Source organism: Telopea speciosissima, chromosome 10 (assembly GCF_018873765.1).
Source record: "Telopea speciosissima isolate NSW1024214 ecotype Mountain lineage chromosome 10, Tspe_v1, whole genome shotgun sequence".
NCBI classification, from domain to species: Eukaryota; Viridiplantae; Streptophyta; class Magnoliopsida; order Proteales; family Proteaceae; genus Telopea; species Telopea speciosissima.
The window spans coordinates 25624155-25768333 of NC_057925.1; the positions used below are offsets into that span (position 1 = coordinate 25624155).

At 40.6% G+C, this 144179-nt stretch overlaps 1 protein-coding gene, 1 long non-coding RNA gene and 1 other non-coding gene across 3 annotated transcripts; all 3 read right to left on the reverse strand.

Annotated features, from left to right (window-relative positions):
* Positions 1-35680: 35680 nt before the first annotated feature.
* On the reverse strand, positions 35681-62540 carry LOC122643103. Its single transcript, XR_006330165.1, has 3 exons — positions 61957-62540; positions 37336-37338; positions 35681-35690 (listed from the first exon to the last, which is right to left on the reverse strand). It is a non-coding gene; the product is annotated as an uncharacterized LOC122643103 (long non-coding RNA).
* Positions 62541-82952: 20412 nt separating this feature from the next.
* On the reverse strand, positions 82953-88966 carry LOC122643449 (probable calcium-binding protein CML26). The gene is made up of 3 exons (XM_043837067.1): positions 88727-88966; positions 83402-83528; positions 82953-83302 (listed from the first exon to the last, which is right to left on the reverse strand). Exons 1-3 carry the CDS (start codon positions 88964-88966, stop codon positions 82953-82955), a joined length of 717 nt encoding a protein of 238 aa, XP_043693002.1.
* Positions 88967-118750: 29784 nt separating this feature from the next.
* On the reverse strand, positions 118751-118857 carry LOC122644419. The gene has a single exon (XR_006330349.1). It is a non-coding gene; the product is annotated as a small nucleolar RNA R71 (small nucleolar RNA).
* Between the last annotated feature and the right edge of the window lie 25322 nt (positions 118858-144179).

The window sequence follows — 144179 nt, forward strand, 5'->3', positions numbered from 1 at the left end:
CAGAGTAGATTTCAGTTCACTCAGAAACGCTGAAAAAAGAGAATGGTTTTTTAGCTACTTCTCAAAAGAGAAACAACAAGAAATCAAGAACCTCTGGTACGACAAAATGAGAACCATCAAAGCAGATGTTATGTTTTTCACATATTTAGACATCTATACAAGTAATAACAATATTCCTTATCCCTTCTCAAACATCAATGCCAGTAAGAAGGTGTACCACACCTGGAAATTGGCTGATGACAAGACCATAGAAACGATACACCCTCCTGGTTCAAATGTTAAATTAAAAATTAACAACACGAAAATCTTGGCAACACCTTTTAGATCTATTGAAAGAAAATTATTGAACAAACAAATTACACAAACCAGTATTTACAAACCATAGGAAGTCAACTAATTAGAATAGAGAACTTAGTTCAAAAAGACACTCCTAGTGAACCAACGTCTCTAAATCAAGCTAGTACTTCCTCAACAACAACAACCATGTTCAAACCTTTCACAATTTCTAACAAGAGTTTAAAAAATTTAAATACTCAAGAAAATAGAGATCTAGTAAGCCAAATTTCCACAAGATTACAAAGCTTGATTGTCCCTGATACACCTCAAAAAGAAACACAAGGAAGCTCTGCTTCTAATGTGGCGAACATCCAACAAATGGCTTCCTCTGAATCATCCAGTGATGAGGAGGAGCAAGAGCAAGTAAATGCTATTACTAGCCCATACATGAACAATAACTATTATCCAAGACCAACATACCCAGATCTTCAAATTGAACAAAGAAGGGAATTTTCCTAGGCAAATTACCAAAGTGGTACCATCTATGAATGGAACATAGATGGTATGTCAGATTACAATCTGGCTAACAAACTCCAAGAAATGACCATGGTGAGCAATGCTCATCGGATCAAGAACATACCTGATCAAGTCATAGCAGAAATAATTATTTCTGGGTTTACAAGTCAACTTAAAGGTTGGTGGGATAATGTTCTCAGTCCAACTGAAAAAGAATCCATACTAAATGCCATTCAAACTAATGAACAAGGTCTACCAATTATAATAGGAGACCAACCAGTTGAAGATGCAGTAAACACTTTAATTTTTAGTATAACCAAGTATTTTTTAGGAGATCCCACAAGACTTAAGGATAGGTCTTCTGAACAATTATCAAACCTCAAATGTAAAAAATTACACGATTTTAAGTGGTATAAAGACACATTCATGACCAAGGTTCTAACTAGGGAAGATGCAAATCTCCCTTGTTGGAAAGAAAAATTCCTTACTGGGTTACCCAGTTTATTTTCTGAAAAACTCAAACAAAAATTAAGAGAAGAAAACAACGGAGAAATACCCTATCAAACCCTCACCTATGGTGACCTCATAAGTCTTGTACACAAGGAAGGGTTAGCCCTATGTACAGATATCAAGCTTAGAAAACAAATTAGAAAAGAATCAAAATCCTACAAACAAGAATTAGGGGGATTCTGTGAACAGTTTGGTTTCGATTCAAAAATCATTTCTCAAAAGAAACATAAAAGTCATAGGCATAACAGGAAGAATAGATACTCAAGTAAGTACAAAACCAGAAAAGAACCAGATAAAAATTTAGACAATAGATCTAGCCCAAAGAAACAGGGACCTTACAAGAGAACTTTCCAAAAATCAAGACCAACCCAAAACACCAAGACGGGTTGTTACAACTGTGGTAAACCAGGCCACATAGCCAAATATTGTAGACTAGCAAAAAAGATAAACTCACTCATAATGCCTGATGATACCAAAATCCAACTCTTAGCCGATTTGGGTCAAAACAGTTCAGAGAGTGGAACAGAAACCCAAGAAAATGAGTTGAACCAAATTGAGTCAAACAGTGATAGTGATGAACAGGCTTCTCCTTGTAATTGTAGCCAAGGAGTTTTCTGTAAAAATTGTGATGATTCAGAATCATCAAAATCTATAAACATGATACAATCGAATTCAGGACCTAAAACCTTTAACAAACCAGAAGAATTTCTAAACTTTGTTGATCAAATCAAAGATAAACATACCAAGACTTTATACCTTCAACATGCCCAAGAACTCTTACAACAAGTCTCATCAACAAAACCCCAAACTAAGGCAACCCCTTATAACATAAAAAATATTTATAAGAAGTTTGACAAAACTCCTACTCCTTCACAAAATCCGGATCAAGTTAAAATTGCCAGCCTAGAAGCTACTACAAATGATTTAAAGACTGAAATCAAAAATATAAGCGGATATAGCAAGTTTAAAGAAGTTTCAGCAAAGATCGAATTAGAGGTAGAAGAAGTAGGAGACGACAGTATACAAACTTTACCAAACAATAATGAAGATTTTGTTGATATTATTAACAAAGTCAAATGCCAACAGTGGTATGTCAATATTACTATTGTCATATCCTCAGCCCATAAGATCAGCACCATAGCCCTGGTTGACTCAGGAGCCCAAATGAATTGCATACAAGAAGGGTTAGTCCCAACCCAGTATTTTGAAAAGACAACTCAAAAATTAACAGGAGCAAATGGCTCAAGACTAAACGTAAATTATAAATTATCAGACGTTCACATCTGCAACCAAGGAGTTTGTCTAAAACAAGTATTCATATTAGTAAAAGACCTTAACACTGAAGTTATTCTAGGACAACCTTTCCTAGAACTCATAAAACCCTTCACTGTTTCGGATCAAGGAATTACAACAACTATCCTAGGTAAACAAGTCCATTTCCAATTTTTTGAACAAGCCAAAACAAAAGAAATAGACCTGCTCAAAACAGTAGCCATTTCAGAACAATCAACTATAAGTCAAATTCAAAGTAAACAAAAACATCTGCAATATCTAAAACAAGAAGTTAACCATAGGACAATTGAACAGAAACTCCAAGAAAGAACAGTTCAAAAACAAATTTCTAACACCAAGGCCCAAATTGAAAAAGAACTCTGTTCGGAGTTTCCTGATGCCTTCTGGCACAGACGTAGGCATATTGTCCATCTTCCCTATGAACCAAGTTTTTCGGATAAGGACATCCCTACAAAAGCCAGACCTATTCAAATGACCCAAGAACTACAAGAAATATGTAAAAGGGAAATTCAAGACCTTCTTGATAAAAATTTAATCAGTAAAAGCAAGTCACCTTGGAGCTGTGCTGCTTTCTACGTTAATAAGAACGCTGAAATAGAAAGAGGGACGCCCAGACTTGTCATAAACTACAAGCCTTTAAATGAAGCTTTGCAATGGATCAGATATCCTATACCAAATAAAAAAGAGTTACTCCAGAGGCTTTATCAAGCTACAATTTTTTCAAAGTTTGACCTCAAGTCTGGATACTGGCAAATCCAAATTCATAAAGAAGACCGCTATAAAACAGCCTTCACCACACCATTTGGTCATTATGAATGGAACGTAATGCCTTTTGGTTTAAAAAATGCCCCTAGTGAATTTCAAAATATTATGAACGACATCCTAAACCCATTTGGCCAGTTCATAATAGTCTATATTGATGATGTTCTAGTATTCTCCAAGTCTATTGAACAACATTTCAAGCATCTTAGGAGCTTCTTCCACACCATGACCACGAGTGCATTAGTTCTTTCCCAGAAAAAGATGGAGTTATTCCAGACCAAGGTTAGATTTTTAGGTCATTACATTTACCAGAACCAAGTCATCCCAATAGAAAGATCTATAGCTTTTGCTGATAAATTCCCTAACCAAATCCTAGACAAAAAACAATTACAGAGGTTCCTAGGAAGCCTAAATTATGTCAGAGATTTCATTCCTCAAATTAGCCAATTATGTAAAGATCTTTACTCTAGGCTCAAGAAAAAACCAAGTCCATGGACTTCAAACCATACCAAAGCAGTTCAAGATATTAAAAAATTAGTCAAGGAAATCCCATGTTTAAAACTTGTAGATCCTGCACTCTTCAAAATTGTTGAAACTGATGCCTCTGAACTTGGATATGGAGGCATTCTTAAACAAGTCCAAGATGATAAAGAACAATTAGTCCAGTTTGCTTCAGGAGTTTGGAACCCAGCCCAGCAAAATTACAGTACCATTAAAAAAGAAATCCTTTCAGTAGTTCTTTGCATCCAAAAATTTCAAAGTGATCTTCTAAACAAAAAATTTTTAGTAAGAGTTGATTGCAGTGCAGCAAAACAAGTTTTAAAAAATGATGTTCAAAATATTGCTTCAAAACAGATTTTTGCAAGATGGCAAGCCCTTTTATCGAGTTTTGATTTTGACATAACTTACATAAAAGGAGAAATGAATTCAATTCCTGATTTCTTGACCCGTGAATTCTTGCAGGGTCCTAAAACAATTTCTGTTATCATGGCTCCAAAGGAGCCCCCCAAACCAAGTATAAAATCAAAAGGTTCCTATGCTAAACCAACTGCTTCAAGTCAACTAGTCAAAGTGTCCCCCTCCAAAACAATAGTTGAAAGTATTCCCTTCACCCAAGTCGTGGCTAGTCAGTCCACTCAAATAGTTCCTAACACAAGGTCATCCCAACAGCTCTCTAGGCCAAGTTCCTCCACAACAGTGTCCAAACCAGTTTCTTCCCAAAACTTACCTAAGAGTCAGTATGTCCTCAAACAAGCTTATCAAGACATTTTTGCCCTTGATGACCAGTTCACCAAAGGCTGCAACACTCCTGTGGAAATAGCGCGAAGGGCTTTTTTCCAAGGTTGGGATTTCTATTCCCCAAATAGTTCAAAAGGCCAAGAGTTCTATGAGTTTATCCTCGTTGATACAGATTCCATCCGTATCAAACAAAATTTCGACAAAAATGAACCAAACTTGGTTACCCATACTTCAGTAACCATTTTACAAATTATCAGTTCCAAGGATTGGGGTACACATCCCCTGTCTACAAAAAGGTTCTCTCAAAACTACCAGCCCCAGGAATATCACTATTTTGACTACATGGATGCTTGGCACCATGCTTTCCTGTTCCAAAATAGTAAGAACCAACATTCCTGGTTCTTTTGTTTCGACTTCAAGTTCTCAAGCCCAATTCCAAATTGGTTCCCTCGTTGGTGGGCCGCCTATGGGCCAATTAATGACATCCTGCCGGATCAAGTGTTCGATGCTCTAAGCATTTTTTGCCAGCACACCGAACAAATCCCTGAACAGCCAGATCTCCTAAGATTCTTTATCCATTGCCGTCTGGCGTGGATCATATATTGGGAATATGCAATTGGACAATCTGAGGGCCCCGATTGCTCTATCCCTTTTCTAGTAAGAAACTTCAGAGTCAAGTGGTGGGACAAGTGTGATCTAAGAAGGTGCACCCCTGAGGCCCTTATCCAATCCCTCACAAAAGCTAAACCTCAAGTGGCCCTCACTGAAGGATCGGACAAGTCCAGTAACAGTAGACGCCTCAAGCTAAAAGCCAAACAAGCAGAGATCGAGGCCCAGCTGGCTGCCCTCGATACTGAAGAAGAAAAAGAAGAAACCAGCTCAAGTGTTGGGTCCATTGACCCCCACCTTCATGAAGGCCAATATGCTCAAGACCCAGATGATGGGCTGGACCTTACCAGTCAACAACTCTCTTCAACAAGGTCCACCAGAAGGTCCATGAGCCAAACTTCCAGAAAAGTGGGCCGTTAAGCCCATAGGGTTAGTCTCCAAACCCTGATTTTGGAGAATCGTCAGCCATGACGACATCATAAAAATGGCTCAGCAACTGACACGTGGCTGTATCAAAAGTCGTGTCCCAGTTACTATCTCTGGTCCTAGATAGTCAAGCCACCACTGGGCCCATTCAAATACAGTGAACCATCTAAACCAAACCAATGAGGAAAACAGTGTCTCGACACGTGGAATGCCTCGGTGCGGTTTTTGAAGTATCTTCTCAAAGATTCCAAGTTCTACCAATAAAGTGGTGAATAGTAAAAATGACTTTTTACTGTAGAACTACGGACCAAGACTACTTTCGGCGCCCCTGCCTCCAAAGTCAAGACTCTGGGCCCACGACCACATGCTTCTTCGCCCTGCCAAAGATTCCTTCAAGATAAGGTTTGCTTTCGGTGGAAAAGTGAAGCATCCAAAGCCTCCAAAGCTCTATAAAACCCTTGGTCTTCTCCAAGAAGAGGAGGAGAATCTCTGAGGAGGAAAATAGAAGCACGCAGCACTGCTGTAGCTCAGCTCTTCAAGTTCTTACACCCAGTTATTTCAGGTTTTTAATTTTATTTTCTTCAAGTGTAATTCATCAAGTGTTCTCCAAGCTGTAACTAAGTTTCATCAAGTGTTCGTCAAGTCTGTAACTACAAGTTTAAGCCTTTATCTCAGGCTTCAAGTTTCCTTCAAGTAAACCCGTAAGTGAATAGTTTTCTTCAAGCTTTCTTCAAGAGTCCTGTATATCAAGAGTGTAATTCAAATTCTCCTAGTAATATAAAATTCAAGATTTTAATTCTCTTTTATCTTCAAATATTGGTTGGCTCAGCCGCCTTGCACGCAGAAGGCTACCTGCAAAATGGTAGACCGCCGAGGTTACCCCTCCGAGTGCCGCGACCAGTCTAGTATGGACTGCAGCACCTGCTAAGCACACACAAGTTATTATTTCCGCTGACTTTTTCAAGTTTTCACTTGCATATTTTATTTGGTATCCTGAGTAAACTACTGGTATCATATATATATATATATATATATTTATATCTTTTGTTATTCTATTTTGACTAACAACAATGTTCTATTAAGTCAGAATTGATGGTTTGGTTTTGTTCTTGCTTACTTTAGTTGTAGGGATTAGTTTATGTCACTATTTGGATTTTTCTTCAAGGTTACCTATTCTAAGGCTTTGTCCTTAAACGATTCTAGTTTGAGTTGTTTTTCTCTCCCTCTTTTTAGTGTGTAGTTGGTCCCCAATAAGGGTGTCAAAACCTAAACTGAACCGGTAAAACCGGCCCACTCTAACCCACTTGAGCCCAATCCAAACCGAACCAAACCTTATTGGTTTGACTTTGGTTTATGGGTTAGAGCACAATTCAGTTTTGGTTCGGTTAGGACTAAACCGATGGTCCACTGATTGGCCCGCCCAATAGGACTGAACCCAAATCAAACTGAATCGAATACTAAAACCAACCCCCAACCCTAAAAACTCTACCTAATCTCTACCCAAAACAAGCCTATTCCCGGGTTTCAAACCGAACCTAATTGAAACCGATATCACAAATCAAATCGAACCCGAGTCCAACCTGAACTGAAATCAAAAAATCCTTATTGGTTTGGTTTTGGTTTCCCTGAAACCCACACCAAAACCAAAAAAATCAAATCAAACCCAAATCGAACCGCCCGATTGACACCCTTAGTCCCCAACCACAAGCATGTTCTCCATTGCCTTCCTCTTTAGTTTATTTTCTTTTTTATTTACATATTTTAGTATTCTTTTATAATTGATTTCCTTGTTTAATTTCTTTTAATATATAGGTTAAAAATATTTATTATTAAGTTAAAAAAAGCAAATAAGGGAAGATTGGTTTAACACTAGGTTAATTGGGTGCCTAAGCCTTTCCTAGGTCTATAAACCAATATGAACTGATCTCTCAGTCAAAGCAGGTTCGAATGGAGTCAACTATTTATTTATCAATCCTAAACTCTAATCTACATGGTGACACATTAAAAGAATCAACTTTTGAAAGCCCCATCAAAAAGTCACTATTCTTATAGAAAAATGAATAAGGGAGAACTGTCTACGAACACTTATCTGTTTTTAATGATTCTGTAATGGAGAAACGATGTATCCAAGATGATAACAGTGGCTGAGACGTTTCTGTTGATACTATCGTAAAGATAATATTTTCCCCCTTTGATGTGACTAGGTATAGATGCAAACACTGGCCCTAAGATATAACAGCCGATGGCTTCCTGCATCCAACTCACACTAGTCTGATGTGCCCCTTCGAATACTTCAGGGTTGGGTTTCAGACCAACAATATGTAATGCAATTGGTATAGAAAAACTTTTAAAAATAGGAGAAAAGAGTATGTGTGAGAGAGATAGAAAGAGAAACCACAAAATGGAATGCTTTGGGATGTCCATTTCACCTCTATTTATAGTGGTGGATGCATCCCTTCAAGGAATCTTTTATTTTGTGTTTTTGGTCGCTAGTGGTCTGCTATTTTGATGGTTTTGTCGTTGGTTGGGGATCATCTAGTTGATTCTGTTTTTGTTTTTGGTTGCTCCAGTTTGTCTATATTATTTTGTCCTCTTTCTTAATATACATGATCTTTTAGCAAAAAAAAAGGATGCATCCCTTCAAGGCACCCCATGGAAGGGATGTGTCCTTTGACTTGAGTGGATAGGATTAAAAGATTTCAATCCAAGCACTCATATGAAATTGTCTCTTGAAGGTACCTCATGGTGTAGGCCGGGTGTGTCTCTTGGTTCCAATGGATTGGATTAAAAGATTCCAATCCAAGTGCTATGAATGCACTTGTTCAAATGGATATGTTTCTTTAAAGAGACATGTCCCTAAGTCAAAAAACCAGCCCAACTTTGAACCAAAGAATGACCCAAGACTAGGTCAACTTTGAACCGGCCAATTTTCAACCAAAAAAATAAATACACCACACCACATCGCACTACCACGACTTGTCTCGGCGCATGCACACATATGCCTCTATCATTTCTCTTCCACTTGCAACACATTCCCAAAAACAAATAAGAAGAGACTCGATTTATGAAACTATATTTCATTAAATACTTTTAATACAATAGTTCTCACAGTAGCAATTCCATTAGATATCATTCAAGCATCCTCAAGAAGTAAAACTCATGCTTCGTATTTTATTTTTATAATAAATATATATATTTTCACTTTATTTGGTTTTACTACTTTCATTGCTTTCTAGTGTTAATTGTTTTTAATAAATCCACTAACCTACATCATGCATACCTACATCATACAAAACATACATTGTGAACCTCAAAAATCCACAATAATAGGTATGGGCCTTAATAAACCATGTTGTAGCCAACCAATCCCTAGGTGACATGTGGCAATTCAAAGGAATGGTCGAACTAATTGCCCCACCCAGACTGAGCCATATGAGCCCTGGGTGAGCCAGCGTAGACCAAGTTTGACCGCTCGGGTTGGTTAGCGGGCATTTACCCAAACTGATTGCACCAAACCGATCTTTGTTTGGACCAGGAGACTGAGCCAAGGAGTCGGCCCAATTCATTCGGACAGCTCACCCATATACTAGACAATGTGACTCCATGCCATACACAATCGACAAATAAGTCAGATAAACCCTAAGGCTTGAGCAACAAGCAATTAAACTCATATCGTAAGTTAACCTGACCAGAACTTAGGACCAAATAAGGTCACGCTTTCCTTGTGACTCCTGGATAGACAGGTGTCTCACCTTAGAGGTGACACCTACCACTATGTGGGACACTCCCAATCATCTCCGATCTGGAAAATCATATACCTATCTACCATCTCAACCCTACAAATAACGATGTCCATCCCATGTAAAGGGGTCTCTCACTTCCTATTCCTTGGATTTGAGTTTTTTATCTATTACAAAGATCTGACTTAGGCATCGGAGCATCTTAACCGGTTTAGGCCGACACTCCCTTGTCTTTTTATTGTTCTCTTGTGCAGGCCAGCTCAGCCTCAGAGGACATCTGCTTAGATTTCGCTGCAACAGATTGGCACCGTCTGTGGGAAATTTTACGTAAAAGCTATCATCGATGGTTACTGATTGGACAGACAATTCCCGAAGGGGAAACACCTGAGTCACAGGGAATTCCTGTTGAGGAACTAATAGAGGTGATGGGCCGACTGTTGGATGTAACGTTTATGTGTCCATCAAATCCAATTTAATTTGATTAAATTAATTAATATAGTTTTATTTAATTATGTGCTTGTCATAATTGTATATTGAATCTACCCAATTCAAACCATTTTGTTCATAACTACGGATAGATTTGAGCAATCTGTTCTATGGTTGCTATATTTTACATTCGTAAAAAAATGATTGGACCAAAATCTAAATATAGGCACATTCGTGTTGAACATCATCCACGGGGATTCCCGAATTATTCAGTGTTAAGTTGCAGTTGCAACGGGAATCTCTGGTAGTTATTTTCTGCCATTTTATTTATGTTTTATACATTTGTGGTGTGTCAATGGTTGATGTCTACCAAAAGGACTGATTATATACCGACCGCTCGGTGTGCACAATGTAAATAGTTATGGATGTGATGCTCAATGAAGTTTTCACTACATGTAAAGGGAGAACACCAAAAAGAGAGTGAACAGATTTGATTGTGCCAAATCCAAGGCCTTGGTATTTTGTAAAGTGTTTGCAAAGAATATTTTATTTTATTAATATTAAATTAAATGTATTTTGAAAAAGAGTTCTCAAAGAGTTTTATGGCCAATGAAAGTCCTCCATACTCTCGTGATAAATTATAATGGACCGGAATTGTGGCGGTGACATTTATTCCATGGTTGTAATGGCCCATTATAGGTGTTAGTAGTGTGGGGAGAAAATATAATAAAATTACCTACCGCAAGGGGTTTTTCAAGTTACGCCCTAGTAGGATCGTCCTTTACTGTGATTTTAGATAAGTTTTGTCCTTATGTGCAATTTAAGATAATATTATGGGCAACCCTTTAGGATCACACCACTTGGTTAGATCTGGACCGTAGGTTTACCACCTCCTCAATTAGGTCTCTCTATATATAAAGAGACCTAAGGCCAAAGATGATTGATGATAACAGAGAAAAAATCATTAGAACAATTTGCACAAAATTGTGAGAGAGCTTAGAGAGAGAAAAAGAGAGTCTTCTTCTTCCTCAAGCACTATTGGCCATTGGAGGTGAAGCAAACTTGGGAGATCTTCTTCAAGTGTTGCATTCCATTGGAGGAACACACCATTTGAGTGTTCTAAGTGACCTTGCTCTCCCTTTGAGGTTAGTACATTAATGTGTTTAATGAGATCCTAGCATGCTCATAAAATTTTGTGATTACATGAGAATCCCATCGCTTCCGCCGTCACTAACACTGACTGTCAAACCCTGCTCCTGATTGGCTAGAATTTTAATTCAAGGATAGGAACCCCTGATCAGGCAACCAGGATCACTGTGGAGCATCACTCCAGTGACATGGATCAATGAGGAAACCCTATGTATGTCCTCCTTTATGCCTGTGAGAAGATGGACAACGGACCCCTGCTCTTGCACAACTCACAGCCTGATGTATGGCTTGAACCCCAGGTAATCTCTCTCCTCCCTATAATGGTGGGACCCACCTCTAAAAAATCAATGGGCATGTGGGGACAATACCCTGACCAAGGGTCAAACCCCTGTGCTGTTCCCCTTTGAATTCGGTTGCTGGAATTCTCTAGGCGATGGCACTGGGCGATGCAGCAAGGCCCAGAGACATCACCCAGTGGCTGATTTTGATTACTTTTAATTATTAAAATTATGGGGACCACCCAATATGAACATGGGCACCCTCCACTGTTAGAGGGGAGTTTGAGGGACCACCTCATACCCCTGGTTCAGTGTGGACCCCACCAGTGAACCCAGAATCAGTTAGAATCAAGTTAAAAATTGATTTTTAAAAAGAGGACTTATGGCCAAACAGACCTTAGTTGATCTTGGGCCTATAAATAGGCATGGCCTGGGCTCATTTAGAGCTTTACAAGCTGTTGGAAAACCGTGGGAAAGAAAGGAGAGGAAGAAGAGAGGAAAAGAAGAAGAAGGAGAAGGAAGAAGGAAGAAGAGGAGGAGGGAGCTGCTGCCACCCATCCCTACTCCATCCGAGCTCACTCTCAGCCCCTTCAGGTATAAAAACTTCCATGCATGCCTGCTGTCCTCATTCTCCCTCCATGATTCTTGCATTTTTGCTCTCTGGGCAGCCCAAACTAGCTAGGGTTTACCCAGTAGTGGTCCAGATCTGCCATGCAGACCTTGTGCATGGAAGATCTGAGATCTTTATGCATTTTTAATTAGCATTTAGTTATGCTATTCCTTGGAGCCGAAGCTGGTTGTGCCCACCTGCACTGCCAGATGGCCCCACTGATCTGTGATTTGGAACCCTGGGTGCAAGCTAGGGCTGCAGAGACCAAACCCTAGATGGTTGCAGCCCTGAACCCTCATATTCATGCATTTCCAGCCTTGCATGTGGCTGAAACCAGGTTCCCAAGTTTGGCCAAAACCTTGAACACTATTCATCTGGGCTACTTGGGCAGCCACTGTCAGCCTAAAGATGGATCTAATGAAGAATCCAATTGGACCATGAGGTAGTCCACCTCAGGGGCTACCAGACCCCCCTGACATGCAAGGGATCCATTTAGGGCTCAGCCTTGCAGGCCTCACCTTGGAAACTCAGCCTGCATCGATTTTACAGGCACTGGGCGATGTAGGAACGCCTAGAGCCAACGCCTAGTCATTGAAAACCTGCTGTATTGATGAGCAGACTTGGAATTTCACACCTATTTGGCCCCTGGACACTTTGGGATGTGGGAAATGACAAAAATACCCTTCTCCCACATCTGTCCATAATTAAAGAATGTTTTGGAACCCTGTGGGCCCCGCGGGTGATTGTATCACTGCTGTGCTTGGTCCTACAGCACATACATGCTATGGACAGCACTGTGATTATGTTCTGACCTAAAGGCAGGTGCTGACATTATTAATGACCATTTTGCCCCTATACCATAAACACTGGCCCATGCACTGGGACATGTACCTAAGGCCCGGTGTAAGGCCCAGTGACTCTAAGAGTGAGCCAATTGAACCCCGGGTCAACCCAGTAAGATTAGGGTAACCCTAGGACTTCTAATGACAGATTGATAACTTAACATGACAACTTTTGATTTACATCTAGGACTTGATCCTGTGCTCGAGGTCAACGACCAGACAACTGCTGGAACTGAATTTGTGACTGAGTACCTAGAGCCAAGTACTGGTGAGTGAATAATACTATCATATGTGTAAATGTAATCATAATCTGATGTTGGCTAACAAGAATTGAATATAATTGTTGTGTTATTTACTTCTGTTCAATTACTCAAATCACTGCATAATGACTGTCCGTTGATCAACACTGTGAATTCTTCTATGATGAATGTGATTGTTAGACTAGATGTCGTAGTCGGCTTGGAAATGAGGCCCGTGGTAGCCGGTAGTATGGGATGTGGTTGACACCACCTGACTCATATGATGCCATATAGACATGGGGCTAGAGTTTCATCACTCGTGCCACGAACCCTTGCCAACAGGGGTTAAGGTGTTGGATGCCTGTGGGGGGCGACCATTAGAATATGAGAAAAGAGAAAAAAGAAATGAAAAGAACACTGGAATGGTGCATGAATTGAATAGAACACCGGAATGGTGCACATGGGTTATAAGCTAGAAAAGAAAAGAAAGAAAGAAATGGATTGTCCCACGGGTTAATCACAGAGGGCTGGTCGGGTTGACCTTGGTGAACGAAGGCGGGAGCTGGCTGGTCCTCTCCGACAACTCAATGGGTGTATCGCGGGAAGGGGTTAGAAGCCCGCACCAGGGATACATGTATTGGGGATTGTAGTGGCATAGACCCGACTTAGTTGTAATGATAGGTGGCTAATAATAAAATCTGGACTTGTATATCATGTAGGACCACATAAATTATGAATTGTGATTACATGTGCATGCATGATTGATGTTATTTGCTCACAAGCTCAGTGGGGCTCACACTCTGTTGTACAATGTTTCCTTAGATGATTTTGCAGGTGGATGCCACTATGGCATGGCGGGCTATCTCGAGGAGGAGAGTCTTGGTTGTTATGATGATGTTGGTGTGGACCCCGACAGAGGTCACACCACCAATCCTATGCACATTTTTCGGTGGTTGTTGATGAAGACCATTGAAGTGTGTTCATGACAGATTTTTAACTTGGGAACTCCTTTTGGGTTTTCTGGAGTTATCCCTGTTCTGACTTGGTTGTTGTAGGTTTTACTTTTGTTTTCTTTTTGGGGCTGAGTATGCTCGCCCTGTATATATTTTTGTATGTAGTATTGTACTTATCAGCTTTGTTTCTTTGTTTTCTCTGTGTGTGGGTTGTTGGGAAATGTAAAACTCTTATATGTATATATTATCACTGTTTCCCTGTATCGCTACGTTTCCTTTTGTTGTTAAACTGTAGTTATCTGTGACACTCTAATTTTACCTATGGTAAAGTGTTGGTTGTGGCTCCATGATCGTAAGCACTGCTTCTAGATCCGTGGTATTTGGTGGATTATCGTTATGCAATTCGGGTCACCTACCCAATCCTCCTAGGGGTGGTTTGGGGTGTGACACCGACTACCACACAAACAACCTGAGTCTTACTCCTCTCATCGGGTCCAACTCCAAAAGTACATCAGCCAACAAAAACACAACCTAAAGAGATCCTCCTATCTCCACCTTCGTTGGCAATCCCAAATGCATAGCAGGTGAGAAATGTACCTCAGCCTGCTATTCCTGGGGTGTCTTACTTCAATCCAAACGCCCCAATGACCAACTTCAGGTTTTGGAGAACAATGCGTTGCTCAGAGCTTACCTGATACAAGCTAGAGCAAACTGGCAATAATAGCCACAATGACCACGATCCAACCCAGAGAGAGTTGAACGATCAGTTCACAGGTCAGAGAGCTTAGCTAGCTCGTCTAATGCAAGAAGGCGGGGTACACCTCAGACTCATCAGCATGCCCAACCTATGATTCCTCACCCCCGTGTGGTGTCTCCTCGACTGCATGCGTCCTTTGGCTCGAGGAGGAGGCAGACACAAGAGCAAGAAAGACCAGTCTCGAGGGATTTGCATAGAAGTTCAGGTCGAGATAGATAGAGTCTGCCACCCACCAGAAGCCGACATAGTGATGGGCTGGAGCAACCCCAAGTAGCTGATGCCTTTCCTCCCCGACCCGAAGATAGGGTGTTAGATCAGCACCTGAAGGAACTCGATGAGAGGATCCGGAGCCTTGACTAGAGATCAACCAGAGATATGCTCTCAGTGTCGAGTTAGCATCCATTTTCAAGGGGGATCATGGAGGCATCCCTCACTACTGGATTTAAGTTTTCAAACTTTATCATGTATGAGTAAACAATCGACCTGATCGACCATGTCATCTATTTTCAATTTAGTAATGATGATCTATGGAGGGTTGGACGTCATATTATGCCATTTTTTGTGGCGTCTTTGAAGGTAGCAAATACATATTGGTTCTCACACCTGAAGCTGAGATCATTCAGCAGTTATGTAGAACTCGTTAAAGCCTTTGTTAAGAGGTTCCAAAGTAGTATACGCCAGAAGAAGATTGCAGCCAATCTCATGGCCATGAAGCAATGGAAGGACGAGCTGATATGAGAATTTGTCACACATTTTACCAAAGAGTCCTTGGATATCAAGGATTTGGGTGATACAATTGCATTTAATGCTTTCCACAACGGAATAACCAACATAGGATTGATCAAATCTTTGATATTGAATGCGACAATCGAGTTGGTAGACCGATGCCGCCAGTTTTCCAACATATTAGAGGTTTTTGCAGTTCAGAACAAAGAAAATGGAATCCAAGAGAAGAAGAGAAGTTACGATAAGGAAGAGAAGAAGAATGAACGAAGGGATGACAAGAAGCCCAGGTCGGATACCCGCGAGAGAGCGCCAAGTATTGAGTATACTCCGCTAAACAAAAAGCAGTTTGACATTCTTATGTAAAGTTAGGACAGGGCTCCTTGGCCTGGCAAGAATTTATCAAAACCCGAAGACCAAAATCCTCACAAGTACTTTCTCATTCATAAGGACACTGGGCATGACACTGAGGATTTTTGACAATTGAAGCGAGACATCAAGAATTTGATCAATGAAGGGCACCTGGCCCGATATGTTGATGGGAGGAGAGAATCCCGACCTGAGCAGAAAGATGGAGGTCGAGATAAAAGATGAGATGATAGAAGAGAAGAAAGAAGAAAAGATCAAGACAATGTGCAAACTGAGGATAGACGAACCGAAGCAGCAAAAGAAGCCCCCGGATCGAGCTGACCCATGGGGCTCCTATTTTTATGATATAAGGCGGTCCTAAACAAGAGTCAGGAAGGCAAAAGAACATGCAAGATTCATTGAAGTTGTCGAGACGACTAGAAAGGTGGTGAGGACAAAACAGTCTATCACCTTCACTAATGATGATATGGAGAATATCAGTTGGCCACTCGACGATGCAATCGTAGTGCAGATGCTTATTTGCAATCGACCCGTCCATCAAATCCTGATTGATACAGGGGCCTCGGTTGATCTACTTTCCTATCATGCCTTCCAACAATTTGGACTAGGTGATGACTGTTTGACTCCAGACGGGATGAACTTACATGGATTCTCCGGGTCGGCAACAACAATTGAAGGAAGCATAAAAATGCCCGTGGTAGTCAAGGAGTATCCAAATGAGGTAACGATCATGGTAAACTTCATGGTTGTGAAGGTTTTATCGGCATTCAATGCCATTTTTGGACGACCCACACTAAATACTTTGAGGGTTGTTGTATTTACAAAACATTTAAAGATAAAGTTCCTGACCTCGAACGGTGTGGGTAAGTGTTGAGCTGACCAAAAGATGTCTAGAGAATGCTATGCTACCTTTAGGAAAAGCAAGGGAAATTGTGGGGGAATGGCCCTCGGAGTCGAAGTTCCCAACCAAAGAAATGAGCTCATAGAGAAAAGGGGAGAACTAGTTGAAGAACTCGTCTCAGTTCAGCTTAGCGAAGCTCATCAGGACCAAATTGTGTAGATCAGGAGTCAACTGAAGTAAAAATAGAGAGAAGAAATCACAGCTTTTTTAAAGTCCAATGCAGACATATTTTCATGGCCAACATTCGATATGCCTAGAATACCACGAGACATTGTAGAGCACAGACTCAGCGTCAACCCGACCCACAAGCCAATCTAGCAAAAAAGGTGGAATTTTGCCCTAGAACGGCACACAGTGATTGGGGTCGAGGTTCTGAAGTTGAAAGACTCGAGATTCATCCAAGGTTCAGAAGTTGAACGACTCCCCTCACCTCCCCCTCCGTCTCCAACTCATGCTCTATTCCTCCTCTACCTCCATGGTTGGCCTAGTACAGAGTATGGATTTCTCCCCTTCCCCGCTGTCTCCTCACTCCCTGCAGCATCCGACCCTCTTTCCTACCTTGCCCTGTTCGAAAACCTAGCCCTGCACCCTCTCTCTCCTCTCTTAGGGTCTTGTCTTTCGATTAACTACTCACCAAATCCAACATCATGACTAGGTACAAAATGGCCTTGGTGTGTATACCCTCAACTCCCCACCCATAACCATATGCCCTCCTCCCTCGGTGGTGGCACTACTGTCCTCCCATAACACAATTGAAGAATCAGTTGATACTAGGATTAAGGAGAGGAACTATTGCACTATGAGCCCTTGACCCTTGCCTATCGCACCCTCTATTGCTGTCCTCTGTCGGCTAATTAAATACCATTGTATTTCTTGCAGTCAGAGCTATGGGGGCTTATGCCAGTCTTCCACTGCTGGTGAAGTGATGGGGAATATACTTATCTCCCTCGAAGATTCTTTTAGAGTAAATTTACATATTCTGTCCATCCACCTCTACTCACTCATCAAATTTAAAAGGGTAACTGAAAAAATAGTGAAGCGATAAATAGAAGGATATATATATATATATATATATATATATATATATATATATATATATAGTAAATATGCATGTGCAAATGCATATGTGACATGTGTAGAGGCAGAAAAGATATTTTAGGAATAGTTATATAATTTAATGGGATAAAGAACACTAATTGGTTGTGTGGTTCCTGTTGCAGACTGAGAGGACGAGTTTTACGATCAGCTGCCCGACCACACAGAAGAGCGTTCTTCGGGATTGGATATTCATCTCTCCATGAATTTGCAGGTGAGTAGATGCGAAGGTAAAGTTGTGGCTGTGGCGGCTGCTGCTATTGTTGTTGTTGCTGCTGTTGTTGCTGTTGTTACTGTGGCTGTTGTTGTTGTTGTTGTTGTTGCTGCTGTAGCTGGAACAACATATGTTGCTTCTGTTGTTGAGTCAATTGTGGGTGCATCTGGCGCTATTGACATTGCTGCTTTAGCTGTTGTGTTTGCATCAATTGTTGTTCCTGTTGTTGCTTCAGATGATGGTGTTGGAGCATATTGGAATTTGGCTGAAGGGTATTAATTTTGGGCCGTAATGTATTCACTCCACTTTGTGACAATGTGTTAATGTTTGTTGGGGCATGCTCACAGTATTTGGTTGAGGAGAATTGACAACGCCTTGCTGCAACGAACTCAATGAAGTTCCTTGTCCTGACTCCAATAGCAAGAGAGGGAAAGGTAAAAGCAGGAATTAGCAAAGAAACTTGACTTCAAATATGACAAAATTATAGAATATGGTAGAGAAAATCGAAAGCAAATATAATCCACAAAAAAAAAAAAAAAGAAGCAATGGGAAGTGGGAAAGCTATTGATGCTGAAAATTGGCAAAAGAAGACAAATAGAGATTAATCAATAAACCCTGTATTAAATATGAAAATTTCTCCTGGAAGAAAAGGAAGAAAATTTAAGTGCAAAATTAGACTACTCCATCTGTCATACCGTCAATAAAAAGTTAAGCATCGAAATGGTTCTTGCGCTGGGTTTTCGAAGGCAATCTTTTGGTTTTGGGGAAACTGGTCCTTACATTTGCATCTCACCTTTAGGCTCCATTTATTTCCAAGTAAAAGGAGAATTTTAAGGTAAAGTCCGTGGAACCATGAGATTTATCTGAAACTTTTCCTTGTACATAATGTCTGAAAACCAAATGAATCCTCAAATGTAGCCTTTAAAAATGTAAAATAGAAATAGAAATGATCCCGATGTAATATTGAAAAAAAAAATTCAAATATGCAAGGACCAGAAAAATTTAAATAGCAGAGGAAAGCTAACATGGGATAGATTTTAGTTGGAAAGGATGTTGATCAACACCAATATAAAAAAAGCAGGTTAAAAATAAATAGAGCAATTTAACAACTATACAAAACATAATTGTCTCGGCTTTTAGATGACCTAAGGGGTTGGAGGGATGCTTTTTAATTGAACCGGTTCAAATTGGTTGCGTCCAATTGGTTCAATTTAAGTGATCATGTGACTTGGTTAAGTGGTCATGTGATGTAAGTTGGGCTGGATTAGGACTCTATAAGTCCAGCCGTGTTTTGAGTCTATTTCCTTTAGTATTCTAGTTTCCTAGTAAGTTTAAGTTACCTAATAGGTTAGGGATAGGGTTAGACCATTCTTTTTTAGCGTCTAAGTCTATTTTTGAGTCTTCTATATATATAAGTTTGTAAGGGAGGCCAGCATTGAATACGAATTTGATTAATAAAAATTAGCTTTATGCTTGCTGCCATTGCTGCTGCTCTCTGTGAGTTCTTACATCCTTGTGGATCTCAAGGTGGTAAAGGGTAGGTGGACTCCTACGACTCCTTGCATCATGAAGATCGGGAGGTTCCTTTAAGATATCAAGCTGCTGCTGTTGTTCCTGCAATACAGTAAGTTTGAACCTGCAATTTATTTAAACACCTTCTTCTACCTAGCCATTATCCTTCCCTTAGACCTAATCCACATTCCCCTCCATCCATCAAACCCTAATCTCCATTAAACCTGCAACTCCTACTTCAGCTAGGACTCCCTCATAACTATAGATCTGGCCATCAATTTCGAACCCTACTTCCAGCCTATATCCCCCACACCTCTCCCTATACTCGACCTTAAACCCAGTCCATAATCCCCATTACAACCCCTCCATTCCGCCACCCCATTAAACCTAAAACCTGCAGCTCAATTCTGTTCAGAATTGCAGAATTTCAAAACCTTCCCAAATCCTATTATTTATATAGGCTTACCCTAAGTACCCTACAACTCAATTGATGTAGTCCTAGGTAGGAGTAGTCCCACTAGGAACCAGGGTAATAAGATCACCTAACAAGGCTAGTCGATTGGGACAGCTTAGGCTAATTAGGGCAGAATTAGGGTTAGGGTTGAATAATGGTAATGGGGTTTATGGGGTTTTAATGTGCAGGCCTAGGGTACTTTTGTGGCATATAAATAATAGGATTTGGGAAGGTTGAAATTCTGCAATTCTGGACAGAATTGAGAGAAATTTCAAGATAATAAGGCCAAAAGAGACTAACATTTCTATAGTTTCTCCCAACATTGGTGTGCTAGCCCCCTCTCTCCCTACCCTTAGCCGCTGTAGACAGTGTTGTGTGAGCTCCATAAAATTGAGAGCTTAGACTATACCCTGAATTCCTAACCTTACCCCTCAGCCCTCTACAAAAAAGAAATGACAAATAAAATTGCCAAACTGCACTAAAATGAATGGAGTTGCACAATGAAAGCCTTCTTAGCTGACTGGAAAGTCCATCATTTCTATAAACCAAGTAACCAAGACAACACCTAGAGGCACCTATGAAATCTCACAAGAATCATAATGATTATTACAAACCTGTAGATTATGCAGAGATGTTCCATCGTCTTAAAGAAAGAAAAGAATTTCAAGGAACTTGTAGAGAAATATCATTCAACAAAAAAAGGGGACTTGTAGAGAAATATGTACATGAGAAAGAAGTGGAATGCCAAGTTACAACTTGGTAGTCTTAAGTGCAAATATTAGATACATATTTGTCACAAACAGGTATAGGAAAGCAGATATGTAAGCAAAAGCAACTCTCTGAAAATCAAATGTATTTTGAACGGGTGTTTCTTCCCAGTTTCTGTGTGATGTTGGAAAGAGCATGTTTAAGAATGATACATGTGCATAGCAAGCGCGATTTCGACAGCAATTTCGACATCAAAGTTGTTATTATATAGCAAACAGCAGGGCTGGATTCCAAGCTCGATGCTAGAGCATTAGATGCCAAAATGGATATGTAGAGCCTTGTTGATAGGTTATGGAGTGGAAGAGTATTTACTTGAAGATCGGTAGAATTTAAGGTAATAATAGTGCCTTCTGAAAGTAACTATTTGAACATTTAAAAAGACCATAAAGGGACACCAATTTAAAATCTGTATACACGGCTGAACAGTAGCAAAGTTAAGGATAAGGGAGTTGATCTGAAAGGCCATAATATGGGAGCAAAGGTAGGGAAGATAGGAAATAAACATCATTGTCATGTAATAAAACTATCATAATGCTAGGTGCATAGATGAGATATTTAAGTTTGACAAAATAAGTTCTTTATTGTTAATATGGAGAAGACTCCCAAATGGAAATAAACATCACCTCTATTGAGAGAAAGATCTATTGAACACCTTCCTTTCTCGGATTTCCACCACATGGGATATCACATGTGATATGGATTCAATTACATTTGGTAACACAATCGTATTTCCATCACATGGGATATCACATGTGATATGGATTCAATTACATTTGGTAACACAATCGGATGGGTGCTGATGGGTGCTATTGTGTCTCCTTCCATTTCAAGCGATTTCCATTTTATTCTTTCTATTTCAGTTGTACAATATTGGGTTTCCATTTCCTGTGTTACTCAATATTGTATTGCCTTTCTTACTGTTGGTTGTATGGCTTGTATAAATACCTCATTTGGTATTATGAATAAAACTAAGGATTCACATTCCCTCTAACAACCTCCAACTGTTGGTCAAACAACGGTCCAGGGATCAAACCATGGCTCTGTAGGGAAACCAATTATAAACCAATTAGGGTACTGCACGCCCTGGGTTATCCCATGGTGTCCCATGGGTGCCCCATTTTAATTTTAGGGTGTCCATGGTTTCCCATGGGAACCCTGGTGCATCCCTATTAGGGTTTCTCCTTCCCTATTGCGTCCCATAAAATTAATTATCACAATAGGGACGGAGAAAATTCGTCTCTAGTCCATCACATGGCAAGAGGGATCCATCCCATACTTGAATGCACAGCGAAAATTAATCGATTCGAGTTTCTTTCGCATCCCATAAATATTAATAATCAATGAACAGAAGGAATTAATAAAGAACTGCTAACCTGGTGAGCCTCAAGTGTTGCTCCTCCAATAGACAGTGGTTCTTCCTCCAATGAGCGCTCCAAGCAAACAGATCTGAACCTCCAATGGTGCTACCAAGGTTCTACACACCAATCTCAGATGCCCTCAAACTCCTCAGCACATATCTAGGGTTTCATAAACCCCAACTCTCAAACACAGGTGAGAGAAGCAAGAAGAAGAAGAGAGATCACAACAGGGAGAGAGAGAAACCAAAAATGCAGGAGAGAGAGTGTCTGCTCCAAAAACGTGGAGAGCTTTTTTTTTGCGTATTTTTGGTCCCCTATTTATAATAATAGGATTTAATTAAATCCTAGATAGATTTAATAGAGCCCTAGTGAGAGTCTGACTCTCTCTCTCTCTCTCAGCCTGGCAGTTCTGTTTAAACTCAAAGTGCTACACAGGTGAAGAAGCAGAATCTAATAGGGAAAGTATTAATTAGATTCTTTATTTAATTATTAATGGATAATTACAATTAGCACCAAATCCATTAATTAAATAAAGAGCCAATTAAATTAGCAAATTCGAAATAACTCCCTATATGATAACAATTTATCATATACAACCCCCCCACTAATCAACACCATCATTATGGAATCTAGGGCATGTACACATGTACTGCCAAACCCCAATCCATAGTACATGTCCATATAAGAGCGTCGTGCATCCGATCGGGTCCCAAAACTCGATAAAACACTTTATTTGAAATAACTATAAATAACGTATCATTTTATGTAAAATAAATTTTGCAAAACCATTTCCAAAACGGCATGGATCCAGATTCGATCCGACCATGCCTGCAGTCTCTATCTTGGTGTTCCCCAATCAGCGATGGTGACCGTGTTGGATAACTCCTTCACTCACAAAGTGTTCACGCATTCCCGAACACCGGCTTTGACTCGCTTGAGTCTCGGTCATTGATGAACCAAAGAATGCGATCACACTTTGCGGTGGACGATGGGTTCCCTCAGTGCAGTGGTATCGGTGACACATGTCTATCCCTTCCTACATCTGCGCATAATACATGAGGGAATCGACAAAGTAGATTCTTCACCAATGCACACATCAAACATGTGAGCACTCGCATTCGTACCTTGACATCACATGTCTAGGCATACCCAATGCGACGACCAAATGATAAGGGTGCCCAGCCCAAACCCTAGTCGTGACTACCATTTTAAGTATAACTTACGGACACATAATGCTCAAAAAGTTTATATCGCATGTGACAATATTAAACTAAAATGTATAAATATTCAATACAAAGGTGAACCGGGTTGAACCGGACCGAACTGGGTTTGATGGACACACACTTGTCCAACAATCTCCCACTTGTACATCAAAGCCAATTCCCCATACATTTTAAACCCATGCCCTCCATGTGTTTCTCAAACACTCCTGGTGACAAACCCTTTGTTATGGCATCAGACACATTTTCAGTTGTGTCCACTTTGGAGATACTCACGTCACCTCTTTGGATAATCTCTACGATGAGGTGATACTTCATTGCACGTGCTTGTTCCTCTGATGAGCCCTAGGCTCCTTAGCTTGTGCAATGGCCCCTCTGTTGTCACATAACAGGGGAATAGGGCCATTGACAAGATCAGGGACTACTCCAGAAATGTTAGGAACTTCCTAACCCAAACACCTTATTAAACGCATCACATGATGCAAGGTGTTCATAAAAATAGGGATCGGCTGTAGATTTCTATTTTGTACTCCTCTATATAATGGCACCTCCACTCATTAAACTCGTAATGACTCACAATACCTACTGCATAGCAGACGTCCGGCCTCGTGCGCAACATGGTGTACATAAGACTCCCTACTGCTGAGGCATAGGGAATCCTCTTCATCTCTTCAATGTCTGTCTGAGACTGAGGACATTGAGATCTGGAAAGATTGACTCCATGTCTGAAGGGAACACTTCCCCTCTTGGAGTTCTCCATACTAAATCTGGCCAGGACTTTGTCTGTATAGGTAGCCTGTGACAAGCCTAGCATCCTTTTCTGGTGATCTCTTACGAGTTTGATCCCAAGGATATAGCTAGCTTCACCAAGGTCTTTCATCGAACACGTTGTGGATAACCACTGTTTTACTGATGAAAGGAATCCTACATCGTTACCAATCTGCAGTATGTCATCTACGTATAAAACAAGAAAACATACTGCCCTCCCACTGATCTTCTTGTAAACGCATGGTTCATCCATGTTTTGATCAAAATTAAATGATTTGATTGATTGATCAAACCTGATGTTCCAGCTCCTGGAAGCCTGCTTCAGCCCATAAATGGACCTCTGCAATTTGCACACCTTTCTTTCTTCCTCCAAGGAAGAGAACCCCTCTGGCTGTTCCATGTAGATTTTCTCTTGAAGGAACCCAATTAGAAATGCATCGCACATCCATCCGCGGATCTCATAATCAAAGTGTGTCTGCGATAGCTAATAAAATCCCGATGGATTTCATCATCGCCATCGTGAAAAGGTTTCCTCATAGTCTATACCCTCTTTCTGGGTATAACCCTTTGCCACCAGTCTCGCTTTGAATCTCTCGACCTTTCCATCTGCGCCCTTCTTCCTCTTGAAGATCCATTTACATCCAATCGGCTTGACGCCAAGTGGTGGATCGACTAGAGTCCAGACCTTGTTGGAATGCATCGAATCGATTTCAGAGCGCATTGCTTCCAGCCACCTAGTGGCATCAACATCCTTTAGAGCCTCAGAGTATGTCATCGGATCATCATCCGATTCAACCGATACCATGTGAAACTCTTCCATTGTTTCCTCTTCAGTTAGAAGAGTTAGCCTGGTGGGTGGTCTAACAGTCCTCCCACTGCGTCGAGGTTCCTCAGGTGTTGGTATTTCAGCGGGTATGTCAGTTGGTCTCACTTCTGGAAGTGACGTTTCTGAGCCATCTGATAGCTCTTTTATGACTACTGGTTCGGACCTCTGGGTCATCATTTCTTCCTCCAAAAATGTGACATGTTTACTTACAATGACCTTTTGGTCAACTGGGTCATAGAAATAATAGCCTATCGTGCCTTTGGGGTAGCCTAAGAAATAGCATCTCGAAGTCCTAGATTCTAACTTGTGCATCTCATTGCTTTCGCACATGTGCTATGCAACCCCATACTCTAAGGTGTTGAATCTGGGCTTTCGCCCTTTCCCACAACTCAAAGGGTGTCTTGGCTACAGACTTAGATGGAACCCTATTCAAGATATATATCGCCGTCTCTAAAGCGTACCCGCAGAAAGAAAGAGGCAGCTCACTATAAGTGAGCATCATCCTGACCATATCCAATAGGGTCCGATTGCGTCTTTCGGATACACCATTTTGTTGTGGTGTGCCTAGATTAGTTAGTTGACTAACTATCCCTTGGGATATGAGATGTTCTTTAAACTCATCCGATAGATACTCCCCTCCACGATCTAATCGTAAGGACTTGATGCGTTTATCGAGCTGTCTTTCGACCTCAGCTTGGAATTCTTTGAATTTATCAAAGGCTTCCGATTTCCTACGCATCAAGTATATGTAACCATATCTAGAGTAATCATCGGTGAACGTGATAAAGTACTCATACCCATATCTTGCTTGTATGTTTATGGGTCCACACATGTCAATGTGTATCAACTCCAACAGATCTGTGGCTCTAGCACCTTTATTGCTAAAGGATTTCTTGGTCATTTTGCCCTGAAGGCATGACTCACAGGTGGGGAATGGTTCCACCCTCAGACTCTCTAAGGACCCATCCCTCACCAATCTACTGATTCAGTCCACATTAATATGACCCAATCTTAGATGCCACAGATATGTTGAGTTCACTGGAGTTGTTTTCCGTTTCAAATCAACATTTCAAACAACATTCGTTCTAATAGGGCAATCTAGAAAATACAAACCACTTTGCATATATCCAGATGCCATAAAGGAATTATTAAAATGAATAATCAATTTAGAATTAAAGGAAAAACTATATCCGTCCAAAACAAGTTTTGAAACTGAAATTATCTTCCTCTTGAAAGAGGGTACATAATAACAATCCTTTAAAACTAAACTAGCAGAACTAAAATTTAAAATAAAAGTTCCCACAGCCAACGCCATGGTCTCAGCTCCAGTGCCCATTCGAAGACGCACTTCATTTCTTTCCAGGTTCCTTGTCTCCTTGAACCCCTGCAAATCATTGCAAATGTGAATAGTGGATCCACTATCCACCAACCAAGAATTGGTCGGTTCAAAAGACAAATTAGACTCATAAAGAACGTGAACATCACATGTACCTTCTTTAGCAGCCTCCGTTTCATCCGGCTTCTTGTCTTTCAAAGTTGCCAGGTAAGCATGACAGTTTCTTTTCCAATGACCCTCCTTCTTGCAATAGAAGCTGTGGGGAAACTCCACCCCTATTTTCTCTCTCCCTTTATTATTTGTTATTTATTTTCAATCCACTCAATTTCTCTCTCCCTCTTAAGGGAGAAAAATAGATAAAATTCCTTATAATGCTTCCAACAAGAGTTGATACCTACACCTCTTTAAGTATTTTTACGATCCTAACCACTAGATCCTAACCACTAGGCTAACCAATTTACACATTTATATGCTTATGAATAAATATATTAAAAAATGAGCATCTTACCTCAAAGTCCATTGATCATGGATAAAAAAATTAAAATCCTCAGTTGACCATCGATTCAAAATTTAATCTAATGTGAAATGTCCAAATTATCCTTCTATTTTGGGCATGGGTAATATACCATAGGTTAAGCTTTAAATTAATTCCTCCATTATGTCGGGATATTACAATCCACCCTCCATAAAGAAATTTCGTCCTCAAAATTTACAATTATCTAGATAGCTGAATAAATGTGGAATATTACAATCCACTCCCCTTAAAGAAATTTTATCCTCGAAATTTAAATATCTGGGTCTCTAAACAGTTGCGGATACTTAGACCGCATCTCATCTTCCTTTGTTTTTTTTTTCCATCCATTTGTTGGTTAAGAGACATCATTATTATAAACTTAACAAATTTAATAAATCAAACTTTTAAAATTCAACTTTGATCAAACTAAATCTATTGGCTGATATAAATAATATCCAACATGGTAATTTGGTTCTTAGCTAAAACGTTGAGTGACTAAGCTGAACCAAAATCAACCTATATTCTTGAATCACTGAGTTAACATGCAACCTTAGCTAAATCAATCTTCAATCTTTAAAAGTTTTTGGATCATTTTCTCTATATCCTGGCCGATTATTTATTCAATCATGACCTATATCAAGGTCCAAAATAACTAAACCTCTCACACTTGAGTTTTACTAACCAATAAGTTGAACCAGAATTGACTTGATCCTCAACCATTCAACATTTATCCATGTAGAATCACGCAAACTCAACTCATTCAAATTATTTTGTGTGTACCATCCATAATCATATATCGCATACTCTAGTATACATGCACCTCATATTGATATTAACAATTTCACACTGACCAAGCCCATGAGAACTCGTGGCCAGCAAGGTCCAAAAAAGTGAATAATGGACCAGGAGACTAAGAAGGATAGTCTATTGCGGTTCGGACCACATGATTCAAGGGATATGAGACCAAGACCTATGAAGGGTATCGACTCGATGTAGCATGACCCATGTGAGTCCAAGGGTAAGAAATCAAGATTCCAAAAGGGTATTCTTGTAAAATCTATAAGACGACCTGGAGATTCTCATTCAGTCTCAAGATCTTCTCGCTTGTGCCCTCACTCCCACTCTCAAAATTACATTAGAACTAGATCTTATTTCCCCGTTACTCATCCCCATCGTTGTAATCTGGTCCAAACTTTTGAAATTCTAATCAATTGGGGTTTTTGGATCTCATACTTATGAATGAAGTGTTATCGAAGGATTCCTGCAATTTTCTGTACATAACATTTTTGGCATTGTCTATGGGAACGAGATCTAGATCCACGAAGATCCACAATGCCTAACACGGGAAATCAATCAAAAGCGGCGAAGGCGAATCATGTCACGGTAAACACAACAAATGCACAAGATTTTCCAATCGGGAGAATCTAAGAAGAGCGAGAAGATGATATCATTTCGAAAGAAAATAATTCAGCGAAAGGAAATTCACCAAAAAGAACTACCGGAGATCCACTGCGATACATCATGGTGCAGCAGTTCAATGCAATGCAAACGAGATAGAAAGATCAAATGGAGGAGATGATAGATCTACAATAGAACATGATGCAAGAAATTCCCCCGAAGAATCCCCTGCAAAATTAGGAACAGAGTCGAGCTCCATCTCTGGATCACAACAAGAATCACAGCAACGCTAACTATGGTCGTGACTTGGCAAAGGAAATACAAGGAGACAACAAAAAGCTTGGGTCATAGATGACTAAAGGAGAGCAGACTCTGAATAAAAAAGTAATTGAGCTACAGGAACAGATACAAGAAGTTTTGAAGAAGAACTCCAAACTAAGTCAAGACGTACAATTCACTATAGTTCTGGCTTTCACTGATCAGATCAGATTGGAGCGATTGCCGAAAGGTTTCAAGATGCCACCAATTGAGTAATATGATGGAACAACAGATCCAGAAGATCACCTAGAAACTTTCAAGTCTCTAATGTACCTGCAGGGAGCTTCTGACGCAATCCTATGCAGAGCATTCCCGTCAACGCTGAAAGGTTTAGTAAGGCAATGGTTTTCACATCTTAAACCCCGATCATTGACCAGCTTTGTAGATCTAGGAAGAGCTTTCCTGGCAAATTTCATGAGTAGTAGGATCCTTAAGAAGACTGCGGCCAACTTACTAGCTATCAGACAGTAGCATGGAGAGTCGATCAGAGAATTCCTCACCAGATTCAATAAAGAGGCACTGGAGGTCCGAGATCTGGATCCCATCGTGAAATTCCAAGCACTTTGCAGCGGAATCAGAGACAAGAAATTGAAGGAGTCTCTGATCATGGAAGAACCAGCTAATATGTTCAAACTCTACTCTCGATCCAAGAAGCATATAAATCTGGCAGAGGTTCTCGCTGCAGAACAACAAGAGGAATAAAAAATCGAGAAGAAAGATTTAGGTAGAAAGGAACAATCGAGCAGCAGAAACAGAATGGTGGAGAACAGAGAGTAGACCTTAAGAAAGAGGAAGAGAGAGGAACGCGTATGGGTGCTGAGAAGTGATGCAAACCTTACTCATCTTACACGACCCTCACTCATAGACGAGCACACATCCTGAATGAAATCAAAGATAGGCTGACCTTATGATGGCCCATGAAGATGGTCAAACCTGCTAGTGATCGGAACAAGAATAAGTACTGTCGGGTTCTATCAAGACCACGGACACAATATCGAGGAATGCAAGTAGTAGAAGGACGAAATAGAGACTTTGATTCCAAGAGGCAGACTGAGCAAATTTGTAAAGAGAGAGAGAGAAGAGAACAACAAATAAGAGATTCGAGAACAAAGAGGAGAAGAGAAAGGAGAAATAACTCGTAGAGATGGAAATCCGAACGTGCGGACATGGCATCCTGAGAACCAACCAATCAAGGAGATATCAATAATCTTTGGAGGACCGGGAATAGGTGGAGAGCCCTCGAATTCAAGAAAGAATCACTAACGAATGGTCAGCCTAACAAAGATTGCAAGGAAAAAGAGAAAAGCCGAGAATCATATTAGCTTGTCAGATGAAGATTTGATTGGTGTTCAGTCCCCATATGATGATGCCCTGGTGATGAAAATGATCATCGCGAACTGTTCGGTGGCTTGTATACTGGTGCATAATGGGAGTTTTGTGAACATCTTATACTATGATGCCTTCCTGAAAAATGTAGTTGACACCCGAGATGTTGAGGAGGATGGACTCTCCCTTGTACGGATTCAATGGAACACCAGTGCAAGTCGAAGGATCTGTGGAACTCCTAGTAACTACCAGAACGAAACCCCAGCTATCCACAGTGATGATGAACTTTTTAGTGGTGAAATTGAACTCGACATATAATGGAATCCTCGGTAGACCAGGTATGAATGCATTACAGGCGAAAGTTTCCACCCCACACCTCGTGATGAAATTCCCTACAGAGACTGGTGTTAGAGAGTGTAGGGGAAACCAGAAAACATCCCAAAAATGTTACAAAATGTATTTGAGGGTAAAGGGAAAGGCCCCGCAGACATTCAATGTCACTTCAGGAGATGCTCAGGAAAAAGCCGACAAAGAAGGGCTGGAACCCATTTAAAAATTGGTCAGGATAGAAAGCTACAAAGGTGATCCAAGCAAGGTAGTGCAAATCAGAGCCAAATTATGTCAAGAACCGAAGGGGAAGATGATCAGCTTCCAAGAAGCGGATGAGAACACGTTTGCATGAACAGTTATAGGCTGTTTGAAATGGACAGGAAATTTGAACATAGGACGAATATCACCCCCAATAATGAGTTGGTGCCCTAAAAAGAAGGAGAAATTTATCAATGAAAATCAGCTTTGTTGAGAATTTGCGGTCTTCGATTCCATCCCAGACACAAAGCCAATGAGTACAGAGCACTACCTGCGTTTAGGAGCCTATGGAATCCTTCCCCAATGAAGATTTATGGTCATATGATCATAAGGGCGTTTCCTCATCAAGGATCCATGATCGTCAGATCATAGGGGTGCTTCCCCAGCAAAAGATCCATGATCGTCTAGCCCTAGGGGCGTTTCCCCAACAAGGATCCATGATCGTCAGTTCATAAGGGCGCTTCCCCAACGAAGGATCCATGATTGTCTGGCCCTAGGGACGTTTCCCTAACGAAGATCTATGGTCATACGATCTTAGGGGTGTTTCCCCAACAAGGATCCATGATCGACAGATACTAGGGGCGTTCTCCCAACGAAGGATCCATGATTGTCTGGCCCTAGTGGCGTTTCCCCAACGGAGTTTTATGGTCATTCGATCATAAGGGCGTTTCCCCAACAAGGATCCATGATCGTCAGATCATAGGGGTGCTTCCCAATGAAGGGTCCATGATCGTCTGATCCCAGGGGCATTTCCCCAATGAAGATTTCTGGTCATATGATCGTAGGGGCGTTTCCCCAACAAGGATCCATGATCGGATCATAAGGGCGCTTCCCCAACGAAAGATCCATGATCGTCTGATCCCAAGGGCATTTCCCTAATGGAGATTTATGGTCATACGATCATAGGGGCGTTTCCCCAACAAGGATCCATGATCGTCAGATCATAGGGGCACTTCCTCAATGAAGGGTCAATGATCGTCTGACCGTAGGGGCATTTCCCCAATGAAGATTTATGGCCATACGATCATAAGGACGTATCCCCGTCAAAGATCCATGATCATCAGATCATAGGGACGTTTCCCCCAACAAAGGATCCATGATCGTCTGACCATAGAGGCACTTCCCTAATGAAGGATCCATGATCTTCTAGCCCTAGGGGTGTTTCCCTAACAAAGATCTCTGGTCATATGATCATAGGGGCATTTCCCCAACAAGGATCCATGATCGACAGATCATAGGGGTGTTTCCCCAATGAAGGATCCATGATCGACTGACCCTAAGGGCGTTTCCCCAACGAAGATTTATGGTCATACGATCATAGTGGCGTTTCCCTAACGAGGACCCATGATCGTCAGATCATAGGGGCGTTTCCCTAACAAAGGGTCCATGATCGTCTGATCCCTGGGGCGTTTCCCCAATGAAGATTTATGGTCATACGATCATAGGGGCATTTACCCAACAAGGATCCATGATCGTCAGATCATAGGGGCACTTCCCCAATGAAGGATCCATGATCGTTTAGCCCTAGGGGTGATTCCCCAGCAAAGATTTATGGTCATACGATCATAGGGGCGTTTCCCCAACAAGGATCTATGATCGTCAGATCATAGGGGCGCTTCCCCAACGAAGGGTTCATAATCGTCTGACCCTAGGAGTGTTTCTCCAATGAAGATTTATGGCCATACGATCATAGGGGCATTTCCCTATCAAAGATCAATGATCATCAGATCGTAGGGGATTTTCCCCCAACAAAGGATCCATGATCGTCTGACCATAGAGGCGTTTCCCCAATGAAGGATTCATGATCGTCTGTCCATAGGGGCGTTTCTCCAATCCCAGCTTATCAAAAATCTGAATGAAAGGTGGAGACCTTCAGATCACATTACATAAAGGAATTGAGTTCATATGCAAGATCCTGTTAGGGGTAATGTGGAGAGAAACCGCTGAGCACTAAACTTTGGGAAATTATTGTCTCAAATCTAGTAGTTTACTCAATGGCGCTATCAGAAAAAGGAGATCTAAGCAACAAAGTTAATGATGACTATTTATTTCCTCGAAGAGGTTGACCCATGTCGGTCTTGTGAAATCTAATAGTAAGGAGAATGATCGTTACAAGTAGGGCCGATGCTCGGCGTGCCTAGAAAGTGAAATTTAGTCAATTTATTACGATAGAATCATCCAGAAAGAAGAAAAACATAGGATTGAATATGAAGGCAAATTTTATTTATGATCATATTTTACAACAAGGAAATAAAGTACATGTGAAGCGTTCTGCAGAAACAGATATAGTCTTTACAATACAAAGATGGATTACAGAAGGATAATCGTTCCTCAGGCAGCAATGCGGAGCCATCTAGTAATCTTCGAACACCCTTACAACCTCCCCACCTTCGAGAAAGCGGAATAGTAGAGAGCCCAGCTTATCCTGCATAATATAAGAGTAGCAAATGGATTGGCCATGCTTGGCGGTCGCAGGACGGTTGGATGCAGGAACCAAAGGTATTGCATGAGAGCATCCACGGATGAGATGTCGCGCGGATCAGGCCCAACACAGACGTCAGGGATCATCCCCACGACAACATCCTTTAGTTCCCTTATACCATGAGGGGGTTATCCATCAACAGCGAACCCCCTCACTAGCGACCTTCCACTCCTCTGAAGGCGGAATGGGTGTGGCGAAAGGTCCATGTCCACCCAGAAGTAGAAGAAGAAGAGGCAACGGGACTAGCGATAGGGTTGCTACCTAACCAGAGAACAATTCCAAAGCCCTTAGCATCCTCTAATTCTAAGGGGATGCGGAACAGAAGAGGGCGACCCCCTCATGGTACCCCATCGGTTTGCTCTCACATGAGGGAGGTAGAATCAAAGATAGACCATGTGGAGTAAACTGGGGATGTACAACCCACAAAAATATTTGACACTATGTGTCAATTGAAAAACAAGGCTGTAATCCCATTGTCAACTGAAAAACAAGACCGAAGGAGGAAAACCCAAAGAAGACATGCAACCATCTGGGATTATTGCCAAGATGGCAAGATAGAGGCCATGATAGAGATAACTCCAAAGAAGAAGAGGAAACAAAAGACTAACACAGGAAAAGAAGGAAGCATGAAAACCCATGACTAATGGGGCCAAAGAAAATTGAAGGTAGAAGAAGAAGGGGGGAGCGCTATTTATAGGGGAGGATGTGGCTAGAGTTCAAAAGGCAGGGGCTCCCTAAGAGTTAAGATCCTTGAAGCACAAAGTCTCGAAAAGACAGATCAAAAGAAACAGCGAGAAGACAGGTGGTAGAATCCCATTGTTCATGGAGTTAATGTCAAACTGTCAAAAGATTGCGTAAATTAAACTGTGCCATGCGCTTGTCAACTATTGGCAGGGCAATAACTTATGGTAGATTTATTGGGAAAAGATGATGATTTGTTTCAAAAATCTGAATCCCAATAACTACGCTGGAAACAAAGCACCCATCGATTGGAAGAATTAACTAAGGAGAGGAAAAACCAAGGGTCATGCTCAACCAGACCATAGTAGCCAGTAAGGGAAGAGGCCCCCGAGTATGAGGAACAACTATTGAGGGAACGCCGAACACATGAAGAGTATAAGGGAAAAATGGGTGATCAAGGGGGCACGAATGGCTGAGCATGAAAACCATACCATAAAGAAGGCTCTTCATTACAATTAAAGGCAAATTCTGTACATTGGAAAATACAAGATAATAGTCAAGCCACCATCATCAAATTAATATCTATTAATCCATGATTGCAGGACGCGGTGGAATTGGGGGGAGCCGACCAGAGGGACTGCTTCTAAGGTTGGAGGGATCCACGTGCTGTTGGTAGCAAAGCCCAATTTTATCTTCCACCACGGGAACTGGGGGGCAACAGCTCTTATCTTGTTATATAGTTGTCGAGCACCCTCTATCACCTTGTCTTCGCAAAAGCGGGTGAAAATAGGTGACTTCAAGATGTACGCGATGGTCTGGTGGGCAGTGGAATATTTTTCGCACCAAATATGCTCGACGATATTACCTTTGGTATATTTTAGTTTCTTGGAAAGATATTCTTCCCAACCGACCAGGGACTTATAATATTCAACCTTTTCCTCAAAGCACTTACATCGCCTTGAAAGAGCTGAGTACGCCTTCTCGTATGCATCAAGGCGATTTTGAAGCTCAAGCTCTCTACTGCTCAGACTTGACGCCTTCCCTATCAAGTCAGGCTGTTCCTAAAAATAAATGGACGAAGGGAAGCCATAAAAAAGGGGTCAATAACCAAAAGATACCATCAAACAGCAAGTTCCCCTTCATTCATATATCGAATTAACAAAGTAAAAAAAAAGGGGGGGAAGGAAGAGAGAAAACCAAACCAAAACCAACATACGTTTGCATAACATCTTTTCTAAGCTAGGGGGAGAAGTCTTGTTCAGCAACATTCTTCTCACAGGAACAATTGGGGATGTGCTCAGAAGGGAGACCAGTAACTTGAGTCGGTGAATGGTCAGGCTGTTTGGTTAGAGGGTTCACAAGGCCAGGAATACCTAGCTTCAAACTATGGCCTTGGAGTGGTGAAGGAGAGAACCACACTTGCGAAGGCTGGGACACATGAACCTTTGTTCGATCATCCATGGTCTTGGAAGAATCGCCCCCAACCTTGGATTTTGAGGAGTTACCCTTCCCAAGTTTGGTCTTCTGAACATCAGGCTGCTGGACATCGGGCCACAAAATTAAGCACAGGATAGGGATAAATTTCCCTTCATTAGGGCCTTCATCTTGTCTACTTCCGAAACCTGAAAGGTCAATCTTGGGATCACGGTTGGACGCCACCATCCAAATATTGCATGCGATCTGGAGCATGCTAGTGGCTTCAGTTCGAAGATGAACCTTCTTATAGTCCTCAGAGGCCAAGAAATCATCCACAGCATTTTCCTTAGCCTCCAGAACCACTAGCTGCTCAGCCTCCAATTTCTTTTGGCCCTCCTCCTTCTCCTTTAGAAGATTAGCTGACAAATTAGCATTTTTCTTCAAAGAAACTTCAAGTTCATGTCTAGTCTTTTCTAGGTCAAGAGAACTGTTCTTAGCCTTATCCTCGGCAGCCTCCTTCTCTGAGGATAATCGGATTTTCTCTGAACGTAATTGCTCTCTTTCCTCTTCAAGCGCTGTGATCGTAAGAAGTTGATCATTATACTTGGAGGTGAGCTCCTTGTTCTCCTCCTTAGTCTTGGCATAAATCTGGGACAGTTCCCGGCCCCTCACCATAAAGTCGGCCACATATGCCATGGCCTAAAAACAAATGTCGATCAAAATATCGAAACAGGTAAAGGCTAAGTAATTGGAAAGAGATTAGAAGAAACAGAGGCACCTCATACATCTGAGCACACACTTTCCTCTCCAGGGACTCATTCCCCATATCCATGATGAGGTGATGATCAGCAGGAGAGATGGTACCCAAGATCACATGCTCAGTGCTGCCTCATCGTCCAACACCCCTTGGTCAACCAGAACACTCCACTCAGGAACAAACACTTTGGACGCAGCCCTATGCTCGTCCGTAGTGGGGAGAGTCATCCCTTCGCCTTTTGTTTGGTGACTCTTGCTCTCTTCACTCTGTTTCCTCTCTCACTCTCTTAAGTGAAGGAAGGACGGAGGATTTTCTTGGGCCTCCAGAAGCACCCCATCATGAGCATCTTCCCCCACAATGTCCGAAGCGATGGACCCAGCGTTGTCAACCTTACTCCCAGAGTTACGTGGGGCCTTCCCCTTCTTCTTGTTTGGGCCTCCCCTAGAACCCTGCATTGAGGAGTCCTCCTCCAACCCCCTCTTCCTAGAGTGAAGAACCGAGGAAGACCCCAGATCCTTGTCGAAAAGCCTCACATTTCCAGCTTGAGCAAACATCAAGGTGTTTGACAGGTCCACTACACAAAAAAAAAAAAAAAAGAATGCGGAGAACAACATAAGATCAGTATGAGATATTGGTGTGGTCCAATATATAGGGAACACCATATGAAGATAAACAAGTCCTACCTCGCTCCAACATGTTATAGGATTCAATTGCCTTAACTGTCACACGGTGGTTCTCTTTAGTCTTCATGATCATATCCAGAGTCTTTTCATCCTCGGCATCAAGGCAATCAACCCTATTCACCTTACTAGTTTAGGAATAACCCCATTGGCTAGGGAAACTGGGATCAGTGTAGGAAGCCCAAAAGAATCTCTACTTCCAAGCATGAATCAAAGAGGTCAGAGTTTCAGTAATAGGGACATTAGAGGTCCTTAGACGGAGAGTATAAATGCCGCGATGATGTTTGTGAGTGCTAAGCATATAGCAGTGGAGAAATAAGTTGACTGACTTAGGCCTGCGTAACCCCATATACCTGAGAATGAACCCAGTAATCATCTTCCAACAATTTGGAACTAATTGACAGGGGACAATTTCATAATGGGATAAAAGCTGGGAGACAAAATAAGGGAAAGGGAGACGAAAGCCAGATGCAAAGGTGTAAATGATTACCGCGATTTCTCTGAGAAATTGAGAATTAAGTCTTTAACTGGGATCAATAGCCCTAAGACTGATGGAATCAGGAATAGAATAAACCCTCCTGTAGTTGACTACCTCAGAGAGCCCGATTGCGAAGGGAATTTTCGAGAGGGGTTTGTTGTTCATGGGGTCCGAGGGTGAATTGCCACCATCATCAAGCCTCTTCCTTGAAGATTTGGACTTTTTTCCCTTATGAACGGGTCTAGGAAGAGGTGATGGTTTCATTGGCATCTTCATCTTAGAAGAACCAAGGTTAGAAGAACTGGAGTCGATATTAGAACATTGCCGAGTTTCCAGTAGGTTGATACTCTGGAAGATCCTCCACTATGGTAGGGCCAGTGGGAGCATAATATAAGTGCTCCCCTTCCTTGAACAAGTCAAACACCCCATCCTCTATCTGAGATTGTGAAGAACTACCAAAAGTAGACATTCCTTTGAAGGAAATCAAAGAAAACAAAAATCAACAGACATAGGCGAAGAAAGAGAGACTTACTCGAATAAATCTAGAGGTTGGGGAAGAAGATGATGCTGAGTGAAAGCGAAAGTCTTCGAGAAGCGGTGGATGAGCGGGAAAAGCTTGAATGTATGGAGAATGAGAAAAGGTAATAAGAGTTTCAGAAGACAAAAAGGAATAGTGATGAGATGAAAAAGATAGAGTATAAATATAGGAACATAAAAGAAATGAATGGCCCAGATCAGATTCACGGGTCCCAATGAATGACAAGGATCTAATAACAAAAATCGAGAAAACAATATGATAAAGAGGCGCGTCGAATAACCAGAAGGAAGCTTAAACGACAAGCTACTATCCTGCAGAAGAAGAGCTCAAATTTAAACTTTTCCAAAGACTTTCCGAGGAAAGATGAAAATCCCGAGGATGGAAAAGGTAACCAAAAGAACTTTTTAAAGGTAGTAAATAAAATAACAAAACGGTGGCGGAAGGATAGTGACGCATTCATGGGATCTTGTCATGATCTCAAAAGACAGGAACAAAATCAGAACATGCTTGAAGGAAAGAACCTATCCCTACAAACAATCAAGTACGGACACAACGTCGATCATCGAAGTCTTATCCCTGATCACAGACGTTCAAAGCTATATTCCAACGGAAAATTCAAATACTCCTTAAGTTCGTCCTCCGAAACATAAGGAGTGGGGGGCAAATGATATGAACAATTTCACACTGACCAATCCCCATGTGAACTCATGGCCAGCAGGGTCCAAAAAAGTGAATAATGGACCAAGAGACTAAGAAGGATGGTCTATTGCGGTCCGGCCCACTTGATTCGAGGGATATGAGACCAAGACCTAAGAAGGGTATCGACCCGATGTAGGATGACCCACGTGAGTCCAAGGGTAAGAAATCAAGATTCTGAAAGGGTATTCTTGTAAAATCCATAAGATGACCCGGAGGTGTAGAAAAATCTACAAATAGAAGGTGTTGGAGTGGAAAAGGGGGAGATTCTCATTCGCTCTCAGGGTCTTCTCACTTGTTCCCTCACTCCCACTCTCAAAATTACATTACAACTAGATCTTATTTCCCCGTTACTCATCTCCATCGTTGTAATCTAGTCCAAACTTGTGACATTCTAATCAATCGGGATTTTTGGATCTCATACTTATGAATTGAAGTGTTATCAAAGGATTCCTACAATTTTCTTTGCATAACACATATTATAAGTTCAATTATTTTTATCTTAGCATGTACGATCAATTGGGTTTCCAAAAATTTCAGGTTATTACATCCTCCCCTCCTTTAAAAACTTCGTCCTTGAAATGGTTGTACCTCAATCTTGGAGGGTCCCATAAATTTAAAGCTTAACTTGTCTTCCGCACCAAACATCATTATTCTCACATCAAAATAATAAACACTAGCATAGTAGGAGGATAATCAACTCAAGTCAAGTATGACATCAAAATTCATCATTTTTAAAAGAATCAAATCTCCAGACACATCTCTACCTTCTATCTATACTTGAAAAGACATATATACAGTATCTGCCACAAACGTCTATCCAAATAATGAAAAAAATATATTACTCCCACTCCACAGCTCAAGTTCACAACAAAATATTAAAGAGTTTCATCCTAATTGTTTTAGTTGAAACCTATCTGTAATATCTCTATGTTCAAAATCCTATGCCACCAGTTTCTAAGTTCAAGGTTCACTAAAACTCGTCTCCATTAATTCTCATGTGGTTTCATAAATCAAAGTTCATCCTCAATTGGTGGTGGTGAATGATTTTTAGAATTTAGTAGTGCATTGCCACCACTCTGTCTCGCTCTTTATGGAGGCATGGTTCTATTTTGGCCAAGTACAAAAGATCAACAACTCATACTTAAAATTACAACTCATAAAAATTCTATTGTCTGCAATTCTGACCGTTTATGGTAGAAATTAAGAAATTAAATCTTTTGTAAATAAATTAATTTGGAAATTAATTTTTAATGAAACCTAAGTTATAGTTTTAAAACATATTCAAAAATCACATTAAAAAGATTTTTCTAACTTAGGTTTCTATGTTCTCCAAAATCAGGCTCTGACTGTAGGTAGATTCTGTCCAAGAATTTTAAAATAGTTAAAAAGTGGGTTTTTCATTATCAATTATATCTCTAAATTTTTCTGGGATTAATAATACTTCTAAATATGTCTAGAATTCGAAAACCACCTACAATTTCAACCTCTAAGTCTCTCTATGAGCCCTTTCTTTCTCACTCTCTAGATTTTAACAACAACTGTACAGTTTGGACTGCAGAAATTATTTGACCAACCCAATCATTCTCAAATCAAATGAAATTTTTTGGAGATCCTCTACACATATTAATTTACTCTTAGTAAAAATTTCAGATCCAAATATAACTCCAATGTATGTCAATCATCAAAATCAAAACCGGACTACTATTCTGCCCACTACAGAAAAATTTTCTAATTTGTAATATTCAAATTTGAGTTTCTAGTTTTTTCTAAGCTCAATATTAGTGTCTAGAGTTCATGTTTCTAATTCTTATTTCAACCTAAAACACTTGCTCTAATACCACTCTCTAATACCCCCAAATCCATCCAGGAGTTTAGGTCGATAACGGTCCACAAGATCTAAGTCTTAGGGAAATAGGAACCGGAATGTGAACCAAATTTATAAGTCATCTGGTAACCTCAAAACATAAATTGCAGTAGAAGTATCTAATCACATCCATTCAATCAATATAATAAAATTCAAATCTCTAATAGTACTAAAAATTTGACTGACTATTACATCGTCTCAAAATCCAAATTAATCAAAGTTACATGTCCAAAAAAATTCTAGTCTGAAACATAATTTAAATCAACTTCAAGATTCTAATGATGTCTCCGTCACAAACATAAGCTTCATCCTCATGATTCTCCACATAGGTCTGATCAATATCTACGGTCTCTCCATCTGAAACATAATTGGGGTAAGCTTCGGGAAGAAACTTAGCAAAATAACATCTAAACCTCATACAAACATCTAAAAAAAACATGCACCGTAACAGAGTTGGAAAAATATATACGTAAAATTAGGGTTACTCATCCCTATAGAAAAATTCAAAAAAACAACAACATCGCATATACATAATCAAGTACCAACACCATGCTTACATCTGGCCAAGAGCATAACCACGATATCAATTTTAATCATGAACTTGCACATTAATATAACCACAAACACCTGCCTTGCACCGTACTACAAGCGGTGCTCACTTACCAAAGGTGAGGACAAGAAGTTTGCCCTGTACCGTACTACAGGCTAATCAGAAGATGGATTGTTGATCTTTGTAGTTGCACTGCCTACAACATAATGTATTATTTGGACTCCAGGTACTCTCTCTCCTCTCCATGAATGTGGGTCCCACACCTAAAAATTTATGCAAAAGGGCCAGGGTAAGGTATAGGTACAAGGCCCCAACCCTGGGTCAAACCCCTATGCAAGCCCAAGGTGAAATAGCATTGCTGTATTCTTTGGGCGATGCACACATCACCCAGAGACATCTCCCAGAGTGGGAAAATGCATTATTTTAATCAGCAGATGTGTGGGGACCACCCATACTGGACATGGACACCCTCCATAGGTAGAAGGGAGTCTGGGGGACCACCTCATACCCTTGGATCCCTGTGGACCCCACCTAAGGGCCCAGAATGACTGAAAATTCAGTTAAAAATGCATTTCCAAAAGGGATCTAGGCAGCCAAACAGGCCTCAGTAGGGGTTGGTCTATAAATAGGGGACCCCAGCCTCATTTTAGAGGTTCCAAACACTGTTGAAACCATAGGAGAGAAAGAAGAGAGAAAAGAGAGAAAAAGAGAAGGAGAGGAAGAAGAAAGGAAGGAGAAGAAGGCGAAGAGCTCACCCTTGCATCCAATCTATTCCGGAAGCCTACCCAACCTGATTCAAGTATAAAAACTATACCCACACCTGCTGCTATGCTGCTGTTACTATTCTTCTCCATGAATCTCTGGTGTTTTGAAGCATATTTACTCATGGACAGCCCATAACACCGGGGGGGTGCCATATACTGCTTTAGATCCAACATGCAAACCGATATCATGGAGGATCTGAGCTTTTTAATGCAATTTTAATATTGTTTTGTTCTTGAGACTGAAGCTTGTCTCTGTGCCAGACTGCACTACACTGTTGCACCAAGAACAGGCAGTCTAGGCTCTGATCTGTGTGCCCTGGGTGCATGTGGCCTAGCCATGAGTTGCAGCAGCTTTGGATGGCCCTAACACCTGTGAAACAACCCTTGCATGCAGCCAAATCCACGGTCTGCAGCTGAAGCTATACTAGTTACTATTCACTAGGCTGTCTGGGCAGCTCCTAGCAGCTAATGGTGGGCTCAGGTAAAAAATCCATGAAGGTCAGTGCAAACTACACCCCATGGGGTCCATGTTGATCTAACATGCATGGGGGATTGACCAAGGCACTGCCCATGGTGCAAAACCTAGGAATTGGAGCCTGTTCATGTTCTGAACAGGCTCTGGGCGATGCACACATCATCCAGAGACATTGCCCAGAGAATTAAAAGAGGCAATTTTGTTGATCTGCTTTAGGGACCTCCACATATGGAGTACAAACAGTGTAAGGAGGTGGTAAATAACCAAAATACCCCTCCTCACATTTGTCCATAATTAAGGATACATTGGGTACCCAAGTGGGCTTCGTAGGATTGGAAACCCTGTTTGCGTTGGTCCTGCAGCACTGCTGAATTGGAGTAAGTGTTGTAAGGCTGTTATGACCTTGAATCATGTACTGCAGGTGTAAATGACCATTCTGTCCCTAGACCACATTCTTCGGATGATGCACCGGGACTTAGACCTAAAGCCCAATGCAAGGCCCAGAGAATTCCAAGGGATGTCTGATTGCACACCGAGTCAACCCAGTGAGCCTAGATCAACCCTAGGGCATCCAAAAATAGTTTGGAATATTAAATGACATATTTTTTATTTATACTTAGGGTTTGATCCTGCGCCCGAGGCCTACTATCAAATTACAGCCGGAACTGAAACTACAACTGATTTCATAGAACCAAACCCAGGTTAGTGAAATATTATCGTGTATGTATGTGTAACATAACTGTTGTTATGTCAAAAATTAATTGTATAATTATAATACTGTGTTACTTAATCAAATGCAAATTTCATAATTATTACACATCGTGTGACTGTTGATCAACTCTGTGGAATATATCATGATGATTGTGATTGATAGACTAGATGCCACAGTCGGCTTGGAAATGAGGCCTGTGGTAGCCCGTAGTGTGGGATACAGTTGACACCGCCTGACTCATACGATGCCATATAGACATGGGGTTAGAGATTCATCACCCGTGCTACGCACCCTTGTCAACAGGGGTTAAGGTGTTGGATGACTATGAGGACTACCGTAAAACCTTGGGCGATTACTCCGGGAAGCCTTGGCTATATGCTGGGATGCCTCGAGCTATAAGCTGGGAAGCCTCGAGAAATATGCTTGGGAAGCACCGAATGGTGAATTATGGCTATATGCCAAACAAAGTTTATCCTCGAGCTACATGTCGGGAAGCACCGAAAATGTAAATTTGATACTAAATCAGTTACCTCACAAGTTTAATCACAGGGGGCTGGTCGGGCTGACCATGGATTTGTACGCTGGAGCTGACTAGTGGATTGTGGTTGCATATGCATGCATGATGATATGTTTTACTCACGGGCTCAGTGGGGCTCACACTCTATTATATATGTTTTTTTTTCTATTAGATGATTGTTCAAATAGATGCTACTATGGCGTGGAGGCTTGTTTCGCGGAGGAGAGCCATAGTGGTTATGATGATATTGGTATGGACCCTGACGGAGGTTACTGAAGATGACCCGTGAAGAGTGCTCTTGATGCTTTTTGGTTTGGGGACTCCTTTTTAGTTTTGCTATGAGTTTATCCCTATCCTTGTTTCCTATTTTAGTGTCTTCTTTTCTTTTTTTGAGGGTTGAGTTATCTCACCCTATACATAGTTACTTTTACTTCTGCTTATGTATATGTCAGTTCTTACTGTTCAGTTTGTGGGTTGTAATGGGGAACAGAACAACTTTACTTATGTAAATATATCAGAATCATTTTCCGTATCGCTACGCTTTCTCTTTCTTCTTATAATTGTAGATTATCTGTAACACTCTGATATTATTTGTGATAATGCTTTGGATGTGTGTCTATGACAATATTAACTGCTTCTAGATCCGTGGGATTTGGCGGATTGTGGTTATGCAATTCAGGTCACCTACCTAATCCTCCCAGGAGTGGTTTGGGGTGTGACAGAGCTTGGTATCAGAGCGTGCAACTCTTTCTACATTCACGGGTTGCAGAATAGGAATAATAAGCTACCAATAATAAGACATGTCTTAAAGTAAAAGCTACAGGGGAGGTAGATGTAATTAAAAGGAAAATTTCATAATTACATTAATACAAAGATAATTGTGGCTGAGCCACTACAAGGAGTCTGATTGAAAGTACTACTTTCAGTTTACATAAGCTGACAAAAAAAAAGTACATACACCATGAACCAAAAAAATAAATACATAAACTATAAAAAAAAAAAAAAATAAGAGAAGACAAAAAAGTCAGAGCTACGTCATGTCAAGTCAGGCTAAATGTGTGGAAGCAGGCTAGAATGCTACTCTGGCGGAGGTAAGTCATCCAGTGGAGGCTGAGACTGTCGTGAGTCAATGCGATAGAATGTATCCCAAAAGTCCAGGTGTCGCTCTACTGATTCCACTTTGCTCTCAAGGGATGAGAAGTCCCGATCCATCCTAGTAGACATGTCAGTGAGCTAGGTGCTGAGGCCCTAAAACTGTGACATCATCTAAGACAACCCAAAGGACTCTAGCACTTGTGAGCTGGTGGCACTGGTTGTTTTATATGGGGGCAAATCAGAAAACTGTGCTCCAATCCCCTCGAAGTCGCCCTCTTCTCCCTGCTCCTCTCCCTGCTCCTCCCCTTGCTCCTCGCCCTGCTCCATCTGATCTCCCTCCTCTGGTTCACTCCCTGGCTCCCCTGGATCGAGGTCTTATTAATGGGTCTAGACCTGTCCCTCTCCATATACTCGGTACCCAAGGGAAAATCAAAGTATCTGAAGACCAAAGTTAGGAACTTCCCATATGTAAGGTTCCCATTAGAAGGGTTTTGGGTGTGATATAACATGGCATGAAGTAGTAGATATGGGAGGTTTATAACTGAACCCCCCTTGCCCGCTCCCTATGGACAATAAGTGATGTAGGCCCTCAACATAGAAATACTGCCTCTGTTCCCACCCTTCGGGTAGGTGTTATACGAAACACATCTACTAATGATCCGACCACTAAGCTTATAGGCAGCCTCGGACTTAGGAGTCCTCTGTGAATCGGTCAATGCCTTAAAGACCCTCCTCTTGGTCTCCAAGGAAAACATGTCTGAAATGTCTATCATGGGCTTATAGTAGCACCTCTCACCTGTGTTAGGCAGCCCAAGGATCCCTACTAAGGTGGCGGTGGTATGTCTAATGTCCACTCCCTTAACCCTGCTCTCTACCCGAATTCCTGTGCCCTAAATGGCACTAGGTTGCAGTAAAAATATCGAACCAAGTTAGGGTAACATAGCTCAATGGGTGATAACATAGATGCCCAACCTAAGACGTTGAACCTAGTATATAAGTTGTACTGGTGGAAGTCATCCACCTGTACCATCCTTCTATCCACAATCTTAAGGGACCTAAATTTGTCCCAATCTCGAGAGTTCTTATACCTAGAGAATAGGAACCGATCAAAATCCGGCTCCTCGGATGAAGAATCCTCTCTTGATGAGGTCGGTGGCATAGAAGAAGATGAGGAATGCTCGCTCTCGGACTGTAGCCTCTTGCGTGTTACGGATTTCCTTGCCATTTCGTGACTAGTAGACATAGGGCTGCAAAAAGAAAAGGATAGAATTAGTTAGGGCAAGAGAAAAATTAGTAAAACCCTAGCTAGGAAAAGAAAGACATGGGAAATTACCTAAAATAAGAGAAAAAGTTGAAGAATCTTACCCAAGACCGCGTAGGATCACGGGGGACCCGTGAAAATGGGTGGATATGGTGTGGAAGTAGTCACACTAGGCTTTGGAGCTCTACCCTAGGTGTTTAGGAAGCTCTAGAAAACAAATGAAATGAATTAGGTCGCTCTCGGACTGTTATATCTGGGCCCCGATTCTCTAAGTGATAGCACTGGGCGATGCATCTAACGCCTAGAGACATCGCACAGAGAATGGAATTTTGTTGTTTCTGCAGGAAAACATATGAATTTGTGAGTTTTGCCTAGAAATGGCTTAATAATCATAAAAATAAAAATTTTACAAATATATGGCTATAAAGAAAATAATAAAAATTAAAATTGAAATATTTAATTAATAACACACCTATGAATGGGTAAGGCAAAGCTTGTGGGCTATCATAGTGAAATAAGAAGCATAGAGATTTTAGAAATTTCTTTTCTTGTTTAGATGAGTGATCATAGATAATTATGCCTATACCTATAAATTAGTAGAGTGTACATAAATATTTAATATAATGTGCCTATTGCCATGTGGGTATGAACCAAGGTGGAGTGATGTTATGCAAACTTGAACATAGGTATGTAGGTATGTTGTATTATGTATTTATGAGATTTTAGGGAGCATAGATCTCATCACACCCACAACCTAGTTCAACCAAGAATAGGATCCGATAGGTTGTCCAGTCAAAGTTGAACCCCATAGATGCTAAGATGCCTCGAGCCAATCCCTTTATTTCTCCTGCTCATGATTTCCTAAATTCCTGTAGGCATGTACTTAATTCTTTTAATTAAGTATCCATAGTGATTCAATGATTAGAACCTCTTCATGATAGGACTTTATTACATTATTCAAGCCTGAAGACCCTAGCAACATGCGATACATTAGGCGATTGAGGAGAAGACTGATTAGGATACGTGAGGTACAGGCCCGTGCCGAGCACCAGCTAGTTGTATACTTAGCCCTTGCGAACACTAGTGGACCTGAGGATCGAGCTACTTACCATTCCTAGCAGACGAGGTTAGAAGTGACATAGCTTATCTTTACGTGCAAGATATCATTGCTAGTTGGTGGTTGTAGAGACTTGCCTGTTAGGCACAGGTTCATAATTAAGATAATTTTTATTAAAATATTAAAACCATACATAATATATCATAAAACAAATAAAAAGGGGAACAAAAATAGAATGTACAAGCAAATAAAACATACCTTGCAGGGATGACTACATTAATCATTGGAACTATGGAATAGGTATGTGCATGTGTTAACTAGGATTAGTTTGTTGACCTTGATAAGGAGTGTTGGATTATTGAACAAGTTGCCCTTTCCAGAGAAGCAACCATGGTCAACATGAGAAATACTCGAGGCGGTCGTCGGGGAAGACGTCCTCGCGTTATTCCGGAGGTAGAGCTGCCAAATGGAACCGAGGCCCAAAATTCTGAAGCATTGGCTTCTTTACCGAGGGCACCAGTAGCTGCTCGAGCCACTGCTGCGGTACCTCAGCCGGGTATAGCAACTGGTGAGGTGAATGCTTTCATGACTACTATGATGCGGACCATGTAGCAACAACAAGAACTACTGTGTCAGATGTCTACGCAATTCGCAGCCATGATGCATGAACTTGCAGTACCACCTCCACCACCCAACCGGCCCGTACTTTTCCCACCACCTGTGCCTCAACACTTAGCGGAAAACTCTACCGCCAAGGTAATGGAGAGATTCAAGAAACTCTAACCGCCAATATTTTCTAGGTTGAATTCGGAGGCAATGCAGCCGGAATGGTGGATTAGTGCCTTAGAGAAGGCATTTGATGTGCTCGAGTGTTCGGATGTGCAAAAGCTGATATGTGCAGATTATTAGCTACAGAATGAGGCTGAAGCCTAGTGGAAGGTTACTAATCCAAATCTTGAAGCCGCTCATCCGAATCCCATGTGGGACCAATTTAAAGAAGTTTTCTTCAGGAACTACTTCCCAGAGAGCTTTAGGGACAGAAAAGAAGCTAAGTTCTTCGCACTGGTACAGGGAACCAAGTCAGTGCTAGACTATCAACAACGGTTACAAGGCAAAGAAATTTGAGAAGCGACTTAAACCTGATTCGGGTTTGTTCTGTCAATTATGGATATTCGGGATTATGCTCAGATGGTCGACAAGGCGAAGACTATGGAGGATAGATTGAAGGAGAAAGAAAAAGAGAAGGCTACGATGTCGCTCGGGTTAAGCAAAAGGCCAAGTAATTTTCAGACCTTTGGATGGCCAAACAAGGTTTTTCGAGGAACCAGTTCAAGTCCCAATCTGACTCTGTTCTATAAGCCGAATGTGGGCCAGAACCCTTTTCACCCCACTTTCAAATGACCTGCTCAATCGGCTACGAGTCAAGCGACAACAACAGCTTCGCCAGCTTGACCAGCCACAAGCCAAGTGAGCCAAGCCTCAACACCAGCTATTCCACCTTATAAGTGTTATGTGTGCAATAAAGAAGGGCACATGGCCAAAGAATGCAGACAACATGGGTACAGCAATAACTCATCGAATCAGTCCTACGCTAGATCTTTTCAGCCACGGGACAATCGGACGCGAGGAAAGGTGTTCGCGTTAACAAATAAAGAAGCTGAGGTGAACCCCAATCTAATGACAGGTAAGTCCACTGAACACTACTAAGTTGTAGGGAATAACTAATGTATATATGTAACCTAAACTATATACAAACCCTAGGTACCCTCAGTGTCTCAACCATTCCAGCACGAGTTCTATTCGACTCAGGCGCCTCCCACTCTTTTGTTCCACCACCTTTGCGAGTAAGATGGAAGATCAACCGAGAGACATCGGTCACGATTTAGTAGTCAGCACACCGACGGGTAGTGTCGTGAGCTTGAAGGAAGTGTACAACCCCTGTCAAGTAGAAATTTATAGAAGGAACTTGCCCACACAGCTAATAAAGCTCGGTATAAAAGACTTTGACATGATATTAGGCATGGATTGGCTATCCTCCTATGGAGCAAACGTCATGTGTGCAGAGAAGAAGTTAATATTCAAATTGAAGGATGGGTCAGTTTTCACCTATCAAAGTGATCCAAGGAGGAAACCCAAAAGGATAACCTTATCCGCCTTCCAGGCGCTAAGGTTGCTGGATGAAGGATGTCAAGGCTTTTTGGCCACTGTGATGGACACTGAGGCGAAGATAAAACCCTTGGAGGAACTTAAGGTCGTCAAAGAATTTCTTGATGTTTTTCCAGAAGATCTGACCCATCTACCGCCTAATCGTGAGATAGAGTTCGTAATTGATCTGACCCTTGGTGCAGCACCGGTATCCAAGGCACCATATCGAATGGCACCTATTGAATTAAAGGAGTTGCAGGTTCACTTACAAGACCTGCTGAAGAAAGGTTTTATACGACCCAACATGTCTCCCTGGGGAGCACCTGTGCTATTCGTAAAGAAGAAGGATGGTAGCATGTGGTTGTGTATTGACAACCGCAAGCTAAATAAGCTGACCATCAAGAATCGATACCCGTTGCCGTGCATTGATGACCTATTTGACCAACTATAGGGAGTAAGAGTCTTCTCCAAGATTGATCTTACGTCCGGATACCATCAATTAAAGATCAAGAGCAGCGATATTCACTAGACGGCGTGTAGAACTCGATACGGACATTATGAATTCCTAGTCTTATCATTCGGGTTAACTAACGCCCTGGTAGCATTCATGGACATGATGAATAAAGTATTCTATGATGTATTGGACAAGTTTGTCATTGTGTTTATTGATGACATTCTGGTGTACTCCAAGAGTGAAGAAGAGCACGCTCGACACCTTATCTTCGTGTGTGCAGCGGCTGCAGGAACACTAGTTATATGCCAAGTTCACTAAGTGTGAATTTTGGCTTCATCAAATTGGATTCCTTGGGCACATCGTTACCAAGGAAGGCGTTAAAGTTGAACCAGACAAAGTGAAAATGTTTCTTGAGTGGGAGACTCCAAAGAACGCCATTGAGATCCAAAGTTTCTTGGGTTTGGCCTGGTATTATCGCTGATTTATTGAGAATTTCTCACGCATCTCGGCACCCATGACAAAGGTAACGAAGAAGGGTGCAAAGTTTGAATGGAATGAGGCATGCGAGAAGAGCTTCCAAGAGTTAAGTAACTGGCTAGTGACAGCACCAGTTTTGACCATTTCGGATGGCACAGGAGGAATGGTAGTATACACTGACGCATCCGGAATAGGATTGGGTAGCGTCTTAATGCAAAGAGGTAAAGTGGTCGCATATGCTTTGCGACAACTAAAGGAGCATGAAAAGAACTACCCCACTCATGACTTATAGTTGGCAGTGGCAGTCTTCGCATTAAAAATATGGCGACATTACCTATATGGTGAAAAGAGTGAAATCTTCAGCGATCACAAAAGTTTGAAGTATATCTTCATCCAAAAGGAGCTGAATATGAGACAGAGAAGGTGGTTAGACTTGGTGAAGGATTATGATTGTGAAATCCAATACCACCCCGGCAAGGCCAATGTTGTAGCAGATGCATTAAGCAGGAAATCTCAGATTGCATCCCTCGCTTCCTTGGTCGTAAGCAAGCAGTTGCTAGAAGAAGCTCGAAGGTTTGATCTGGAACTCGTGATCGAAGGAACAACTATACAATTGGCAGCTATAGAATTATAGCCGTCGATATGAGAAGAGATAATTGTGAAGCAACCATTGGACCCCGAGTTGGCCAAGATAATCTGGGAAGTACAGCAAGGAGTCCATAAGGACCCAGACTTCTCACTGGCCCATGATGGAGCATTAAAGTTTCGAGACAGATTGTGCGTGCCTGATGATTATGATGTCCAAGACTGAATCCTTAAAGAGGCACACAACTCACCCTATTCAATCCACCCTTGAGGCACAAAGATGTACAAGGATCTGAAGAAGTACTATTGGTGGATTGGAATGCGGGAGACCATAACAATATATGTGTCTGAATGCCTCACCTACCAACAAATAAAAGCAGAGAGACACCAACCGTATGGGTTGTTGTAGCCATTCCCTATACCTGAGTGAAAGTAGGAAAGGATTACTATAGATTTTGTGATAAATCTACCCAACACCAGGAAGGGGATGAATGCAATTTGGGTGATTGTAGATGGACTGACGAGGGCGGCTCACTTCTTACCGATCAAAATAAGTTATTCAATGGAGAAGCTTGCCCAACTATACATTGAAAATATAGTCCGCTTACATGGCATGCCTGTCAGTATTGTATCTGATAGGGATCCTCAATTTACCTTAAGGTTTTGGAGAAGCTTACAAAAGGCACTGGGATCTCAGCTAAGTCTTAGTACGGCTTTCCATCCGCAGACAGACGGACAGTCCAAAAGAACAATCCGAACTCTAGAAGACATGCTCAGAGCCTGTATCTTAGAAATGAACAACAGTTGAGATGCCCACATACCTTTGGTGGAATTCGCATACAACAATAGTCACCACTCCACCATTGGAATGGGATTGTTTGAAGCTCTCTATGGTCAGAAGTGCCAAACCCCGTTATATTAGGACGAGGTTGGAGAATGAAAATATCTCGGGCTTGAGATGATACAAGCAACCTATAACAAGGTTGATGTTATTAGAGAGAAAATCAAAGTGGCCCAATCGAGGCAGAAGAGTCATGCTGATAATTGGAGAAAGGATATTGAATTTAATATCAGAGAAAAAGTATTCCTCCAGGTGTCTCCAACAAAGGGATTGCTATGTTTTAACAAGAAGGGCAAGCTAAGCCCAAGATTCATTGGTCCTTATGAGATTCTCAATAGAGTGGGACCCGTAGCATACCGACTAGCATTACCACCAACTTTGCAAGGCATCCACGATGTTTTCCATGTGTCGATGCTAAGAAAATATATCAACAACCCGACACATGTACTCTCAATTGATCCAGAACAGTTGGACGTGGATATGACCTATGAAGAACAGCCTACGAAGATATTGGATAAGAAAGAACATAATATTTGTAGCCGCACGGTCGCCTTTGTAAAGGTTCAATGAGGAAACAATCCCATAGAAGAGGCTTTATGGGAACGTGAAGAAGAAATGAAAGAAAAATATCTCCAACTCTTTAAGCTACAAGGTAAGCAAATTTTGAGGACGAAATGTCACACCCCAATTTCTTGACCATGGGAAATATGATAGGAATACCCCCATATGCCAAATCATTCGACAGGATCGACATTCTTTGCTGTGTCATGTACACTACCCGGCTTCTCATTCAATGAATAAGAAGAAATCAGAGTTATGGCGGAAGAATATATACATAATGATCACCATTAATCCAGAGTTCTATATGATATCTTATAAGTAGATTAATCAGCTTAACACAAATATCTCAAGTCACAGTTATATCACCAGTACTAAAATCATATAATAGTAAGAGAAGAAAAGTCAAGTAACAATGCCATTATCACATTCATCCTCGAATCCACAAGTACGAGGTATCTAAATCAAGTTCGAACCCCAGGCTCAAACTAATAATACTCGCGGGTACACACGTTGCAAAGATAATCTAATGTCAGCTTCGACTCTGGCTGAGCGCCCCAAGCCTCAAAGTCTTCGCCCAAGGGTAACGTCGAATCTCCTCCAATAGTGTCTATAGCCCCTATGTCCACATCTAAAAACAAGGTTCCCAAGGGATGAGCTTACAAACCCCAGCAAGCGATCAAACCAAATGTAATACATTAAATAGATACATCATCAATGCATGCTAAAGTATGCTCATCACACATGATGCATGAATGTTCTTATTTGATACCTTTTCCCCCCTAATAATGAGACTCTAAGTCAGGTCAAGTACTACAGTAACACAGGGAGCATCATCGGCCAACGGTACCATAAACAGATGGCAAATAACGGTGCCATAAATGGATGACAATAACGGTGCCATAAATGGATGATAATAACAGTGCCATAAATGGATGACAAATAACGGTGTCATAAACGGATGGTATTCCGACCATGTCAACCCCATGTTACCTAGGAAACCCGCAAGATTGGACTCGCTCACCGAGATTATCCTCGAGCCCCTAATACAAACCCCATCCTGGCATTACAGTAGTACGGCGATGAATTCAAGGTGGGCTACCCCAAAATACCGTCAGGACCCATGGGTTTTCCCGACACCTACACCCTTGTCGGAAGGGTCGTAGTATTGGGTTCATCTCCTCCTAGCCAACTGACAACTATAGAATGCAATGATAATGATTACAATTCTACACATTCGAGTGTAATCCAGAGCTTGAGTCCGTAGTGCCTAATTCGGAGGTCACTACCTTCGCATTTTCCGATTATACCCACACCAAAGTAACAATACGGCGGGTATATTACCGATATAACGGTCGGCCGGTCACACCCGAATTAATTCCACAATCCATCATAATAAAGTATTATAAATAAAGCATCTTATATTCTACACCCCCCCCCCCTATAATAGCATGATCAATATGTAAAGTCCATCCCTATTCATACATGAATAAACCCACTCCCATTAATTACACATAACAAAGGAGAGATAGTCATGCTCATGATACCTAATTAATTCAACATGCATAACTAACCGGATGCCTAATGAAAAACACTCCATAAAATAGTTCAAGTGTTCAATCCACTCACATTGTTGAAGCGTAGGCAATCTTATCTTCCGTGTAGTGTATGGTCCTCCCGTACATGTACGCTAGCCTAGAATGTCATCATACAAGTATATAGTAGGTGAGGGAGTGTCAGTGTCCAAGGTCCGGGGTCAAAACTCCAACTCAGTACCAATTTGGCCTAGGCGGATCATGGACCTAGGGGATGATGGCATCATCTGCCAGTCTGGCAGACTGTGCAGGCAGTGTGGCCTTTAAATAAAATAGATGGGTTGTGCTCAATTTTACCCTAGCGGACGATGGCATCGTCTGCCAGCTGTATCGTCCGCCAGAGCCCGAAAGTGCAGGAAATGGCTTGGATTGATTCCAAACCCTGGTTAATGGCCATGAGATCAATTGGGACCTATGGGTTAATGTATTAGGCCTCCAAATGAGCCATTAAACATGTACATTGGATCCTAATTAGGTCCCAAGGCATTGATTGTCTGTTCAGTGCTCAAAACCTCAAAATGAAGGTCTATAGAAGGGGGTTTGGTTTCATGGCATCTCAGCCAAAGGCAAGGGAATGGGGTGTTCAAGGGTTCAAAATGGTGCTCTAGACATCCAATTAGGTGAATAAACTAATTAGAAACAGAAGCCCTATGGTTTGGTAGAAGATTGGATTGACTCCAACATCAAGAATCCTCAAATTGGAGGTTCTTCGAGAGGGTTTCGTGGCAATTAAGCCATGGGGCTGAGGATGGGTGATTCTAAGTCAATAGTCGATATCTTAACATCAAATAGAAGGGATAAAGCATTTAGAGCAAGAATCCCCATGATCTGAACTAATATTGATCATTAACTCATCTAAACTTAAGAGAAAGCAATAGAAATAGACAGGGAAAGGGTTGCTTACAATGGGGAATCAATGGAACAGCAGAGGGGAGGTGTTCTTGAGCTTGGAGTGGCTCAATCTTCTTCTCCTCCATGAGCTCCAAGGTTGGAATGGGTTCCAATGGTGCTGGAAAGAAGATAGAGCTCACACATGGTACAAAGATGGATTTGGGACAGCAAGGGGATGATCTTCTTCCTTCTTCTTTCTCCTTCTTCTTCCTCCTTCTCTCTTTCCTTCTTGCTTCCCATGTTCTCTCTCTTCTCTCAGATGTTGGAGATGGGAGAAATGAGAGGGGGCTATGGTTTCCACCTATTTTGATAAGGGTTCAAAGGTGTGTTTGGTTGGGGGTTGATTTGGGGCTTGAAATGGGTTTTAAAACACAATAGAATCCAAATAGGTCTTAGGTCTATGGTCTTAGGGTTTAGTTAGGTTATATGGACCACAAATAGTCTAAAATAACCAAGGGTTAAGCCCTAGGTCGAGGCAAGATGAAACTAGACCAAAATAACATCATTTTCGTACTTGGCGGATGATGCAGTGGTGGACTGTGTGCATCGTCCGCCGGTTTCCTAGGCATGAACCGTCGGGTCAAAATACAGCAGAACTCTGCCCACTCTTTTGGCCATAACTTGATCAATATATAACAAAATGATGCGATTTGAAATATGTTGTAAACTAGACTTAAAGGGCTACATTTCTCATGAAGAAGCCATTGATTGAATCAGAAGGAAAGGACCATGAAATTGGGTTTAAAGACGGTTTTAGTGCGTTGACAGCAGAACATAATTTGAATCGACTCCGACGATCTTGTCTACTTCGAGGATGTTAGGGTAACGGTTTAAAAGGGGTTCTAATTGGGGTTGTTATACATGCAGGGAGAACATGAAAGAGTATCAATAATACACATAGAAGCCAAGGCAATGATCAGGAACCAAATCATGTAAAATGAGCAAACAACAAGGTATAAGGTCTAAGTCTAAAGCTTACCTAGTCAAGGTCTTCCTTCGAGACTTCGAATGGCTGTATAAGCTATGCAACAACAGATGCACACGTATTATTAGTACGAGTTGGGTCACAGGTGTAACACAAAATTTTTATAAGGTGGGGAGAAATGTCAAACCTACCCCTGACTGGCTGTAAATTTTGATTGAAAGACAAGAACCCTTGACACGGCATCCAAGCACACTATGGAATATCACTCTAGTGATTAAATTTAATGGAGAATCCCCGAGGATGTCCTCCTACATACCTGTCAGAAGATGGATTGCTGATCCTTGCGATCGCACTACCCACAACATAATGTACTTCTTAGACTCTAGGTACTCTCTCTCCTCTCCATGAATGTGGGTCTGACACCTAAAAAATTTTGCAAAAGGGCCTGGGTAAGGTATAGGTACAAGGCCCCAACCCTGGGTCAAACCCCTATGTACGCTCAAGGTGAAACAGCCTTGTTGTATTCTCTGAGTAATGCACACATCACCCAAAGTGGGAAAATGCATTATTTTAATCAGCAGATGTGTGGGGACCACCCATACTGGACATGGACACCCTCTATAGGTAGAAGGGAGTCTAGGGGACCACCTCATACCCTTGGACCCCTGTGGATCCCACCTGAGGGCCCATAATGACTGAAAATTCAGTTAAAAATGCATTTCCAAAAGGGACTTAGGCAACCAAACAGGCCTCAATAGGGGGCTGGTCTATAAATCGGGGACCCCAGCCTCATTTTAGAGGTTCCAAACACTGTTGAAACCATAGGAAAGAAAGAAGAGAGAAAAGAGAGAAAAAGAGAAGGAGAGGAAGAGGAAAGGAAGGAGAAGAAGGGGAAGAGCTCACCCTTGCATCCAATCTGTTCTAGCAGCCTACCCAACCTGATTCAGGTATAAAAACTATACCCACACCTGCTGTTATGCTGCTATAACTGTTCTTCTCCATGAATCTCTAGCGTTTTGAAGCATATCTGGTCATGGACAACCCAGAACACCTGGGGGCTGCCATGTACTGCTTCAGATCCAACATGCTAATCGATTTCATGGAGATCCGAGCTTTTTAATGAATTTTTAATGCTACTTTATTCTTAAGACTGAAGCTTGTCTCTATGCCAGACTGCACTGCACTATTGCACCAAGAACAGGCAGTCTGGGCTCTGATCTGTGTGCCCTGGCTGCATGCGGCCTAGCCATGAGTTGTAGCAGCTTTGGATGGCTCTAACACCTGTGAAACAACCCTTGCATGCAGCCAAATCCATGGTTTGCAGCTGAAGCTATACTAGATTACTATTCACTGGGCTGTCTGGGCAGCTCCTGGCAGCCAAGTAGTGGGCCCAAGTAAATATCCATGAAGGCCAGTGCAAACTACACCCCATGGGGTCCATGTTGATCTAACATGCATGGGGGATTGACCAAGCAAAACCTAGGAATTGGAACCTGTTCATGTTCTAAACAGGCTCTGGGCGATGCACACATCACCCAGAGACATCGCCCAGAGAATTAAAAGAGGTGATTTTGCTGATCTGCTTTGGGGACCGCCACATATGGACTATAAATAGTGTAAGGAGGTAGTAAATGTCCAAAATACCCTTCCTCACATCTGTCCATAATTATGGATACCTTGGGTACCCAAGTGGGCCCTGCAGGGCTAGGAAACCCTATCTGTGTTGATCCTATAGCACTGCTGAATTGGAGTCAATGTTGTAAGGCTGTTATAACCTTGAACCATGTACTGCAGGTGTTAATGACCATTCTGCCCCTAGACCACATTCTTCGGATGATGCACCGGGACTTAGACCTAAAGCCCAGTGTAAGGCCCAGAGAATTCCAAGTGATGTCTGATTGTGCACCGAGTCAACCCAGTGAGCCTAGATCAACCCTAGGGAATCCAAAAATAGTTTGGAATATTAAATGACATATTTCTGATTTATACTTAGGGTTTGATCCCGCGCTCGAGGCCTACTGTCAGACTGTAGCCAAAACTAAAATTACAACTAATTTCATAGAACCAGACCTAGGTGAGTGAAATGTTATCGTGTATGTATGTGTAACATAATTCTTATTATGCCAGCAATTAATTCTGTAATTATATTATTGTGTTACTTAATCAAATGGAAATTTCATAATTATTATACATCATGTGACTGTTGATCAACTTGTGGAATATATCATGATGATTGTGAATGATAGACTAAATACCGTAGTCGGCTTGGAAATGAGGCCTGTGGTATCCCGTAGTATGGGATACGGTTGACACCGTCTGACTCATACGATGTCATATAGACATGGGGTTAGAAATTCATCACCCCCGCTACGCACCCTTGCCAACAGGGGTTAAGGTGTTGGATGATTGTGAGGACTACCATAAAACCTCGGGCAATTATGCTAGGAAGCCTCGACTATTTGTTGGGAAGCCTCGACTATTTGTTGGGATGCCTCGAGTGATAAGCTGGGAAGCCTCGAGCAATATGCTTGGGAAGCACTAAATGGTGAATTATGGCTATATGCCAAACAAATTTTATCCTCAAGCTACATGTCGGGAAGCAACGGAAAGGTGAATTTGATACTAAGTCGGTTACCTCACAAGTTTAATCACAAGGGGCTGGTCGGGCTGACTAAGGATTTGTGCACTGGAGCTGACTGGTCCTCTCCGACAACTCAATGGGTGTAACGCGGGAAGGCGTAACATGTATTGGGGATTGTAGTAGCACTAACCTGCCTTAGCTGTATTGATAGGTGGCTAATAAATATTCTGGACTTGCTTATCATGTAGGATCATGTGGATTGTGGTTGCATATGCATGCATGATGATATGTTTTACTCATGGGCTCAGTGGGGGCTCACACTCTGTTATATATGTTTTTCTTTCTATTAGATGATTGTTCAGATAGATGCCACTGTGGCGTGGAGGCTTGTTTCGCGGAGAAGAACCGTGGTGGTTATGATGATATTGGTATGGAACCCGAAGGAGGTCGTGCCGATAATGCGACCGTTCTCAGTGATTACTGAAGATGATCCGCGAAGAGTGCTCTTGATGCTTTTTGTTTTGGGGACTCCTTTTTGATTTTGTTAGGAGTTTATCCCCGTCCTTATTTTCTGTTTTACTTTCTTCTTTTATTTTTTTTTTGTGGTTGAGTTATCTCACCCTGTACATAGTTACTTTTACTTTTGCTTATGTATATGTCAGTTCTTACTATTCTGTTTGTGGATTGTAATGGGGAATGGAACAACTTTATTTATGTAAATATGTCACAATCATTTTCCGTATCGCTACGTTTTCTCTTTCTTCTTATAATTGTAGATTATCTGCAACACTCTGATATTATTTGTGATAATGCATGGGATGTGTGTCAGTGAGTGTATTAACTGCTTCTAGATCCGTGGGATTTGGCGGATTTGCCGTTATGCAATTCAGGTCACCTACCTAATCCTCCCAGGGGGTGGTTTGGGGTGTGACAAAACTCCACCCCTATTTTCTCTCTTCCTTTATTATTGGTTATTTATTTTCAATTCAACTCAATCTCTATCTTTCTCCCTCTTCCACGTTTTCTTTAAATGTGGGTAAACTCCACCCCTATTTTTTCTCTCCCTTTATTATGTGTTATTTATTTTCAATCCACTCAATTTATCTCTCTCTCTGCCTCTTCCATGTTTTCCCTAAACGTGGAATCTCCACCCCTCTTTTCTCTCACTTCTCAAGTTAATATTATGTGGGGTCCACTAAGCTGCTTAAGGGAAAAAAAATAAATAAAATTCTTTATAATTGCTTCCAACAAGATTTAATCCCTACACCTCTTTAGTCACTTTTAAGATCCTAATCACTAGATCCTAACCACTAGGCTAACAAGTTTATACATTTATATGCTTATGAATAAATATATTAAAAAATGATCATCTTACGTCAAAATCCATTGATCATGGATCCAAAAATCAAAATCCTCAGTTGACCGTCGATTCAAAATTTAAGTTAATGTGAAATGTCCAAATTACCCTTGTATCTTGGGCACGGGTATTATATCACAGGTTAAGCTTTTAATTAATTCCTCCATTATGTCAGGATATTACAGTAAATGTCCAAAAAAAAATCCTCAAAATGTAAACAAATGTATAAATAAGTAATAAATTAGTTAGCTAGAACTAAATAATTCACCATTGATTGGTGTATATTGCACAAATGGAGCCAATAAAGGTTAGTGTGCTTTTGTAAAACAAGAGCTGTGAGGAGGATGCTGGCTTCATATCCTTATTGGACTAGAATAATGGCCTTCCCAGCTATGTGATTCGGATGATTGAGTCCATCATGTGTGCCTTCTTGTGGAAGGGAAGTGACAATAATAAATTCCTTCACACCATCAGTTGGGCCTCAGTTTTTCTTCCAAAGAAGGAGGGAGGACTAGGTCTCAAGAGATTAAAAGATGTAAATAAGCCAGGTCTTCTTAAGCTTCTTTGGAAAATTGTTAAAAAGAGAGAAGGTTTGTGAACTCAGCGGATTTATTTTAAATACTTCAAGAAAGACTCTATTTGAACAGTCAAATGCGGTTCTGATGCTTTTTGGGTTTGGAAAAAGATTCTAAAGTTGAGACATTTGGTTCAAGATCACATAGTTAATTTCCAAGATTGATGATGGAATGTCCACAAGACTTTGGTTAGACAATTGGCACCCATGTGGAGTCCTTCTCTCAGTGTTTGGAGATAGAATTAGATATGACCGGCTCTGAAAGGATGGCACTTGTCTCTTCGATCATCTATAATGGGTCTTGGAGACCCAGTCCTTTAATTTCTTCAGATCTTTAATTTGTCAAGGAGCAACTTCAACATATTGGTAGAAGGCCTCCGGCAACAATGATATTGTTGAATGGAACCCCTCTACCAATAAGATGTTCTCTTTGGCGTCGGCTTGGGAGCTTATTAGATCTAAAGGAACCATTGTTCTTTGGTGGGACTTGATTTAGTTTACTCACCACATCCCCAGACATAGCTTCATTACATGGTGTGCCCTTACTAGTTCCCTCCCCACTTAGGAGTTCCTTTCTCACAGGAACATCTCTATCCCCAATTGTTGTCTCTGTTGGAATGATATGGAGAATATTGATCTTTTGTTCTTTAATTGCCCTTATTCCAAGACTATTTGGGCGGGAGTTATTCGCAAGTGTTGCCCTTCTCATGAGCCCATCTCTTCCTTTGCAAAAGAGTGGAGTTGGATTAGACAAGAGTTTAAAGGAAAGTCGATATGTATGAGGGCTGTAAAGATGAATTTTTGTGCTACTACTTGTTATCTTTGGTGAGAGAGAAACAAACGTAGATGGACCTCCTTTTCTCGGTCTCATATGTAGATTCGAAGTGCCATCGAGTTTGATGTCAGAACTAAGATCAACCATCTTCATGCTTCGGGCTTAGATTGCTTCAAGAATCAACATATTGCTACTTCTTGGGGTCTTCAGATCAGGCTCTATTAAGCCTTTTGCTGCTTTGTTGTTTTTTGTTTGAGGCTTGGCCTCTTGTTCGATTTGAGTTGTTGTATCTTCTTTGCTTTCTTTATTAACAGTTGGTATTCACCCAAAAAAGTTATTAGCAGCAATAATTACAGTTGTTATTCCTTTTATTTTTGGGACAGAGAAGCTACAAATTGGAGTTTCTTTTTTTTTTTTTCTGTTTCTTAGGAACTTTTTTGTTCCGTTCATATCTGGGAACCAAAAAATGAACCTGTCTTAAGAAACAGATTTCTCTTATTTTTTTTTGGTTCCCAAGAAAAAAAAGATAAAGAGAAATAGAGAAACAAAAGTGTTATCATGCAAGCCCTTGATCATTCTCTATATATTGCAAAACCAAATAGCGACCTTTAAGTATAAGAAGATTTTTTTTTTCTTTTGGTTCAGGTGGGACCCACTACTAGGCAGGCAAGGGGTGGGGGCCAAGGGGGTCAGCCTTTGATGTGTGAGGGAGAGTACATGGGCTGGGGATGGAATGGGTGGAAGGTGCACACCAAGCACCAATGCAATGAGGAGTACTTGATCTACTGACCAAGCATCAGGCATGCTTTCAAGCGAGCAGTGCCAAACCACCGGAGGGAGTCTAGGTCTATAGGGATAACAAGAAATTACAAGCTGGGTGCTGTTAGAAACATGTTTGTTCTTCTCTCAAGAATACCCTTGAGAAGGTGTGCCCACTCGTCCGGGCATGTGTAATCTTGTTCAGTGATTTTGGATTACACTTTTTTGTTTTTTTTTAAATTTATGGGAGGAACAATGAGTTGGATAAAGATGGAGAAGCAAATTTGAGTGTGGATTGGAAAAATTAAAAACAAAGGGAACTCGAAATACAAAATTATATCTTGTGTTTTTTTTTCCTTCTTGAAATCTTCTTTTTTGAGAAGGCAAAGAAAAGAAAGAAAGATTTTCTTATGGACATCTCTATCAAATAATTTTATTATTTTACTTTTTTTTGGCATTAATTGTCATATAACACGCCCTTTTTTGTCTTCCTTTCAAAGGAAGTAAATTTTGTGATTTAATGTTGATATACCGAAATATAGCCACCCAATGATGTCACACCATGTCACTATTGTCAGGGATGGTCCGATGAATAAAAGCCCACCGGGCCACACTCACGTCTGCCCCAATCGACCCGGAATCAAGGATTCAGTTACATAAGGGGATTATCCATCATATGGGGATCGACTAATCCCATTCCTAATATGCCGCTATCAGTTAGCGCCACACTCCTATTCTTGGTTGGATTGGATGTTCCAAATTCCAACAACCATTTGCGACTTCGGTAGGGGTGCCTTTCTTCTCTTAGGAATACCCTTGAGAAGCTCTAGGGCTGCTGGCTTGTGGTTGTAATTATTCTTTTTCTTTCTCAATAAATTCGATATATCGATAAATTAAAACCAAAAAAAAAAAAAGAACATAACCAAGCTTGAACTTCATACTTAGTACATAGCAAACCTGTTCATAATTATTAATTATGTGGTACACACCGGTCTTACAGTCCTAGTGCCTAACCCTCACTTGCATTGCATCTTTGTGAACAACTAAACAGGGGAAAGGCCATTATTTTTATTTTATTAGACTGCTTATTTGCCACACACACACATACATAGAATAAGTCCAAACACTGATACGATTAAGCCATCATCTGCTGGAACTCAGGGAAATCAATCACACCATCGCCGTTGAGGTCGAATGCCTTTATGATGCTCTTGCACTCTTCATTTGACATTTTGTTTCCAAGGCGATTGAATATCCTTTGCAAATCGTCTGATGTAATGGACCCAGACCTCTTCCCAGCGAACATCTGAAAGCCTCTTTTCAGATCATCATCCCCACCTTCACGCTCCATCAACATTGCAAAATCATCAAAGCTGAGCATCAAACTGTCGCTGCCTGCTGCATCGAGTTCATTGGTCACAACTTGAGCCTCCTCAGGTGACATGAACTCCCTTTTGGAGGCAAGGTAGGATCTGAGTTCAGATCCTTCGATTTTCCCATTACCATTAGCATCCAAGTGACGAAATATTTGTTGGAGTTCATCATTTCTTGATTGTTTTTTGGAATGCTGAAGGCGATGGACACTTAGCACGAAGCTCTTGTTGGAGAAACATTTGGATAATGTTGCCTTGGAAACAACAGCAGTTGCCATTAGAGTAGCTAGGAACGTCGAGAGTAGTGTTTGTTGCTTCTTGTTGCCTCTTGCTCTTTGCTGTGATGGAAACGAAAGAACATGCAAAGAGCCTTATATAGAGACTTCATGGTAAGTTCAAAAGAAAGAATCAGATTCTAGAGCTTAAAAAGGACAGGTTGTTGTTAAAAGTTGCTAAATTATTGAATTGTTGGAATATTTGCCTAGATAAACATTCATTGGAGTGTTGCTTAAAGACAAATAATTTTCAGTGTGAGAAAGAATAAATATCCAGAGTTTAAAAAAAGGACTGGTTGTTGTAAAAAGTACCCAAATTATTGTCATATCCGCCCAACAATCCTAAAGGTGTATGCATGGGTTGGGTCCTAGATTTGAGTGATGATGAACATTCTTGAATCCACATTCATAAAATTTTGATTATAGGTAACACTGTATCATAAACTAATTAATAAACAACATTATATGCCTAATTTACTCACTAAACATGGAAGAATTAACTGCATCCATGCTTAGGAGCTAGAGAAGCATAAACCACTGTTTCTGCTGGGATAGTGGCAGTATACCTATGAGTCTATGATCATATAATGATAACAATAAGTGTAGCTAGTGAGATCTAAGGAAATTTAAAGGAATTTGTGAATAGAGATACTTGAGCTAGCTTAGTCTACGATGATGATACTTTATTTTGAAATGGTATGTGGTGGTGTGTGAGGCCTGATTTTGATTGGAGAGCCTCTCCTAACCTTAAACCTAACAAAGTGGAACCTCTACTCGGAGAGATTCGGAAAAACTACCCTAAAATGACAAAATTTCCCTTGGTAGGGTTTCACTAGCTAAATGACTTTAGAATCACCCAAACTTTATAGTTTCCCTATAATGGTCTCACTGCCATTGTAAATTCAGTCAGAACTGCTAGGAACGCTAGGAACACTTTCTAGTCACTCCCTGCACTGCTAGATGTCTGACAACTCATCTAGAGTGTTGCTTGTACTTGACTGACCTTTCTAACTACCATGGACTGCCACTATCAATGTACTGAAACAAGATGCATTGTGTTCCCAAAAACAACTCACATGCACTATATTGCACTGCGTGTTCAACATAAAAAGTTAAGGGGGGAAAAAAAAAAAAAAACAAGAACACACGAAGAGATAGTCAAAATCACACTGTCACTTTGGCCTTCCCATCCACAATGTAGCTATCGCAGTTGGTGTTGGGCAAATCTTTCTTCGATCCATTATTATAGTGAATTTTTTTTTAATCAATCAATCAAGTTTATAAGAATTGAAAAGAAGCGTTAGATACGTATCTATGGTTAGTTGGTCATTCTCTCTATATTGCAAAACCAAATAGCAACCTTAGATATAAGAAAAAGGAAAATTACATCCCCCTCCCCTGTACTTTGCCCTAATTACACGTTCCTCCCCTTGTTTTTCTCACCTTACATTCAATTCCATTATAGTTTTCGAAAAATTATTAATTCCTCCCTTGCCGTTAGCATCTGTCTGTTATGTGCTGACGTGGCGTAGTTAGATTTTTTATAATACCCAAATTAACCCTTGGCCATTGTGAGATGACCCATTTGCCCTTTTGATAAAAAGCTAAAATAACAAGGGAAAGGGAGAACGACTTGCCCTATCTTCCATTTCCAAACTTCATCTTCAACCTTTGACCTGTGAAATCCCCGGCGACGATTGTTGGACAAGTGTGTGTCCATCAAACCAGGTTCAGTCCGGTTCAACCCGGTTCACCTTTGTATTGAACATTTATACATTTTAGTTTAATATTGCACATGCGAGATAAACTTTTTGAGCATTATGTGTCCGTAAGTTATACTTAAAATGGTAGTCACGACTAGGGTTTGGGCTGGGCACCCTTATCATATGGTCATCGCATTGGGTATGCCTAGACATGTGATGTCAGGGTACGAATGCGAGTGCTCACATGTTTGATGTGTACATTGGCGAAGAATCTACTTTGTCGATTCCCTCATGTATTACTGCCAGATGTAGGAAGGGATAGACATGTCACCGACACCCTGTACCTAAGGTAACCCTGTTACTACAAAGTGTGATCGCATTCTTTGGTTCATCAATGACTGAGACTCAAGCGAGTCAAAGTCAGTGTTCTGGGAATGCGTGAACACTTTGTAAGTGAAGGAGTTATCCAACACGGTCACCACTACTCGATTGGGGAACACTAAGATAGAGACTGTCTGTGCATGGTCGGATCAAAATCTGGATCCAGTACCATTTTGGAAATGGTTTTGCAAAATTTATTTTACATAAAATGATACATTATTTATAGTTATTTCAAATAAAGTGTTTTATCGAGTTTTGCGGGACCCGATCGGATGCACAGACGCTCTTATATGGACATGTACTATGGATTGGGGTTTGGCAGTACATGTGTACATGCCCTAGATTCCATAATGATGGTGTTGATTAGTGGGGGGTTGTATATGATAAATTGTTATCATATAGGGAGTTATTTAGAATTTGCTAATTTAATTGGCTCTTTATTTAATTAATGGATTTGGTGCTAATTATAATTATCCATTAATAATTAAATAAGGAATCTAATTAATACTTTCCCTATTAGATTTTACTTCTTCACCTGTGTAGCACTTTGAGTTTAAACAGAACTGCCAGACTGAGAGAGAGAGAGTCAGACTCTCACTAGGGCTCTATTAAATCTATCTAGGATTTAATTAAACCCTATTATTATAAATAGGGGACCATAAAATGCAGAAGAGGAAGCTCTCCATGTTTTTGGAGCAGACACTCTCTCTCCTACATTTTTTATTTCTCTCTCTCCTTCTTGTGATCTCTCTTCTTCTTCTTGCTTCTCTCACTTGTGTTTGAGAGTTAGGGTTTGTGAAACCCTAGATCTGTGCTGAGGAGTTTGAGGGCATCAAGGATTGGCGTGTAGAACCTTGGTAGCACCATTGGAGGTTCAGATCTATTTGCTTAGAGCGCTCATTGGAGGAAGAACCACTGTCTGTTGGAGGAGCAACACTTGAGGCTCACCAGGTTAGCAGTTCTTTATTAATTTTTTCTGTTCATTGATTATTAATATTTATGGGATGTGAAAGAAACTCGAATCGATCAATTTCCGCTGCGCATTTGAGTATGGGATGGATCCCTCTTGCCATGTGATGGACTAGAGACGAATTTCTCCGTCCCTATTGTGATAATTAATTTTATGGAATGCAATAGGGAAGGAGAAACCCTAATAGGGATGCACCAAGGTTCCTATGAGCGATCATGGGAAACCCTAAAATAAAAATGGAGCACCCATGGGACACCATGAGCTAACCCAGGGCATGCAAAACCCTAAAGATAAATATCTTGGTCTCCCTAGAGAACCATGGTTTGATCCCTGGACCGTTGTTTGGCCAACAGTGTGGTATCAGAGCCACCTTTCTCACCTATGAATATTAGATAATTAATAGTTTAATATGATTATCATGAGTGGGATGCAAGTTGGCACATGGGTGGTTAGAATATGGCATGTGCACATGGGTAGTTACAAGGTTGTTAGTGTAACAACCTACCCATGTGATGATGGATTTGGTTTGTTTTATTTATTCCAATTATTAAAGCATGTATCTAATTAAGGAGTGATTATTAATTTTTTTAATCATGTTTACATGTGGGGGGGGGGGGGGGGAGCGCATGCTGCCAAGCCTCTGTGCACGCCCTCCCCCTATTGCCTGTCTATGTGCGCATTCCCTTTGCGGGCTGCAGCATATAGGCTACTGTCATTGGGCAGCAAGCCTATGGGCAGCAGGCCTGCGGGCTTGGCCATGGGTTGCTGCCCGTGGGCCTTGGGCTTGTGGGCTGCGCAAGTGGGCTGCATGCACCCCCCTTGTTTTCCCTCCAGTTTAATTAAAAAAAAAAAAAAGGAAATTATTTTTCAAAACAGAATTTTATTATTTTGTTTTGTTTTTGGAGGATGATGATGGGTGAAGAGGTTCCCTCTTTATCCACTTGCAATTAAAATGCGATTTTAATTTTATGGGCTTGGATACATGTTATCACATGCGATGTGGTGGTTCAATAATTGAAGAAATCCATGTTTTAATTTTTGGTTCACTTGCTTTAATGCCCATGCATGAAATTATATTATGATGTGATTATGGGAATGGCATTCTAATAAATGGATGGATTGTTTATGTATGTGATACATGGGGTTATGGGTGGATGTGATGCTTCTCTCTCTTTCTCTCTCTCCCCCTTTCTTTTTATAAACAAATGTACTCCACCCCATGGGCAGCCCAAATGGTGGGTTGGTTTCTCCATGGGGGGTTTCTTTATTATTATGGAAAGGAAAGTGTATAGAATTTTTCCTAGGTTTTCATTGTAATTTTAGAGGAGTTAAGACTCCCAGGGCATGTAGATGGTGATCCACATGTGGCACTTAAAGCTTATGGAGATGCAAGTCACCTACTTTGAAGACGTAATCGGGCGGAGGAGATGATCGAGGCGTGGTATCCATGGCATGAAAAATGCACCCAAAGTTATTAGTTTTATTTTTATTGGGAGGGTTCTTTAATTGCTTCTGATAAAAATGCCGCCATCCCATAATCACTTTTAATTAATGTTGATTAATTATGTTGTTTAAATCTATCAATGTATGTGAGAGTTAATTAATCCCTCTTTATTCACAATACATGTATGATATGGACTAGTCTTAATCGGTAGACATGTCCATGGCCTCCTATTGAAGATAAATGTAGAAAGTATGTGACATGACCCCGCATAAGCCGACAGAACATTACCAGGACCTCTGTCACACATTTATCTATATTTACCTCTATCTAGATACGTTAGGGTATGGATAGTGAGAGGGCACTGCGACAGTGGGCCATCTTTCATGATTTCATGATTCTAACTAATGCAATAGGTAAGTACATGACTTGGGTGTATGTCAGCCGACAGGATCTGGACATGACACCCAGGTGGCCGAAAATATTGGAAGCCCACAAGACGGACAGCGTAGTCCACACTACCATGGTGTGTATAATGACTCCGACAGGGTAAGTTATGCATGCAAGGGTTGTAGGTTTCAATTCATCTTTTGGGTTATGAGGAAAACCCAAATCATGAAAGACCATTGATGTGTGTGTACTCAATTTATTATTTTCAATGGTCATTAATTAGCATGTGGTTATTTACTTGTGCATGTGTAGATTAATATACGATGGTTGCCGTTAATGCCAACCTATTAACACTCATTAGCAAATACAAATTTAATGGTACAAACTATGTCGATTGGTACCGGAGCATTAAGTTGCTCCTGACTACTGAAGGACTGTACACAGTTCTAGATGAACAAGTTCCTCCTCAACCCGACCTGAACGATTTTGAGGCAAATGAAGAGATGCAAGAGTTCCTCATAAGGGATTCCAAGGCATCACTCTATATCCTAGGATCATTGGAAAAGTCAGTTGTAGACTCAGTCAAGGATATACGCACTGCTGGGGGTAAAATGGATAAGCTTGCTGAATTGTTCAACAGCCAGTTGACACACGCACATTCTGATGCGATGAGTCAAATCCATAACTCCAAGATGTCCCAGGGGACTCCAGTGATGGATCATGTAATGAAAATGATCAATCTGTTTGAAAAACTGGAATCCATGGGGACTGATTTCAGCCTGCGATACAAGACTGATGTGATCTTAGCGTCACTCACTTCTGCCTACGCACCTTTTAGGATGTCCTACAAGATGTCCGAGAAGGAGATGGAGCTCACCGAGCTTGCTAATGCACTGGTAGAGGCTGAAGCGTCCTTCAAAAAGGACAAGGCATAGGTCAATGCAACTGAGGCAAAGCCTTCTTCAAATGGGAAGAAGAAGAAAAAGGGAAGTAAGGGTAAGACCCTGAAAGCCAAGGGTGGGAAGTCTGGCAATAAAGGCAAAGACAAGTGCTTCTATTGCAAGATGGAGGGTCACTGGAAAAGAAACTATCGTTACCTGGCAACTTTGAAAGACAAGAAGTCGGATGAAACAGAGGTTGCTAAAGAAGGTACATGTGATGTTCACGTTCTTTATGAGTCTAATTTATCTTTTGAATCCACTGTTCACAATTGCAATGATTTGTAGGGGTTCAAGGAGACAAGGAACTTAGAAAGAAATGAAGTGCATCTTCGGATGGGCACTGGAGCTGAGACCATGGCGTTGGCTATGGGAACTTTTATTTTAAATTTTAGTTCTGTTAGTTTAGTTTTAAAGGATTGCTATTATGTACCCTCTTTCAAGAGGAAGATAATTTCAGTTTCAAAACTTGTTTTGGACGGATATATTTTTCCTTTAATTCTAAATTGATTATTCGTTTTAATAATTCCTTTGTGGCATCCGGATATATGCAAAGTGGTCTGTATTTTTTAGATTGTCCTATTAGAATGAATGTTGTTTCAAATGTTGATTTGAAACGGAAAGCAACTCCAGTGAACATAACATATCTGTGGCATCTAAGATTGGGTCACATAAATGTGGACCGAATCAGTAGATTGGTGAGGGATGGGCCCTTAGAGAGTCTGAGGGTGGAACCATTCGCCACGTATGAGACATGCCTTTAGGGCAAAATAACCAAGAAACCCTTTAGCAATAAAGATGCTAGAGCCACAGATCTGTTGGAGTTGATACACACTGACGTGTGTGGACCCATAAACATACAAGCAAGATATGGGTATGAGTACTTTATCACGTTCATCGATGATTACTCTAGATATGGTTACATATATTTGATGCGTAGAAAATCGGAAGCCTTTGATAAATTCAAAGAATTTCAAGCTGAGGTCGAAAGACAGCTCGATAAATGCATTAAGTCCTTACGATCAGATCGTGGAGGGGAGTATCTATCGGATGAGTTTAAAGAATATCTCATATCCTAAGGGATAGTTAGTCAGCTAACTAATCCAGGCACACCACAACAAAATGGTGTATCCGAACGACGCAATCGGACCCTATTGGATATGGTCAGGACGATGCTCACTTATAGTGAGCTGCCTCTTTCTTTCTGGGGGTACGCTTTAGAGATGGCGATATATATCTTGAATAGGGTTCCATCTAAGTCTGTAGCCAAGACACCCTTTGAGTTGTTGAAGGGATGAAAGCCCAGTATTCAACACCTTAGGGTATGGGGTTGCATAGCACATGTGCGAAAGCAACAGACAGACAAGTTGGAATCCAGGACTTTGAGATGCTATTTCTCAGGCTACCCCAAAGGCACGATAGGCTATTATTTCTATGACCCAGTTGACTAAAAAGTCATTGTAAGTAAACATGTCACATTTTTGGAGGAAGAAATGATGACCCAGAGGTCCGAACCAGTAGTCATAAAAGAGCTATCAGATGGCTCAGAAACGTCACTTCCAGAAGTGAGACCAACTGACATACCCGTTGAAATACCAACACCTGAGGAACCTCGACGCAGTGGGAGGACTATTAGACCACCCACCAGGCTAACTCTTCTAACCGAAGAGGAAATAGTGGAAGAGTTCCACATGGTATCGGTTGAATCGGATGATGATCCAATGACATACTCTGAGGCTCTAAAGGATGCTGATGCCACTAGGTGGCTGGAAGCAATGCGCTCTGAAATCAATTTGATGCATTCCAATAAGGTCTGGACTCTAGTCGATCCACCACTTGGCGTCAAGCCGATTGGTTGTAAATGGATCTTCAAGAGGAAGAAGGGCGCAGATGGAAAGGTCGAAAGATTCAAAGCGAGACTGGTAGCAAAGGGCTATACCCAAAAAGAGGGTATAGACTATGAGGAAACCTTTTCACCAGTAGCGATGATGAAATCCATCAGAATTTTATTGGCTATCGCAGCACACTTTGATTATGAGATCTGGCAGATGGATGTGCAGACTGCATTTCTAAATGGGTTCCTTCAAGAGGAAATCTACATGGAACAGCCAGAGGGGTTCTCTTCCTTGGAGGAAGAAAGAAAGGTGTGCAAATTACAGAGGTCCATTTATGGGCTGAAGCAGGCTTCTAGGAGTTGGAACATCAAGTTTGATCAATCAATCAAATCGTTTGGTTTTTATCAAAACATGGATGAACCATGCATTTACAAGAAGATCAGTGGGAGGGCAGTATGTTTTCTTGTTTTATATGTAGATAACATATTGCTGATTGATAACGATGTAGGATTCCTTTCATCAGTAAAATAGTGGTTATCCACAACGTTTTTGATGAAAGACCTTGGCGAAGCTAGCTATATCCTTAGGATCAAACTCGTAAGAGATCGCCAGAAAAGGATGCTAGGCTTGTCATAGGCTACCTATATAGACAAAGTCCTGGCCAGATTTAGTATGGAGAACTCCAAGAGAGGAAGTGTTCCATTCAGACATGGAGTCAGTCTTTCCAGATCTCAATGTCCTCAGTCTCAGACAGACATTGAAGAGATGAAGAGGATTCCCTATGCCTCAGCAGTAAGGAGTCTTATGTACGCTATGTTGTGTACGAGGCCAGACATTTGCTATGCAGTAGGTATGGTAAGTCGTTATCAATCTAACCCTGGACGCGAGCATTGGAGTGCTGTCAAGAATATCCTCAAGTACCTAAGAAGGACTAAGGAATATTTCTTGGTTTTTGGATCTGATCAGTTGTCAGTATTGGGATACACAGATTTGGATTTCCAAACTAACAAGGATGATAGAAAATCCACGTCCGGGATGGTATATCTAATGGGTGGAGGTGCCATTGTGTGGCGGAGTGCGAAACAAAAGTCTACAGGCGATTCTACTACCGAAGCAGAATACCTTGCAGCTTGTGATGCAGCAAAAGAAGGTGTTTGGCTGAGGAAATTCCTATTAGATTTGGAGGTAGTCCCTGATCTTGTCAAGGGCCCTATTCCCCTGTTATGTGCCAACAGAGGGGCCATTGCACAAGCTAAGGAGCCTAAGGCTCATCAGAGGAACAAGCACGTGCAGCGGAAGTATCACCTCATCAGAGAGATTATCCAGCAGGGTGACGTGAGTATCTCCAAAGTGGACACAATTGAAAATGTGTCTGATGCCATGACAAAGGGTTTGTCACCAAGAGTGTTTGAGTAACACATGGAGGGCATGGGTTTAAAATGTATGAGGAATTGGCTTTGATGAACAAGTGGGAGATTGTTGGACAAGTGTGTGTCCATCAAACCCGATTCGGTCCGGTTCAACCCGGTTCACCTTTGTATTGAACATTTATACATTTTAGTTTAATATTGTCACATGCGAGATAAACTTTTTGAGCATTATGTGTCTGTAAGTTATACTTAAAATGGTAGTCACAACTAGGGTTTGGGCTGGGCACCCTTATCATATGGTTGTCGCATTGGGTATGCCTAGATATGTGATGTCAGGGTACGAATGCGAGTGCTCACATGTTTGATGTGTGCATTGGCTAAGAATCTACTTTGTCGATTCCCTCATGTATTACTGCCAGATGTAGGAAGGGATAGACATGTGTCACCGATACCCTGTACCTAAGGGAACCCTGTCACTGTAAAGTGTGATCGCATTGTTTGGTTTATCAATGACTGAGACTCAAGCGAGTCAAAGTTGGTGTTCTGGGAATGCGTGAACACTTTGTGAGTGAAGGAGTTATCCAACACGGTCACCACTGCCCGATTGGGGAACACTAAGATAGAGACTGTCTGTGCATGGTCGGAACAGAATTTGGATCCAGTACAGTTTTGGAAATGGTTTTGCAAAATTTATTTTACATAAAATGATACATTATTTATAGTTATTTCAAATAAAGTGTTTTATCGAGTTTTGCGGGACCCGATCGGATGCACAGACGCTCTTATATGGACATGTACTATGGATTGGGGTTTGGCAGTACATGTGTACATGCCCTAGATTCTATAATGATGGTGTTGATTAGTGGGGGGTTGTATATGATAAATTGTTATCATATAGGGAGTTATTTAGAATTTTCTAATTTAATTGGCTCTTTATTTAATTAATGGATTTGGTGCTAATTGTAATTATCCATTAATAATTAAATAAAGAATCTAATTAATACTTTCCCTATTAGATTCGCTTCTTCACTGTGTAGCACTTTGAGTTTAAACAAGCGCCGGACGAGAGAGAGAGTCAGACTCTCACTAGGGCTCTATTAAATCTATCTAGGATTTAATTAAACCTTATTATTATAAATAGGGGACCATAAAACGCAAAAGAGGAAGCTCTCCACATTTTTGGAGCAGACACTCTCTCTCCCTCTTGTGATCTCTCTTCTTCTTCTTGCTTCTCTCACCTGTGTTTGAGAGTTAGGGTTTGTGAAACCCTAGATCTGTGCTGAGGAGTTTGAGGGCATCTGGGATTGGCGTGTAGAACCTTGGTTGCACTATTGGAGGTTCAGATCTGTTTGCTTGGAGTGCTCATTGGAGGAAGAACCACTGTCTATTGGAGGAGCAACACTTGAGGCTCACCAGGTTAGCAGTTCTTTATTAATTCCTTCTGTTCATTGATTATTAATATTTATGGGATGCGAAAGAAACTCAAATCGATTAATTTCCGCTGCGCATTCGAGTATGGGATGGATCCCTCTTGCCATGTGATGGACTAGAGACAAATTTCTCCATCCCTATTGTGATAATTAATTTTATGGAATGCAATAGGGAAGGAGAAACCCTAATAGGGATGCACCAGCCCATGGGAAACCCTAAAATTAAAATGGGGCACCCATGGTGTCCCATGGGCTAACCCAGGGCGTGCAAAACCCTAAAGATAAATATCTTGGTCTCCCTAGGGAAGCATGGTTTGATCCCTGGACCGTTGTTTGGCCAACAACGATACCCCTACCATTGCCTGAGTTTGGTCGATGTAAATAGACCCTTTTACCCTTCCCATCTTTTTTTTTTTTTCTTCTTCTTCTCCTCGTGCAACACCTTTCTGCAACTTCCATGAAATGATTGATATCATGGAAACCCTGGAGGCCCTACATATCAAAAATCCATTTTTTTTTTGAGAAGCCAATATAGAGAAGATTAGTAGATTACAGAGAAAACTAAAAACTAGGAACTTTAGAGAGAGAGAGAGAGAGAGAGAGAGAGAGAGAGAGAAAGAGAAAGAGAGAGGTGATGCAACAGGGAAGTAGCAGAGGAATTGGAATTGCTATTGTGGATCATGGACCATAGTCAACTGATGGCTGAAAATCGCTAAATGGATGGAAAATTCACCAACTACTATGGCAGAAAAACTCTACAGCATTTCTAAATTGACTCTGAATCATTGTAATCAATCGTAAATCGTAGCAAATCAAAACTCTAAAAAATAAAGACACAATGTCAAATTCTTTTTTGGGTTTAAACTTAGTTCCAATTAAGACTCAAATCAAACCTTACAAGACTTGCAAAAAATGAGCAAACCCTTTTCACTTTTAGAAAATCCAATTTACTTCAAGATCAATAATATTCAACCAGAGTGAAAGGATTAGAGTGTAAAGTGTTTTCTGTATTGTATTCCTCAGCTGTTACAGAGATATAAATAGGCCTGATTGCCTTTGCTGTACAATCTGTTAGAATAAAGGACAAATGGAATATTTGGTAAGTCAGAGTCTGTTAGAAATCAATGGTGTTGATGATGCCTCAATGGTGCTAATGATGCCTATAGATCAATGGTGATGAATCACAACTGTTATCATAGAGCTCGAAAATTTGTCAAATACTAGGGTTTAAACTCAATTCCAATTCGAATCTTCAGGGTGTTTGAAGAGCAAAATGTGGAGGTGTTGGCTGCTAATGTCAGTTGTTAAGGATCAGATGTTGACGCCAACAATCACTGCACTGGTGAACAGCGATAGATACACAGATGCTAAAATTATAGTAGAGCAAATCAAAGCTTACCTCACGCTCATAACCTCCTGAGTTCTGGCATGATGCATCTTCTGCTTCTTCTAGAGTTCTTAATTCCTCTTATTCTTCTTTCTCTTTTGGGCTTTTCTCTCTCGTTCTTTTAGGTTCCCTTTAAATGAATCAGTTTTTAGGTCGATAGGTTCAGTTGTTCATTGGTGTACAGGAAGTCAGGAATTGTAGAGAAATTTATTCAAGGGAAATATACTTTTTTGCAAAGATTGAGCCAATTAAGGAAACAAGAATATGGAGTATTGGAGCCTCTGTGTGTGTACATAGAATATTGCCCAACCAGCTTCATTGGAATTTCATAATTCATAAGGTCTATTTTTATTTGGTTTGATGTGTATCCTCCATGGTTGATGGAGGCAAAGTCTATGATTTTATTTCGTATACAGGAAAGCAATATTACCCTTGATCCTCCCAAAACTCATGCAATGGAGGTGACTGTCGCCAAAGAGGCATGAAGGTTGCTGTCGCCGAAGAAGCTTGGCGGTGGCTGTCGTTGGAGAAGCTTGGTAGCCTTAATCGATTTTAGAGATGATGAAAAGGGTTGAATTGGAAATGCAGTTTTAATTTGTTAGTAAAGGGTAATATTGTCTTTTCAAACCAATAACTAGTAGCATCCTAACACCGTCAATCATAAGGGGTGAAAATGTAAGGTGGAAAAACCAAGGGGAGGAACATGTAATTAGGGCAAAGTATAAAATATTTTGGAAATCTACCACAAAATATTTTGCGGTTGTTTAACCTTGATAATTGTTTAATCTAACCGTCATAGTTGTATTTAGCAATGGTAAAGGTTAATCGCTTCTATTTACAAACTATTAGTAATAATAATTACATCTGTTGAATAACCTTTGTTATCAATAAAAAATTCCAATCGTACTACAATTAGTGGCGGTAGGTACTATAATTAAACGTTTTTGTCTGAAATATTACAAAAATTGCAATCAAAATTATAATAAATTTATAAAAATACAAAATATTAAAAATACTGTAAAATCCAAACCAATATAAAAATACACATTGGAAATAAAAATGTAAATTTTTTTAAACTATTGCATAAAATGATATATTTCTTGCATAATATTTGTACAAACCAATAAATGTAATGCTCCCAAATTCGTCCAGGAGTTTAGGTCGATAACGATCCACAAGATCTAAGTCTTAGGGAAATAGGAACCGGAATGTGAACCAAATTTATAAGTCATCTGGTAACTTCAAAACATAAATTGCAGTATGATAAAATTAAAGTTTCTAATACTACTAAAAATTTAACTGACTATTACATCGTCTTAAAACCCAAATTAATCAAAGTTACATGTCCAAAAAAATTCAAATCTGAAACAGAATTTAAATCAACTTCAAGATTCTAATGATGTCTCCTTCATAAACATAAGCTTCATTCTCATGATTCTCCACACAGGTCTGATCAATATCTACAGTCTTTCCATCTGAAACATAATTGGGGTAAGCTTCGGGAAGAAACTTAGTAAGATAACATCTAAACCTCATACGAACATTTTAAAAAAACATGCACCATAACAGAGTTGGAAAAATATATACGTAAAATTAGGGTTACTCATCCCTATATCAAATTTCAAAAAAACAACGTCGCATATACATAATCAAGTACCAACACCATGCTTACACCTAACCAAGAGCATAACCATGATATCAATATTAATCATGAATATGCACATTAATATGATCACAAACACTTGCCTTGCATCGTACTACAAGTGGAGCTCACTCACCAAAGGTGAGGACTAGAAGTATGCCCTGTACCGTACTACAGGCTCATCTTCTCAATCACAATTCAAATAAAAAAAATAAAAAAAAAAACATCCATACAGCCATAAGCATTCAAAGGATTGTCATGCTTCTATAATGATGAAGAATATCATCATAACATCCTCCTCACTATATCTCATGCTATTATGCTCATAAATTACTGGATTTTTCAACATAGTTTTCTCAAATAAAGTTGTTGAACACATGCTTGTAAAATCATAATTTTAAAATCAAGAGAGGAGCATATTTTTAACATAAAATAAACACAAAGTATAGATGTTAACTCACCGATTTGCAGAAAATCAAATTCTAAAAAAAAGCTTGAATGTGCTAATGATGGAAGACCTCCCTTTTTTTTTTCCTTCTCTTCTTCTCTTCTTTCTTTCTCTCTTCCTCTTTTTTTTTTCCCCATGATCTCTTTCTCTTCCACTTTCACGGTTCTAGTCTCTCTCTCCCCTTTTCATGATTTATGTCTCCCCTTCTTTCCTAATTCCACTCAAATTCTCTTAAAACTATAACTTCTTTCTCTCTTCTTTATCCAATTTGCTATCCATGATTTTCCCTTTTTATCCTCCATTCCCTCTTTATTTATTTATTTGCTTTTCTCTCACTTCTCAAGTTAATATTATGTGGGGTCCACCAAGCTGCTTAAGGAAAAAAAATAAATAAAATTCCTTATAATGCTTCCAACAAAAGTTGATGCCTACACCTCTTTAATTACTTTTAAGATCCTAACCACTAAGCTAACAAGTTTACACATTTATATGCTTATGAATAAATATATTATATAATGATCATCTTACCTCAAAATCCATTGATCATGGATCCAAAAATCATAATCCTCAGATGACTGTCGATTCAAAATTTAAGTTAATGTGAAATGTTCAAATTACCCTTGTATTTTGGGCATGGGTATTATATCACAGGTTAAGCTTTAAATTAATTCCTCTATTATGTCGGGATATTACAATCCACCCTCCATAAAGAAATTTTGTCCTCGAAATTTATAATTATCTAGATAGCTGAATAAATGCGAAATATTACAATCCACTCCCCTTAAAGAAATTTCATCCTCGAAATTTAAATATCTGGGTCTCTAAACAGTTGTGGATACTTAGACCGCATCTCATCTTCCTTTGTTTTTTTTTTTACAAAGTCTCTTGAATATTATGATTCCTCCAGAAAAACATCATAATTGAAAAGGTATTGTTATATAGGACTTGCTCTATACGATCCAAAACATATAGGTATTTCCTCAAAATTTGAATCACTCTCTCTGCCTGTCCATCCATTTGTTGGTTAAGACATCATTATTAGAAACTTAACAAATTTAATAAATCAAACTTTCAAATTCAACTTTGATCAAACTAAATCTATTGACCGATATAAATAATATCCAATATGGTAACTTGGTTATTAGGTAAAATGTTGAGTGACTAAGCTGAACCAAAATCAACCTATATTCTTGAATCACTAAGTTAACATGCAACCTTGGCTAAATCAATCTTTAAATGTTTCTGGATCATTATCTCTATATCCTGGCCGATTATTTATTCAATCATGACCTATATCAAGGTCCAAAATATCTAAACCTCTCACACTTGAGTTTTACTAACCAATAAGTTGAACCAGAATTGACTTGATCCTCAACCATGCAACATTTATCCATGTAGAATCACGTAAACTCAACTCATTCAAATTATTTTGTGTGTACCATCCACAATCATGTATTGCATACTCTAGTATACATGCACCTCATATTATAAGTTCAATCATTTTTATCTTTGCATGTACGATTAATTGGGTTTCCAAAAATTTCAGGTTATTACATCCTCCCCTCCTTTAAAAATTTCGTCCTTGAAATTGTTGTACCTCAATCTTGGATGGTCCCATAAATTTAAGGCTTAATTTGTCCTCCGTACCAAACATCATTATTCTCACATCAAAATAATAAACACTAGCATAGTAGGAGGATAATCAACTCAAGTCAAGTATGACATCAAAATTCGTCATTTCTAAAAGAATCAAATCTCCAGGCACATCTCTACCTTCTATCTATACTTGAAAAGACATATATATAGTATCTGCCACGAACGTCTATCCAAATAGTGAAGAAAATATATCACTCCCACTCCACAACTCAAGTTTATAACAAAATATTAAAGAGTTTCATCCTAATTGTTTTAGTTGAAACCTATATGTAATATCTCTATGTTCAAAATCCTATGCCACAAGTTTCTAAGTTCAAGGTTCACTAAAACTCATCTCCAATAATTCTCATGTGGTTTCATAAATCAAAGTTCATCCTCAATTGGTAGTGGTGAATGATTTTCAGAATTTAGTAGTGCATTGTCGCCACTTCGTCTCGCTCTTCATAGAGGCATGGTTCTGTTTTGGCCAAGTACAAAAGATCAACAACTAATACTTAAAATTGCAACTCATAAAAATTCTGTTTTCTGCAATTCTGACCGTTTATGGTAGAAATTAAGAAATTAAATCTTTTGGAAATCCATTAATGAGAAAATTAATTTTAAATGAAACCTAAGTTATATTTTTAAAACATATCCAAAAATCACATCAAAAAGGTTTTTTTAACTTCGGTTTCTATGTTCTCCAAAATCAGGCTCTGACTGTAGGCAGATTCTGTCCAAGAATTTTAAAATAGTCAAAAAGTAGGTTTTTCAAAATCAATTATATCTCTAATTTTTCTGGGATTAATAATACTTCTAAATATGTTTACAATTCAAAAATCACCTCCAACTTCAACTTCTAAGTCTCTATATGAACCCTTTCTTTCCCACTCTCTAGATTTTAACAGCAACTGTACAGTTTGGACTGCAGAAATTATTTGACTGACCTAATCATTCTCAAATCAAATGAAATTTTTTGGAGATCCTCTACACATATTAATTTACTCCTATTAAAAATTTCTTTCCACTCAAATTCTCCTTTTAAAACTCTAACTTCTTTCTCTCTTCTTTATCCAATTTGCTATCCACGATTTTCCCTTTTTATCTTCCATTCCCACTTTATTTATTTATTTGCTTTAAACTCAAATCCTCTTTCTTCTCTATTTCTTGATTTAATTTTCAATCCAACTCAATCTCTATCTCTCTCCCTCTTCCACGTTTTCTCTAAATGTGGGGAAACTCCACCCCTATTCTCTCTCTCCCTTTATTATTGGTTATTTATTTTCAATCCAACCCAATCTCTATCTCTCTCCCTCTTCCACGTTTTCTTTAAATGTGGGGAAACTCCACCCCTATTTTCTTTTTCCCTTTATTATTTTTTACTTATTTTCAATCCACTTAATTTCTCTCTCTCTCCCTCTTCCACATTTTCTCTAAACGTGGGATTCTCCACCCCTATTTTCTCTCACTTCTCAAGTTAATATTATATGGGGCCCACCAAGCTGCTTAAGGGGAAAAAAAATAGATAAAATTTCTTATAATTGCTTCCAACAAGATTTAATTCCTACACCTCTTTAATTACTTTTAAGATCCTAACCACTAGGCTAACAAGTTTATACAATTATATGCTTATGAATAAATATATTAAAAAATGATCATCTTACCTCAAAATCCATTGATCATGGATCCAATAATCAAAATCCTTAGTTGACCGTCGATTTGAAATTTAAGCCAACGTGAAATATTCAAATTACCCTTGTATTTTGGGCACGGGTATTACATCACAGGTTAAGCTTTAAATTAATTCCTCCATTATGTTGGGATATTATAGTAAATGTCCAAAAAAAATCCTCAAAATGTAAACAAATATATAAAAAAAAGTAATAAATTAGTTAGCTAGAACTAATAATTCACCATTGATTGGTGAATATTGCACAAATGGAGCCAGTAAAGGTTAGTGAGCTTTTGTAAAACAAGAGCCGTGAGGAGGATGTAGGCTTCATATCTTTATTGGACTAGAATAATGGCCTTCCTAGCTATGTGATTCAGATGATTGAGTCCATCATGTGTGCCTTCTTGTGGAAGGGAAGTGACAATAATAAATCCTTCACACCATCAGCTGGACCTCAGTTTTCCTTCCAAAGAAGGAGGGAGGACTAGGTCTAAATAGAGTAAAAGATATAAATAAGCCGGGTCTTCTTAAGCTTCTTTGAAAAATTGTTAAAAAGAGAGAAGGTTTATGAACTCAGCGGATTTATTTTAAATACTTCAAGAAAGACTCTATTTGGACAGTCAAATGCGGTTCTGATGCTTTTTGGGTTTGGAAAAAGATTCTAAAGTTGAGACATTTGGTTCAAGATCACATAGTTAATTTCCAAGATTGATCATGGAATGTCCACAAGACTTTGGTTAGACAATTGGCACCCATGTGGAGTCCTTCTCTCAGTGTTTGGAGATAGAATTAGGTATGACCGGCTCTGAAAGGATGGCACTTGTCTCTTCGATCATCTATAATGGGTCTTGGAGACCAAGTCCTTTAATTTCTTCAGATCTTTAATTTCTCTAGGAGCAACTTCAGCATATTGGTAGAAGGCCTCCGGCAACGGTGATATTGTTGAATGGAACCCCTCTACCAATAAGATGTTCTCTTTGACGTCAGCTTGGGAGCTAATTAGATCTAAAGGAACCATTGTTCCTTTGTGGGACTTGATTTGATTTACTCACCACATCCCCAGACATTGCTTCATTACATGGTGTGCCCTCACTAGTTCCCTCGCCACTCAGGAGTTCCTTTCTCACAAGAACATCTCTATCCCCAATTGTTGTCTCTGTTGGAATGATATGGAGAATATTGATCTTTTGTTCTTTAATTGCCCTATTCCAAGGCTATTTGGGCTGGATTTATTCGCAAGTGTTGCCCTTCTCATGTGCCCGTCTCTTCCTTTGCCAAAGACTGGAGTTGGATTAGACAAGAGTTGAAAGGAAAGTCGATATGTAAGAGGGCTGTACAAATGATTTTTTGTGCTACTATTTGTCATCTTTGGTGAGAGAGAAACAAACGTAGATGGACCTCCTTTTCTCGGTCTCATATGTAGATTCGGAGTGCCATCGAGTTTGATGTCAGAACTAAGATCAACCATCTTCATGCTTCGGACTTAGATTGCTTCAGGAATCATCATATTGCTACTTCTTGGGGTCTTCAGATCTGGCTCTATTAAGCCTTTTGCTGCTTTGTTGTTTTTTGTTTGAGGCTTGGCCTCTTGTTCCATTTGAGTTGTTGTATCTTCTTTGCTTTCTTTATTATCAGTTTGTATTCACCCAAAAAAACTATTAGCAGCAATAATTACAACTGTTATTCCTTTTATTTTTGGGACAGAGAAGCTACAAATTGGAGTTTCTTTTTTTTTTTTTCTATTTCTTAGCAACTTTTTAGTTCCGGTTCATTTCCAGGAACCAAAAAATGAACTGGTCTTAAGAAACAGATTTCTCTTATTTTTTTTGCTCCCAAGAAATAAAAATAAAGGGGAATAGAGAAACAAAAGTGTTATCATGCAGGCCCTTGATCATTCTCTATATATTGCAAAACCAAATAGCGACCTTTAAGTATAATAAGTTTTTTTTTTTTTTTTTTTGATTTAGGTGGGACCTGTTACTAGGCAGCCAAGGGGTGGGCGCCAAGGGGGTCAGCCTTTGATGTGTGGGGGAGAGTACATGGGCTGGGGATGGAAAGGGTGGAAGGTGCATATCAAGCACTAATGCAATGAGGAGTACTTGATCTACTGACCAAGCATCGGGCATGCTTTCAAGCGAGCTGTGCAAAACCACCCGAGGGAGTCTAGGTCTATAGGGATAAGAAGAAATTACAAGCTGGGTGCTGTTAGAAACGTGTTTGTTCTTCTATCAGGAATACCCTTGAGAAGGGGTGCCCACTCGTCCGGGCATGTGTAATCTTGTTCAGTGATTTTGGATTACACTTTTTTTTTAAAAAAAAATTTATGGGAGGAACAATGAGTTGGATAAAGATGGAGAAGCAAATTTGAGTGTGGATTGGAAAAATAAAAAACAAAGGGAACTCGAAATACAAAATTATATCTTGTGTTTTTTTTTCCTGCTTGAAATCTTCTTTTTCGAGAAGGCAAAGAAAAAAAAGAAAGATTTTTTTATGGATATCTCTATCAAATAATTTTATTATTTTACTTTTTTGTGGCATTAATTGTCATATAACACGTCCTTTTTTTTTTTTTCTTTCAATGGAGGTAAATTTTGTGATTTAATGTTGATATACCTAAATATAGCCATCCAATGATGTCACACCATGTCACTATTGTCAGGGATGGTCCAATGAATAAAAGCCCACCGGGCCACACTCACATCTGCCCCAATCGACCCGGAATCAAGGATTCAGTTACATAAGGGGATTATCCATCATATGGGGATTGACTAGTCCCATTCCTAATATGCCGCTATCAGTTAGCGCCACACTCCTGTTATTGGTTGGATTGGACGTTCCAGATTCCAATAACCATTTGTGACTTCGGTAGGGGTGCCCTTCTTCTCTCAGGAATACCCTCGAGAAGCTCTAGGGCAGCCGGCCTTTGGTTGTAATTATTCTTTTTCTTTCTCAATAAATTCGATATATCGATAAATTAAAACCAAAAAAAAAAGAACATAACCAAGCTTGAACTTCATACTTTGTACATAGGTAACCTGTTCATAATTATTAATTATGTGGTACACACCGGTCTTATAGTCCTAGTGCCTAACCCCAACTGGCATTGCATCTTTTTGAACAACTAAACAAGGGAATGCCCATTATTTTTATTAAACTGCTTATTTGCCACACACACACACATAGAACAGGTCCAAACACTGATACGATTAAGCCATCATCTTCTGGAACTCAGCGAAATCAATCACACCATCGCCGTTGAGGTCGAATGCCTTTATGATGCTCTTGCACTCTTCATTTGACATTTTGTTTCCAAGGCAACTGAATATCCTCTGCAAATCATCTAATGTAATGGACCCAGACCTCTTCCCAGCGAACATCTGAAAGCCTCTTTTCAGATCATCATCCCCACCTTCACGCTCCATCAACATTGGAAAATCCTCAAAGCTGAGCATCAAACTGTCGCCGCCTACTGCATCGAGTTCATTGGTCACAGCTTGAGCCTCCTCAGGTGACATGAACTTCTTTTTGGAGGCAAGGTAGGATCTGAGTTCAGATCCTTCGATTTTCCCATTACCATTAGCATCCAAGTGACGAAATATTTGTTGGAGTTAATCATTTCTTGATTGTTTTTTGGAATGCTGAAGGCGATGGACACTTAGCACGAAGCTCTTGTTGGAGAAGCATTTGGATAATGTTGCCTTGGAAACAACAACAGTTGCCATTAGAGTAGCTAGGAACGTCGAGAGTAGTGTTTGTTGCTTCTTGTTGGCTCTTGCTCTTTGCTGTGATGGAAATGAAAGAACATGCAAAGAGCCTTATATAAAGAGTTCATGGTAAGTTCAAAAGAAAGAATCAGATTCTAGAGCTTAAAAAGGACTGGTTGTTGTTAAAAGTTGCTAAATTATTGAATTGTTGGAATATTTGCCTAGATAAACATTCATTGGAGTGTTGCTTAAAGACAAATAATTTTCAGTGTGAGAAAGAATAAATATCCAGAGTTTAAAAAAAGGACTGGTTGTTGTAAAAAGTTCCCAAATTATTGTCATATTTGCCCAACAATCCTAAAGGTGTATGCATGGGTTGGGTCCTAGATTTGAGTGATGATGAACATTCTTGAATCCACATTCATAAAATTTTGATTGTAGGTAACACTGTATCATAAACTAATTAATAAACAACATTATATGAAGGCATCGCAAGTGCGATCGCAGCAGAAGCGTAAATAAGATCACAGTATCGATGGAGAAGTCATTCAAATAACAGAACGAATCAGGGATCGATTATTACCTAAGCCTCACAAGTGCAAGACCTCCAATTGATGATATCTCTTTCACGATCGTTCCACGCACCACGCAAGCTTTGCGTTCCCACATGGTCAAGCTGTATATCTCCTCCACACACCAAGGAACACACCACCTTGATGTCTTCTAGGATCAAACACCAAAGAAGATTTAAGGGAGAAAACGAATTTTGGGAGGGGAAGAGAGAGGTCCAACGTTTTGGGTTCTTGTGCATATATTGTGTGATTTTTCAACCCACAAATAATATATATTTGTCTCTCACACAATCCCCAAAAGCTATCTCATATGAGTGTGATATATTGAGTTTCCAAAGATGACTCAATTATCTACCCATCCAATCTTTCTCAATGAGGAAAGATCTACATTGCTAGAGGAATCCAATCTTGGGTGGAATATCCAATATTCCCCTATTGGGTTTCCTTTTCTAACAATCTCCTCCATCCTACTGTAAGATCCAATCTTATAAGAGGATCATGAAAAGGAAGCCATGATCAACCGTTATAGCGTAGATGAATGGAACCGAAAGGAAAGGGGTAGGATCGCAATGGGATTCCACTCAGCTTCTAAGATGTGCAACATCAAAGATGCTACGTAGTTGCAATAACCTATGCCCAAGGTAAGTAGTTATAACACGCATCAGTCCCCCACAGACAATGTTGCATGGTTTAATATAAGGCATGTGTACGGGGCTGTCAAACCTCAATGAACCGATACACCGATCGAGAGATTCAATTACCTTGATTGGACCGAGAGAAAACATTTCAAGCAAAATGTTTAAGAAAATAGATAATATTTCATATATATATATAACTAAAAACATTTTGAAAAATGCTACCGGATCCGGATTTGGGTCCAATCCTGTATAGAATACTCTCCTCAACATACTCCCAACGTATGGGCTGTGGGATCCATGTTAGGCATCTCTTCCAAATACAGTCAGACATTGAGAATCCAACGCACCGATATATAGTCAGAGAGACATCAATCGTTGGTACACCAAAACTCTCAATATATGAATGCATCGATAAGGACCCCTCAGGTCAAGGGACCAATCGTGAACTACTTAAGAGAATCTCATTTTCTTTATAAACTGACAGTACACCACATGTAAAATTCTCATTGATCTAGTCCAATGTACACACCGAATGTACACTTACATTTGTGTCTTGGAAAAATAACCATCCTAACCACACACAATGTGACCACCATGCCGAATGGGATGTCCAGTCCCATCTCTAGTGGTGAACAGTTTTAGGTATGAATACCTAAGGATAATAACTAAGCTCAATAACTGATCATGCTAATCAAAAACAAAGTTTATTAATTCAATAGAAGGAGTTTTGTACTCAGTGCCAGTCACCCATGGACCTCACCCCCATATTCCCAACATGTTTCTCAAAAACACTAGGAAGCAATGCCTTAGTCATGGGGTCAGATAGGTTATCTGCAGTGTCAATCGTAGCTATGGCTATGTCACCACACTAAATAATCCCACGAATCAAGTGATATTTTTGCTCCACATGCTTGTTCCTCTGATGAGCTCTTGGTTCATTCGCTTGTGCTATAGCTCCCCTATTGTCACATAACAATTGTATGGGTCGCTCCACTAGCTCAAGGACCACCCCTAGGTCTGTCAAAAATTTCTTGAGCTAGACACCTTCCTTGGCTGCTTCACTAGCTACCAAGTACTCAGCTTCTATGGTGGAATCAGCTGTTGACTTCTGTTTGGCACTCCTCCAAATCACTGCACCCCCACCAATCACAAAAATCATCCCAGAGGTAGACTTTCTATCATCCTTGTCAGTTTAGAAATCTGAATCCGTATATCCAACTACTGACAACTGATCACAACCATATACAAGGAAGTAATCTTTAGTCCTCCTTAAGTACTTGAGGATCCCCTTGACAGCTGTCCAATGTTCTTGTCCTGGATTGGATTGATATCGACTCACAATCCCTACAGCATGACAAAAATTTGGCCTGGTACACAATATGGCATACATCAGACTTCCTACTGCCGAAGCATAAGGAACTCTCTTCATAGTCTCAATTTCCTCAGGAGTTTGAGGACATTGTGACTTGGATAAGCCGATTCCATGTCTGAGAGGCACATTACCTCTCTTCGAATCCTGCATGTTGAACCTCTCAAGCACTTTGTCAATGTAGGTGGATTGTGACAATCCCAACATCCTCTTCTTGTGATCTCATAAGCTTAATTCCTAGGATGTAGCTGGCTTCACCCAGATCTTTCATTGAGAATGTTTTGGATAACCACATTTTTACAGATGAAAGTAACTCCACATCATTCCCAATGAGCAGTATATCATCCACATATAGGACAAGGAAACATACGGCACCACCACAGACTTTCTTATACACACATGGTTCATCAATGTTTTGTTCAAACTCAAAATCCTTGATAGTTTGATCAAAACAGATGTTCCATGATCTGGAAGCTTGTTTTAGTCCATAAATGGACCTCAACAACCTGCATACCTTGTTTTTCTCCCATGGGGAGACAAAACCCTCTGGCTGATTCATGTATATGACCTCATCAAGATAACCGTTAAGGAAAGCGGTTTGTACATCCATCTGCTAGATCTCCTAATCATGGTATGCAATAATCGATAATAGAATCCGAATGGATTTAATCATCGCTACCGGTGAGAAGGTTTCATCATAGTCAACACCCTCTTTCTGAGTGTATCCCTTTGCCACAAGTCTTGCCTTAAAACGTTTTACCTTTCCATCCACACCTCTCTTCCTCTTGTAGATCCATTTATAGCCAATGGGTTTTACCCCTTGTGGCAGATCTTCAAGAGTCTAGACATGGTTAGAATCCATGGAATCTATTTCACTGCGCATAGCTTCCTACCATTTCACTGAGTTAACGTCCTTAAGAGCCTCAGCGTAAGTGTAAGGATCTGTATCTGAACAATCAGACACCATGTGGAATTCTTCCACCTTTTGATCCTCCTCTATGAGAAGGTTCAAACGAGTTGGTGGTCTGATAGACGTCCTACTCCTCCTAGGCTCTTGAGGCTGTTGCTCAACTGTGGGTACGACAACTGAAACCTCTGTCGATGCAGAGGGTACTTGGTCATCAGTTATTTCTTTAATGACCACCAGATCTGATCTTGATGAGATCATGTCATCCTCAAGAAATGTCGCATGCTTACTAACTATAACTCTCTAATTAACATGGTCATAGAAGTAATAGTTTATTGTAGTCTTAGAGTATCCCAAGAAATAGCATCTATCTATTCGGGATTCCAACTTATCTGTCTGTTGTTTCCTTACATGTGCTATGCAACCCCACACCTTAAGATGTTGAAGACTTGGCTTACGCCGATACCACAGCTCAAAAGGTGTTCTGATCACAGACTTTGTTGGTACCCTGTTCAGTATATAGATGGCAGTTTCTAGCGTGAAACCCCAAAAACTCAATGGTAGTTCTGAATAACTCAACATGGACCGAACCATGTCAAACAAGGTTCGGTTCCTCCTTTCTGAGACTCCGTTCTGTTGAGGTGTTCCTGGTGCAGTCAATTGGGTTATGATCCCAGCTTCTTTCAGACAGTCCCTGAACTCATCTGATAAGTACTCTCCTCCTTAATCAGATCGGAGGCACTTGATGCAATTACCCAACTGTTTTTCAATCTCTGCTTGGAATTCCTTGAATTTGTCAAAGGTTTCCGACTTGTGGTGCATCAAGTAAATTTAACAATAACGAGAGTAGTCATCAGTGAAGGTCACGAAGTATTTGTAACCATACCTCGCCTGAACGTTGATGGGTCCACATACAGTTGAGTGTATCAATTCTAACACAGCTTCGGCTCTTCTTCCCTTGTTAGAGAAGGGTTTCTTGGTCATTTTTTCTTGTAGACACGACTCACAGGTTGGGTAAGGTTCTACCTTCAATGATTCCAAAGGCCCATCCTGTTTATCCTTTCTACTCCAATATGACCTAACCTCAAGTGCCAAAGATATGTTGAATTATCTTGGGCTGATTTTCTTTTTAAAGAATTATTGGAGATCTCATTAACCTTTAGTACTGGTTTTAAGAGATATAATCCGTTATCTAGTAGGCCAGAAGAAATAAAAGAATTATTCAACCGAATAGTTAACTTATTACCAAAGAGGAAAGTATAGCCATCTAAAACAAGCCTTCTAATAGAAACAATATTCCTCCTAAAATGAGGAACATAAAACCAATCTCTTAAAACTAAAGTACTATTATAAAAAACTGAAGTAAAATCTCCAACGGCCTCAGCAACGGCCTCAGCACCCGTACCCATTCGTAAACAAACTTCATCCTTACTCAGTCTTCTTGCCAGCTTGAACCCCTGCAACAAGTTGTAAATATGGGTGGTAGACCCTGAGTCCACCAACCATGTGTTAGTAGGTTCCTCTGACGAATTAGACTCATAAAGGACCAAGGTTTCAGAAATAACTTCTTCTTGCTTCTCCTGCTTCTTTTTCTGAGTAGCCAGGAAAGCACGACATTCCTTCTTCCAATGTCCGTCCTTCTTACAATAGAAATAAGTCCCCTTGCCCTTGCTCTTTTGAATTCCCTTATTGCCAACCTTAGCGTTTTTGCCCTTGTCAGCCTTCTTCTTCTTCTTCTTGCCCTTAGGCTTGGAGGAAGAAGACTTGTCCTCTGTAGTCAAGACCTTAACTTTCTGCTTCTTGGATGCAGCTTCCACTTCTTCCAACATATTTCCTAGCTCAGGGAGTTCCACGGTGAGTTTATTCATGTTATAATTAACAATAAATGATCCATAGATCTCCTGAGGCAGAGAGTAAAAGATGACATCCGTCTTATAATTCAGCTTGAAGGATGTTCCAAGGTTCTTCAGATCTAGGAATAAGTTCCGCATTTTCATCACATGGTCAATAACCGAAGTACCTTGAGCCATCTTCGTACCATAGAGGAGTGTCACTAGTTGATGATGGGCAAGTACAGATCCTTGACCGAATCAGCGATGGTCTTCTCTAGAGAACTCAGCACGAGGAGTTTTGCCTTAGAGTTCTTCTGTCGAAACAACTCATAGGCAGGCTTAGAATCGGGGTTCTCCTCACTAGGGAATTCAGGCTCATCTTCATCCAGGATAGACATTAGACCTTCTACAGACAGGAGTAACTTGATGTTCCTCCTCCAATCAACATAGCTTGGGCCAGTCAAAATAAGGTCTTTGATAAGGGCGGCATAGTTCATTTGGGTTGACATTTTTAAAATTTACATGATGTACAAAAATAATAATTAGCATGATCGACAACCATTGAAATAACCGAGGTAAGAATAATCAATGGTCAATCATACCCTAAGCTTCCCTCTAGCCTGTAGGGCATGAATTGGAAACCATCAACCCTCATGCTCCTAACTTAGCCTATCGGAGTTCATCATTCGCATCTTGGTTGGGTGGACTATTCTGTCCGTCACTTAGACTTCCAATATGATTTGGCCACCTGAGTGTCGTGCCCATTCCTATCGGCTGACACATACTCAAGTCAAGTGTTTACCCTTAATTTCGGAGGGAACTATGGTGTTTGTAGGTTAATGCCTATTATCATAGTGCACATACCATTGACCATATTCTCTACCTATCACATGTGAGATGAGTGCAAATAATTTCACCAATTCACCTAGATATTATCCTATCGACATCTATAAGGGTGGATCAATGATATTTTTACACTCACCAACTAAGGGAGGCCATGAGAATCCCACCAACTAGGGTTTCTCATATCACACTTGTATTAAAATGAGGGAAAATGGGAACGCATATAAATCACAAACATACATCCAATGTATAAACAAAATAACACATCCATCCAAGGAAAACTATAAACATATATATACCAATGGTTATGGGATAGCATCTTTAATCAACATGAGTTCATAACCAAGACAAACTCATTTTGATTAAAAAGATGGATGGGAGCAATCATAGCCTCATATGTTACTCCCGCACATGGTAAAATTAATGTGATAATGCATATGCAACTAACTATTACAGGAAAAAATCCAAAACTGTAATAAATTTGGACACTCCAAGTAAGCAAGTCCATCCTTCAATCTTCTCTCCAACGAACCGACAAGATCATTGATCCACGATCCACGATCCACGACCCAAGATCCATGATCCACGATCCACAATGGTCTCCAAGTGGTTACAATGAATAATTTTTAAACTAATTCAAAAATTATTACAACCCATTCCAAATAAATAAAATTACAGAATAGGAACCAGTCCACCAAAATTGGACTGCCTGAAGGATAAAAAGAAAATTACATATAAAATCACATCCATGCCATGCTTAATACACACATACATCTAATGCATGTAATTTTTAAATCCCATAACCATGGTCATCATTATATATATGATGCTCAAAATAATATTCTAATATTTTATGTGAAAATTATCCAAAAAACACATAAAACCATCATTACCATGACAATCCAAGTCATTATGATCATGTGCATCCAATGCATCCATCATGCAACCATTACTATGATAACTTATGTCATAATGGTTATATGTATTACATGACCATTACCATGACAATCCAATGTCACTATGATCATGTACATCACATAGCTATTACCATGACAACTTATGCCATAATGGTCATGACACATGGCCCCATAAAGCCATCACATACATGCTTAGAATAAAATTAATAACCATAAAATTATAATAAGCCATTATGCCTATTGGGGAAGGTGGGTGAAGGGAAGAATCTCTCCACCCATCTTCTCCAATAAAATTCCCTTCAACAAGTAAAACAGAATGTTTTTTTTTTTTTTTTTAAAATAATGAAAAACTGCTACACAAAATATAGCAAAATAAAGGGAAAATCATGAAACTAAGTGCACAAAGGCACAAGGCAACACCTCACGCAGCAAGGCTACCCACGTACACACGTGGTTGGCAGCCGTACATGCATGTCGCAGGCAGCCAGGCACACACGGACAGGGGGACATAGGGCCGCAAGGGGTTGGGGTAAGTGCGGCAAGTGGGGCATGCATCTCATCCCAAATTTTTTTTTTTTTTTAATAAACAAAAAACAGAATAAAATTTTTATGAGCATCACATAATAATGAACAATAAATTGAAACAACCCCATCGATAAAGAGGCTCTGATACCACTGAAGGCATCGCAAGTGCGATCGCAGTGAAAGCGTAATTAGGATCACAATATCGATGGAGAAGTCATTCAAATAGCTGAACGAATCAGGGATTGATTATTACCTAAGCCTCACAAGTGCAAAACCTCCAATTGATGGTAGCTCTTTCACGATCGTTCTACACACCACGCAAGCTTTGCGATCCCACATGGTCAAGCTGTATATCTCCTCCACACACCAAGGAACACACCACCTTGATGTCTTCTAGGATCAAACACCAAAGAAGAGAGAAGGGAGAAAATGGATTTTGAGAGGGAAAGAGAGAGCTCCAACGTTTTGGGTTCTTGTGCATATATTGTGTGATTTTTCAACCCACAAATAATATATATTTGTCTCTCACATAATCCCAAAAGCTATCTCACACGGGTGTGATATATTGAGTTTTCAAAGATGACTCAATTATCTACCCATCCAATCTTTCTCAATGAGGAAAGATCTACATTGCTAGAGGAATCCAATCTTGGGTGGAATATCCAATATTTCCCTATTGGGTTTTGTTTGAGTTAAAATAAAACCACAAGCGTACGGATCAATCGTAGCTACGGGTCGAACACGAGGAGATATACGTCACTCTATTTAACTAATTTAAAAGTAATGCAAAGTGAACCAAATTAAAGTGTTAAATTAAATTAATTAAACTAACGAAAATCAATATATCCTAACTCATAAGCATCTAACAAAATTAAGGGATTAAATCGGCGTCCTAACACATGAGCATCTAACCTATCAAACTAAAGCGAATTGAAAAAAATGCAGCCACACATACTAACCACATAAAAAGAAATAAGGGAATAAAAATGCATCCATAAACCACAACCATATAAAATTAAAATAAAAGAAATAGAGGGGGAAGAAGAAGAAGATAGAGAGACATAGAGGAGATGGAGAATGAGATTGAGAGTTTAGATAGTAAAACCTGGATGTGCTTGCATGAATGTAAATGAAAAGCTTGAATACTTGCATAAACTTACCATGGCCTCCTCTTCTAAATCTTCAAGTCTTGTCATCAACTTAAGAATTTAAACTAGAAGGCTTAAAACCTAAACTAGAATTAAGAAATTACAACCCAATTGAAGACTTAAATTGAAATTAAAGCATAAACTAAACCTATTATAACCATTAACTAAAAATCATAAAAGCAAACTAGAACTTAGAAAAGCCAAAAATCACAAATTAGAAGGAGAAGAAGAGAAGAAATTTCACTAAGTGAATGAGCAATTTTTACAAGAGAGGTAGGGGGTATTTATAGGTGGAAGAGAGGAGAAGAGAGAAGATGGAAGTGTAGGAGAAATATTCCCTAAGAAAAGAGAATATTCTCTTCTCTTTCCTCTTTTACAATGTCTTGAATCCTAAGAAAAAAGAAAAAAAAAAAAACAGAAGAAGAAGAGAAGATTGTTTACATAGACCTTCTATTTCTAGAAAAATAAACTTCCAATTCTAACAAGTGCTTCCTTTTCTTTGTAGATATCTTCTCCAAGCAATAAAATCAAAGCATCTTTGATTTTTCAACCTTCCATAGATGAAAAAATATAAATCTATCCCAAGTAGAATTTCAGAAGTGCCCTTGAGAAGTTGGAGGAGAGAGAGAGTATGGGTGATGACTAGGATTCCTTCAAGAATAAATAAAATACACATTCTGTCCTTCAAAAAACGTAGAGCATGGGGTGCTTATATAGGCCTCACCATTGTGTTCCTTGCGAAAAATCACCCAACATAGACCCAAATTTCGTCCAATTCGGAGTTGGGGAGCCCAAGATATCTCAAGTTGAAGTTGGACTGTCCAGAGCCTTCCAAATGGAATCTTTCGGGTACAGTAAAGTAACTTCTGATAATTGTTAAGGCCCCTGGAATCCGAACTTCCACTTCACTTTGTCCTCGTCCGACTGTCAATAATTATAAATAAACCCCTGCAGGCCATTTTCGCGCGTCGTTACGGAAACGGCCATAACTTCTTCGTTTCAACTCGGAATCAAGTGCCATTTGAACCGTTGCGAAGCTGACTTGATGGGCTATGCATCCATACTATTAACACCTCAAAAAAGCTTAAAAACATCTCCTTAGCATCATCTCCTCCATTTTCACAATAATTCACCTAAACCCTGGAAAGCACAAGAAAGCACCGAGTAACTCTGTCCAATGTGGTAAAATGTATGCTTTATGCCCTAAGATTTCACACATAAATGTGCTCATCAGGTTTCCTTTTCTAACATTATATGCCTAATTTACTCACTAAACATGGAAGAATTAACTGCATCCATGCTTAGGAGCTAGAGAAGCATAAACCACTATTTTTGTTGAGATAGTAGCAGTATACCTATGAGTCTATGATCATATAATGATAACAATAAGTGTGCCTAGTGAGATCTAAGGAAATTTAAAGGAATTTGTGAATAGAGATACTTGAGCTAGCTTAGTCTACGACGATGATACTTTATTTTGAAATAGTGTGTGGTGGTGTGTGAGGCCTGATTTTGATTGGAGAGCCTCTCCTAACCTTGAACCTAACAAAGTGGAACCTCTACCCGGAGAGATTCGGAAAAACTACCCTAAAATGACAAAATTTCCCTTGGTAGGGTTTCACTAGCTAAATGACTTTAGAATTGGCCGAAACTTTATAGTTTCCCTGTAATGGTGTCACTGCCATTGTAAATATAGTTAGAACTGCTAGGAACACTTTCTAGTCACTGCCTGCAGTGCTAGATGTCTGACAACTCATCTAGAGTGTTGCTTGTACTTGACTGACCTTTCTAACTACCATGTACTGCCACTATCACTGTACTGAAACAAAATGCACTGTGTTCACAAAAACAACACACATGCACTGTGTTGACAACAATGACAACCAACAAATAGACACTACCATGTGCACTGCGTGTTCAACATGAAAAGTTAAGGGGGGGAAAAAAAAAACAAGAACACACGAAGAGATAGTCAAAATCACTATGTCACTTTGGCCTTCCCATCCACGATGTAGCTATTGCAGTTGCTGTTGGGCAAATCTTTCTTCGATCCCTTATTATAGTGATTTTTTTTTTAATCAATCAATCAAGTTTATAAGAATTGAAAAGAAGCGTTAGATACGTATCTATGGTTAGTTGGTCATTCTCTCTATATTGCAAAACCAAATAGCAACCTTAGATATAAGGAAAAGGAAAAATTATGTCCCCCTCCCCTGTACTTTGCCCTAACTACACGTTCCTCCCCTTGTTTTTCCCACCTTACATTCTATTCCCCTACAGTTTTCAAAAAATTATTAATTCCTCCCCCGCCGTTAGCATCTGTCTGTTATGTGCTAACGTGGCGTAGTTAGATTTTTTATAATACCCAAATTAACCCTTGGTCATTGTGAGATGACCCATTTACCCTTTTGATAAAAAGCCAAAATAACAAGGGAAAGGGAGAATGATTTGCCCTCTCTTCCATTTCCAAACTTCATCTTCAACCTTTGAGCCGTGAAATCCCTGACAACGATACCCCTACCATTGCCTGAGTTTGGTCCATGTAAATAGACCCTTTTACCCTTCCCATCTTTTTTCTTTCTTCTTCTTCTCCTCCTGCAACACCTTTCTGCAACTTCCATGAAATGACTGATATCATGGAAACCATGGAGGCCCTACATGCCAGAAATCTATTTTTTTGAGAAGCCAATATAGAGAAGATTAGTAGATTATAGAGAAAACAAAAAACTAGGAACTTTAGAGAGAGAGAGAGAGAGAGAGGCGATGCAACAGGGAAGTAGCAGAGGAATTGGAATCACTATTGAGGATCACAGACCATAGTCAACTGATGGCTGAAAATCGCTACATGGATGGAAAATTCACCAGCTACTATGGCAGGAAAACTCTCTAGCATTTCTAAATCGGCTCTGAATCATTGTAATCAGTCGTAAATTGTAGCAAATCAAAACTTTAAAAAATAAAGACACAATGTCAAATTCTATTTTGGGTTTAAACTCAGTTCCAATTAAGACTCAAATCAAACCTTGCAAGGCTTGCAAAAAATGAGCAAACCCTTTTCACTTTCAGAAAATCCAATTTACTTCAAGATCAATAATATTCAACCAGAGCTCAGAAATTTGTCAAATTCTAGGGTTTAAACTCAGTTCCAATTCGAATCTTCCGAGTGTTTGAAGAGCAAAATGTGGAGGTGTTGGCTGCTAGTGTCAGTTGTTAAGGACCAGATGTTGACTCCAACGATCACTGCACTGGTGAATGGCGGTGGATACATAGATGCTAAAATTATAGTAGAGCAAATCAAAGGATACCTCACGCTCATAACCTCCTCAGTTTTGGCATGATGCATCTTCTTCTTCTTCTACAGTTCTCAATTTCTCTTCTTCTTCTTCCTCTTTTGGGCTTTTCTGTCTCGTTCTTTTGGGTTCCTTTTAAATGAATCAGTTTTTAGGTCGATAGGTTCAGTTGTTCATTGGTGTACAGGAAGTCAGGAATTGTAGAGAAATTTATTCAAGGGAAATATACTATTTTGCAAAGATTGAGCCAATTAAGGAAACAAGAATATGGAGTATTGGAGCCTCTATGTGTGTACACAGAATATTGCCCAAACCATCTCCATTGGAATTTCATAATTCATAAGGTCTGTTTTAATTTGGTTTGATGTGTATCCTCCATGGTTGATGGAGGCAAAGTCTGTGATTTTATTTCCTGTACAGGAAAGCAATATTACCCTTGACCCTCCCAAAACTCAGGCAATGGAGGTGACGATCACCGAAGATGCTTGAAGGTTGCTGTCGCCGAAGAAGCTTGGAGGTGGCTGTCGTTGGAGAAGCTTGGAAGCCTTAATCGATTTTAGAGATGATGAAAAGGGTAGAATTGGAAATGCAATTTTAATTTGTTAGTAAAGTGTAATATTGTCTTTTCAAACCAATAACTAGCAGCATCCTAACACCGCCAGCCGTAAGGGGTCAAAATGTAAGGTGGAAAAACCAAGGGGAGGAACGTGTAATTAGGGCAAAGTACAGGGGAGGGGGACGTAATTTTCCCTGAGAAAAATATTTTGGAAATCTACCACAAAATATTTTGCAATTTTTTAACCCTGATAATTGGTTAATTTGACCGTCATAGTTGTATTTAGCAATGGTAAAGTTTAATCGCTTCTATTTACAAACTATTAGTAACAATAATTACATCTATTGAATAACCTTTGGTATCAATAAAAAATTCCTAACGTACTACAATTAGTGGCGGTAGGTACTATAATTAAACGTTTTTGTCTGAAATATTACAAAAATTGAAATCAAAATTATAATAAATTTATAAAAATACAAAATATTAAAAATACAGTAAAATCCAAACCAATATAAAAATATACATTGGAAATAAAAATGTCAATTTTTTTAAACTATTGCATAAAATGAAATATTTCTTGCATAATATATGTAAAAAATAGTAAATGTAATGCCCCCAAATCCGTCCAGGAGTTTAGGTCGATAACAGACCACAAGATCTAAGTCTTAGGGAAATATGAACCGGAATGTGAACCAAATTTAAAAATCATCTGGTAACCTCAAAACATAAATTGCAGTATAATAAAATTCAAGTCTCTAATAGTACTAAAAATTTGACTGACTATTACATCGTCTCAAAACCCAAATTAATCAAAGTTACATGTCCAAAAAAATTCAAGTCTGAAACATAATTTAAATCAACTTCAAGATTCTAATGATGTCTCCTTCACAAACATAAGCTTCATCCTCATGATTCTCCATATTGGTCAGATCAATGTCTACGGTCTCTCCATCTAAAACATAATTAGGGTAAGCTTCGGGAAGAAACTTTGCAAGATAACATCTAAACCTCATACAAAAATTTAAAAAAAACATGGATCATAACAAAGTTGGAATAATATATACGTAAAATTAGGGTTACTCATCCTTATAGCAAATTAAAAAAAAACAACATCGTATATACATAATCAAGTATCAACACCATGCTTACACCTGGCCAAGAGCATAACCACGATATCAATTTTAATCATGAACATGCACATTAATATAATCACAAACACTTGCCTTGCACCGTACTACAATTGGAGCTCACTCACCAAAGGTGAGGACAAGAAGCATGCCCTGTACCGTACTACAGGCTCATCTTCTCAATCACAATTCAATTTAAAAAAAAAAAACATCCATACATCCATTAGCATGCAAAGGATTGTCATGCTTCTATAATCATGAAGAATATCATCATAACATCCTTCTCACTTTATCTCATGCTGTTATGCTCATAAAGCAATGGATTTTTCAACATAGTTTTCTCAAATAAAGTTGTTGAACACATGCTTGTAAAACCATAATTTTAAAATCAAGAGAGGAGGATAGTTTTAACATAAAATAAGCACAAAGTATAGATGTTAACTCACCGATTTGCAGAAAATCAAATTCTAAAAAAAACTTGAAAGTGCTAATGGTGGAAGACCTCCCTCCTTTTTTTTTTTTTTCCTTCTCTTCTTCTCTTCTTTCTTTCTCTGTTCCTCTTTTTTTTTTTTTTTTCCCACGATCTCTTTCTCTTCCTCTTCCACGATTCTAGTGTCTCTCTCCCCTTTTCATGATTTATGTCTCTCCCCCTCTTTGCTAATTCCACTCAAACTTCTTTCTCTCTTCTTTATCCAATTTTGCTATCCACAAATTTCCCTTTTTATCTTCCATTTCCTCTTTATTTATTTATTTGATTTAAACTCAAATCCTCTTTCTTCTCTATTTGTTTATTTAATTTTCAATCCAACTCAATCTCTATCTCCCTCCCTCTTCCACGTTTTCTTTAAATGTGGGGAAACTCCACCCCTATTTTCTCTCTCCCTTTATTATTTGTTATTTATTTTCAATCCACTCAATTTCTCTCTCCCTCTTAAGGGAAAAAATAGATAAAATTCCTTATAATGCTTCCAACAAGAGTTGATCCCTACACCTCTTTAATTATTTTTACGATCCTAACCACTAGATCCGATCTACTAGGCTAACCAATTTACACAGTTATATGCTTATGAATAAATATATTAAAAAATGATCAACTTACCTCAAAATCCATTGATCATGGATCCAAAAATCAAAATCCTCAGTTGACCGTCGATTCGAAATTTAATCTAACGTGAAATGTCCAAATTACCCTTGTATTTTGGGCACGGGTATTATATCATAGGTTAAGCTTTAAATTAATTCCTCCATTATGTCGGGATATTACAATCCACCCTCCTTAAAGAAATTTCGTCCTCAAAATTTATAATTATCTGGATAGCTGAATAAATGCAGAATATTACAATCCACTCCCCTTAAAGAACCCCTTAAAGAACTTTTATCCTCGAAATTTAAATATCTGGGTCTCTAAACAGTTGCGGATACTTAGACCGCATCTCATCTTCCTTTGTTTTTTTTTTTGTTTTTTACAAAGTCTCTTGAATATTATGATTCCTCCAGAAAATCATCATAAATGAAAAGGTGAGGTTATATAGGACTTGCTCCTTACGATCCAAAACATGCCCATCCATTTGTTGGTTAAGACATCATTATTATAAACTTAACAAATTTAATAAATCAAACTTTCAAAATTCAACTTTGATCAAACTAAATCTATTGACCGATATAAATAATATCCAACATGGTAATTTGGTTCTTAGCTAAAACGTCGAGTGACTGAGCTGAACCAAAATCAACCTATATTCTTGAATCACTGAGTTAACATGCAACCTTGGCTAAATCAATCTTTAAAAGTTTCTGGATCATTATCTCTATATCCTGGCCGATTATTTATTCAATCATGACCTATATCAAGGTCCAAAATATCTAAACCTCTCACACTTGAGTTTTACTAACCAATAAGTTGAACCAGAATTGACTTGATCCTCAACCATTCAACATTTATCCATGTAGAATCACGCAAACTCAACTCATTCAAATTATTTTGTGTGTACCATCCACAATCATGTATCACATACTCTAGTATACATGCACCTCATATTGATATGAACAATTTCACACTGACCAAGCCCATGTGAACTCGTGGCCAGCAGGGTCCAACAAAGTGAATAATGGACCAGGAGACTAAGAAGGATAGTCTGTTGTGGTCTGGACCACATGATTCAAGGGATATGAGACCAAGACCTATGAAGTGTATCAACTCGATGTAGCATGACCCATGTGAGTCCAAGGGTAAGAAATCAAGATTCCAAAAGGGTATTCTTGTAAAATCTATAAGAAGACCCAGAGATTCTCATTCGCTCTCAGAATCTTCTCGCTTGTTCCCTCACTCCCACTCTCAAAATTACATTAGAACTAGATCTTATTTCCCCGTTACTCATCCCCATCGTTGTAATCTGGTCCAAACTTATGAAATTCTAATCAATTGGGATTTCTGGATCTCATACTTATGAATGAAGTGTTATCGAAGGATTCCTGCAATTTTCTTTGCATAACATTTTTGGCGCTGTCTGTGGGAACGAGATCTAGATCCACGAAGATCCATAATGCCTAACACGAGAAATCAATCAAAAGCAGCGAAGGTGAATCATGTCGTGGTAAACATAACAAATGCACAAGATTTGCCAATCGGGAGAATCTAAGAAGAGCGAGAAGATGATATCATTTTGGAAGAAAATAATTCAGCGAAAGGAAATTCACCAAAAAGAACTACCGGAGATCCACCGCGATACATTAGGGTGCAGCAGTTTGATTCAATGCAAACGAGATGGAAAGATCAAATGGAGGAGATGATAGATCTACAATGGAACATGCTGCAAGGAATTCCCCCAAAGAATCCCCTGCAAAATTAGGAACACAGACGAGCTTCATCTCCTGATCATAGCAAGAATCACAGTAACGCCAACTATGGTCGTGACTTGGTAAAGGAAACACAAGGAGACAACAAAAAGCTCGGGTCGCAGATGACTGAGCTGCTCTGAACAAAAAAGTAATTGAGCTGCAGGAACAGATATAGGAGGTTTTGAAGAAGAACTCCAAACCAAGTCAAGACGTACAATTCACTACAGTTCTGGCTTTCACTGATCAGATCAGATTGGAGCGATTGCCGAAAGGTTTCAAGATGCCACCAATTGAGTAATATGACGGAACAATAGATCCAGAAGATCACCTGGAAACTTTCAAGTCTCTAATGTACCTGCAGGGAGCTTCTGACGCAATCCTATGTAGAGCATTCCCGTCAACGCTGAAAGGTTTAGTACGGCAATGGTTTTCACATCTTAAACCCTGATCGTTGACCAGCTTTGTAGATCTAGGAAGAGCTTTCCTGGCAAATTTCATGAGTAGTAGGATCCATAAGAAGACTGCAGCAAACTTACTAGCTATTAGATAGTAGCATGGAGAGTCTATCAGAGAATTCCTCACCAAATTCAATAAAGAGGCACTGGAGGTCCGAGATCTGGATCCCATCGTGAAATTCAAAGCACTTCGCAGCAGAATCAGACACCAGAAATTGAAGGAGTCTCTGATCATGGAAGAACCAACCGATATGTTCGAACTCTACTCTCGATGCAAGAAGCATATAAATCTGGTAGAGGTTCTCACTGCAGAATAGCAAGAGGAATCAGAAATCAAGAAGAAAGATTTAGGTAGAAAGGAACAATCGAGTAGCAGAAACAGAATGGTGGAGAACAGAGAGCAGACCTTAAGAAAGAGGAAGAGAGAGGAACGCATATGGGTGCCGAGAAGCGATGCAAAACCTTACTCATCTTACACGCCCCTCACTCATAGACGAGCACACATCCTGAATGAAATCAAAGATAGGCTGACCTTACGATGGCCCATGAAGATGGTCAAACCTGCTAGTGATCGAAATAAGAACAAGTACTGCCAGTTCCATCAAGACCACGGACACGATACCGAGGAATGCAAGCAGTTGAAGGACAAAATAGAGATTTTGATTCAAAGAGGTAGACTGAGCAAATTTGTAAAGAGACAGAGAGAAGATAACAACAAATAAGAGATCCAAGAACAAAGAGGAGAAGAGAAAGGAGAAATAACTCGTAGAGATGGAAATCCGAATGTGTGGACACGGCATCCTGAGAACCAACCAATCAGGGAGATATCAATAATCTTTGGAGGACCGGGAATAGGTGGAGTGCCCTTGAATTTAAGAAAGAATCACGCACGAATGGTCGGCCTAACAAAGATTGCGAGCAAGAAGAGAAAAGTCGAGCATCAGATTAGCTTGTCAGATGAAGATTTGATTGGTGTTTAGTCCCCATACGATGATGCCCTGGTGGTGAAAATGATCATCGCGAACTGTTCGGTGGCTTGTATACTGGTGGATAATGGGAGTTCTGTGAAAATCTTATACTATGATGCCTTCCTAAAAATGCAGTTGACACTCGAGATGCTTAGGAGGATGGACTCTCCCATGTACGGATTGAATGGAACACCAGTGCAAGTCGAAGGATCTGTGGAACTCCTAGTAACTGTCGGAACGAAACCCCAGCTATCCACAGTGATGATGAACTTTTTAGTGGTAAAATTGAACTCGACGTATAATGGAATACTCAGTAGACAGGTATGAACGCATTATAGGCCAAAGTTTCCACCCCACACCTCATGATGAAATTCCCTACAGAGACTAGTGTTGGAGAGTGCAGGGGAAACTAGAAAACATCCTGAAAATGTTACGAAATGTATTTGAGGGCAAAGGGAAAGGCCCCGCAGACATTCAATGTCACTTCAGGAGATGCTCGGGAAAAATCCGACAAAGAAGGGCCAGAACCCATTGAAAAATTGGTCAGGATAGAAAGGTACAAAGGTGATCCCAGCAAGGTAGCGCAAATCAAAGCCAAATTATGTCGAGAATCGAAGGGGAAGATGATCAGCTTCCAGGAAGCGGATGAGAACACGTTTACATGAACAGTTACAGGGTGTTTGAGATGGACAGGAAATTTGAACATAGGACGAATATCACCCCCAATAATGGGTTGGTGCCCTAAAAAGGAGAATTTTATCAATGAAAATCAGCTTTACTGAGAATTTTCTATCTTCGATTCCATCCCAGACACAAAGCCAATGAGTACAGAGCACTACCTGCGTTTAGGAGCCTGTGGAATCCTTCCCCAATGAAGATTTATGGTCATACGATCATAGGAACGTTTCCCTATCAAGGATCCATGATCGTCAGATCATAGGGGCGCTTCCCCAACGAAAGATCCATGATCGTCTGGCCCTAGGGACGTTTCCCCAACGAAGATTTATTACCATACGATCATAGGGGCATTTCCCCAACAAGGATCCATCATCGTCAGATCATAGGGGCGCTTCCCCAATGAAGGATCCATGATCGTCTGGCCCTAGGGGCGTTTCCCTAATGAAGATCTATGGTCATACGATCTTAGGGGTGTTTCCCCAACAAGGATCTATGATCGACTGATAATAGGGGGGTTTTCCCAACGAAGGATCCATGATTGTCTGGCCCTAGCGGCGTTTCCCCAATGGAGATTTATGGTCATACAATCATAGGGGCGTTTCCCCAACAAGGACCCATGATCGTCAGATCATAGGGGCGCTTCCCAATGAAGGGTCCATGGTCATCTGATCCCAGGGGCATTTCCCCAACGAAGATTTCTGGTCATATGATCATAGGGGCGTTTCCCCAACAAGGATTCATGATCGGATCACAAGGGCACTTCCCCAACGAAGGATCCATGATCATCTGATCCCAGGGGTGTTTCTCTAACTGAGATTTATGGTCATGTGATCATAGGGGCATTTCCCCAACAAGGATCCATGATCGTCAGATCACAGAGGCACTTCCCCAATGAAGGGTCAATGATCGTCTGACAGTAGGGGCGTTTCCCCAATGAAGATTTATGGCCATACGATCATAGGGATGTATCCCCATCAAAGATCCATGATCATCAGATCGTAGGGACGTTTCCCCCAATAAAGGATCCATGATCGTCTAACCATAGAGGTGCTTCCCCAATGAAGGATCCATGATCGTCTAGCCCTAGGGGCATTTCCCCAACGAAGATCTCTGGTCATACAATCATAGGGGCATTTCCCCAACAAGGATCCATGATCGACAGATCATAGGGGTGTTTCCCCAATGAAGGATCCATGATCGTCTGACCCTAAGGGCTTTTCCCCAATGAAGATTTATGGTCATACGATTATAGTAGCGTTTCCCTAACAAGGACCCATGATCGTTAGATCATAGGGGCGTTTCCCCAATGAAGGGTCCATGATCGTCTGATCCCTGGGGCGTTTCCCCAGCGAAGATTTATGGTCATACGATCATAGGGGTGTTTCCCCAACAAGGATCCATGTTCGTCAGATCATAGGGGCACTTCCCCAATGAAGGATCCATGATCGTCTGGCCCTAGGGGTGTTTCCCCAATGAAGATTTATGGTCATATGATCATAGGGGCGTTTCCCCAACAAGGATCCATGATCGTCAGATCGTAGGGGCGCTTCCCCAATGAAGGGTCCATGATCGTTTGATCCCAGGGGTGTTTCCCCAATGAAGATTTATGGTCATACGATCATAGGGGAGTTTCCCCAACAAGGATCCATGATCGTCAGATCATAGGGGCTCTTCCCCAACGAAGGGTTCATAATCTTTTGACCCTACGGGCGTTTCTCCAACGAAGATTTATGGCCATACGATCATAGGGGCGTTTCCCTTCCCTATCAAAGATCAATGATCATCAGATTGTAGGGGCTTTTCCCCCATCAAAGGATCCATGATCGTTTGACCATAGAGGCATTTCCCCAATGAAGGATTCATGATCGTCTGTCCATAGGGGTGTTTCTCCAATCCCAGCTTATCAAAAATCTGAATGAAAGGTGGAGACCGTCAGATCATATTACATAAAGGAATTGAGTTCATATGCAAGATCCTGTTAGGGGTAATGTGGAGTGAAACTGCTGAGCACTAAACTTTGGGAAATTATTGTCTCAAATCTAGTAGTTTACTCAATGGTACTATCAGAAAAAGGAGATCTGAGCAACAAAGTTAATGATAACTATTTATTTCCTCAAAGAGGTTGACCCATGTCGGTCTTATGAAATCCAATAGCAAGGAGAATGATCGTTGCAAGTAGGACCGATGCTCGGCGCGCCTAGACAGTGAAATTTAGTCAATTTATTGCGATGGAATCGTCCAGAAAGAAGAAAAACATAGGATTGAATATGAAGGCAAATTTTATTTATGATCATATTTTGCAACAAGGAAATAAAGTACATGTGAAGCGTTCTGCAGAAACAGATACAGTCTTTACAATACAAAGATGGATTATAGAAGGATAATCATTCCTTAGGCAGCAATGCAAAGCCATCGAGTAATCTTCGAACACCTTACCACCTCCCCACCTTCAAGAAAGCGGAATAGTAGAGAGCCCAGCTTATCCCGCATAATATAAGAGTAGCAACTGGATTGGCCATGCTTGGCGGCCGCGGGACGGTTGGATGCAGGAACCAGAGGTGTTGCATGAGAGCATCCACGGATGAGATGTCGCATGGATTAGGCCCAACACAGGCGTTGGGGATCATCCCAACAGCAACATCCTTCAGTTCCCTTATACCATGAGGGGGTTATCCATCAACTGCGAACCCCCTCATCGGCGACCTTTCACTCCTCTGAAGGCGGAATGGGTGTGGCGAAAGGTCCACATCCACCCTGAAGTAGAAGAAGAAGAGGCAACGGGACTAGCGACAGGGTTGCTACCTAACCAGAGAACCATTCCAAAGCCCCTAGCATCTTCGAATTTTGAGGGGATGCGGAACAGAAGAGGGTGACCCCCTCATGGTACCCCATCGGTTTACTCTCACATGAGGGAGGTAGAATCAGAGCCAGACCATGTGGAGCAAACTGGGGATGTGCAGCCCACAAAAATATTTGACACTATGTGTCAATTGAAAAACAAGGTTGTAATCCCATTGTCAACTAAAAAACAAGACCGAAGGAGGAAAACCCAAAGAAGACATGCGACCGTCTGGGATTATCGAGAAGATGGCAAGATAGAGGCCATGACAGAGATAACGCCAAAGAAGAAGAAGAAAGAAAAGACTAACACAGGAAAAGAAGGAAGCATGAAAACCCATGACTAATGAGGCCAAAGAAAATTGAAGGTAGAAGAAGAAGGGGAGCGCTATTTATAGGGGAGAATGTGGCTAGAGTTCAAAAGGCAGGGGCTCCCTAAGCATTAAGATCCTCGAAGCACGAAGTCTCAAAAAGATAGATCAAAAGAAACAGCGAGAAGACAGGTGGTAGAATCCCATTGCTCATGGAGTTAATGTCAAACTGCCAAAAGATTGTGTAAATCAAACTGCACCACACGCTTGTCAACTATTGGCAGGGCAATAATTGATGGTAGATTGATTGGGAAAAGATGACGATTCATTTCAAAAATCTGAATCCCAATAACTACGCTAGAAACGAAGCACCCGTCGATTGGAAAAATTAACTAAGGAGAGGAAAAACCAAGGGTCATGCTCAACCAGACCATAGCAGCCAGTAAGGGAAGAGGCCCCCGAGTATGTGGAACAACTATTGAGGGAACACCAAACACATGAAGAGTATAAGGGAAAAACAAGTGATCAAGGGGGCACGAATGGCTGAGCATGAAAACCGTACCATAAAGAAGGCTCTTCATTACAATAAAAGGCAAATTCTGTACATTGGAAAATACAAGATAATAGTGAAGCCACCATCACCAAATTAATATCTATTGCTCCATGACCGCAGGACGTGGTGCAATTGGGGGGAGCCGACCAGAGGGACCGCTTCTAAGGTTGGAGGGATCCACGGGCTGTTGGGAGCAAAGCCCAATTTTATCTTCCACCATGGGAACTGGGGGGCAACAACTCTTATTGAAAGAGCTGAGTACTCCTTCTCGTATGCATCAAGGCGATTCTGAAGCTCAAGCTCTCTGCTGCTCAGACTTGACGCCTTCCCTATCAAGTCAGGCTGTTCCTAAAAATAAATGGACGAAGGGAAGCCATAAAAAAGGGGTCAATAACCAAAAGATACCATCAAACAACAAGTTCCCCTTCATTCATATGTCGAATTAATGGAAGTAGACAAGATGGAGGCCCTAATGAAGGAAGGGAAATTTATCCCTGTCCCCTGCTTAATTTCGCGGCCCTATGTCCAGCAGCCTGATGTTCAGAAGACCAATCCTAGGAAGGGTAACTCCTCAAAATCCAAGGTTGGGGGCGATTCTTCCAAGACTGTGGATGATCGGACAAAGGTTCAGGTGTCCCAGCCTTCGCAAGTGTGGTTCTCTCCTTCACCACTCCAAGGCCATAGTTTGAAGCTGGGTATTCCTGGCCTTGTGATCCCTCTAACCAAACAGCCTGACCATTCACCGACTCAAGTTACTGGTCTCCCTTCCGAGCACATCCCCAATCGTTCCTGTGAGCAGAATGTTGCTGAACAAGTCAAACACCCATCCTCTGTCTGAGATTGTGAAGAACTACCAGAAGTAGACATTCCTTCAAAGGAAATCAAAGAAAACAAAAATCAACAGACATAGGCGAAGAAAGAGAGACTTACTCGAATAAATCTAGAGGTCGGGGAAGAAGATAATGCTGAGTGAAAGAGAAAGTCTTTGAGAAGCGGTGGATGAGCGGCAAAAGCTTGAATGTATGGAGAATGAGAAAAGGTAATAAGAGTTTCAGAAGACATAGATGAATAGTGATGAGATGAAAAAGATAGAGTATAAATACAGGAACACAAAAGAAATGAATGGCCCAGATCAGATTCACGGGTCCCAATGAATGACAAGGATCTAATAACAAAAATCGAGAAAACAAAATGATGAAGAGGCATGTCGAATAACCGGAAGGAAGCTTAAATTATAAGCAACTATCCTGGAGAAGAAGAGTTCAAATTTAAACTTTTCCAAAGACTTTCCAAGGAAAGATGAAAATCCCGAGGATGGAAAAGGCAACCAAAAGAACTTTTTAAAGGTAGTAAATAAAATAACCAAACGGCGGCGGAAGGATAGTGATACATTCATGGGATCTTGTCATGATCTCAAAAGACAGGAACAAAATCAGAACATGCTTGAAGGAAAGAACCTATCCCTACAAACAATCGAGTACGGACACAACATCGATCATCAAAGTCGTATCCCCGATCATGGACGTTCAAAGATATATTCCAAAGGAAGATTCAAATACTCCTTAAGTTCGTCCTCCGAAACATAAGGAGTGGGGGGCAAATGATATGAACAATTTCACACTGACCAATCCCATGTGAACTCATGGCCAGCAGGGTCCAAAAAAGCGAATAATGGACCAACAGACTAAGAAGGATGGTCTATTGCGGTCCGCCCCACTTGATTCAAGGGATATGAGACCAAGACCTATGAAGGGTATCGACCCGATGTAGCATGACCCACGTGGGTCCAAGGGTTAGAAATCAAGATTTCAAAAGGGTATTCTTGTAAAATCCATAAGACGACCCGGAGGGGTAGAAAAATCTACAAATAGAAGGTGTTAGAGCGGGAAAGGGGGAGATTCCCATTCGCTCTCAGGGTCTTCTTGCTTGTTACCTCACTCCCACTCTCAAAATTACATTAGAACTAGATCTTATTTCCCTGTGACTCATCCCCATCATTGTAATCTAGTCCAAACTTGTGACATTCTAATCAATCAGGATTTTTGGATCTCATACTTATGAATTGAAGTGTTATCGAAGGATTCCTCCAATTTTCTTTGCATAACACATATTATAAGTTCAATCATTTTTATCTTTGCATGTACGATTAATTGGGTTTCCAAAAATTTCAGGTTAGTACATCCTCCCCTCCTTTAAAAATTTCGTCCTTGAAATTGTTGTACCTCAATCTTGGATGGTCCCATAAATTTAAGGCTTAATTTGTCCTCCGTACCAAACATCATTATTTTCACATCAAAATAATAAACACTAGCATAGTAGGAGGATAATCAACTCAAGTCAAGTATGACATCAAAATTCATCATTTCTAAAAGAATCAAATCTCCAAGCACATCTCTACCTTCTATCTATACTTGAAAAGACATATATACAGTATCTGCCACAAACGTCTATCCAAATAGTAAAAAAAATATATCACTCCCACTCCACAGCTCAAGTTTATAAAAAAATATTAAACAGTTTCATCCTAATTGTTTTAGTTGAAACCTATGTGTAATATCTTTATGTTCAAAATCCTATGCCACAAGTTTCTAAGTTCAAGGTTCACTAAAACTCATCTCCAATAATTCTCATATGGTTTCATAAATCAAAGTTCATCCTCAATTGATAGTGGTGAATGATTTTCAGAATTTAGTAGTGCATTGCCGCCACTCCGTCTCGTTCTTTATGGAGGCAAAGTTCTGTTTTGACCAAGTACAAAAGATCAACAACTCATACTCAAAATTGCAACTCATAAAAATTCTGTTTTCTGCAATTCTGACCGTTTATGATAGAAATTAAGAAATTAAATATTTTGTGAATCCATTAATGAGGAAATTAATTTTAAATGAATCCTAAGTTATAGTTTTAAAACATATCCAAAAATCACTTTAAAAAGGTTTTTCTAACTTAGGTTTCTATGTTCTCCAAAATCAGGCTTTGACTGTAGGCAGATTCTGTCCAAGAATTTTAAAATAGTCAAAAAGTAGGTTTTTCAAAATCAATTATATCTCTAATTTTTCTGGGATTAATAATACTTCTAAATATTTTTACAATTCTAAAATCACCTCCAATTTCAACTTCTAAGTGTCTCTATGAACCCTTTCTTTCTCACTCTCTAGATTTTAACAGCAACTGTACAGTTTGGACTGCAGAAATTATTTGACCAACCCAATCATTCTCAAATCAAATGAAATATTTTGGAGATCCTCTACACATATTAAATTACTCCTAGTAAATCCAAATATAACTCCAATGTATGTCAACCATCAAAATCAAAACCGGACTACTATTCTTCCCACTACAGAAAAAGTTTCTAATTTGTAATTTTCAAATTTAAGTTTCTAGGTTTTTCTAAGCTCAATATCAGTGTCTAGGGTTTACGTTTCTAATTCTTATTTCAAACTAAAACGCTTGCTCTGCTACCACTCTGTAACACCCTCAAATTCATCCAGGAGTTTAGGTCGATAACGGTCCACAAGATCTAAGTCTTAGTGAAATAGGAACCGAAATGTGAACCAAATTTATAAGTCCTCTGGTAACCTCAAAACATAAATTGCAGCAGAAGTCTCTAATCACATCCATTCAATCAATATAATAAAATTCAAGTCTCTAATAGTATTAAAAATTTGACTGACTATTGCATCGTCTCAAAACCCAAATTAATCATAGTTACATGTCCAAAAAAATTCAAGTCTGAAACAGAATTTAAATCAACTTCAAGATTCTAATGATGTCTCCTTCACAAACATAAGCTTCATCCTCATGATTCTTCACATAGGTCTGATCAATATCTACGGTCTCTCCATCTAAAACATAATTGGGGTAAGCTTCGGGAAGAAACTTAGCAAGATAACATCTAATCCTCATACGAACATCTAAAAAAAACATGCACCATAACAGAGTTGAAAAATATATACGTAAAATTAGGGTTACTCATCCCTACAGCAAATTTCAAAAAAATAACAACATCGCATATACATAATTAAGTACCAACACCATGCTTACACCTGGCCAAGAGCATAACCACGATATCAATTTTAATCATGAACATGCACATTAATATAACCATAAACACTTGGCTTGCACTGTACTACAAGCGGTGCTCACTTACCAAAGGTGAGGACAAGAAGTTTGCCCTGTACCGTACTACAGGCTCATCTTCTCAATCACAATTCAAATAAAAAAAAATATCTATACATCCATAAGCATGCAAAGGATTGTCATGCTTCTATAATCATGAAGAATACCATCATAACATCCTTCTCACTATATCTCATGCTATTATGCTCATAAATCAATGGATTTTTTAACATAGTTTTCTCCAATAAAGTTGTTGAACACATTCTTGTAAAATCAGAATTTTAAAATCAAGAGAGGAGGATATTTTTAACATTAAATAAGCTCAAAGTATAGATATTAACTCACCGACTTCCAGAAAATCAAATTCTAAAAAAACACTTGAAGGTGCTAATGATGGAAGACCTCCCTCCTTTTTTTTTCTTCTCTTCTTTCTTTCTCTCTTCCTTTTTTTTTTCCCCACGATCTCTTTCTCTTCCTCTTTCACGATTCTAGTCTCTCTCTCCCATTTTCATGATTTATATCTCTCCCCCCTCTTTCCTAATTCCACTCAAATTCTCCTTTTAAAACTCTAACTTCTTTCTCTCTTCTTTATCCAATTTTCTACCCACGATTTTCCCTTTTTATCTTCCATTCCCTCTTTATTTATTTATTTGCTTTAAACTCAAATCCTCTTTCTTCTCTATTTCTTTATTTAATTTTCAATCCAACTCAATCTCTATCTTTCTTCCTCGTCCACGTTTTCTCTAAATGTGGGGAAACTTGTCAAACCTGCCCATGAGTGGCTGAAAATTTTGATTGAAGGATAGGAACCCCTGACATGGCATCTAAGCACACTGTGGAGTATCACTCCAATGATTGAATTTAATGGAGAACCCCCGAAGATGTCCTCCTACATACCTATCAGAAGATAGATTGCTGATCCTTGCAGTTGCACTGCCCACAACATAATGTACAACTTGGACTCTAGGTACTCTCTCTCTTCTCCATGAATGTGGGTCCCACACCTAAAAATTTATGCAAAAGGGCCAGGGTAAGGTATAGGTACAAGGCCCCAACCTTGGGTTAAACCCCTGTGCAAGCCCAAGGTGAAATAGCTTTGTTGTATTCTTTGGGCGATGCACACATCGCCCAGAGACATCTCCCAGAATGGGAAAATGCATTATTTTAATCAATAGATGTGTGGGGACCACCCATACTGGATATGGACACCCTCCATAGGTAGAAGGGAGTCTAGGGGACCACCTCATACCCTTGGATCCCTATGGACCCCACCTGAGGGCCCAGAATGACTGAAAATTCAGTTAAAAATGCATTTCCAAAAGGGACCTAGGCAGCTAAACAGGCTTCAGTAGGGACTGGTCTATAAATAGGGGACCCAAGCCTCATTTTAGAGGTTCCAAACACTGTTGAAACCGTAGGAGAGAAAGAAGAGAGAAAAGAGAGAAAAAGAGAAGGAGAGGAAGAAGAAAGGAAGGAGAAGGCAAAGAGCTCACCCTTGCATCCCATCTGTTCCAGCAGCCTACCCTACCTGATTCAGGTATAAAAACTATACCCACACCTACTGCTATGCTGCTGTTATCATTCTTCTCCATGAATCTCTGGTGTTTTGAAGCATATTTGGTCATGGACAGTCCATAACACCTGGGGGCTGCCATGTACTGCTTCAGATCCAACATGCAAACTGGTATCATGGAGGATCTGAGCTTTTTAATGAAGTTTTAATGCTATTTTGTTCCTGAGACTGAAGCTTGTCTGTCAAACCCTGCTCCTGACTGGCTAGAATTTTAGTTCAAGGATAGGAACCCCTAATCATGCAACCAAGATCACGTGAGCATCACCTGACATGGATCAATGAAGAAACCCTGCATATCCTCCTTTATGCGTGAGAAGATGGACTGCTCTCGCACTCACGCTGATGTATGGCTTGAACCCCGGTGATCTCTCTCCTCCCTATAATGGTGGGACCCACCTCTAAAAAATCATGTAAAAGTCCCTAGGTGGCATGTGGGGACCACACCCTGACCAAGGGTGAAACCCTTGTGCAAGCCCCTTTGAGTTTCAATTGCTGGAATTCTCTGGGCGATGACACTAGACGATGTAGCAAGGCCCAGAGACATCGCCCAGTGACTGATTTTGAATATTTTAATGGATTTTATTTATGGGAACCACCCAATATGAACATGGGTACCCTCCACTGATAGAGGGGAGTCTGAGGGACCACCTCATGACCTCAGCTCACTGTGGACCCCACCAGTGAGCTCAGAATCAGGTTAAAAACTGATTTTTACAAAAAGGGCTTAATGGGCAAACAGGCCTTAGTTGCCCTTAGTCTATAAATAGGGGGAGATAGAGCTCATTAGAGCTATTCTATCTGTTGGAGAATCCGTGGGAGAGAAGAGAGGAAAGAAGAGAGAAAAAGGGAGAAGAAGGAGAAGAAGAAGGAGAAGGAAGAAGAAGGAGGTGCTGCCACCCCCATCCCTGCTGCATCTGAGCCCTCTCTTAGGGTATTTCAGGTATAAAACACCCATTCATACCTGCTGTCTCCATTCCCTCTCTGTGTATACTGCATTTTTGCTCCCTGGGCAGCCCAGAATAGCTAGGGTTTGCCCATTACTGGTCAAGATCTGCCATGCAGACCTTGTGCATGGAAGATCTAGAATTTTTATGTAATTTGAGCATTTAGTTATGCTGTTCCTATGGCCGAAATCTGTGTGTGCCCACCTGCACTGCCAGATGGCCCTATTGATCTATGATTTGGAACCCTGGGTGCAAGCTAGGGTTACAGAGACCAAACCCTAGATGGTTGCAGCCCTGAACCCTTATTATTCATGCATTTCCAGCCCTGCATGTGGCTGAAACCAACTCCCAAGCCTGGCCAAAACCCTGTGATACTATTCATCTAGACTGCTTGGGCAGCCACTGGTAGCCTGATGGCGGATCTGATGGATGATCCAATTGGACCATTGGGTAGACCATCTCAGGGGCTACCTGATCCCCCAAACATGCAGAGGATCAAGTGTAAGCCTAGCCTGAAAAGCCCAGCCTTGGGAACTTAGCCCAATGTCGATTTGTGGCCACTGAGCGATGCACTAGGCGATGCAGACATCGCCCAGAGCCAACGCCCAGTGAGTGGAAACCTACTGGATTGATGGACAGACTTGGGGGAAACCACTGTGGGAAGGCTAAGAAATTACCAAAAAGCCCTTCCCCACATCTATCCTTGATTGGAAATGTTTTAGAACCCTAGTGGGCCCCGCAGGTAAAGGAAGCTCTGCTGTGCTTGGTCCTACAGCACAGACAAGCTGTGGTGTCAAACCCTGCCCTCTGACTGGCTGGAATCTGACTGAAGTGTAGGAACCTCTGATCTTGCAATCAGATTCACTGTGGAGCATCGCTCCTGTGATATGGATCAATGAGGAAACTCAGTGCATGTCCTCCTATACACCTGTGAGAAGATGGACAGCAGACCCTTGCTCTTGTACAGCTCACAGCCTGATGTATGACTTGGATCCCAGGTAATCTCTCTCCTCCTTCAAGTGGTGGGATCCACCTCTGAAAAAAATCATGTTAAAACCCATGGTGGGCATGTGGGGACAATACCCTAACCCAGGGTCAAACCCCTATGCATTTCCCCTTTGAATTCTGTTGCAGGAATTCTCTGGGCGATGCAGCATCGCCCAGAGACATCGCCCAGTGGCTGATTTTGCATATATTTAATTATTATAATTATGGGGACCACCCAACTTGACCATGAACACTCTCCACTAATAGAGGGGACTCTGAGGGACCACCTCATATCCTTGGTTCAGTGTGGACCCCACCAGAGAGCCCTGAACTAGACAGAATCAGTTCCAAAAATCAATTTTTAAAAGAGGGGACTGTTGCCAAACAGGCCTTAGTTGGCTTTTGGCTATAAATAAGAGGCCTTGGGTTCATTTTAGAACCCTTGGCAAATCTGAATCCGAGAAAGAGAGGAGAGGAAAGAAAGGAGAGAAAGAAGAAGAAGGAGAAGGAGGAAGAAGGAAGGAAGGTGGGAGGCTGCTGCCATCACCCATAGGGACTGATTCGAGCTCCCTTAGCCATATTCAGGTATAAAAATCCCCTGTATACCTGCTGTTCATGATCTCCTTCCTTTGCATGCTGTGTTTTGCAACCCTGGGCAGCCTAGACAAGCTAGGGTTTGCCCAGTTTTGGTCCAGATCAGCCATGCAGACCTTGTGCATGGTAAATCTGAGATTTTTATTGAAAAAGAAAATTCAGATATGCTGCTGCCTTGGCCGAAATCTGGTTGTGCATGGTTGCACTGCCCAGATCCTCTTCTGGTTGTTGGATTGAAGCCCAAACTGCAAGCCAGGGCAGTAGAGACCAAACCCTAGGTGGTTGCAGCCCTGAAACCCTATTATACAACCATTTCCAGCCTTGCATGTGGCTGAATCCCAAGTTCTCAGATTTGCAAAACCCTGAACACTATTCACCAGGGTTATTTGGGCAGCCACAATCAGCTTGACTGGAACCATGATGGTGAAATCGATTGGACCATGATGTAGACCATTGCAAAGGCTACCCAGATCCCTAAACATGCAGAGGATCAAGTGTGGGCCCAGCCCTGCAAAGCCCAGCCTTGGAAACTCAGCCTGAATCAATTCTACAGGCACTGGGCAATGCACTGGGTAATGCAGACATCGCCCAGAGCCAACGCCCAGTGAAGGAATCTTTTGATATAAAAGGGCAGAACTATAATTTCCTGTGGGTAATGATCCTTGGACACTGTGGGATGTGGGAAATGACAAAAATGACCTTCCCCACATCTGTCCATAGTTGAAAATTGGTTTGGAACCCTAAGTGGGCCCCGTAGGTGACTGTGCACTGCTGTGATTGATTTTTACTGTACTGTCTGGAGTTGGACAGCAGTATATTATGATATAAAATATGTTTGGGACCAGCTCTGACCTAGTAGCAAGTCCAGGCACTGATAATGACCAAAATGCCCCTGTGCCCTAGGCATTGGCCCATGCACCGGGACATGACCTAAGATCCTGTGTAAGGCCCGGTGTTTCCAAATGAGGCCAACTAGACCCCGGGTCAACCCAGTAAGATAAGGTAACCTTAGGACACCAGTTTAGGACCAATAACTGAATAAAACACTGTTTGATTTTGGCATCTAGGACTTGATCCCGTGCTAGAGGACAACAATCAGACAACAACTGGAACTGAGTTTGTGACTGAGTACCTAGAGCCAAGAACTGGTGAGTGAATGATACTATCGTATGTGTAAATGCAATTGTGATCTGATGCCGGCTATTAATAATTGAATCTTGTCTATTATGCTATTTACATACTTATACTCAAAGTTACTGAAATCACTGCATAATGACTGTTGTTGATCAACACTGCGAAATGATTATGGTGCTTGTGATTGTTAGAATAGATGCTGTACTCGGCTTGGAAATGAGGCCTGCGGTAGCCCGTACTATGAATGCGGTTGACACTACTTGACTCATACTATACCATATAGACATAGAGCTAGAGTTTCATCACCCGTACTACGAACCCTTGCCAGTAGGGGTTAAGGTGCTGGATGCCTGGGAAGCAATTAGCAGGGAGTGAATAGGATCGGAACACCGAAAGGTGCAATTATCAGAACACCGGAAGGTGCATATATCGGAACACCAAAAGGTGTAAATATCGAAACACTGAAAGGTGCATTAGATACAGAACACCTATATGGTGCATAAGGGAAGAAACGGTTGTTTACCAGGATAATCACAGAGGGTTGGTCGGGCTGACCTAGGAAGGGATGCTGGAGCCAACTGGTTTTCTCTGACAACCCCATGAGTGTATCGCGGGAAGAGGTAACCAACCCTACACCAGGGATACATGCATTGGGATTGTAGTAGCACAGACCAGACTTATTTGTAATGATAGGTGGCTAATAATAAAGCTGGACTTGCATATCATGTAGATCATGTGAACTGTGGATTGTAGTTGCATATTCATACATGATGGATGTTATTTGCTCACGAGCTCGGTGGGGCTCACACTCTGTTATATGTTGCTTTGTTCTTAGATGATTGATGAGCACATTTATGTGTGAAATTTTAGGGCATAAATTATACATTTTACCACATTGGACAGAGTTACTCGGTGCTTTCTTGTGCTTTTCAGGGTTTAGGTGAATTCTTGTGAAAATGAAGGAGATGATGCTAAGGAGATGTTTTTAAGCTTTTTAGAAGTGTAAATGGATGCATAGCCCATCGAGTCAGCTTCGCAATGGTTCAAACGGCACTTAATTCCGAGTTGAAACAAAGAAGTTATGGCCGTTTTCGTAACGACGCGTGAAAATGGTCTGTAGGGGTTTATTTATAATTATTGACAGTCGGATGGGGACAAAGTGAAGCGAAAGTTCAGATTTTAGGGGCCTTAATGCAATTATCAAAAGTTACTTTACTGTACCCGAAAGATTCCATTTGGAAGGCTCTGGACAGTCCAACTTCAACTTGAGATATCTTGGGCTCCCTAACTCCGAATTGGATGAAATTTGGGTCTATTTTGTGTGATTTTTCGCAAGGAACACAATGGTGAGACCTATATAAGCACCCCATGCTCCACGTTTTCTAAAGGACAGAATGGGTATTTTATTTATTCTTGAAGGAATCCTAGTCATCACCCTTACTCTCTCTTTCTTCCAACTTCTCAAGGGCACTTCTGGAATTCTACTTGGGATAGATTTATATTTTCTCATCTATGGAAGGTTGAAAAATCAAAGATGCTTTGATTTTATTGCTTGGAGAAGATATCTACAAAGAAAAGGAAGCACTTGTTAGAATTGGAAGTTTATTTTTCTAGAAATAGAAAGTCTATGTAAACAATCTTCTCTTCTTCTTCTTTCTATTTTTTTCTTTTTTCTTAGGATTCAAGGCATTGTAAAAGAGGAAAGAGAAGAGAATATTCTCTTTTCTTAGGGAGTATTTCTCCTACACTTCCATCTTCTCTCTTCTCCTCTCTTCCACCTATAAATACCCCCTACCTCTCTTGTAAAAATTTGCTCATTCACTTAGTGAAATTTCTTCTCTTCTTCTCCTTCTAATTTGTGATTTTTGGCTTTTCTAAGTTCTAGTTTGCTTTTATAATTTTTAGTTAATGCTTATAATAGGTTTAGTTTATGCTTTAATTTCAATTTAAGTCTTCAATTGGGTTGTAATTTCTTAATTCTAGTTTAGGTTTTAAGCCTTCTAGTCTAAGTTCTTAAGTTGATGACAAGACTTGAAGATTTAGAAGAGGAGGCCATGGTAAGTTTATGCAAGTATTCAAGCTTTTCATTTACATTCATGCAAGCACATCCAGGTTTTACTATCTAAACTCTCAATCTCATTCTCCATCTCCTCTATCTCTCTCTATCTTCTTCTTCTTCCCCCCTCTATTTCTTTTATTTTAATTTTATATGGTTGTGGTTTATGGATGCATTTTTATTCCCTTATTTCTTTTTATGTGGTTAGTATGTGTGGCTGTATTTCTATTCCTTTCAATTCGCTTTAGTTTGATAGGTTAGATGCTCATGTGTTAGGACGCCGATTTAATCCCTTAATTTTGTTAGATGCTTATGAGTTAGGATGCATTGATTTTCGTTAGTTTAATTAGTTTAATTTAACACTTTAATTTGGTTCATTTTGCATTACTTTTAAGTTAGTTAAATAGAGTGGCGTATATCTCCTCGTGTTCGACCCGTAGCTACGATTGACCCGTACGCTTGCGGTTTTATTTTAACTCAAACAAGTTTTTGGCGCTGTTGCCGGGGAGATTATTGTCCATTTTATTTATCTGATTTTTAAGTAGTTCGAAGTGTTTTAGTTTATTATTTTCTCTTCTTTTTTTTTGAAAAAAAAAAAAATATAGTTTTTGAAAACCTCTTCTTGTTTCTCTTCTGTTTCAAATAGTGTGCGCCCAATCTAAAGTCCTTCATATGCTTCAACCCTCCATCTTTTGGTGTCCCTCATAGGAATAAGTTACCTATGATGCTACATCTTGACTTGGTTGGGTGGATTGACATGTGACTTATCTTTGGAGGTGACCACTCTTGATAACAGTAAAGCGACATAGTGAGAGTGTTGGAAACATAAACGTATAGTAGACCTCCATTCTACATCAGAATCCATATTGGAGTCGCACGTAGGTGGCTATAGAAGACTATACGGGTTCCCTTGCTGTCAACCTATATGGCATCCTTACAGCTTTTGAACCATTGTTTCGATTTTTGAGGGATAGAGATGCACTATCTACCTTGGGGTCCCTCTTGTTTCTAGTTTTTTTTTTTTTTTTTTTAAGTGTTATTTTTCTTTAATTTTTCTAAAGGAGACCTCATATCTATTTAGGTGGCTAAGGTGTGGACTCGTGATTCAAGTAATCGTCTTATTAGAAGACCACCTTCTCTACCACCTTTGACCATGGGTGACCAACAACCCAAGACTCTTAAGGATAGGTTTTACCCCACCAGGGCTGCACAGCCCTCATGCATTAGTCTGCCTGTTGTTACAGGGAATAACTATGAACTCAAGACCAACTTCATCAGCATGCTACCCCATTTCCATGGGATGGCTAATGAGGATGCATATCTCTTCCTTAGGGAATTTGAGGAGGTCTGTGTCCTAATTAAGGTCCAGAATTTGACTGATGATGTAGTTAGGCTTAGGTTTATACCCTTTGCCCTGAAAGACCAGGCCAAGAAGTGGCTCTATGGACTGCCAACAAACTCCATTAATACATGGGATGAGTTCACCATTGTCTTTTTGAGAAAATTCTTCCCTCTTCACAAGACCAATAAGCTTAAAAGTGACATCCTCCAGTTCAGGCAGAAACCATATGAGTCCTTTTCTAAATTCATGGAAAGATTCAAGGACCTCCTCTTAGAATGCCCTCACCATGGTTTTGACTTGTGGCAGCTATGCCAAATTATTTATGAGGGTATTGATTATCAGACCAAGCAACTTGTAGAGTCTATGTGTCCAGCAGGCTTTACTTCTTTTTCTGAGGAGAATGATGCATGGACATTCTTAACCAATTTGGCTGATAAGACTAGGGAATGGGAATCTTCCCAAGAGGCTGAAAGGACCACTAAGGGGTATCTCATTGAGGGTATGCCAGCCAAGGAGGCCAAACTTGATAGCCTCATAAAACGGTTGGAGTCCATAGTTCTTAAAGAGTCTATACCAGTTAATCCGGTCAACCAGGTCAACCATGTGTCGGTATGCAGTTGGTGCCAAACCCCTGGACACCTTTCTGAGGAATGCCCCAACACCTTGGTGGGCAATTCCAGCACTGAGAATGTAAATGCTCTTTACCAAAATAACCCATATAGCAATACTTACAATCCAGGATGGAGAAATCACCCCAATTTCTCATGGAATCAAGGGAACCAAGCAAGCCCATCCAACTTTAACCATCAAGGCCAGGTTGGTGCCCAAAGGACCAACTATGCACCACAAAGCCAAGGAATGTCTCCTAACCCCTTTCCCCCTCATCCTCATCCAGGACCTTCTATTAATTCGCTAGGCCTCCTCTCCTTGCACCTTATCGCAACCCCGGGGTTTACCAATATAGGAGAGGCAACAAGACTGAATGAGATGGACAACAAGATAGCTCTTCTCATGACAAGCCACAATAACATGGAAAAACAACTCAACCAGCTTGTCACAATCCCGCATGAGAGGGAAACAGGGAAGTTACCTAGCCGCTGAGCCAAATCCTAGGCATCGGTTCATATTCAAGAAGGTACCCAAGCTCCTCCAACCAATGTTGCACAAGGCCAACAAGCACCAAGGGCCCTCCAGGCAGGTAAATGTTGTTTATGCTTTAAGGAGTGGCCGTGAGTATCAACAGCTAGTGCACCTCGGTCTTTATCATCTCATACTCCTGTTGACTCTCCCCCTTACGAAGAGGCCATTGAAGTGCCTCTTGCTTTAGGTTCGTCCGATGAACCTAAAGATATACCGAGATGATTTGGTTGAGGAAACCAAAGAGGATTCTGTTGAGGAAGTTAAAAAGACCAACCCGAAAGAATTTATACCCCACCGCCCCTTTCCCAAATAGGTTGGTTAGCAAGAAGTCTCCTACGTGGAGAAGATATTGGATGTGTTCAAACAGGTTCAGGTGAATATCCCCTTGTTGGATGCTATTGCCCGGATCCGCTTATGCTAAAGTCCTCAAAGACTTATGCACCCAAAAGTGGACCACCAATGTGCCCAAAAAGGCATTCTTGGCTGCTAACATTAGTTCTCTAATCTCACGACTTGGATCAAGCATAAGGATCCGGGAAGCCCCACCATCTCTTGCACTATAGGCCATACTACTATTGATCATGCCTTATTGGACCTTGGTGCAAGTGTGAACCTCTTACCCTTTCATGTCTACCAACAACTGGGATTGGGAGAACTGAAACCGACCAAAATTACTCTTCAACTTGCAGATCGGTCGGTTAAAGTTCCTAAGGGAATGATTGAGGATGTCCTGTTGAAGGTTGGAGAATTTATTTTTCCTGTAGATTTTATTGTTTTAGATACCCAACCCACTGCCAACTTTAAGGACCAAATCCCAATCATATTGGGTAGACCATTCCTAGCTACCAGTAATGCTTTAATCAATTGCAGGAATGGTCTCATGAAATTATCTTTTGGCAATACTTCTGTTGACTTCAATGTGTTTAGGTTGGGCAAGCAGCCTGACATGGATGAAGAGGTGCATATGCTTCAAGGATTTCCCGATGATATTGATACGTTCTTTGAGATTGATTTTGATTCGGGATTTCAAGAATGTATGCAAGAATTGGAGGGTGTTGATGATACTCCCTTATCTGAGGTCTGGAGCATCCAACCACCTTTGGAGCCCCTTGGACCCCTATCCACTTCCATTCCCAAATCCTCTATTATTGAGCCCCCCACATTAGAGTTGAAGGCATTGCCCTCCAACCTCAAGTATGTCTTCTTAGGACATGATCATACTCTTCCTGTTATTATTGCTTCTGATTTGACTTCTATTCAGGAAGAAGAGTTGATTAAGCTTCTAAAGGATAATAAGGAAGCCATAGGTTGGACCATGTCTGACATCAAAGGTATTAGCCCCTCCATTGTTCAACATCATATACATCGATGGAGAGTTCCACACCTTCTAGGGAACCCCAAAGGAGGGCTAATCCTGTGATGAAAGAGGCAATCAAGAAAGAGATCCTAAAATGCTTGGATCATGGCATCATTTATCCTATTTCTGATAGCCAATGGGTGAGTCCTGTGCAGGTTGTGCCTAAGAAAGGAGGAGTCACTGTAGTTGAGAATGCTAATAATGAGTTGATTCCAACCCGTATCCACACAGGATGGAGAGTGTGCATTGACTATAGGAAATTGAATGCGGCAACTTGGAAGGACCACTTCCCCTTACCTTTTATTGATCAGATGTTAGAGAGACTAGCTGGCCATGAATATTATTGTTTTCTTGATGGTTATGCAGGCTATAACCAAATTCCTATTGCTCTAGAGGACCAACACAAGACCACTTTCACATGCCCTTATGGAACCTTTGCTTACCGGCGTATGCCTTTTGGGCTTTGCAATGCCCCTGCTACATTCCAAAGGTGCATGATGAGTATCTTTTTCGATATGGTAGAGCACTTCCTAGAGGTGTTTATGGATGATTTTTCTATTCATGGCTCTACTTTTTCTAATTGCTTGCATCATCTCTCTTTGGTTCTTAAAAGATGCATAGAAAAGAACTTGGTCCTGAATTGGGAGAAGTGCCACTTCATGGTAAAGCAAGGTATAGTTCTTGGTCACATTGTGTCCAAAGAAGGGATCCAAGTTGATAGATCTAAGGTGGAACTTATAGCCAATTTACCACCACCCAAGAGTGTGAAGGACATTCGATCTTTTCTTGGCCATGCAGGTTTTTATAGAAGATTCATCAAGGACTTTAGCCAGATAGCTAGACCTCTCACCTCTCTTTTGGCAAAGGACTGCCCATTTGATTTCTCTTCTGAGTGTCATGATAGTTTTGAGCAATTGAAAAGAGCGTTGACTTCAGCCCCCATTATTCAAGCTCCAATTTGGACAGTTTCATTAGAACTTATGTGTGATGCCTCTGATTTTGCTATAGGGGCTGTTCTTGGGCAAAGAATCAATAAATTGCCCCATGTGATTTATTATGCAAGTAGGACTCTTAATGATGCACAGCTTAATTATACCACCACTGAGAAAGAATTTTTAGCTGTTGTGTTTGCTTTAGAGAAGTTTAGGCCCTACTTGGTTGGATCACATGTGATTGTTTATACTGACCATGCAGCTATCAAATATCTTGTGCAGGAGAAAGATGCCAAGGCTCGCCTCATTAGGTGGGTCCTTTTGTTACAAGAATTTGATCTTGAAATTAGGGATAAGAAAGGGTGTGAAAATTTGGTTGCAGACCATCTATCCCGGCTACCTAATTCCTTGACTGTTGATTCTCCAGTCAACGAGAATTTTCCTGATGAGTATCTGATGGCAGTGTCTAGTGAACCTTGGTTTGCTGACATTGTTAATTATCTGGTTACGGGTGTGACACCTGCACATTGGTCCACCCAAGATAAGAATCGTTTCTTTTCACAAGTTAAGTATTTCTTTTGGGATGATCCTTATCTTTTTAAGACCTGCCCGGATCAAGTAATCCGGAGATGTGTCCCTGATCATGAGCAATAATCTGTCTTATTTTTTTGCCATGATCAGGCTTGTGGAGGTCATTTTGGGCCTAATAAGACTGCGGCCAAAGTTTTACAGTGTGGATTTTATTGGCCTAGTCTGTTTAAAGACGCTTTTACTTATTGCAGGGCATGTTCTTCATGCCAATCCTTAGGGCGTCTTACTAAGAGAAATATGATGCCCCTCAACCCAATTCTGGTGGTTGAGGTGTTTGATGTATGGGGTATTGATTTCATGGGGCCTTTCCTAACTCTTTTGGTAACTGTACATATTACTTGCTTGTGGACTATGTGTCCAAATGGATTGAGGCGATTGCTTGTAAGACCAATGACCACAAGGTGGTTGTGAAATTTCGAAGGAGAACATCTTCTCCCGTTTTGGTACTCCCGGGCTCTCATTAGTGATCGGGGCAAGCATTTTTGTAATCGGCCTTTTGAGGCCCTCATGAAAAAGTATGGTGTCGTCCATAAATTGGCCACACCCTACCATCCCCAGAGGCCAGGTTGAGGTTTCAAATAGGCAGATCAAGCAAATTCTTGAGAAAACCATCAACCCGAACCGCAAGGATTGGTCTAACCGATTGGTAGATGCGTTATGGGCCCATAGGACAGCCTTCAAGACCGATCTTGATCAATCTCCGTACCGTCTGGTGTATGGAAAGGCATGTCACTTACCTGTAGAGATTGAGCACAAGGCCTTTTGGGCTATCAAGAAGCTTAACTTTGACCTACGCACTGCAGGTGCCCATAGGAAACTCCAACTATCTGAGTTGGAAGAGCTTAGGAATGAGGCATATGAGAATGCCCGAATTTACAAGGAAAAAACCAAGGCTTTCCATGATAGGCACATTTTGAGAAAATCTTTTGAGGTAGGCCAGAATGTTTTGTTGTACAATTCTCGTTTGCATATCTTTTCAGGTAAGCTGCGTTCTAGATGGGATGGGCCCTATATTGTTCAAAAAGTTTATCCTCATGGGGCTGTTGAAGTCCTCAATCCAAGTACAGGAGCTACTTTCAAGGTCAATGGCCAAAGATTGAAGCCGTACATAGAGATGCCTACTCCAGTTGACGAAGAGGTCATGAATCTCCATGAACCTCTTTACCTGGACCCCTGATATCCTGGTATGTATCCCCTCCCTTGTCCTTATTCTTTCTTTTCTGCATGCATTGAGGACACTGCATGAATTAAGTGTGGGGGGGGTGTGTTGGACTTTAATTGTGAATTTTGTGAATTTTGAATTTTGTGAATTTTGATTGTGGCGATAGTTTTTGGGTATGTGCATAAGTCTCTTCAAATTGCAAAGCAAGAGTGAGAGGGAATTAGGTGCCCTCCTAGCATGCGAAATAATAAAAAAATCCCTTTTCAAGGATGTTAGTTGGTTTGTATCCGGTGATGGGGATTGAGTTTGAAAATATGAGTGCTACTTCATGTGATGGTTAGATTCCTCTATGTGTTTATGGACCCCTTTGATCTTTTGGCTAGTAGTTGAGACCAATTTGTTTGTGGCAAGGCAAGGCATGAAAGTGGAAGTGAATGAAAAAAAGAAAAAGAAAAAAAACAAGGAACAGAAAAGAAAGTGGAATTCCTTAGGACTAGACAGGGCACTGTGCCTCATGAAGCAGGGTGACTTGATCGAAATTCCTTGGAAGGAAACTCAAAAAAAAAAAAAAAAAAAAAAACTCTTGCATCAATGTCTCAATGTCTTATGGATATATGCAAAAAGCGAAGCTACCAAGTATTTGGGTGTCTGGTGTATGCTCCACCATGTCATTCAGAGAATAGTAGTGGAGTAGAAATAGAGTTTGTGGTTAAGAAAGAAAAAAAAACTTTTGCCTTAATGCCTGAAAAAAAAAAAAAAAAGTATGGCCAACAATACTCAATGCCTAAGTCTTTGGTTCCATCGATGCTATGGGGGGTTTACTTAAAGATGAGTAGTGTTCAGAAAATATGACGAGATCCCTTGAACTTGATGCATGCTTGTTACATGAATTGATGTGGGGTGATAAAATTCAAGTGTGGGGGAACCTTTGGCTCCTTGATCATTAGTTGAACACTTTTTGGGATTTTGTGCACTGTCCTACTTATGCCATGATTAAAGTTTGCAGCATTTATTTACAATTGAATTTTGGGTGTATATTCACTGCAAACACCCACGAGACACAACTCGTCCACTAGGGGTAACCTAGGGGTTTAAAGGCTTGTTGCACATGCTAAGTGCAACCGTGATTCCTACGAAAGTGAGTTAGGATTTTCTACATTCTAGGTTAGTTTTTGTTTTTGCTTTACTTGAGGACAAGTAACGTTCAAGTGTGGGGGAATCTGATGAGCACATTTATGTGTGAAATTTTAGGGCATAAATTATACATTTTACCACATTGGACAGAGTTACTCGGTGCTTTCTTGTGCTTTTCAGGGTTTAGGTGAATTCTTGTGAAAATGAAGGAGATGATGCTAAAGAGATGTTTTTAAGCTTTTTAGAAGTGTAAATGGATGCATAGCCCATCGAGTCAGCTTCGCAATGATTCAAACGGCACTTAATTCCGAGTTGAAACAAAGAAGTTATGGCCGTTTCCGTAACGACGCGTGAAAATGGTCTGTAGGGGTTTATTTATAATTATTGACAGTTAGATGGGGACAAAGTGAAGCGAAAGTTCAGATTTTAGGGGCCTTAATGCAATTATCAAAAGTTACTTTACTGTACCCGAAAGATTCCATTTGGAAGGCTCTGGACAGTCCAACTTCAACTTGAGATATCTTGGGCTCCCTAACTCCGAATTGGATGAAATTTGGGTCTATTTTGTGTGATTTTTCGCAAGGAACACAATGGTGAGACCTATATAAGCACCCCATGCTCCACGTTTTCTAAAGGACAGAATGGGTATTTTATTTATTCTTGAAGGAATCCTAGTCATCACCCTTACTCTCTCTTTCTTCCAACTTCTCAAGGGCACTTCTGGAATTCTACTTGGGATAGATTTATATTTTCTCATCTATGGAAGGTTGAAAAATCAAAGATGCTTTGATTTTATTGCTTGGAGAAGATATCTACAAAGAAAAGGAAGCACTTGTTAGAATTGGAAGTTTATTTTTCTAGAAATAGAAAGTCTATGTAAACAATCTTCTCTTCTTCTTCTTTCTATTTTTTTCTTTTTTCTTAGGATTCAAGGCATTGTAAAAGAGGAAAGAGAAGAGAATATTCTCTTTTCTTAGGGAATATTTCTCCTACACTTCCATCTTCTCTCTTCTCCTCTCTTCCACCTATAAATACCCCCTACCTCTCTTGTAAAAATTTGCTCATTCACGTAGTGAAATTTCTTCTCTTCTTCTCCTTCTAATTTGTGATTTTTGGCTTTTCTAAGTTCTAGTTTGCTTTTATAATTTTTAGTTAATGCTTTAATTTCAATTTAAGTCTTCAATTGGGTTGTAATTTCTTAATTCTACTTTAGGTTTTAAGCCTTCTAGTCTAAGTTCTTAAGTTGATGACAAGACTTGAAGATTTAGAAGAGGAGGCCATGGTAAGTTTATGCAAGTATTCAAGCTTTTCATTTACATTCATGCAAGCACATCCAGGTTTTACTATCTAAACTCTCAATCTCATTCTCCATCTCCTCTATCTCTCTCTATCTTCTTCTTCTTCCCCCTCTATTTCTTTTATTTTAATTTTATATGGTTGTGGTTTATGGATGCATTTTTATTCCCTTATTTCTTTTTATGTGGTTAGTATGTGTGGCTGTATTTCTATTCCTTTCAATTCGCTTTAGTTTGATAGGTTAGATGCTCATGTGTTAGGACGCCGATTTAATCCCTTAATTTTGTTAGATGCTTATGAGTTAGGATGCATTGATTTTCGTTAGTTTAATTAGTTTAATTTAACACTTTAATTTGGTTCATTTTGCATTACTTTTAAGTTAGTTAAATAGAGTGGCGTATATCTCCTCGTGTTCGACCCGTAGCTACGATTGACCCGTAGGCTTGCGGTTTTATTTTAACTCAAACAATGATCTTGCAGGTGGATGCCGTTGTGGCATGGCGGGCTATCTCGAGGAGGAGAGTCCTGGTGTGTATGATGATGTTGGTATGGACCCCGACGGAGCTCATACCGATTCTACGTACTTTCTCGGTGGTCGTGGATGAAGACCGTTGAGGAGTGCTTCTAATATTTGGTGTTGGAAACTCCTTTTTGTTTTATTAGGAGGTTTCCTATTTTTGACCGTGGATCGGTTTTAGTTACTGCTTTTGTTTTCTTTCTTTCTTTTGGGGTTGGGTACCCTAACCCTATATATAATCATGTATGTAGTGCTGTACTTATCAGCTTATGTTTTCCTTCGTTGTGGGTTGTGTGTGATGGGAAATGTAACAAACAAGTTTCTACATGTATATATTATCACCATTTCCCGTATCGCTATGCTTCCGATTATTTGTATAAATTGTAGATGTTCTGCATTACTCTGATCTTACTTGTGGTTAAGATGTGGATGTTGGTTCTTGAATGTAAGCACTGCTTCTAGATCCGTGGGATTTGGCGGATTGTCGTCGTGCAATTCGGGTCACCTACCCAATCCTCCCAGGGGGTGGTTTGGGGTGTGACTTGTGGACAGCACTGTGGACTTGGTTTGACCTAGGGTCAAGTATAAATATGGAAATGACCATTTTACCCTTTAAGCCACTGACACTGGTTGATGCACTGGGGCATAACCTGAGGCCCAGTGCAAGGCCAGTGATTCCAAGTGTAACCAATTGAACCCCGGGTCAACCCAGTAAGTTTAGGTTAACCCTAGGATACCCAGTGATAGACTGAAAATTTAACAAGACATTATGTGATTTGTATCTAGGATTTGATCCCGTGCTCGAGGCCAACAACCAAACTGCTTTTGAAACTGAGTTTGCAACTGAGGGCTTAGAACCCAACTCAGGTGAGTGAATAATTCTGTCAGATGTGTATATGTAATTATGATATGATGCCAGCTAATAAGAATTGAATATAATTGCTGTGTTATTTACTTTTGTTCAATTTACTCAAATCACTTCATAATGACTGTCTGTTGATCAACACTGTGAATTCTTCTATGATGATTGTGAATGTGAGACTAGATGCCGTAGTCGGCTTGGAAATGAGGCCCGTGGTAGCCCGTAGTATGGGATGCGGTTGACACCACCTGACTCATATGATGCCATATAGACATGGGGCTAGAGTTTCATCACCCGTGCTACGCACCCTTGCCAACAGGGGTTAAGGTGTTGGATGCCTGTGGGGGCGACCATCAGAAAATGAGAAAAGAGTAAAAGAAATGAATAGAACACCGAAATGGTGCATATGGGCTACAAGCCAGAAAAGAAAAGAAAAGAGAAAAGAAATGGATTGTCTCACAGGTTAATCACAGAGGGTTGGTCGGGCTGACCGTGGTGAACGAATGTGGGAGCTGACTGGTCCTCTCCAAAAACTCAATGGGTGTATCACGGGAAGGGGTTAGAAGCCCGCACCAGGGATACATGTATTGGGGATTGTAGTAGCACAGACCCGACTTACTTGTATTGTTAGGTGGCTAATAATTAAACTGGACTTGCATATCATGTAGGATCATATGAATTGTGAAATGTGATTGCATGTGCATGCATGATTGATGTTATTTGCTTATGAGGTCGGTGGGGGCTCACACTCTGTTATACAATGTTTTCTTAGATGATTTTGCAGGTGGATGCTGCTGTGGTATGGCGGGTCATCTCGAGGAGGAGAGTCCTGGTTGTTATGATGATGTTGGTGTGGACCCCCACGGAGGTCATACAAATCCTACGTACTTTCTCTGTGGTCGTGGATGAAGACCGTTTAGAAGTGCTTCTGATGTTTTGCTGTGGGAACTCCTTTTTATTTGGTTAGGAGTTTTCCCATTCTGACTGTTGATTAGTTGTAGTTTCTTTTTACTTTTCTTTTTGGGGTTGAGTATGCTCACCCTATATATGTCTATGTATGTAGTACTGTACTTATCAGCTTTGTTTCTTGCTTGTGGGTTGGGGAAAAATGTTCAAACTTTCTTATGTATATATTATCACCATTTCCCTGTATCACTATGCTTCCTTTTATTATTGAATTGTAGTTTTTGCTGCTGCACTTTGATCTTGCCTATGGTAAAGAGATGGTTGTGGTTCCATGATCATAAGCACTGCTTCTAGATCCGTGGGATCTGGCGGATTGCCGATATGCAATTCCGGTCACCTACCCAATCCTCCTAGGGGGTGGTTTGGGGTGTGACATTGTCTCTGTGCCAGACTGCACTGCACTGTTGCACCAAGAATAGGTAGTCTAGGCTCTGATCTGTGTGCCCTGGGTGCATCTGGCCTAGCCATGAGTTGCAGCAGCTTTGGATGGCCCTAAAACCTGTGAAACAACCCTTGCATGCAGCCAAATCCATGGTCTGCAGCTGAAGCTATACTGGGTTACTATTCACTGGGCTGTCTGGGCAGCTCCTGGCAGCCAATGGTGGGCCGAGGTAAAAAACCCATGAAGGCCAGTGCAAACTACACTCCATGGGGTCCATGTTGATCTAACATGCATGCGGGATTGACCAAGGCACTGCCCATGGTGTAAAACCTAGGAATTGGAGCCTGTTCACGTTCTTAACAGGCTCTGGGCGATGCACACATCATCCAGAGACATCGCCTAGAGAATTAAAAGAGGCAATTTTGCGGATTTGCTTTGGGGACCTCCACATATGGAGTACAAACAGTGTAAGGAGGTGGTAAATAACCAAAATACCCCTCCTCACATCTATCCATAATTAAAGATACCTTGGGTACCCAAGTGGGCTCCGTAGGATTGGAAACCTTGTCTATGTTGGTCCTGCAGCACTGCTGAATTGGAGTAAGTGTTGTAAGGCTGTTATGACCTTGAACCATGTACTATAGGTGTAAATGACCATTCTACCCCTAGACCACATTCTCCGGATGATGCACCGGGACTTAGACCTAAAGCCTAGTGCAAGGCCCAGAGAATTCCATATGATGTTTGATTATGCACCGAGTCAACCCAGTGAGCCTAGATAAACCCTAAGGCATCCAAAAATAGTTTGGACTATTAAATGACATATTTCTGATTTATACTTAAGGTTTGATCCCGCGCTCGAGGCCTACAGTCAGATTGCAGCCGAAACTGAAACTATAACTGATTTCATAGAACCAAACCCAGGTTAGTGAAATATTATTGTGTATATATGTGTAACATAATTGTTGTTATGCCGGCAATTAATTCTATAATTATAATGTTGTGTTACTTAATTAGATGCAAATTTCATAATTATACACATCGTGTGACTGTTGATCAACTCTGTGGAATATATCATGATGATTGTGACTGATAGACTAGATGCTGCAATCAGCTTGGAAATGAGGCCTGTGGTAGCCCGTAGTGTGGGATACAGTTGACACCGCTTGACTCATACGATGCCATATAGACATGGGGTTAGAGATTCATCACCCGTGCTACGCACCCTTGCCAACAGGGGTAAAGGTGTTGGATGACTATGAGGACTACCATAAAACCTTGGGCGATTACGCTGGGAAGCCTCGAGAAATATGCTTGGGAAGCACCGAATCGTGAATTATGGCTATATGCCAAACAAAGTTTATCCTTGAGCTACATGCCGGGAAGCACCGAAAAGGTGAATTTGATACTAAATCAGTTACCTCACAAGTTTAATCACAGGGGGCTGGCCGGGCTGACCATGGATTTGTACGCTAGAGCTGACTAGTCCTCTCCGACAACTCAATGGGTGTGTCGCGGGAAGGGGTAACCAAGCCCACACCAGGGATACAGGTATTGGGGATTGTAGTAGCACTAACCTGCCTTAGCTGTATTGATAGGTGGCTAATAAATAATCTGGACTTGCATATCATGTAGTATCATGTGGATTGTGGTTACATATGCATGCATGATGATATGTTTTACTCACGGGCTCAGTGGGGCTCACACTCGGTTATATATGTTTTTCTTTCTATTAGATGATTGTTCAAATAGATGCCACTACGGCATGGAGGTTTGTTTCGTGGAAGAAAGCTGTGGTGGTTATGATGATATTGGTATGGACCCCGACGGAGGTTGGGCCAATGATGCGAGCGTTCTCAGTGGTTACTGAAGATGACCCGTGAAGAGTGCTCTTGATGCTTTTTGTTTTGGGGACTCCTTTTTGGTTATGCTAGGAGTTTATCCCTGTCCTTGTTTTCTGTTTTAGTTTCTTCTTTTCTTTTTTTGAGGATTGTGTTATCTCACCCTGTACATAGTTACTTTTACTTCTGCTTATGTATATGTCAGTTCTTACTGCTCAGTTTGTGGGTTGTAATGGAGAACAGAACAACTTTACTTATGTAAATATATCAGAATCATTTCCCGTATCGCTACGCTTTCTCTTTCTTCTTATAATTGTAGATTATCTGCAACACTCTGATATTATTTGTGATAATGCTTTGGATGTGTGTCCGTGACTATATTAACTGCTTCTAGATCCGTGGGATTTGGCAGATTGCGGTTATGCAATTCAGGTCACCTACCTAATCCTCCCAGGGGGTGGTTTGTGGTGTGACAGAGCTTGGTATCAGAGCGTGCGGCTCTTTCTGCATTCACGGGTTGCAGAATAGGAATAATAAGCTACCAATAATAAGCCATGTCTTAAAGTAAAACCTACAGGGGAGGTAGATGTAATTAAAAGGTAAATTTCATGATTACATTAACACAAAGATAACTATGGCCGAGCCACTACAAGGAGTCTGATTGAAAGTACTACTTTCAGTTTACATAAGCTTAAAAAAAAAGTACATACACCATAAACCAAAAAAAAAATACATAAACTATAAAAAAAAAAAAAAGAGAAGACAAAAGTCAGAGCTACGTCATGTCAAGTCAGGCTAAATGTGTGGAAGCAGGCTAGAATGCTACTCTGGCGGAGGTAAGTCACCCAGTGGAGGCTGAGACTGTCGTGAGTCGACGCGATAGAATGTATCCCAAAAGTCCAGGCGTCGCTCTACTGATCCCACTCTACTCTCAAGGGACGAGAAGCCCCGATCCATCCTAGTAGACATGTCAGTGAGCTAGGTATTGAGGCCCTGAAACTGTGACATCATCTGAGACCACCCAAAAAACTCTAGCACCTATGAGCTGGTGGCACTGGTCGCTTTATATGGGGGCAAATTAAAAAACTGTGCTCCAATCCCCTCGAAGTCGCCCTCTTCTCCCTGCTCCTCTCCCTGCTCCTCCCCCTGCTCCTCCCCCTGCTCCATCTGATCTCCCTCCTTTGGATCACTCCTTGGCTCCCTTGGCACCTTTATCTTTAGGATCGAGGTCTTATTAATGGGTCTAGACCTATCCCTCTCCATATACTTGCCGCCCAAGGGAAAATCAAATTATCTGAAGACCAAAGTTAGGAACTTCCCATATGGAAGGTTCCCATTAGAAGGGTTTTGGGTGTGATATAACATGGCCTGAAGTAGTAGATATGGGAGGTTTATAACTGAACCCCCCTTGCTCGCTCCCTATAGGCAATAAGTGATGTAGGCCCTCAACATAGAAATATTGCCTCTGTTCCCGCCCTTCGGGTAGATGTTATACGAAACACATCTACTAATGATCCGACCACTAGGCTTATAGGCAGCCTCGGACTTAGGAGTCCTCTCTGAACCAGTCAATGCCTTGAAGACCCTCCTCTTGGTATCCAAGGAAAACATGTCTGAAATGTCTATCCTGGCCTTATAGTAGCACCTCTCACCTGTGTTAGGCAGCCCAAGGATCCCTACTAAGGTGGCGGTGGTAAGTCTAATGTCCACTCCCTTAACCCTGCTCTCTAACCCGAATTCCTGTGCCCTAGATGGCACTAGGTTGCAGTAAAAATATCAAACCAAGTTAGGGTAACATAGCTCAGTGGGTTATAACATAGATGCCCAACCTAGGACGTTGAACCTAGTATATAAGTTGTACTGGTGGAAGTCATCCACCTGTACCATCCTTCCATTCACAATCTTAAGGGACCTAAATTTGTCCCAATCTCGAGAGTGCTCATACCTAGAGAATAGGAACCGATCAAAATCCAGCTCCTCGGATGAAGAATCCTCTCTCGAGGAGGTGGGTGGCATAGAAGAAGATGAGGAATGCTCGCTCTCAGACCGTAGCCTCTTGCGTGTTACGGATTTCCTTGCCATTCCGTGACTAGTAGACATAGGGCTGCAAAAAGAAAAGGATAGAATTAGTTAGGGCAAGAGAAAAATTAGTAAAACCCTAGTTAAGACAAGAAAGACATGGGAAATGACCTAAAACAAGAGAAAAAGTTGAAGAATCTTACCCAAGACTGCGTAGGATCACAGGGGACCCGTGAAAATGGGTGGATATGGTGTGGAAGTAGTCACACTAGGCTTTGGAGATCTGCCTAGGTGTTTAGGAAGCTCTAGAGAACAAATGAAATGAATTGGGTCGCTCTCGGACTGTTATATCTGGGCCCTGATTCTCTAAGCGATAGCACTGGGTGATTCATCTAACACCCAGAGACATCGCCTTGAGAATGGAATTTTATTGTTTCTGCAGGAAAACATATGAATTTGTGAGTTTTGCTTAGAAATGGCTTAATAATCATAAAAATATAATTTTTACAAATATATGGATATAAAGAAATAATAAAATAATAATAAAAATTAAAATTAAAATATTTAATTAATGACACACCTATGAATGGGTAAGGCAAAGCTTGTGGGCTATCATAGTGAAATAAGAAGCATAGAGATTTTAGAAATTTCTTTTCTTGTTTAGATGAGTGATGATAGATAATTATGCCTATACCTATAAATTAGTAGAGTGTACTTAAATATTTAATATAATGTGCCTATTGCCATGTGGGTATGAACCAAGGTGGAGTGATGCTATGCAAACTTGAACATAGGTATGTAGGTATGTTGTATTGTGTATTTATGAGATTTTAAGGAGCGTAGATCTCATCACACCCACAACCTAGTTCAACCAAGAATAGGATCCGATAGGTTGTCCAGTCAAAGTTGAACCCCATAGATGCTAAGATGCCTCAACCCAACCCATTTATTTCTCCTGCTCATGATTTCCTAAATTCCTGTAGGCATGTACTTAATTATTTTAATTAAGTATCCATAGTGATTCAATGATTAGAACCTCTTCATGACAGGACCTTATTACATTATTCAAGCCTAAAGACCCCAGCAACATGGTATACATTAGGCGATTGAGGAGAAGATTGATTAGGATACGTGAGGTATAGGCCCGTGCTGAGCACCAGCTAGTTGTATACTTAGCCCTTGCGGACACTAGTGGACCCAAGGATCGAGCTACTTACCTATTCCTAGCAGACGAGGTTAGAAGTGACATAGCTTATCTTTACGTGCAAGATATCATTGCTAGTTGGCGGTTGCAGAGACTTGCCTCTTAGGCACAGATACATAATTAAGATAATTTTTGTTAAAATATTAAAACCATACATAATATATCATAAAACAAATAAAAAGGGGAACAAAAGTAGAATGTACAAGCAAATAAAACATACCTTGCAGGGATGACTACATTAATCACTGGAATTGTGGAATAGGTATGTGCATGTGTTAACTAGGATTTGTTTGTTGACCTCGATAAGGAGTGTTGGATTATTGAACAAGTTGCCCTTTCCAAAGAAGCAACCATGGTCAACACGAGAAATACTTGAGGCGATCGTCGAGGAAGACGCCCTCGCATTCCGAGGCCCAAAATTCTGAAGCATCGGCTTCTTCGCCGAGGGCACCAGTGGCTACTCGAGCCACTACTACGGCACCTCAGCCGGGTATAGCAGCCGGTGAGGTGAATGCTTTCATGACTACTATGATGAGGACCATGCAGCAACAACAAGAACTGTTGGGTCAGATGTCTACGCAATTCACAGCCATGATGCATGAATGGTGCAATACCACCTCCACCACCCAACCGGCCCATACTTTTCCCACCACCTGTGCCTTAACACTTAGCGAAAAACTCTACCGCCAAGGTAATGGAGAGATTCAAGAAACTCCAACCGCCCATGTTTTCTAGGTTGAATTCCGAGGCAATGCAGCCGGAATGGTGGATTGGCGCCTTAGAGAAGGCATTTGATGTGCTCGAGTGTTCGGATGCACAAAAGCTGATATGTACAGGTTATTAGCTACAGAATGAGGCTAAAGCCTAGTGGAAGGCTACTAAGCCAAATCTTAAAGCTGCTCATCCGAATCCCATGTGGGACCAATTTAAAGAAGTTTTCTTTAAGAACTACTTCCTAGAGAGCTTTAGGGACAGAAAAGAAGCTGAGTTCTTCGCATTGGTACAAGGAACCAAGTCAGTGCTAGACTATCAACAACGGTTGCAAGGCGAAGAAATTTGAGAAGCGACTTAAACCTGATTCAGGTCTGTTCTATCAATTATGGATATTTGGGATTATGCTCAAATGGTCGACAAGGCAAAGATTATAGAGGATAGATTGAAGGAGAAAGAAAAAGAGAAGGCTATGACGTCTGCTCGGGTTGAGCAAAAGGCCAAGTAATTTTCAGACCTTTGGATGGCCAAACAAGGTTTTTCGAGGAACCAGTTCAAGTCCCAATCCGACTCCATTCCATAAGCCGAATGTGGGTAAGAACCCATTCCGCCCCACTTTCAAACGACCTGCTCAACCGGCTATAAGTCAAGTGACAACAGCAGCTTTGCCAGCTTGACCAGCCACAAGCCAAGTGAGCCAAGCCTCAACACTAGCTGTTCCACCTTATAAGTGTTATGTGTGCAATAAAGAAGGGCACATGGCCAAAGAATACAGACAACGTGGGTACAGTAATAACTCACCGAATCAGTCCTACGCTAGACCTTTTTAGCCATGGGACAATCGGACGTGAGGAAAGGTGTTCGCGTTAACAAATGAAGAAGCTAAGGCAAACCCCGATGTAATGACAAGTAAGTCCACTGAACACTACTAAGTTGTAGGGAATAACCAGTGTATATATGTAACCTAAACTATATACAAACCCTAGGTACCCTCAGTGTCTCAACCATTCCAGCACGAGTGCTATTCGACTCGGGCGCGTCCCACTCTTTTGTTCCACCACCTTTGCGAGTAGGATGGAAGATCAACCAAGAGACATCGAGCACGATTTAGTAGTTAGCACACCGACGGGTAGTGTCGTGAGCTTGAAGGAAGTCTACAATCCCTGTCAAGTAGAAATTTATAGAAGGAACTTGCCCATACGGCTAATAATGCTCAGTATAAAAGACTTTGACGTGATATTAGGCATGGATTGGCTATCCGCCTATGGGCAAACGTCATGTGTACGGAGAAGAAGTTAATATTCAAATTGAAGGATGGGTCAGTTTTCACCTATCAAAGTGAACCAAAGAGGAAACCCAAAAGGATAACCTTATCCGCCCTCTAGGGGCTAAGGTTGTTGGATGAAGGATGTCAAGGCTTTTTGGCCACTGTGATGGACACCGAGGCGAAGATAAAACCCTTGGAGGAACTTGACGTCGTCAAAGAATTTCCTGATGTTTTTCCAGAAGATCTGACCCAGCTACCGCCTGATTGTGAGACCGAGTTCACAATTGATTTGACCCCTGGTGCAGCACCAGTATCCAAGGCACCATATCGAATGGCACCTATTGAATTAAAGGAGTTGCAGGTCTACTTACAAGACCTGCTGAAGAAAGGTTTTATACGACCCAACATGTCTCCCTGGGGAGCACCTGTGCTATTCGTAAAGAAGAAGGATGGTAGTATGCGGCTGTGTATTGACAACCGCAAGCTAAATAAGCTGACCATTAAGAATCGATACCCGTTGCCGCACATTGACGACCTATTTGACCAACTACAGGGAGCAAGAGTCTTCTCCAAGATTGATCTTACATCCAGATACCATCAATTAAAGATCAAGAGCGGCGATATTCACTAGACGGCGTTTAGAACTTGATACGAACATTATGAATTCCTAGTCTTATATTCGGGTTAACTAATGCCCCGACAGCGTTCATCAACATGATGAATAGAGTATTCTATGATGTATTGGACAAGTTTGTCATTGTATTTATTGATGACATTCTGGTGTACTCCAAGAGTGAAGAAGAGCACGCTCGACACCTTATCTTTGTGTGTGCAGCGGCTGCAGGAACACTAGTTATATGCCAAGCTCAGCAAGTGTGAATTTTGGCTTCATCAAATTAGATTCCTGGGGCACATCGTTACCAAGGAAGGCGTTAAAGTGGACCCAAACAAAGTGAAAGCATTTCTTGAGTGGGAGACTCTGAAGAATGCCATCGAGATTCAAAGTTTCTTGGGTTTGGCCGGGTATTATCGCTGATTTATTGGGAATTTCTCGCGCATCTCAGCGCCCATGACGAAGCTAACAAAGAAGGGCACAAAGTTTGAATGGAATGAGGCATGCGAGAAGAGCTTCCAAGAGTTAAGTAACCGGCTAGTGACAACACCAGTTTTGACCATTCTGAATGGCACAGGAGGAATGGTAGTATACAGTGACGCATCCGGAATAGGATTGGGTGGCGTCTTAATGCAAAGAGGTAAAGTGGTCGCATATGCTTCACGACAGCTAAAGGATCATGAAAAGAACTACCCCACTCATGACTTATAGTCGGCAGTGGTAGTCTTTGCATTAAAAATATGGTCACATTACCTATATGGTGAAAAGAGTGAAATCTTCAACGATCACAAAAGTCTGAAGTATTTCTTCACCCAAAAGGAACTGAATATGAGATAGAGAAGGTGGTTAGAACTGGTGAAGGCTTATGATTGTGAAATCCAATACCACCCTGGCAAGGCCAATGTTGTAACAGATGCATTAAGCAGTAAATCTCAGACGGCATCCCTCGCTTCCTTGGTCGTAAGTGAGCAGTTGCTAGAAGAAGCTCGAAGGTTTGATCTAGAACTTGTGATCGAAGGAATGGCTATACAATTGGCAGCTATGGAATTAAAGTCGTCGATACGAGAAGAGATAATTGCGAAGCAACCATTAGACCCTGAGTTGGCCAAGATAATTTGGGAAGTATAGCAAGGAGTCCATAAGGACCCAGACTTCTCACTGGCCCATGATGGAGCATTAAAGTTTTGAGACAGATTGTGCGTGCCTGATGATTATGATGTCCAAGACCGAATCCTTAAAGAGGCACACAACTCACCCTATTCAATCCACCCTGGAGGCACGAAGATGTACAAGGATCTGAAGAAGTACTATTGGTGGATTGGGATGAAGGAGACCATAGCAATGTACGTGTCTGAATGCCTCACCTGCCAACAAATAAAAGCAGAGAGACATCGACAGTATGGGTTGTTGCAGCCGCTCCCTATACTTGAGTGGAACTAGGAAAAGATTACTATGGATTTTGTGACAAATCTACCCAATACTAGGAAGGGGATGAATGCAATTTGGGTGATTGTAGACGGACTGATGAGGGCGGCTCACTTCTTACCGATCAAAATAAGTTATTCAATGGAGAAGCTTGCCCAACTATACATTGAAAATATAGTCCGCTTAAATGGCGTGCCTGTCAGTATTGTATCTAATAGGGATCCTTGATTTACCTTAAGGTTTTGGAGAAGCTTACAAAAGGCACTGGGATCTCAATTAAGTCTTACTATGGCTTTCCATCTGCAGACGGACGGACAGTCCAAAAGAACAATCCAAACTCTAGAAGACATGCTCAGAGCCTGTATCCAAGAAATGAACAACAGTTGAGATGCCCACATACCTTTGGTGGAATTCGCATACAACAATAGTCACCACTCCACCATTGGTATGTCACTGTTTGAAGCTCTCTATGGTCAAAAGTGTCAAACCCCATTATATTAGGACGAGGTTGGAGAACGAAAATATCTCGGGCCTAAGATGATACAAGCAACCTATGACAAGGTCGATGTTATTAGAGAGAAAAGCAAAGTGGCCTAATCGAGGCAGAAGAGTCATGCTGATAATCAGAGAAAGGATATTGAATTTAATATCAGAGAAAAAGTATTCCTCCGGGTGTCTCCAATAAAGGGGTTGCTACGTTTTAACAAGAAGGGCAAGCTGAGCCTAAGATTCATTGGTCCTTATGAGATTCTCAATAGAGTGGGACCCGTAGCATACCGACTAGCATTACCACCAACTTTGAAAGGCGTCCACGATGTTTTCCATGTGTCGATGCTAAGAAAATATATCAACAACCTGACACATGTACTCTTAATTGAACCTGAACAGTTGGACGTGGATATGACCTATGAAGAACAGCCTACGGAGATATTGGATAGGATAGAACATAATCTTTGTAACCACATGGTTGCCTTTGTAAAGGTTCGATGGGGAAACAATCCCATAGAAGAGGCTTCATGGGAACGTGAAGAAGAAATGAAAGAAAAATATCCCCAACTCTTCGAGCTATAAGGTAAGTAAATTTCGAGGACAAAATTTTTGTAAGGTGGGGAGAAATGTCAAACCTACCCCTGACTGGCTGGAAATTTTGATTGAAGGACAAGAACCCCTGATATGGCATCTAAGCACACTGTGGAGTATCACCCCAGTGATTAAATTTAATGGAGAATCCCCATGGATGTCCTCCTACATACCTGTTAGAAGATGGATTGTTGATCCTTGTAGTTGCACTACCCACAACATAATGTACTTCTTGGACTCCAGGTACTCTCTCTCCTCTCCATGAATGTGGGTCCGACACCTAAAAATTTTTGTAAAAGGGCCTGGGTAAGGTATAGGTACAAGGCCCCAACCTTGGGTTAAACCCCTAAGCAAGCCCAAGGTGAAACAGCCTTGCTGTATTCTCTGGATAATGCACACATCACCCAGAGTGGGAAAATGCATTATTTTAATCAGCAGATGTGTGGGGACCACCCATACTGGACATGGATACCCTCCATAGGTAGAAGGGAGTCTGGGGACCACCTCATACCCTTGGACCCCTGTGGATCCCACCTGAGGGCCCATAATGACTGAAAATTCAGTTAAAAATGTATTTCCAAAAGGGACCTAGGCAGCCAAACAAGCCTCAGTAGGGGGCTGGTCTATAAATCGGGGACCCCAGCCACATTTTAGAGGTTCCAAACGCTGTTGAAACTGTAGGAGAGAAAGAAGAGAGAAAAGAGAGAAAAAGAGAAGGAGAGGAAGAAGAAAGGAACGAGAAGAAGGGGAAGAGCTCACTCTTGCATCCAATCTGTTCCAGCAGCCTACCCAACTTGATTCAGGTATAAAAACTATACCCACCCCTGCTGCTATGCTACTGTTACTGTTCTTCTCCATGAATCTCTAGCATTTTGAAGTATAACTGGTCATGGACAACCCAGAACACCTGGGGGCTGCCATGTACTGCTTTAGATCCAACATGCAAACTGATTTCATGGAGATTTGAGCTTTTTAATGAATTTTTAATGTTATTTTATTCCTGAGACTGAAGCTTGTATCTGTGCCAGACTGCATTGCACCATTGCACCAAGAACAGGCAGTCTGGGCTCTGATTTGTGTGCCCTGGCTGCATGCGGCCTAGCCATGAGTTGTAGTAGCTTTGGATGGCTCTAACACCTGTGAAACAACCCTAGCATGCAGCCAAATCCATGGTCTACAGCTGAAGCTATATTGGATTACTATTCACTAGGCTGTCTAGGCAGCTCCTGGCAGCCAAGTGGTGGGCCCAGGTAAAAAAATCCATGAAGGCCAGTGCAAACTACACCCCATGGGGTCCATGTTGATCTAATATGCATGGGGGATTGACCAAGGCACTGCCCATGGTGCAAAACCTAGGAATTGGAGCCGGTTCACGTTCTAAACAGGCTCTGGGCGATGCACACATCATCCAGAGACATCGCCTAGAGAATTAAAAGAGGTAATTTTGCTGATCTACTTTGGGGACCTCCACATATGGACAATAAACAGTGTAAGGAGGTAGTAAATGACCAAAATACCCCTCCTCACATCTGTCCATAATTATGGATACCTTGGGTACCCAAGTGGGCCCCATAGGGCTAGGAAACCCTGTCTGTTTTGGTCCTGCAGCATTGCTGAATTGGAGTCAATGTTTTAAGGCTGTTATGACCTTGAACCATGTACTACTGGTGTAAATGACCATTTTGTCCCTAGACCACATTCTCTGGATGATGCACCGGGACTTAGACCTAAAGCCCAGTGTAAGGCCCAAAGAATTCCAAGTGATGTCTAATTGTGCACTGAGTCAACCCAGTGAGCCTAGATCAACCCTAGGGCATCCAAAAATAGTTTGGAATATTAAAAGACATATTTCTGATTTATACTTAGGGTTTGACCCCGCACTCGAGGCCTACTGTCAGAATATAGCCAGAATGGAAATTACAACTGATTTCATAGAACCAGGCCCAGGTGAGTGAAATGTTATCGTGTATGTATGTGTAACATAATTCTTATTATGCCGGGAATCAATTCTATAATTATAATGTTGTGTTACTTAATCAAATGCAAATTTCATAATTATTACACATCGTGTGACTGTTGATCAACTCTGTGGAATATATCATGATGATTGTGAATGATAGACTAGATGCTGCAGTCGGCTTGAAAATGAGGCCTATGGTATCCCGTAGTATGGGATACGGTTGACACCGCCTGACTCATACGATGCCATATAGACATGGGGTTAGAGATTCATCACCTGTGCTACGCACCCTTGCTAACAAGGGTTAAGGTGTTGGATGATTGTGAGGACTACCATAAAACCTATGGCAATTATGCCGGGATGCCTCGACCGATAAGCTGGGAAGCCTCGACCAATATGCTTGGGAAGCACCGAATGGTGAATTATGGCTATATGCCAAACAAAGTTTATCCTCAAGCTATATGCCGGGAAGCACCGGAAAGGTGAATTTGATACTAAGTCGGTTACCTCACAAGTTTAATCACAGCGGGCTGGTCGGGCTGACTAAGGATTTGTGCACTGGAGCTGACTGGTCCTCTCCAACAACTCAATGGGTGTATCGCAGGAAGGGGTAACCAAGCCCACACCAGGGATACATGTATTGGGGATTGTAGTAGCACTAACCTGCCTTAGCTATATTGATAGGTGGCTAATAAATAATCTGGACTTGCTTATCATGTAGGATCATGTGGATTGTGGTTGCATATGCATGCATGATGATATGTTTTACTCATGGGCTCAGTGGGGCTCATGCTCTGTTATATATATTTTTCTTTCTATTAGATGATTGTTCAGATAGATGGCACTGTGGCATGGAGGCTTGTTTCGCGGAGGAGTGTCGTGGTGGTTATGATGATATTGGTATGGAACCCGACGAAGGTCGTGCCGATGATGCGAGCGTTCTCAGTGATTACTGAAGATGACCTGTGAAGAGTGCTCTTGATGCTTTTTGTTTTGGGGACTCCTTTTTGATTTTGTTAGGAGTTTATCCCCGTCCTTATTTTTTGTTTTAGTTTCTTCTTTTCTTTTTTTTTTTTGTGGTTGAGTTATCTCACCCTATACATAGTTACTTTTACTTCTGCTTATGTATATGTCAATTCTTACTATTCTGTTTATGGGTTGTAATGGGGAATGGAACAACTTTACTTATGTAAATATATCACAATCATTTCCCGTATCGCTACGCTTTCTCTTTCTTCAGATAATTGTAGATTATCTGCAACACTCTGATATTATTTGTGATAATGCTTGGGATGTGTGTCAGTGAGTGTATTAACTGCTTCTAGATCCGTGGGATTTGGCGGATTTGCCATTATGCAATTCAGGTCACCTACCTAATCCTCCCAGGGGGTGGTTTGGGGTGTGACAAAACTCCACCCCTATTTTCTCTCTCCCTTTATTATTGGTTATTTTTTTTCAATCCAACTCAATCTCTATCTTTCTCCCTCTTCCACGTTTTCTTTAAATGTGGGGAAACTCCACCCCTATTTTCTCTCTCCCTTTATTATTTGTTATTTATTTTCAATCCACTAAATTTATCTCTCTCCCTCTTCCACGTTTTCTCTAAACATGGAATCTCCACCCCTATTTTCTCTCACTTCTCAAGTTAATATTATGTGGGGTCCACCAAGCTGCTTAAGGGAAAAAAAATAGATAAAATTCCTTATAATTGCTTCCAACAAGATTTAATCCTTACACCTCTTTAATCACTTTTAAGATCCTAATCACTAGATCCTAACCACTAGGCTAACAAGTTTATACATTTATATGCTTATGAATAAATATATTAAAAAATGATCATCTTACCTCAAAATCCATTGATCATGGATCCAAAAATCAAAATCCTCAGTTGACCATCGATTCAAAATTTAAATTAATATGAATTGTCCAAATTACCCTTATATTTTGGGCACGAGTATTATATCATAGGTTAAGCATTAAATTAAATACTCCATTATGTCAGGATATTACAGTAAATGTCCAAAAAAAAATCCTCAAAATGTAAACAAATTTATAAAAAAGTAATAAATTAGTTAGCTGGAACTAAATAATTCACCATTGATTGCTGAATATTGCACAAATGGAGCCAATAAAGGTTAGTGTGCTTCTGTAAAACAAGAGCCGTGAGGAGGATGCCGGCTTCATATCGTTATTGGACTAGAATAATGGCCTTCTCAGCTATGTGATTCGGATGATTGAGTCCATCATGTATGCCTTCTTGTGGAAGGGAAGTGACAATAATAAATTCCTTCACACCATCAGCTGGACCTCAGTTTTCCTTCCAAAGAAGGAGGGAGGACTAGGTCTAAAGAGAGTAAAAGATGTAAATAAGCCGGGTCTTCTTAAGCTTCTTTGGAAAATTGTTAAAAAGAGAGAAGGTTTATGAACTCAGCAGATTTATTTTAAATACTTCAAGAAAGACTCTATTTGAACAGTCAAATGCGGTTCTGATGCTTTTTGGGTTTGGAAAAAGATTCTAAAGTTGAGACATTTGGTTCAAGACCACATAGTTAATTTCCAAGATTGATGATGGAATGTCCACAAGACTTTGGTTAGACAATTGGCACCAATGTGGAGTCCTTCTCTCAGTGTTTGGAGATAGAATTAGGTATGACCGGCTCTGAAAGGATGGCACTTGTCTCTTCGATCATCTATAATGGGTCTTGCAGACCCAGTCCTTTAATTTCTTCAGATCTTTAATTTGTCTAGGAGCAACTTCAACATATTGGTAGAAGGCCTCTGGCAACAGTGATATTGTTGAATGGAACCCCTCTACCAATAAGATGTTCTCTTCGGCGTCGGCTTGGGAGCTTATTAGATCTAAAGGAACCATTGTTCCTTGGTGGGACTTGATTTAGTTTACTCACCACATCCCTAGACATAGCTTCATTACATGGTGTGCCCTTACTAGTTCCCTCCCCACTCAGGAGTTCCTTTCTCACAGGAACATCTCTATCCCCAATTGTTGTCTCTGTTGGAATGATATGGAGAATATTGATCTTTTGTTCTTTAATTGCCCTTATTCCAAGGCTATTTGGGCGGGAGTTATTCGCAAGTGTTGCCCTTCTCATGAGCCCATCTCTTCCTTTGCCAAAGAGTGGAGTTGGATTAGACAAG

What these genes read in the sequence shown, in the direction of transcription:
- LOC122643449 (XM_043837067.1), bottom strand. Translation starts at nt 88,966, where the DNA reads ATGGCTCAAGGTACTTCGGTTATTGACCATGTGATGAAAATGCGGAAC. An exon ending in CTGCATCCAAGAAGCAGAAA is followed by an intron (nt 83,529 to 88,726) that starts GTTAAGGTCTTG and finishes TTTCCATCACAG; the next exon opens with CAAAGAGCAAGAGCCAACAA. An exon ending in CAACAAGAGCTTCGTGCTAA is followed by an intron (nt 83,303 to 83,401) that starts GTGTCCATCGCC and finishes GGAAAATCGAAG; the next exon opens with GATCTGAACTCAGATCCTAC.